Source organism: Cuculus canorus, chromosome 15, assembly GCF_017976375.1.
Source record: "Cuculus canorus isolate bCucCan1 chromosome 15, bCucCan1.pri, whole genome shotgun sequence".
Taxonomy (NCBI): Eukaryota; Metazoa; Chordata; class Aves; order Cuculiformes; family Cuculidae; genus Cuculus; species Cuculus canorus.
In genome coordinates, this window is record NC_071415.1 from 1,197,203 (window position 1) to 1,311,892 (window position 114,690).

General features: G+C 51.7%; 5 protein-coding genes across 7 annotated transcripts; 4 read left to right on the plus strand and 1 right to left on the minus strand.

The window, feature by feature from the left end:
* Window positions 1–823: 823 nt before the first annotated feature.
* On the plus strand, window positions 824–30,263 carry TRAP1 (TNF receptor associated protein 1). The gene is made up of 18 exons (XM_054080800.1): window positions 824–961; window positions 6,412–6,579; window positions 7,935–8,017; window positions 8,585–8,725; window positions 17,950–18,021; window positions 18,749–18,909; window positions 20,079–20,188; window positions 20,371–20,444; window positions 23,098–23,253; window positions 23,625–23,745; window positions 23,872–23,941; window positions 25,389–25,536; window positions 26,076–26,261; window positions 26,843–26,981; window positions 27,400–27,485; window positions 27,983–28,128; window positions 29,110–29,182; window positions 29,456–30,263. Exons 1-18 carry the CDS (start codon window positions 880–882, stop codon window positions 29,555–29,557), a joined length of 2,118 nt encoding a protein of 705 aa, XP_053936775.1. The 5' UTR covers window positions 824–879; the 3' UTR covers window positions 29,558–30,263.
* Window positions 30,264–37,185: 6,922 nt separating this feature from the next.
* SLX4 (SLX4 structure-specific endonuclease subunit) lies at window positions 37,186–70,603 on the plus strand. Of its 3 annotated transcripts, XM_054080732.1 has the most exons (19): window positions 37,186–37,343; window positions 38,462–38,563; window positions 40,446–40,470; window positions 41,557–41,590; window positions 44,454–44,556; window positions 46,297–47,038; window positions 48,186–48,413; window positions 49,219–49,393; window positions 51,475–51,690; window positions 52,654–52,868; window positions 53,942–54,255; window positions 56,059–56,338; window positions 57,714–57,796; window positions 61,530–61,676; window positions 63,504–63,673; window positions 64,462–66,896; window positions 67,698–67,800; window positions 68,034–68,510; window positions 69,074–70,603. In XM_054080732.1, the coding sequence occupies exons 6-19, from the start codon at window positions 46,666–46,668 to the stop codon at window positions 69,405–69,407; spliced, it is 5,550 nt and encodes a 1,849-aa protein (XP_053936707.1). In that variant the 5' UTR covers window positions 37,186–37,343; window positions 38,462–38,563; window positions 40,446–40,470; window positions 41,557–41,590; window positions 44,454–44,556; window positions 46,297–46,665; the 3' UTR covers window positions 69,408–70,603. The 3 variants fall into 3 exon arrangements, with proteins under 3 accessions (XP_053936707.1, XP_053936705.1, XP_053936706.1); XM_054080730.1 differs by lacking the exon at window positions 40,446–40,470; XM_054080731.1 differs by lacking the exons at window positions 40,446–40,470; window positions 41,557–41,590.
* Window positions 70,604–74,035: 3,432 nt separating this feature from the next.
* Window positions 74,036–87,169, plus strand: DNAJA3 (DnaJ heat shock protein family (Hsp40) member A3). Its single transcript, XM_054080887.1, has 12 exons — window positions 74,036–74,337; window positions 75,254–75,419; window positions 76,461–76,544; window positions 77,250–77,456; window positions 78,522–78,674; window positions 79,624–79,771; window positions 80,799–80,863; window positions 81,752–81,880; window positions 82,421–82,536; window positions 83,222–83,319; window positions 85,413–85,529; window positions 86,201–87,169. The coding sequence occupies exons 1-11, from the start codon at window positions 74,051–74,053 to the stop codon at window positions 85,514–85,516; spliced, it is 1,557 nt and encodes a 518-aa protein (XP_053936862.1). The 5' UTR covers window positions 74,036–74,050; the 3' UTR covers window positions 85,517–85,529; window positions 86,201–87,169.
* A 1,002-nt stretch (window positions 87,170–88,171) lies between these two features.
* NMRAL1 (NmrA like redox sensor 1) lies at window positions 88,172–93,479 on the minus strand. Its single transcript, XM_054080889.1, is given in 6 exon segments — window positions 88,172–88,309; window positions 89,331–89,528; window positions 89,642–89,819; window positions 90,519–90,633; window positions 90,636–90,755; window positions 93,461–93,479. Coding segments are annotated over 6 exon segments (768 nt in total).
* Window positions 93,480–93,546: 67 nt separating this feature from the next.
* Window positions 93,547–113,525, plus strand: NLRC3 (NLR family CARD domain containing 3). The gene is made up of 19 exons (XM_054081047.1): window positions 93,547–93,684; window positions 100,444–100,563; window positions 101,054–101,302; window positions 102,641–104,384; window positions 104,632–104,718; window positions 105,194–105,277; window positions 105,565–105,648; window positions 106,464–106,547; window positions 106,650–106,733; window positions 107,593–107,676; window positions 108,561–108,644; window positions 109,263–109,346; window positions 109,453–109,536; window positions 109,821–109,904; window positions 110,174–110,257; window positions 110,379–110,462; window positions 110,844–110,927; window positions 111,225–111,308; window positions 111,803–113,525. Exons 2-19 carry the CDS (start codon window positions 100,557–100,559, stop codon window positions 111,891–111,893), a joined length of 3,270 nt encoding a protein of 1,089 aa, XP_053937022.1. The 5' UTR covers window positions 93,547–93,684; window positions 100,444–100,556; the 3' UTR covers window positions 111,894–113,525.
* Window positions 113,526–114,690: the final 1,165 nt, after the last annotated feature.

Below are 114,690 nucleotides of genomic sequence, written 5' to 3' on the forward strand. Positions count from 1 at the left end.
GAGCTTTGGCTCCAGCTCTGCCTGACCTTGCATTTGAGAGAGGGAGAGGCTGCAAACAGAGGGGATTCCAGCAGCAGACACCTCTGATCAGCACAGATCATAGAATCATAGAATCACCAGGTTGGAAAGGACCCACTGGATCATCGAGTCCAACCATTCCGAACACTCCCTTAAACCATACCCCTCAGCACTTCATCCACCCGTTCCTTAAACACCTCCAGGGAAGGCGACTCGACCCCCTCCCTGGGCAGCTGTTCCAGTGCCTGATGACTCTTTCTGTGAAGAATTTTTTTCTGATATCCACCCTGACCCTGCCCTGGCAGAGCTTGAGGCCATTCCCCCTTGTCCTGTCCTCTGTCACTGGGGAGAAGAGCCCAACACCCACTTCTGTACAACCTCCTTCCAGGCAGCTGTAGAGAGCAATAAGGTCTCCCCTCAGCCTCCTCCTCTCCAGGCTAAACAACCCCAGCTCCCTCAGCCTCTCTTTGTAGGACTTGTTCTCCAGCCCCTCACCAGCTTCGTTACTCTTCTCTGGACACACTCCAGAGCCTCAGCATCCTTGTGGTGAGGGGCCCAGAACTGAACACAGACGTTCTCATCTCCAGAGAAAGAACAGCGTCTGGAAAAACTGCTTGAGACACCTTTCAGAGGGATATTCTATCTGACTTTCAGACTTGGTTGACACTTGACTCCGCTTTAAATTCCACCACAGCTCCTCCCCCTGTGCCACCAGCCCTGCCGCCATCTTGGGGGCGCGGGCGGGAACAGGGTGGCTGGGGCGCGGGCGCAGTGACGTCATCTTCCCGCGCCCGGCAAGGCGGGGGGTGGTGCGCGCGCAGAACGTCATCGCTCCGCGCCGGTTTGGGGGCAGCAGGCGGCATGGCGGCGGCGGCGGCGGTGCGGAGGGGGTGTGCGCGGGCGGCTCTGCTGCGCCTCGGGGCGGGGCTGGGAGCGACCCCAGGTGAGCGGGGAGAGGCCGCGGGGAACGGGAATAACGGGGGAGAGGGGCGAGTAGGGGCGGCTGCGCTCCTGCTGGGGAACGACGCCGGGGAGAGGCTGCTGAGGGTCCTGGGGCTGCTCAGGCTGGAGAAGAGGAGGCTGAGGGGAGACCTCACGTCTCTCTGCAGCTCCTGGAAAGGAGGTTGGAGCGAGGTGGGTGCTGGGCTCTGCTCCCAAGTGACAGGCTAGAATCACAGAATCACCAGGTTGGAAAAGAACTCTTGGATCATCGAGTCCAACCACTCCTATCTGCCACTGAACCATGTTCCTGAGCACCTCGTCTACCCGTCTTTTAAACTCCTCCAGGGGTGGGGACTCTACCCCGTCCCTGCACAGCCTCTGCCAGGGCCCGATGAACCTTTCTGTGAAAAATTTTTTCCTGATGTCCAGTCTGACCCTCCCCTGGCGCAGCTTGAGGCCATTCCCCCTTGTCCTGTCCCCTGTCACTGGGGAGAAGAGCCCAGCTCCCTCCTCTCCACAACCTCCTTTCAGGCAGTGTAGAGAGTAATAAGATCTCTACTTGGCCTCCTCTTCTCCAGGCTAAACAACTCCAGGTCCCTCAGCCACTCCTCGTAAGACTTGTTCTCCAGGCCCTCCAGCAGCTTCATGGCACCAGAGGAGATTTAGATTGGATATTAGGGGAAATTCCTTCATGGAAAGGATTCTCGGGCCGTGGCAGAGGCTGCCCAGGTCGATGGTGGGATCCCCATCCCTGGAGGGGTTTAACAGACAGGCAGATGAGGTGCTCAGGGGTCGGGTTCAGTGATGGACAGGGATGCCTGGGTTCAAAAATCTCAAAGTCTTTTCCAACCAAACCATTCTGTGGTTCTGTAGGGTCTGTATGGCCTGTCCTGGCTCCTATAGGATGTATCTTATATCCGGGCTCATCTCCTGGTCTATACAAGACATAGACCGTCTCCAGGTTTCCTTCCTGGCTCATACAGGAGGTACAGCATGTCCAAATTCTTTCATAGGCTCACGCTGGGTATGCAGCATGTGCCAGTTCATCCATGGGCTCATATAGGATATATGAGTGTCCCAGTTCATTTGTTGGCTCATAGAGGGTAGATAGTGTGTCCAGGTCAGCCGATGCTGGGCAAGGATCAGAAGGTGATGGTGTTTCTTTTCTCCGCCTCTTTTGGTAGCCTGTATCCTGACCGATGAGCCCAGTGGGTTTGTATTTCCCAGAGGTGAGCTCAGGATTCCACCTTGGAGACCTGGCAGGATCGAGGGCTGAGGAAATCCCAGCTCAGGTCATGGTTACGGGATGTCTTGTGCTGTTGAGGCCATAGTGTGCAGGGCTGGAAGCGTCCTTGTGCGTTATCATTAGTGGAGGCACAGCAGAGGCTTCCTGCCCATCTCCTCTCCCAGTGGTGCACAGCCCGTGCTGCGCTGTCTTTCCTTATCCGTCGTCTGGCTCCGAAGTGGCAGATCTGTAAGTGTTCCCTGTGGTCTGTGGTTTCCCTGTGGGTTATGGAGAGATGACGTGATGGAGGAAATCGTGTGACAAATAGGGTCGCCCTCAGGGCTGAGTTGGCAGATTTATTGTGCCATCGAGTGCCACTTTGGTGTTTCCTGGCAATTCAGTCCTTCCGCCGTGGGAATCCCCAGAGGCTGGTAAGTGTCCGTGTCTGCCGGAGAAGCCGTGTGCCCCGCGGTGTGAGCCGTGCTCCAGCAGAGCCACAGTTCTTTAAACATCTGTTGAGGTCCTTCAGGGGAAAATAAAGTGAGCGGGAGCTGTGTGGGGTGGGAAGAAGGAGGGAGAAGCAGGAGGTGGTGTCCTTCCCCTTGGACATGGGTGGAGATTCCTGGCTGTGGAGACAGCCATCCCTTCCCTTGGCAGTGTGAGGCTGGCAGCACTTCTGGCTCCCGTGATGCTGACGCTGGCGCAGAGCTTTCCAGGAGCTGTGTGGCTGTGAGCAGGGACCCCCGCCTGTCCGGATCCGTTCAGGATCCAGTGCCCAGCCAGAGAGCCCGTTCTAATGAGCTGGAAGCGTCTCCCTGCTAGCGCTCTTCTTTACGGGAGCATCCTCAGCTTGCGACCACACAGCACTCATGCTGTTATGGTAATTTCTGCTGACCTAAATTCTCCCTTTTGTTTTGAGCTGCGCACTGCTTTGTGCTTCATTTCCCACCCTAAATTTCTAACTGGCGTTTGGCTCAGCTACTTACTCCCTGCAGCCCTTTTCCCAGTAGAGACAGTTTCCTAGGAAGGTGATTGGATTTGGAATCACTGAGGCTCCCTGATGCCTGGATTGAAGGGAGGCCCTGAGACCAAGGTCCTTCTCTCTTCAGTCCCAGTGTGCACAGCCACTCTGTGGCTGTATGTGCAGGTCACTTCGGATTCACACAAGCTGGAGGGTCCCTGCCCATGGCAGGGGGTTGGAACTGGATGGTCTTTAAGGTCCCTTCCAACCCAAACCATTACGTTATTCCGTGATCAGCTATTATAAATAGCTGTGGTTTCTAGAATCAGCTGATATTTGTGGGCTGGGGAACTTGTTTTCTAAGGCCTTGATGTCTGGAGATCTGATGATAGAAGTTACCTTGGGGTTAACACCAAGCTGCTGCTGATCTGCTTCTTTTTTGGGTCCTGGAGTCAGGGAGGGAGCAACATTCCCAGTTTTATTTCTGCTGGTTGGGATGTGTGTTTGTGTGCGTACATACAAATGCGGATTTCTCAGTGCATCCTCCACCATCTCGCACAAAATAACCATATGATCTGTCAGCCCTGTGTAAATCTGTAAATAACATGTGTAAAGCCTGGGCTGACTCAGGCCCTTCCTCTCCAAAGCTCGACAGGCTGGGCAGCCACACGATGAGTTCTCCACTGCTTTCCTTTTCTATCAGCCAGGCTGCTCTCTTGGATGAGCCCAACACGGCAGTCGAATAAAAGATGAAGAACGTGTCCTGGATAATGCGGCAGAACTGTTTGTGACGCAGAGAGGGAACAGTTCTCTGTGTAGGAGGTGTTCAGATGCATTCACAACTATTTGTGGGCTCTTCTTTAAGGGCAGAGTGACTGAGGAGTAATTCAAGCTTCTGCCTGGAGAAGTGGATCTTGATTCAAAGCTTTGTGGGAGGAGGAAGAATGAGGACGAACAGCCTCCTTGATCAGTTTCTTGGGATGAGCTGCAGGACCCAGAAGCGCTGTTAAGGCTCAGGGGTTCGCATTCACCTGATCTGGAGCGAATGAGAGCCCAGCCTGATGGTCTGGAGCTGCAAGGCTTGTTCTCAATGGCTGTAGTACCAGCGAGGTGGGCAGAAGGTTGGCAGAACCCTTGTGAAGGGAGCCCGAGACATCCCAAGGGGAGCTGGAGGACAACGGAGAATGTAGTGAAGGGGCTGGGATGTCAGGTTCACTCAAGGGCTGTGAGGAGGTGAAGGCAGGCTCAGGAGGGAGCTGGGCTCTCCCAGCGTGCTGGCTGGCCTGGAGGTCTGTGACTGGGGAAGAGGAGCTGTTTCCAGAGAGGTCACAGTGCCCTGCCGGTCTCCCACCATGCCAGTAGTTCTCAGTTCAGTCTTGGGTAGTTTGTACCCATTCGTTTAACGAAAGGACACCTTGAAAATGTGCCTCTTGCAGGCCTGGGGTGTAGGGTTTGCCTCCTTCCCCTCTTTGATGAAACAGCTGTTGAGCATAGAGGGAGCTGTAGAAAAGCCTGGGCTTCTCGCCACTTCCAGCCACTGTTTATCCAGATTCCCCCCGCTCGGCCCAGGTCATCGTGGTCATTCCTCTGCCTCCCAAGACACCCCTATCCATTATTCTCATTGCGGGGTTGGGGAAGGCCAAGTCTGCTGCTACAAAGGCAGCTGCATGTTCGGATCATAGAATCATGGTGTGGTTTAGATTGGAGAAGACCTTTAAGGTCATTGAGTCCAGCAGCATCCACACCCTCTGGGCTCTTGCTCTGGCACAGGCCACTCTGCTTACAACTCGGGAATCTCACCAAGTAACTGACTTTTGGAATTGCTCTGCAGTGCTGTAAATGGTCTTTCTGTGGGCAGGTTTGGCTTTGCTTCATTCCTTGACAGAGGGAAGACTGTTTGGTCACCTGGGTGCAGTGGAGGGAGAACCAGGAATCCTGGCCCTTAATGGGGCTGGTGCTGTTCCCTGGCTTGTCTCTCCTTTTAGAATCATAGAATAGTTTGAGTTGGAAGGGACTTTAAAGATCATCCAGTTCCAACCCCCGCCATGGGCAGGGGCACATCCCACTGGATCAGGCTGCCCAAGGGCCATCCAACCTGGCCTTGAACCCCTCCAGGGATGGGGCAGCCACCACTGCTCTGGGCAGCCTGGGCCAGGGCCTCACCACTCTCATCATGAAGAAATTCCTCCTTCTGTCCAGTCTAAATCTGCCCCTCTCCAGTTTATACCTATTGCCCCTCATCCTATCACTACAAGCCTTTGTGAACAGCCCCTCCACAGCTTTCTTGTAGCCCCTTCAGGTACTGGAAGCTGCTCTAAGGTCTCCCCGCAGCTTTCTCTTCTCCAGGCTGAACAACCCCAACTCTCTCAGCCTGTCTTCAAATGGAAGGTGCTCCAGCCCTCGCATCGTCTTTGTAGCCTCCTCTGGGCCCATTCCAACAGCTCCATCTCGTTCTTACATTGAGAATTCCAGATCTGAACACAATACTCCAGGTGAGGTCTCCCAAGAGAGGAAAAGAGGGGCAGAATCCCCTCCTCCCTGCTGGCCACGCTGCTTTGGATGCAGCCCAGGACACGGTTGGTTTCTGGGCTGCGAGCACACATTGCGGCTCATGTTGAACTTCTCATCAGTCAGCACCCCAAGGATGTGATCCTTGTGCTTGGACAGTCAAGGGACGAAAATTTATTGCCATAAAGAAGCTGCTTAGCTGGCTGGCAGGGGCCAGGCAGGGCTGGCTGGAGTTGGTCTTAGATATGGGGGTGAGCTGGTTCCTGTCAGTGGGGTGAAGGGAAGCAGGAGAAAATAGATGTTGGTGCCCATTGACCTGCCTGTTGCTGTTCATATGGTATCCGGAGAGGCTGCATGTGCAGCAGGAACATCTCTGGGAGGTGCCAGCTGCTGTGCATGCACCGGATTTTGTTTTCACTGGCAGTGATATTGCAGTCGAAGCGTTGCCTTTGATCTTTGTCTTGGGCAGGTAACATCAATGAAAGCTGCAGCCTGCCTGTTCCTCAATGGTTAATTTGTAGTGAAAGCTTCTCGTTGTCCTCTGCTGGCTAGGATTTTAATTCAGAAGAGACAGTCTAAAGTAGCAGGTTGCCTCTCTTGAGCAGTGAGGGCAGTGCCTGCGAGGCTTGGTGGGTGTTTGATCGTAAGGGAACCTCTGTCTTGCTTGGACAACGTAAACCCACAGGACTGCCTAAGTGGGACCCCTAAAGAGTGCTCCTTGTGCTTTACACTCAAATACTTGCATTGTGTCTTCTAGCAAAAGGAGGAGCGTGTCTCCAAAGACAAGTACTCCGTCACTGGAGCCTCCGGTACAGTGTTCCCGCCACCAGCGTTTCTGCTGTGCGGACATACAGCACACAGACGGCGGAGAGCAAGGAAGAAGAGCCCCTGCACACCATCATCAGCGACACAGAGAACGTGAAAGGTGGGCACGGACACAGCTGTCTTGTGGGAGCACTCTTGGGGTGCAAGCTCTGCCCTGACGATGTGGGTGAGCCCTCTGTGGTAGTGTTTCTGCCTCTGGAGGAGCTGCGGGTACTGCTCGCTGCACTTTGAATCTGTATTGCACTGTCGCCTCCCCAAAAGTGGAACTGCTAAATCAGAATGGCCCTTACTGAGAAATGAGGCTATCAAGTTGGATCTGCGGGCTTAGCCAGGCAATTGATGGTCATGCTAATGTGCAGAGGCTCCACGGGCGCTGGAATTCACCTAAGAAGAGACCTTCTGTCCCAAAAGCGAGTGTGCCTGCCCAGGTCATTGCAGTGGAACGTGGCGGTCTAATTGTGGTGTCAGCCTTCTAGTCAGAATGAATTGCTTTGCACATCTCCAGGGAGAAATGCTGTAAAGCAAAGTCACGTGAGTTATTCAAGCACAGAAATAGCATCTTAACTCCGTGCTCCTATGGCTTTTTGGGCAGATCCCTTGGAGCCTACCAGGCTGTGAAGCCCTGGTGGGATGGATGCACTGCTCCTGCTGCTGCTCACGCCCCGCTTCGCCCCTGTCACCGAGGCATGTGTCCTGCCTCCAGCAAGGTGTGGCAGAGCTGCTGTGTTACCCGTGGCTTCCCCCATGTCCCTTTAGGTTTCTCTGGTGCCTCTACCAGCAGAAATGCTATTTTTAAAAGGCCAAGAATGGTCTTTCAGCTGAGATGTTTTATAGCGTTGTTCATTCTAAGGTAAATTCTCTTCCTGGGCACAGCTCCCAGCATAGGTGGCTGTACATGTGCTCTCCCCTGCAGGCTCCACAGAGGCATTTCAGAATGAGCATTTTTCTGCTTCTGGCTCGGAGTATTGTTTGGGCATGAGAAATGCCACCCAGCTGTAGAAGCTCTTGAAGCAGGGCATGTGCAGATGGTTCCCTTGAAAATCAACTCAAGGAAGAGTTTGGAAGGCAGGCTATAAACCACAGGAGGCACTCGAGAGAGCGGTAGGGATTGCCTACACTTTAGGAACAAGGGGAACCACCTTTCCCTTCTCCTTTACCACTGCTCTGCAGCCCAGAGTGGTGACCATGAGCTGGGACTGAAGGCTTTGACTGCCTCCAGGTCTGTATGCCTGGAGTCGAGGTACAGAGGCCATGGGTCTCCTTGGCAACGCGTGCTCTTAGAGGTGTGTGAACAACACCTTTGTTGTCATCTTATGGGAGGCCACAGCTACCTGTGTCCCATCCTGCTTCCGGCTTTGGCTCCTGGGAAGCACGTGATGAGACTGCCATTTTGCCTGCTTTCCAGAGAGGACCCTGGAGAGGTGCCCTGAAGGAATGTCTGTGGTTTTATTCCAGGTGCAGCCTCTAAACATGAGTTTCAGGCTGAAACGAAGAAACTGCTGGATATTGTTGCCCGTTCCTTGTACTCAGAGAAGGAGGTAAGGCACCCATGGCTTGCTCGTAGCTTTTATGTTGGCAAAGCCTTGTCTTGGGTGGGGAGGCCCTGGCCCACGTTGCCCAGAGCGGTGGTGGCAGCCCCATCCCTGGAGGTGTTCAAGGCCAGGTTGGACAGGGCTTGGATCAACCTGATCCAGTGGGAGGTGTCTCTGCCCATGGCAGGGGGTGGAACTGGATCGGCTTTGAGTTTCCTTCCAACCCAAACCATTCCATGATTCTCTGATATAACTGAGCTGGAAGAATACCTTGTCTGCTTCGCAGCAAGTCCTGTGCTGTTCGCATGCCATACTTTCCTGAATGGAGATCTTTTTTTCATTGAAAACATGATTTCTAAACAATTTGTGAGCGTGGTTGGGTGACTCTGTGAGCCTCAAAGCCTCTGTGCTTGAATAGAGGTCAGAGAAACTGTTCGCCTGGCAGATGATAGGGGAATGCAGTCCTTTTTCTAGCGAGCTGGGAATCAGTTTATGAGGAGGCAGTGAGTTCCCAGGTCTCTGGGAGTAGTGTCGAAGGCCAGGCTGCACTGTCAGGTTGTGTCTCGTCCCCAGGTATTTATCCGGGAGCTGATCTCCAACAGCAGCGATGCACTGGAGAAACTGCGTCATCGGCTGATGGCAGAAGGGAAGGCCTTGCCAGAGATGGAGATCCATCTGCAGACAGACAGTGGAAAAGGAACCATCACAATCCAGGTACCTCCATTTGGTGACAGGAGAGTGTTGTTCCTGATGCTCTTATCCCTAGCCTCTGTCCCGTGAAGGATCACTGGAAGCTGAGTGGCAGTGCAGTCCCGTCATTCCCCAGCTTAGGCTCTGGTTCACAAGACTTTAACCTCAGGATTTGATGAGAAACCACAAATTTATCTACTCCCCACTTGTTCCCATAGGAAAATTTGCTACTCTTTCCCTCCCTACTAGGACCTACCCGAAGCTTTTCTCCCAAGTACCTTCTTTGGTGCACTTCCCAGGCTGTGTGTGCCTTTCTCACTACTGGAAAAGCTGGGAGTCTGGTTTCACCCTGACATTTGGAAAGGAATTCTGTCGCCTCCTGAAGTCTGAGGTGTAGCCCCACAGACCTTCCCTCTCACCTCAGTCACAGGGAGATGCTGGAGTGGTGAGAAGAACCTTCCCTTACTGTGTCTCCTCCTGCTCCAGGACAGTCCAAGTCCAGCTAATGCTGCGGCTCTGCCCAAACGTATGGGTGGGACTGTAAATTGTGGCGGTACTGTAGCCCTTCTCTGTCCTTCTTTCTGCAGCCCTGGTTTTGATTATTCCTATAGGTGACAAAATGCTTAGGAGGAGGGGATGGATCCGTGTGAGCCTCCTCACCTGTGGGACTCAGTGTGGTAAGGGAAGGTGGAGCTGGTCCTTCTCTCTGCACTTCGATTGCTCTTGTTCGTGGCTGTTGGTCAGAGTGGAAGTCTGAGGCTCAGTTCTGGTGTTTTCTTAGTAAAGAAAGCAAATTAGTAACTTTCCTCGTAGAAAGTGAAGGTGTAGCTGAGGATTGTCCTCAGGAGAGCGGAGGATGAGGCAGACGGCAGTGTGAGTGCAGGCTGACCTGAGCAGGTCCTGGGAGGTGTGGGACAAAGCACACACTCTGATACTTGTCACCTGGGACAACAGCTGCTGGGGCTGCTCAGTGGTTTTATACTCCTGTTTCTCTGCAGAACGAGCAGCTGTGGTTGCTGTGGGGAAGTTAGTGAGCGTCAATGGGCAGCACCATCGTCAACTCAAAGAGTCTCAAACCGTAATGCGGTGACTCTGCTGCTCCTGTTGCACCCAACTCTTGCATTTTTCTGACTTCTGTGTGACACCAGCTCTTGAGTGAGCTCTCAGTTAGCCCCAAGTAGGGTGTCATTCCTGTCTTGCTCTCCTCTTTCCTATTCAAGGTCGTAGTGGGTGCGTAGCCTCCAGCTCCATCAAGACATTCTTACAGCTCATGCCCTGTAACAGTGGAAGCTGTCCTCTGTTTGGCAGTTTGGTTGAGAGACCTGTTTGCCCCCATCGCAGATAGGGAGTGTTTGACGTCATACCCAATTAGACGTGTTAGGGATTTGCCTTTTTATAACCCCCTGCCTGGCTGCCTGTGCATCTCTAATGCGACTAAATGAGTCTTAACTAGGAGGCTTTTAACTGCAGCAACACTGCGCTCTGAGAAGGGGGAGAGAGCAGCACTGCTTCAATCCCTTCTAATAGGTTTGCCTTCTCAGTAGTACCTAAAGCTCCTTACCTCCAGTGAGGGGTTTATTTATAACCTTGCGAAGAAACGTACTGCGTATAACGATTGCTTTGAATGAGCCTCATTCAGAACATTTCCCAGCCTTTCAGGAATTCAGAGGTGCCAAAAAACCTGCAAGGATTGAGATAGAGGTGGACCTGCTCCTTAGTCGCTGTTTTGTTTTCTGTACTCGCTAGGACACACCAAAACAGCAGCAGCAGCAGATCCCTCCTGTGCGATCTTGTAGCAGTGATCACCCCGGTATTTTCTAGAAGGGTCCTGTTGTCTCACTCCGTGTCCTCAGATCTTCACACTGCTCTTGATCCTGGGATCTGCTTGATCTGTCCCCTTCCAAACCCTGGAGCATCTCTTTGTGTCTCACCAGTTCAGAAAAGGCGAGTCCGTAGTGGGTGATGGCCTCGTTCCAGGCATGTTTCTGGTGGGGATGATCCATCTCTGGCAAAGGACCGTGTTCAGCTCTGATAAGTGACTGCAGTTCTGCTCATTTCTCTGCCAGGACTGAATTCCAGTCAGAAGCACAGCAAGGCTCGGAATTATGATGGGATGTCCTCGTTCAGGGACATCCTACCTAAGCTCTGCCAAGTGCTGTGTCTGCTGAGAGGGGAGCATTCACCATAGTCTGCCAGATTACACCGCCTCAGTTCCTTCACCAAAGTCCTGTTGTTTTAGTGAATTCCTTGCTTTCCTCCACCCCTTTGAAAACCGCCTCGTTCCGTTTCTAGGACAGCTCCACCTGGTAGAAGCCACCGCCTGCAAGGTCAGATCCCTTAAGAAAATCCACTTGAAAATGTGTGGAGTGTGTTTTCAGTGAGGGCAGAGCTGCAAAGCTCTGCAGTTCTGCATGCTAAGGCTTTACAGGCGTGGCTTTGGTCCGTCTTGAGGAGGGAACAGAGAGCCCCTTGCAGACCCCAGAGCCCTGTGACCGCCGAGCTCTCCTTCTACACCTGCCCGAGGGTCCTGGTGGCTGTCGAGGGTGGCCACAGCGGTGCAGTCGGTGTTGCTGCTATGCAGCTCTGCATCTGAGCTCGAGGGCTGGAGCCGTGCTCCTCGCTGCTGCTTCATTTTGGGCTAGAACAGCCCTGGCAGTTGTGAGGAAGCTGTTTGAAATGTTTACAGAGCCAACAGCGGCTGTTGGGGGCGGGAGCGTGGCTGCTGCTTTAATACTGGCGAGCAGCGTGATCATTGCCAGAGCTGGGGCTGCTCGGTTCTCCTTGTTGGGCTTTCTTCTCTCTGTTGCAGTCATCCAAAATCAGTGTCTGCAAAGCCACAAAATAACAAGTTTGCTGTGTTTGGAAGGAGTTAAAATGACTGCAAACACCACTCCCCCCCTCAACAGCTCTGTGTGTCACTGAGCAGATCTCTCCTGGCTTTCGAGTCGTAAACAGTCTGCAACAAGGACTGGGCTTTCGTAAGGAACCGAGATGGTTGGACTTCAGTGCAGGCGCACCTGCGTGTCCAGCAAAGCTGGGTCCTGTCCGGGCAGCCGCGCTGTGCTACCAGGCTGCAGCAGAGAGAGGGGTGACGTCCTCAGCCGTGTGTGGCATTGCAGCATCCGTCTGCCAGCGGGGCTCGCAGGAGCAGGGGAGCAGGAGGTGGGCAAGAATGCAGATAGAGATGGAAGGGTACCTGGGCAAGCCTTGGGTGGAATTAAGCTTACAAAGGCTCTGGAGCATGTCCAGAGGAGAGCAGCAAAGCTGGGGAAGGGGCTGGAGAACAAGTCTTACGAGGAGTGGCTGAAGGACCTGGGGTTGTTTAGCCTGGAGAAGAGGAGGCTGAGGGGAGACCTTATTGCTCTCTACAGCTGCCTGAAAGGAGGTTGTGGAGAGGAGGGAGCTGGGCTCTTCTCCCCAGTGACAGGAGACAGGACAAGGGGGAATGGCCTCAAGCTGCGCCAGGGGAGGGTCAGACTGCATATCAGAAAAAAATTTTTCACAGATAGGGTCACTGGGCCCTGGCAGAGGCTGCCCAGGGAGGGGGTGGAGTCCCCATTCCTGGAGGTGTTTAAAAGACAGGTAGAGGAGATGCTCGGGGACATGGTTTAGTGGCAGATAGGAATGGTTGGACTCGATGATCCAAGAAGTATTTTCCAACCTGGTGATTCTGTGATTCTATGAAATGTGCCACTGACTGCAGGGGTGGGTTAGAGCCTCTGGTTGGTTGTTGCTTCGTCTTCACAAATAAGCTAGGGAACCAGAAATACAAACACATCTCAACCTGCAGCCTACAGAAGGAAGAACAGAATCTTTTCTTCCTCTTTGTGCCAGAATAAGAACATGTCACACCTGAAAATGGGAAATTCGAGGTGGGTAACAGGCAGCAGTTTCTGCCAGGTAAACCTCAGGCTCTGTGCTTTGGACAGCTTCCATGTGCTAGGACTGGATTACCTTGTGTCTGTGCACATCCTTATTTGGTACCTTTTCTCCCCTTGGCGGCTGCTGCAGATGCTGTGTGGTTCTAAACCAGGATGCTGCTCTAGAGCAGCTAGCGAGGTATTTAAATAACAGGGGGAACACTTTGGGATTTCGTTAACTTATCAGGTGGTGAAAGCCCCCCATCCTGCTGTTATAATGTAGTCAATGCTCTTCTGTTGAGATTTTGAGCTAAAGTAGGTGTTGCGAGTGTTGGGTTTGTAACAAAGCCAAATGAACAGCAGGGGAGCAGAGTGATGTTCCTCTAACTGCCAGTGTTCTTCCAGAGGCAGCTGTGGCAAAGGCAGCACTTACTGGTCAGTTAATAGATTGTTTGGTATAAGGAGGCTCTGCAACACCTTAAATTATACTCAAGTAATGAGCAGAGATGTTACACTACCTACAATCTTGTTTACCATCTAAGCTAAGCAATTTACTCTTTTAAACTAGATTTGTTGCTGTAATTCTATGTAGTTTCTTTGTGCTTTAGCAAAAAGTAGGTTATGGATAGAAGAGCTGTGAATTGGCTGATTTGATGGGAGAGACAGTGGGGCCAAAGAGGTTCATTTACCCCTCTGTCAACGAAGACAGAGGTGCGTGGGGGTACGGAGCAAACACAGGGTGTTTTGTGGTACTGTATGCCTAGCGGTCATTACATCCAGCCATCGTTACACAGAACAGTTTCTGTTTGTGAACATCCAGCATGCACACCAGAAAGGTTAGAACGAGCTGCAGAGAAAGCATGAAGCAGTTCCACAGCGGGCTTTGTGTCTGGGAACTCTCCGCATACAAAAAGTGGCTGAAATTGATGTTCTGCTCCTGTCTCTTCAGGAGAAATGTTACTTGGTTTCGAGCTGCCCATAGTGCCCGGGAGACAGTAAGTTCTGCAGGTGGTTGTGGTGCCTTTCAGAGGGACAGGGCTGTAGAGGGGATGGCTCAGAGGAGGCTGCTGCCTCTCTGCACCCTAAGAAGTCCCAGAAGGAAAATCTATCCAGATGAGAGATTGTGGTTCTGCTGGGTAACAGCAGAGCTTCTGTAATTAACCTTCAGTTAATGAAGCATCAGTGCACTGGATTCTGTTTAGAATCATAAAATCATAGAATAGTTTGGGTTGGAAGGGACCTTAAAGATCATCCAGTTCCAACCCCCCTTCCATGGGCAGGGACACCTCCCACTGGATCAGGGGCTCCAAGCCCTATCCAACCTGGCCTTGAACACCTCCAGGGATGGGGCAGCCACAGCTTCCCTGGGCAACCTGTTCCAAGGCCTCACCACTCTCATGGTGAAGAAATTCCTCCTTCTGTCTAGTCTAAATCTGCCCCTCTCCAGTTTAACCCATTCGTCCTCGTCCTGTCACCACAAGCCTTTGTGAACAGCCCCTCCTCAGCTTTCTTGTAGCCCCTTCAGGTACTGGAAGGTCGCTATAAGGTCTCCTTGGAGCCGTCTCTTCTTCAGGCTGAACAACCCCACCTCTCTCAGCCTGTCCTTGTACAGGAGGTCCTCCAGCCCTCAGATCATCCTTGTAGCCTCCTCTGGACCCCTTCCAACAGCTCCATCTCCTTCTTACGTTGAGGATTCCAGAACTGGACACAATACTCCAGATGAGGTCTCACAAGACAGGAATAGAGCCGAAGACCCCTGCTTTGGATGCAGCCCAGGACATGGTTGGCCGCCTGTGCTGCGAGCACGCATTGCTGCTCATGTCAAGCTTCACCCTAAGTCCTTCTCCTCAGGGCTGCTCTCAATCACATCATCCCCCAGCTTGTTCTGAAACCAGGGATCACCCCATCCAAGAGGAGAACCTTGCACTTGGCCTTGTTGAACCTTATGAGGTTCGCCCAGGCCCACTTTTCCAGCCTGTCCAGGTCCCTCTGGACTTTTTATGGTGTGCAGGGGTTGGTTCCTCCAAGCATTCAGTGTTCTGAACGTGTCCCTCATGGCTTATAATTTGTGAAGCCCTGTGTCCTATTTGCATCGTGCATTTACAACTAACTCTGCTGGGGCTGTTTCCAGCCGGAGGAGGCTTTTCTGAAGAGAATGCTTCAAACTGCAGAGGAACAAAAGTTGTGATATTGGTGGTGGAGCACTGGCAGTCTTTGTGTTTGCGCTGGGTGAGCACAGGTAGAAGGAGTTTGCAGAGGGTTGTATGACGCCTCGGTGGTTCCTGGAGAAGATGGGGAGGCCGAGTGGCGCTGTGAGAAGGGCAGTAGAGGTCCTCCTTTTGGATTCCATGAGCTAGTGCTGCCGGGGCGCAGCCTGAGGCGGGCTGTTCCTGGGAAGGTTCATTTCCTTCCCATCGCTGCAGAAGCCGAGCTCCCGTCTTTCCGCCACCACTTTACTCCCTGGAGCAGCACCATCTGGTGAAGGGAGCTGGGAAGACCAGCAGCGCAGACACATACACTGCCGAGAAGCTTTAATCTCCATGGCGTTTCCATCGGAGTTGCCCAGGTGTTCTCCTGCAGCAAGAAATGCTGCTTTGCCAGGATCTTTGCGTAGCCACCTAAAAGGATGCTTCCCGCTTCCCTGTTAGCGGCTCCCGTGCCGGGAGCAGAGCTCTTTGAGCTGTGCTCTTTGTTCCTTGCGATTCGCCCTCATCAAAGTTGTCGCCAGGAATGGTCTCTGAGCATTTTGCAATAAGTTTGGCAGGGAGTTCGGAATTCAATAGCCAAATAAATTCATGGCGTAGGGATATATTTTTTTTAACATGCTGGAATTTAGGAATGACATGCTGTGCTATAAATAGGAAAGGATCAGAGGAGTTAAGTGTTCTGTTCAGGGCCTGGAACGAACAAAACCTGAACCAGATGCTGAAAACTTTTCTTTCTGGCCTTTTCTTCCCTGGCGGAAGGGACCATGTCAGATTCCTGAGATTTTGCCGTACCCTGTTTGTTTTTCCTGGCTTTTTATCTTCCACTGTTGAGAAGCTGCCGGGCATCAGCTCTCTTCTCAGCTAGGACAACTGACAGGCCTTCCCGTATTCGATCAAGGGAAAGGTGTTGCTGTGCTGTGACTTGTAGGTTTGCAGCAAAATGCCTGACCCGCAGGGCGCCTCCCTCAGTAACCTCCCAAGTTGACCACAGTTTGATCCTTCAGTGGAGTTAAACACCAGATTAAAAGATACGTACTGACATTAACTTCCTTTGCTAGTAAGTAAGCCCACTAACCCCCCGGGGTGGGCGGCAGAGGTGTGCTGTGCCAGGATCCGCTCTGGCACCTCACCTCCAAGCCATCTCGCAGCAGCCGGGTCCATTCTGGCTCATTTTGCGGATGCCTGCGCGCCGAATCCCAGTCCTGTGTGAACACAGGGAGTGAGTCAGCCCACTCCTGCGTGCGCAGGCTGCCGTCAGCTGTGGTAACTGTGCTCACAGGTACTCGAGTAGAGCTGAACTCCTCGTGTGAGCCGCAATCGCCTTTCACTTGGCTAATTTTCACACTGCTGCTGCCTTATGGCTCAGAGAACCTGTAGGAGTGGCTTCTCGGAGTGTTTCTGTCTGGTGGAGAAGCTGCTGGGATTTGTGACAGCGGCTGAAGATGAGCCAGTGGTGTTCCAGGTGGGCAAGAAGGCCACCAGCATCCTGGCTGGGATCAGCCATGGGGTGGCCAGCAGGAGCAGGGCAGGGATCATCCCCTGCACTCAGCGCTGGGGAGGCTGCACCTCGAATCCTGGGTCAGTTTTGGGCCCTTCACTCTAAGAAAGACCTGGAGGGGCTGGAGCGCATCCAGAGAAGGGAACGGAGCTGGTGAAGGGGCTGGAGAACAGGGGGTGTGAGAGTGTTTGAGGGCCCTGGGGGTGTTTAGCCTGGAGAAGAGGAGGCTGAGGGGAGACCTCATCGCTCTCTACAGCTCCTGGAAAGGAGGTTGGAGGAAGGAGGGTGCTGGGCTCTGCTCCCAAGTGACAAGCGATAGTGTGAGAGGAAATGGCCTCAAGTTGTGCCAGGGGCAGTTTAGGTTGAATATCGGGAAAAATTTCTTTCCTGACAGAGTGGTGAAGCCCTTGGCAGGGGCTGCCCAGGGCAGTGGGGGAGTCCCCACCCCAGAGGCGTTCAAAAAGTGTGTCGATATGGCATTTTGGGACATGGTTTAGCAGTCACAGTGGGGTTGGGCTGATGATTGGGCTGGGTGAGCTTAGAGGGCTTTTCTAACCCTGATGATCCCATGATTCTACGGAGTGGAAGGGAGAGTGGGGCTTGGTTTCAAAAGTGGCATCCTGAAGGGCATTAGCTTGCCCTTTGCCTCTGTGGAAAATGTGTGTGAAGTGAGTCTGAAAACACATTGGACTACAAAACAGGAAAGATTTTTTTTGGGGTCCTGTGTGAGAGGGTGGCCATTCGCAGCCAGGCTTTGCTGTTATCTGTGTTGCCTTCGGCTCATGCAAATGTGTTGTGGCAACAAAGGAAGATGCATCCTAGGTTTACTGCAGCCTTTTGGGATGGTGCTGCCGCAGGGTCTGCTGTCAGAGAGGCGTGCGCTAGCAGCAGGGAGCTGTTTACTGCATGCAGGAGCACAAGTCTGGATTAAACTCGGGAAGACGACAAGCCGTGTGCCTTCGAAGCCTGAACTGAGCACTGTGAGGGGTGGCTGGTGCGCTGTGCTTCCAGCTGGGGTTATGCTCTTCCTAACACACAACACCCAGCTCTCAGGGACCTGGAAACCGACAGCTTCATACCCGAGCCGTGTGGAGCATCACATGAGGGGGAGAGAAGGAAGGAAAAGACAGAGTAAGTGGAGATGAGAGAATGTGGTGCTTGTAGACAAGGGTCTACTTTATCTGAGAGGTAAGGGATTCACTGCTCTGCCATGGATTCCTAGTGTGAGGGCATTGGTTCCCCATCTGCGGATTGGAAGTAGGCTGCTCCTCGCTGCTCCTCAGCACCCCTTTGGACCTGTTCAGGACCATCTCTGTACTTGCACAGCCCCTGGCACAGGGGCTGAGCTAAGATCTTTCCAGCACTGTCATCCTGATTTCAGAGAGGTGTAGAAATCAGCCTGTCCTGGCATGATTTGGTTTTCTCTCAATAAGAGGCTTGAGTCTCTGAACTTTTGATGGTTTATAGAGACAAGGCAGCTGGCTGGCCCTTGTGCCAGTGTGCCTTTTGAATCCACTGCCCTGACCGTGTGCGGGTGGAGCCCCGGCTGGGCATCTGCTGTCGTATTTACTGCTCGGCTGGCTGCGAGGGAGTGCTGCTCGGAACCAGAAGCTGCTTGGGTGCTGGTTCCTAAAACTATGCTTCTCTCCTGATGTTTCAGTCACACTTGGTGTTTCTTTTCAGGATACCGGTATCGGGATGACTCAGGAGGAGCTGGTTTCTAACCTTGGTACCATTGCTCGATCAGGCTCAAGGGTAAGTGGAGATGAGGCACCCCTTCTCCCTGCTCAGAAAGGTCTTCTCTGATTACAGCCACTTCTCCCAGTGATTTCTTATTCTGTTTCATCCCTTGGCCGCCAGCCCAGCTGTGAAATTATGCCTCTCTTGGAAGGTGAAATCTTCCTGTGGGCTCCTCTGGCTCTTGGTGGTCTCTGTGCTGTGGGAGCCCCACGGTGCCCAAGCAGCGCCCGCAGCCCCGCAGGTGATGCTGCTGCCCCTGGCTGCCCTCACTCCTGAAAGCAGGTGCCTTGCTCCCCAGGGCATCGCTCTGCAGGGGCACGCGCTCACTTGGCATTCGCCCTGTGTCCAGGAGGGCAGCAGCTGTGTCCTCACGCTGGCAAGTTGTTATTTATATGTACCTGATATGTTTTTTCATCTCTGGAGTCACCATTTTAAGATTTTGTGCTCCTGATTGACTGAGCCCTTGCTTGTTTGCTTTTAATACTAGTGGCGGCCAGTGTTGCCCTAAGCAATGCTTCCCTTTTCCAGAGGTGCAGTCCTTGTGGGAAAAGGGTTTTCCTTGGGCACCATCCTTGGAGCGCTGATGCAGAGGTGTGGGATGAGGGTGTTGGGCTGCCAGGCCTGCAGTACCTCGTGTAGGGCTGGATCAGTGCACGGGGAGCCCAGCTGGAGGATGAATTACACCCTCACAGTGGTACCTGAAGTCACCGAATGCTGTTTGATGTCTCCTTTGTTCCTCCAGGCTTTTCTAGATGCTCTGCAGAGCCAAGCTGAAGCAAGCAGTAAAATCATCGGCCAGTTTGGAGTGGGTTTCTACTCAGCCTTCATGGTGGCTGATAAGGTGGAGGTGTTCTCCCAGTCTGCGGAGCCGGAGAGCCCAGGCTACCACTGGTCTTCGGATGGGTAAGGCTGCAGAAGCGATGGAAGTGTGATGGGGCCTTGTGTCCAGACCAGGCATGGGCTGAAAGGTGTGCAAAGCAAGACGGGGCTGGTGTGGTCGTTCATGGCGAGGCTTTACTGGTTTAGATCCTGCTCAGATTATACATAGCAACAAAGTGGGGCCGAGTGTGCCAGGGTATACCACAGGGACAAGATTGATTTGTCAGAGCAGACGTGTTGTGGGCAAGGAGAGTACCTGCCTCTCCTGTTCCTTCCCCACTGGCAGGCAGTTGCCTGAGCCATGCCCCAGGCTGGAGAGATGGATTGAATCCCTTTGGTCCAAACATCGTCTGGGTTTTGCCCGAGGGAGGGTTTGTGCCACGCTGCAGCTCTGCAGGCACAGGTCTTCTGTGGGGCAGCTCTGTGTGCTCATCCTTTGCTTTTTGTTTGAAGTTGCAAACATCTGTGTGAAGTTGCAAACAAAGCTGTCAACTGCTGGACCACGTGAATCAGAGCTTCTGGGGGTGACAAGCTCTGCATCCCCTTAGCATCCCCTAGGAATAAGGAATTTTCTAAGTGATTTAAATTCTTGAACAAACGTCCTGTAACCGAGACGTCAGGCTGTCTCGGTGTGCAGGCAAACTGCTGTCTGTGCTGCCGTACCCTTTGAAGGCCTGCTTGGCTGTCATCGCCACAGCCGTCTCCCTTGGGTCAGTGCTCTCACCAGGGCTGCTCCCCGTACGGTATTCCCGTAGCAGTAGGGTCGAGATGGTCATCCAGAACGAGCACAGCTGCTTTTTGTTGTCATCAGCTCCTGCATACCCTGGTGGAGATACAAATGAGGGGCTGCAAGCAGGTCAGAGCTGTCGAGGGAGAAGGCAGGAGCCTTGGAGAGTCACTGCAGGGAGTGCAGGAGAGGAGTTGAGGGCTAGGCTCACACAGCCTGAGCTTTGCTTGAAGTTTGTCTCCTTCCTGGTAGAGGCTGCTGCTGTCCTGGGTCTGGGGTCTCTGCGAGGAAGACAGCCACATGGTTTGGGGGCCTTTTCAGAGGCACAAGGAGCATTGGGGCATTCAAAGTTATTTGCCTTTTCCTCTTGGTGCTGAAGTGTTGTGGGTGCTCTTAATAAAATAATGTCCCATCCTGGACGTACCTGGGGCACAGGCTGACACGGGTTCTGTTTCTAATCCTATAGCTCAGGAGTGTTTGAGATTGCAGAAGCATCTGGTGTCAGAACTGGGACAAAAATTATTGTACACCTCAAAGAGGACTGCAAGGAGTTTGCAAATGAGGACCGAGTCAAGGGTGAGTGGAGGAGGGAAGTGCTGTTCCCTTCCGAGGAGCTGGGTGAAGTCTCTTGGTCCCCTGTGAGCAGGAGGTGGATTTATAGTGGTTTTCCTCTCCTGCAGCACCTTTTGCCTGATGATACTGTTCTTGTTGTGCTGTTTTCACAAATGTAACTCCTCCACGTCTTATTTCCATTCCAGAGGTTGTGACCAAATACAGCAACTTCATCAGCTTCCCGCTGTATCTCAATGGGAGAAGAATTAACACCTTACAGGTGAGCAGGAGGGTCACGGGCAGGTCACTCGTGGAGGTGAACCACTGTAATCCTCCACTGGAGACAGGGAATGGAGTAAAGCTGCTGCTGGTCCTGGAAACTGGGGGACGATTGTCCAGGGTATCACAGACCCCATAGTGATCAGTTAATTGGAACTAAGAAGACAATCCAGAAGGAGTCACGCCTGGTACTGCTTGATTGCATTTAGTGAGAGAAATCTTGCAAATGGGCAAAGCAGATTTTATTTACAGTTATCTTCTGGATCTTCCCTTAATCAGACTCAACATCTCTGTGCTTTATAATAGTGATTTTAACTGTTTAAGACACATGACATGTAGGTGATGCAAAGATTGTACACATTGCTGGTGTGCTGACACCTCTGGCTGCAATTCCCTCTGTCCTTCAGCAGCTCTGGGAGACAGCAGTTCCGGGGAATGGCTGGTTTTCTTGGTGGCTCAGCTCTCAGCCTCATTCCCCTCATAGCTCTTAGCCAAGCACTGCTTGATGCTGGCATTTTCTGACCACTAAAAATCATATTCCAGTACCTGAAGGGGCTACAGGAAAGCTGGGGAGGGGCTGTTCACAAAGGCTTGTGGTGATAGGATGAGAGGCAGTGGCTTAAACTGGAGAGGGGCAGATTTAGGCTAGACAGAAGGAGGAATTTGTTCACTGTGAGAGTGGTGAGGCCCTGAAACAAGTGGCCCAGGGAAATGGTGGCTGCCCCATCCCTGGAGATGTTCAGGGCCAGGTTGGATGGGCCTTGGGCAGCCTGATCCAGTGGGAGGTGTCCCTGCCCATGGCAGGGGGGGTGGAACTGGATGGGCTTTAAGGTCGCTTTGATGATTCTATGATATAGCGCCCAGATCCATTTGAGTCACAAGTTCTTGACCCAATTGCAGGAATCACCAATGTGACATTAATTATCTTTAAAACATAAATCTGAATCATTTTCCTCCAGCATCTCCTTTTCTGGTTGGTTAAAGCTTCCTCACCTAAGAGGGCAGGTAGAGACTGTGTATGCTTTTCTTGTTTCCTGCAATGTGGCACTGAGTGCACAGTCTTCCAAGACTGTACTTAAATCTTTTATCGTGTTAATGTATCTAACATTCTGTAGTTGGTGTGGTTAGTCACTGATGTTTATTTGGATTCCTACCTATTAGTGCTTCTGTTCCAAAGGTTTTCTGGCTGTTGACGGTCAATGGAACAGACTCCTCAGAAGAGAGGAGTGCTAGAGCGAGGGGTGAGGTGCCGTTAATAGAGTTGTGTACTTTTATCTTCTTATCAGAAGTCTCTTGTCCCTTGGGGCAGCTTTATTCTCATTATGCTCCCATTTCAGGCCTTTATCCAGGATCTTGGTTTGTCCACGCATCCACGTTAACTCACTGTAAATGGAGCCCTCGTGAGTTCTCTGGTGTGGATTTTCCATGATCAACTCTTAAATGCTTGCCATGTAGCAGTGTGGAGGCAGAGGCTTTTCTGGTCAAACTGTGATAACTGTAGCCCCAAGTGAGGCTCTTCACCTGACAAGAGCTGCTGTAAAGCGCCTCCCTACCCAGCTGAATCCCTAATCCTACCTGTGATCCTGTAAACTCTCCATAATGCTTGCATGTGCCAGAGATGTTGTGAAGCCACTTGTGGAACAAAGCTTTGAGGGAGGAGAAGCTTTAAGAAGTGTGGCAGCACGGCAGGATTGCCAGAGCCCCAAATCCCTTGGACTCTGGGAGGCAGAGGATGGGCTGGAGGTTTATCCCCCCCAGTAATCACTCCTGTCGTTCATTAGGGCTTCAGTGGCACTGAGTGTGGTGGGCTTAACCCAGCTGGAAACATGGGCTTCTTAGCTGAGTCCCAGTGCTTGCTAAAAGGGCAGAACCTCCTCGGGTTTTGCTAAATGTGAGCGTTGCGCTGAGATACTGAAAACTTAAATGTGATGTGAGCATGGGCTGAATGCTGCAGAAAGTGTTGAGAGGTTGAGAGCAGCAAGAGGTGGAAAGCATGGCCAGGGGAAAAGACCTGGTCTGGAGCTCATGGCTTTGATTCCGATCCTGATGTGTCAAACGGCACTGCTGGAGCACTCTGTGACCCTACAGCAGGGATGGCCGAAGGACTGACAAAGCATCTCCCAACTGCTCCAAATCAGCCAAACCCAGGCAATTCGGGAGTTGCTTCACAAGCACTCAGCTGACCTGGTGGTGGAAGAATGACCTCTGTCAGGGCGGAGGGCCCGTTGCACCAGACCCACTCCAACTCTCACTTTCCTTTGGCTTGCCGGTCAGTCCTTGAGGTACTTGACCAATACTGCCGGTCACCTTGAGCAATGGTCACTGTCCAGGATGTTCTTGGCCTTTGGCAAGTGGGAGGCGATGGAGGATACCCAAATACCTTTTGTCTGGGGCTAAACAAGCTGCCTTGTATATATTGCACGGCAAGAGCACCTCGATGGGAGGTGACCTGAGAGCAGCCAAGGGGCAATAATTTGTCAGTCTGTGATAATAATACACCCCTTTGCCCGCGGGCTGTGCAGAGGAGTCTGTCTGTTTGAAAGATCGTATTTCCTTGCCCCGGAGGGAAAATATAACACTGAAAGAAAAGCCCTGCGCTGTGAGGCCTTGGGTATTGCGAGCTGATGGGAGCTCATCTCCCTGCTCCTCCACAGGCACTCTGGATGCTGGACCCCAAGGAGATCGGCGAGTGGCAGCACGAGGAGTTCTACCGCTTCATAGCACAGGCTTACGACAAGCCCCGCTACACCCTGCACTACAAGACCGATGCTCCCCTCAACATCCGCAGCATCTTCTACGTGCCTGAGCAAGTACGTGCCCTTCTGTCAGGGAACAGGGGAACATCTGCCCGGTTACTCTGAAGAGAAGGGAGTAGGAGAGCTCTGTCGGCTGAGGCTGCAGCGTGGTAGGGAGGAATATCCAGTGTGACATCTCTGCAGTGGGCTGGGTGCCACAGCGTGATGGGGGGGGGATGGAGTCACGGCAGGAGCGGGAGATAGATGGCTCGGGTAGATCCCTAGGGAAGACAGACAAGATTTCAGCTCTTGTTGGGTTCAGTGTTGGTAGTGAAGACCCTGGTGTGACCTGGTCAGCCAGTGCAGCCACAGAGGTGCTGCAGCGTTGTGTGTGGCTGAGCGCCCTGCACAGCTCTTGTCTTCACCTCTGTCTCTTGTTCCTGCAGAAACCATCCATGTTTGATATCAGCAGGGAACTGGGATCCAGCGTTGCCCTCTACAGCCGCAAAATTCTCATCCAAACCAAAGCTGCCGACATCCTGCCTAAATGGCTGCGTTTCCTTAGAGGTGCGTGCTGGGAGCAGGAATAGTGGGCAGCGGCTGTGGCTTCTGCAGAGGGTCAGGCGAGGAGCTGCCTTCCTGAGCCTGGCACCTGTCTTTGCATCGCTGCTCAGGGCTTGCTCTGCATTCCAGGTGTTGTGGACAGTGAGGATATTCCCCTGAACCTCAGCAGAGAGCTGCTGCAGGAGAGTGCCCTCATCAGGTAAGCAAGAAGTAGATCGTCTGGACCACTGAGGTTCTTCTCTCTTCTCGCTGGCTGAGGAAGGGACATTGTGGGATAGCTAGAAGGGCTTGGAAGGACCTGGCCCATAAGCTGCAGCATTTCTGTTCTTGGGAATGTCTTTCTATAAAGTAGGTTCTTAGCCGCGCTGATCTCATCTTGAGATGTGAGAGCAGCATCCTGTGCCGTACTATCTGCTGCCGCCTGCTTGGGCCATGTGCCCCAGGCTGCCTCTTGGTATCTCTGCTCTGCAGCAGTAATAGTGGGTTTGCTATTAAAGTGTCTGTTCTGCACCACCGAGTGGTTTGGAAAACAAACCCAAACAGTAAGTGGGCTGTCGATGCTAGGAAGCTGGGCTGGTCTTTGGTGTCACCATTATTTACGGGTAGATCTTCACAGAGCACCTTGTGTTTCTTGTCTCTGGGCTTCCTGCAAAGCTCTGCTGTGCTCACACACAGATTTGTCAAAAACCGAGTGCCACCAGCAGGGTTTTCTCATGGTGCTGAGGCCAAGTGAAGCTCAGGGCCAACAGATCAGTCTCTTCTAAGAACCTCTCAGCTCTGGCTTTGGGTTTCCCTTACTTTTTGTCCTTCAAGCCCCCTCTCAAACACCTGACACTGTTGAAACTGGAGGGAAGTTAAAAAAGTAGGCTCCTACTCCTTGGAATTAGTGATGTTTACTTGTTAGGTTTGATGGCTGACTTTGCATCCTGCAGCTGGTAAAATTCTCAGTGGAGTAACCAAACAAACCCTTCACAGTGGATTTTAAAGCCCTCAGAAAGGGTTCCCACAAGTGAAACCCTTTTACAGGCACTTCTCATGCGTAAGGGTAGCTGCAGGAGTGAGGTGGGTGCCCTGAACATGCTTGGTTGCGTCCTGCGGCATCACTGAGTGACGAGTTACTGAGGATTTGAGCTTTAGCATTATTTCTGTACCACAGCCTTAACTGTCATAGGATCATAGAATTATAGAATCCTAGGATCATGGAATGGTTTGGGTTGGAAGGGATCTTAAAGCCCATCCAGTTCCAACCCTCTGCTGTGGGCAGGGACACCTCCCACTGGATCAGGCTGCTGAAAGCCTCATCCAGCCTGGTCTTCCACCACTGCTCTGGGCAACCTGGGCCAGGGCCTCCCCACCCTCACAGGAACACGTTTCTTCCTAAGATCTCATCTAAATCTCCCCTGTTTCAGCTTCAAACCATTCCTTCTCATCCTGTCCCTGCACGATCTCTGTAGCTCAAGAGCTACTCTTGACTGAGATACAAAGAACGGATGCAGAGCCACGACAGAAAGGAGACAGTGGGGTCAGAGTTTCTTCTTTGTCCTCATGTTTACAAATGCATCACCGAAACAGGGAGAGGGATATTCATCTAAAACCTCTTGTCCTGTTCCAGCAGCTGTCTTTAACAAGGGCTGCTTCTGCTGCAGGAAGCTCCGAGATGTTTTGCAGAAGAGGTTGATCAAGTTCTTCATCGACCAGAGCAAGAAGGACCCTGAGAAATATGCCAAATTCTTTGAGGACTACGGGGTGTTCATGAGAGAGGGGATTGTCACGATAGCAGAGCAGGATGTCAAGGTACCAGGAGTTCTGAAACGCTGCAGCTCGTGGGGAGGATTACTGGCTTCTGCCGTGGCCTGGGATGAGGGGGGTTGCTGCTTCTCTGTCAATCTTACAGGCCGTAACTTGTGTCCCTGGCTCTAATGAGACCGCTTCAAGAAGTTCAATGAGATTCTCCAGTGCCCAAACTCCCACTCTTTCTGACTGAGTGCTGTTTCCCACTTACCTGGGGACACTGCAGAGTCTCTGTACCCACACGGTGTTGTGAGCCCTCCCTATGCGGTATGAACTACAGCAGGCAATAAAGTAGGGCTTTCCTTTGCTGCTGTCCTCTGCCTGCATTCACATTTCCAGGGGAGCTTGACCTACATCCTGTCTAGGTCACTTTTCTGCCTTCTTAATATCTGGAGCAGGAAAGGAGAGACTCTGAATCTCCTGAGCCTTTTTGGAAGGCTGCAAACAGGCCTGGATGCTACAGAGGGAATTCCTGGGGCTGGAAGTGGTCGGGTAGAGCTATGGTCGCTTGTTCTCAGCTCACAGGAGCACATTTCTTCCAGGAGGACATAGCAAAGTTGCTACGTTACGAATCGTCCGCCCTTCCTGCGGGCGAGCTGACCAGCCTGACCAACTACGCCTCCCGCATGAAGGCAGGGAGCAGAAACATCTACTACCTGTGTGCACCCAACCGGCACCTGGCCGAGCACTCCCCATACTTTGAGGCCATGAAGAAAAAGGACATGGAGGTGGGTGAGCGGTGTGCCCTGGCCTGGGGAACACCCTGAGCCACCGCATCCCACGGGCAGGGCTGACCTGGATGTGGGAGCTCAGCAGTGCCTGTGACAGACCCCGCTGCTCTGGTGTCTTTGCCCGGGCTCCCCTCTGGCTCCGCTCAGACTGGCTGCTGCGCTGTGAGGCCAGAAGGAGCTGGCACGCTGTGCAGGCGGGTTGACACTCATGCAGACATCTAGTTCTGATGTCTGTTCAGTACCTTCGCTGAACCCTAGAGCCTGAGAGCTGCTCTGCAGGGCTGGTGACGGTGTAACCTGTGTCCTCGAGGGACAGGTGGCTCTCTCGGCACTGGAGCTGGTGCTGGTTCTCCCTGTCCACAGGGCAGCAGGACTTGTTCAGCTGCAGACCTGCTGCCCACTGGAACAAAGCCCTTCAAGCGTTTGCTTTCATTCGGGGCCCCGAGCAATCGTCACCATGGGGTTGAACCTGCTGTTTTCCCTTGCGATGTTTTCGCTGTTTGGTGTGGAGTTGCCTTAGGAAGGAGGAGGTGCTGTTACATCCCAAACAATCTACTGTTGTCCCTTTTTTGGCCCAGGTCCTGTTCTGCTATGAGCAATTCGATGAGCTGACACTCTTGCACCTTCGGGAGTTTGATAAGAAGAAGCTGATCTCGGTGGAGACTGATATTGTTGTCGATCACTATAAGGAAGAGAAGTTTGAAGAGAGCCGCCCAGGTACTGTGAGGTCCCCCTGGCCCTTCCTGCTCGTGTGTCCTGCTGCCCTGTGCCTCCTCCAGCGCTCTTGCAGCTGCTGAGCACACGAGCAAGAGCTCTCCTCTCCATCCCACTATTCTCATGCTTTGAGGCAACTCATGGTTCTTGCAGATCCCCTTCATATCTGGAGTTTCCACGATTTGAGTTTTAACAACAGGCCCTGACAGAGGCAGGCGGGGTGCGCGCCTGCCCTCTCTGGGTATGGCGCGGACTGGGTTGAGGGCAGACACGTAGGTATGTGCGAAGTGGTGCTGCCTTCCCATTTCCACAAGAAAACATATAAATGGAAGCACGAAAGAAACTGAGCTCAGGAGTGCAGCTCCGTGTGCGTTGGCAGGTGATTGACGCATGCTCAGCTGTGCCCTCTCTCCCCTGCCAGCTACAGAACGTCTGACAGAGAAGGAGGCAGAAGATCTGATGGCCTGGATGAGAAATGCCCTGGGATCTCGAGTGACTGGCGTTAAGGTAGGTGTTCTGTGCCTGGGTAACTGAGGACAGGAGATCCACGGATCATAATCTAGGGAAAAAGAGGGTGGTTGATGGGGAATTGCTGCCACAGCTTTTTCTTTGGACCTTGAGAGAAATCTTTGTGCCTCCTTTCTGAAAATGGGGTGAAGGCATTGGTCATTTGGATGCTCTGTGTGGCAGTGGAAGAGCTTCATCTTGACATGTAGTGACTAAAGCCCGTTTTCTGAGTTCACACTCGGGTTAGCAGAAGAGGCGGTGACTGTCTTGCTGTGGACTAGAGAGGCTTACTAGCAAGGAGTGCTTTGGGTCCCGCTCTGAGCTACTGCTTGTGGACTGGTGGGACCGTTTGGGCCCCACCTTTCCTGTGGCGTTGGGACGAATCGTGCAGGGCTTGCTGTGGATCTGTGCTGAGGAGCCCCCGAGTCCCTGAGCATCCCTCACCTCTAACCCAGGTGCATTTTCCATCTCAGCACTGATTGGTGGTTTTGCCACAGGTGACCACGCGGCTGGACACTCACCCTGCCATGATCACTGTGCTCGAGATGGGTGCTGCCCGCCATTTTCTTCGCATGCAGCAGCTGGCCAAGACCCAAGAGGAGCGTGCCCAGCTCCTGCAGCCCACCCTGGAGATCAACACAGGGTGAGGAGGAGCAATACAGCTCTTGCAGCCAACCTTATTCTGGTTTGCATCCACAGCAGTGGGACCAGCAGGGAGAGGGAGGGGATTCTGCCCCTCTGCTCCGCTCTGGTGAAAGCCCACTTGAAGCCCTGTGTCCAGTTCTAGAGTCCTCAGCAAAGAAAGGACATGGAGCTGTTGGAGTGAGTCCAGAGGAGGCCACGGAGATGATCTCAGGGCTGGAGGACCTCCCTTGCAAGGCCATGCTGAGAGATTTGGGGTTGTTCAACTTGGAGAAGAGAAGGCTCTGGGGAGACCTTAGAGCAGCTTCCAGTACCGAAAGGGGCTCCAGGAAAGCTGTGGAGGGGCTCTTCATGAGAGACAGGATGAGGGAAATGGTTTTAAGCTGACAAAGGGGAGACTGAGATGAAATCTCGGGGAAAAGTATTTTGCTGTGAGGGTGGGGAGGCCCTGGCCCAGGTTGCCCAGAGCAGTGGTGGCTGCCCCATCCCTGGAGGTGATCAAGGCCAGGTTGGATGCGGCGTTGATCACCCTGATCCAATGGGAGGTGTCCCTGGTTCTGGATGGGCTTTGAGGTCCCTTCCACCCCAAACCATTCTGTGATTCTGTTATTGTATGATGAATACCAGTGCTAGGCCTGGGGCGCTGCCGCCTTCGTGGGGTGGAGGCAGAGAGAACGCGATGTCAGGCTCTCAGTTAGCAGAACCCTCCCCATTAGGCGCAGTGTACGCTACAGTGTCTCAATCCATGAGGCACAGTCCCATGTGAGCCACCCTCACACACCATGCCCAGCCCTTGGAGGACCCTGGGGCTTATGGGCATGGGATGGGAGAGAAAAGAGAAGAACAGGAGCAAGAAATTGAATCTGTTTGGACCTTTAGGTAGAACCTTTTCTGTCCTACCTTAGCTGCTCATTCTGGAAATAAATTTCTCATTGTGTCCAAAAATACCAAGTCTCAGCGTTGCTCTCTCTCGCTCTTACAGGCATGCTCTGATTAAGAAGCTTAATGAGATGAAGGACAGTCAGCCGGATCTGGCCCAGCTGTTGCTTGATCAGGTGAGAGCCAGGCCTTCTCCAGAAGCAGCGCTGTCCTCCGCAGAGCCTGCTGGCAGTCCGTGTGTGGCAGGGAGAAGGGTGGAGCCTTTGTAGTGGGCAGGAATCCCATCCTTCTGTGGTGTTTCTGGCACTTGTGGTTCATGTTTTTGCTTCTGGGTGGCCTAGAAGACATACTTTGGTCTCAGCACACAAGTCCTGAACAGCAACATTCGCTTCCTCCCCTGCTCTCCTCCAGCTCTCACTGCTTATTTAATGCTTTCTTCTCTGTTTCAGATTTATGAAAATGCCATGATAGCAGCAGGACTGAACGAGGACCCCAGGCCAATGGTGAGCCGGCTGAATGAACTCCTCACCAAAATCCTGGAGAGAAACTGAGCCCGCGGGGACTGAAGGATGAACTCTGTGCCGATATCTCCTCGAGCGCAGTCCCTCTGTGCAGCGAGGTGCTCACGTGGCAGAGGGCCTGCGGAACGCAGGGAACTTCACCCCTCGCTGCACAGGGAGGAGCCAGTTGCAATTATTAGATCATGTCATCAGCTTGTTCAGAGTGCCACATTCTCAGGGGGAACGAAGTCCAAGGGTTGCTGCTAAAACAATGTGCCCAAATTTCTGATGCAAGCCTGAAGAGCCTCATTTTGTACCGTTTCTAGAAATAGCCTTTCCCCTAACAGGTGTTGGCAGCAAGATTCCCAGTTAGGTCTGCGAATACACCCCCCATCCTGGAGTGCCTGGGTGCCGTCGAGCTCTAAACGAGCACTGACACAATTAATTAATTTGGTAAGAAGCCTTCACCCCTACCGAACAGGAGGAGTTTGTGGGTGTGGGGACAGACTGCTGCCATTAGCGCACACAGATACCATTGGTGGGACACATCAGTACAATCCCATGGCAGAAAAGGTCACCAAGCTGTTGGATATTGAGTTCCCCTTGGTCTTGCTGTGGAGAAAGGGAAGTAGCTGGGAAACGGCTTTCCAGAGTGTGGCTTTCTGGAGAGTCTCCAGGGGCTTTCCCTCTTCTGCAGGATAAAGCTGTGTGTTTAGCTGATCTGTATTTATGGTAAATAAACTCCTCTTCTTTTCCAGACCCCTCCACTCTTCTCTTCCCCTTATTTTGTTGGTCTTTGTTTCTTTCGGATGATGTTTTTTTGGTTCTTCTCTCTTCAGATGCTTCTTGGTTCTTCAGAGCATCAAGCACTGGATGGGTGGGAAGAGAGGGCTGTTGAAACCACAGTAGGAAGACAGGAGGGTCTGCAGCTCTGGACCCTGTTAGACTTGTCTGAAAACGGAGTTTAGCCCTTTGAATCCTTTCTAAGAAGCAACGGCTCTTCCAACAGGAGAGGCCTTTGTAACAGAAAATACAATACTAGATTTCCCCCTGTGGTTTATACCATGCAAACTGGTTTACAAGAACAACTCCTGCTCAGTGGGGGCTCTGAGCCAGCTGCGATGGTGGTTTAGCTTATCTTTAAATTGCCAGGTCAAGATTCTAGACCTGGATTTGGTTAACAGTTTAGATGCTCTGCTGGCTCCAGCTCTTTCCCCGAACACTCTGAGCTCTGATGAGCTACAGGAAGCCTGGCGGTGCGAAGGGGAATGAGAAGGGTCTGCTGCTTGGGCTGCCATTTCAGAGGTTTTATTAACATCACCTACATTTCGTTTTTATTCAGATGCAGAAGTGGAGCTAATGTGACAGTCTAGGGGGTGTTGAGAAGAATAAGGAGCCACCTGCATCCCTAGGGTAGGGTCACCTAGTGGGCGCTGAGAGGGGCTGGAAGTTGCCTTTGGGTGTCATTCCTGATCTGAAGCTGGGTGCCCGTCTATAAAATCTGATGCAGTGAGAAGCTGAGCATTCTTGCTCTGAGAGGGCCAGGAACTGTCTGACATGTCTCTAATCTTTCCAGTCCTGGGAATCCTCAGGAATCCCAGCAGCCCTCGAGGTGCTATTTTTTTTTTTGCCAGGAGAGATCTGTAGCTAAAAGACCAAATAAGGTTTCAGTTAGTGGAATACAAATCTGCCCTTTGTCATCAAATGAGAGGTGTGATCTCTTCTCCCAAGTAACAAGGGATAAGATGAGAGGAAATGGCCTCAAATTGCTCCAGGGATGGTTTAGATTAGGAAAAATGTGTTCACTGACAGAGTGGTGAAGCCCTGGCAGAGGCTGCCCAGGGCAGTGGGGGTCTCCATTGCTGGAGGGGTTCAACAAACGGGACATGGTTTAGCCGGCACAGCGGGGTTGGGCCGAGGGTTGGACTGGATGAGCTGAGACGTCTTTTCCAACCTTAATGATTCTGGGATTGTATGAAATGAGCAGTGTAACGGCTGAGTTGTTTCAAGTGTGATGGTAAAAGGGAGGCGTGGAAAGTTGGTTAGAGCCTGATTTTTCACTTCTATACCACCTTAGAACATGCTGTGCAAAGAGGGGAACCTCATATGGATCTTATATAAGATTTCAGTGCTCTTTATAGTGGTGAAGCTGCAGTTGTGGTCTCCAGCTCCCGTACTTTCCAGCTCTCATCCTCTCCATTCAGATACTATATTACTCATCCTCAAAAGCGTTGTATCACCAACCATTTTCGATCCAGCTTGTTCTCTGCCTGCAGCAAGAATAGTGCCCCCTGATTTTTGTAGCATGTTAAGGTGAACCAAGAGTTTCAGGAACATGAAATGTGTGGGACTGGCACTGTGCAGTGCCCAGCATGGGCTACGTGAGTCCTCTGCTTCTGCATTTGCTCTACCAGATTTCCATATTTCCCACTGGGATGGAATTAGGGATCTCCAACCTGGAAGAATCTCGTGGAGCTTATTTGGTTTCCTGGCTGGAAGCAATGCTGAACCCTGCTTTGTGCAGAAAATTGATCTGTTTGGTTTGATTTTTACTGCTGCCTCTCTCTTTGTTGGTGGTGTTTGGGTCAGATTTTTTTTTTTTCAGAAATGACTTTGAGCATGGGTTGGGTTTTTTTCTACAAGATAAACTTCATGTGCTTTATTGTTGATAAAGAGTGTGTCCGTCTCTCTCGCTCTGCCCAGGCTCATCAGCCGTGGAGTCAAACCTGTATCCTCCAGGGCAGGAGATGGAAAATATTTATAGGCAGTGAAATCCATTTCAAAAGGACATTCCTGAGACCTCGTGCTTTTAAACTTGGCCAGAAGCCCTCTCGCATCTGGCTCAGGACCACGAAACTGGACCGGCCCATAAAGTACTTTGCTGGGCCAGATTGAGAACAGAGCTTTTTCTCATCCAGGTTTCCTGCTGAGACTATCGAGGGTGTCTTGGGCAGGCTCCAGAACTATGATTTATGGACAAACCGCAGGCCAGGAATCTGCAATCTAAGCTCCTTGAGCAGCAACTGTTTAAAACATTATGGGAAGAAATGGCCACTGTTTCCAAAAGAAGAAGACTTGGGAGCCATTAATAATGTTTAGCACTTCTGTAGTGCTTCACAACTGTAATGAATCCTCCCTCTCTCCTGTGAAGTAAGTCAGGATTATTCCTACTCTACAAATAAGGTCTGCGTGGAGCTTCAATGAATTTCCCTAGGAAACACGGTGAATCTGGATTCAAGAATCCCAGCACAAGTGAAACAAGCCTCATCCAGGATCCAGAGGCACAGAGACAAATACCTGCTGCGTTTGAATGAGGCAATCAACACAAATGTAACAGCAGCTTCGAAAACCTCTCTGCCCAAAACCCAGTTCACTTGGAATCTCTTCCCAGGACAGTTCGGGGTCTGCCCAAACATTATCTGGTGACATCATGTGCTTTGCTAGGAAGCGCCAGGTTCAAGAATTCCTGGGATTTCAGACCTGGAAGCTTGGCTGCTTACGGGAATGATCCCATACAAAGTCCTTTCCAGCTGGTTGTCTCCTCTTTTGCTTGGGAAGAAGAGGATGGCATGGTAAAATCTGCCTTGCTGTCTTTCTCGGCCCAGAGCGGCTCACTCCTGGTGCTCCTAGAGGGGGGGACTGAACATGAGGTTTCCTTTTCTTGCAGCAGCAGGAAGCTTTCCTTCCAGAAAAAAATAAAAAGAAAAAATCACTTGTTCTTTCTCTGCAATTGGAATCATCTTTTGATTCTCCTTTACACTTAACTCCCATCTTCTCTAGATCATGTAGTGGCTGATGGTTCCAACAAGGTCCAGGCCAGGAGGTCAGCGTGCCTGCCTGGACAGTCATTTCTAACTAGAATTTTATCTCAAATCCCAAGCCCTTTCCCACTGCACTGGGAACAGCCTGGAATGTGAAGAGGTGGGAATGGGTAAAGAAGTCTGCCACTGGTCTTGGTTGAGAGGGAATGGTTGGCGGGAGTGCAAGGAGCAAAGTACATAGGTTTGTAAGGACTCCTGATCACCTTGTTGCTGTTGGATCTATGTACAGCAGCAGGAAGGTTGAAAAATGGGTCATAGAAGAAGTTTCCTTGTCTTTTTAAATCTAGATGGCAAAATGAATTGTTAAACGCAGCTGTCCAACGTTATTCCGATGTCAAGACATGATCTGCAAAGGATTTGGGGTCAGGGAGCAGTAGTTAACAAGGCAGCAGTCTGTGAAACCAAGCAAAGCCTGGTTCTCCTTTGGCAGCCCCAGTAGATCAGGGGCAACTGGGGTTAAAACCTGATCCAGAAGCAAATCAGTAAGTGAACCCTTCATGGGACTGTCCAGATTAAATCCATAGAAACTTGGGAAGTTACAGCAGTGAAAAGAGGCAAAGGGAGATGCAACTTGAATTCTGTTTTGCTATTGTATCTCGGTCACCAGACTTGTTCTCGCCCAAGTAGTTTAGGAGTTATTTTACAAAGCAAGTGTTCTCCGTTAGCTTGCAGTGTGCTGCAAGGAACCAAAGGGTACAGAGTTTTGTTTTTAGTTGGGCACTGCATTTTTTAATGTGTTTAGAGATTCTTAGCTTGTCTTTAATGCCCAGTGCTCTTGCTGAACAATGGTGACTCTTCTTGGAAATCATGTTTGATTTCACCTCCTAGGAGAACAAGACGAACTTTGGTTTGTAACAATTTAATTCGATGTGCACACTCCCTCATTGGAGCTGTGTCACTTGCTGATCAGAAACACGCATCTTTTCCCAGCAGGCTTTGCAAGAGGACATGCATATGATGGCTTGTGCTGTCCCAAAATTCACACTCTAGAGAAAAAAAAAAAAACAACAAACCAAACCAGCTCTTGAGGAAAATGCTGCACTGTTGCTTGTTTTGTCCTTTCAAGAGACTGGAGGTGCTCTGACATCCAGCATGGCTGAAGTCTATGAGAAGGGCAGGTGAACACAATAAACTAGCACAAAACCTACTCGTTGGAATTGGCCCTGCAGCTGCTTCTCTAATCACCGCTGACATGGATTGAATCAACTTGTAGCAAAAGCTTTAAAAAGCTGATCTAGAGCAGCCAAGGAGCCACTGTTACAAGTCGTAACAGAGCTCAGTGATCTGCCCACCAGACTCAGCAGAGATAAAGTGGAACACAGATTGAGAGACATGCTGACTGCAGGACACTGGGGACAAATATGTGTATATAATAGATAAACAGATTTTCTATAAATACCATTGCACAGCAAATTCACGCAGTTATCTAAAAAATATTTTTATACTGGCAGTAGTGGCCACAAGTTCCACAACCATCGTTTTCTGCAGAGACAGCTCAAACCTGAAATCTGACAGAACGGGTCCAGAGGAGGCTACAAGGATGATCTAAGGCTGGAGCACCTCCCGTATGAGGACAGGCTGAGAGAGTTGGGGTGTTCAGCCTGGAGAAGAGAAGGGTCTGAGAAGACCTTACAGCGACCTTCCAGTACCTGAAGGGGCTACAGGAAAGCTGGAGAGGGGCTGTTCACAAAGGCTTGTGGTGATAGGATGAAGGGGAATGGATATAAACTGGAGAGGGGCAGATTTAGACTGAACATAAGGAATAATTTCTTCACAATGTGAGTGGTGAGGCCCTGGAACAGGTTGCCCAGAGCAGTGGTGGCTGCCCCATCCCTGGAGGTGTTCAAGGCCAGGTTGGATGGGGCTTTGAGCCCCTGATCCAGTGGGAGATGTCCCTGCCTGTGGCAGAGGTTGGAACTGGATGGACTTTGAGGTCCTTTCCAACCCAAACTATTCTATGATTCTATGTATTGAAAGCGTTGCTGTTTCAGGAACCTGCCTGCACCTACACAGCTGTAATTCAGGGAGGAGCAGTAGGATGCATTAATTAAGACAGGATTTTCATACTGGGGCCTGAAGCACTGAGGCTGACTGCAGTCCAGAACAAGGGACAAGGGGCACAAACTGGAAAAAACTCTCTCCTGTGAGGGTGCTGGAGTGAGCTGCCCAGGGAAGGTGTGCAGTGTCCTTCTCCAGAGAGATCCAAACCTGCCTGAATGCATTCCTGTGCACTCTGCTGCAGTGACCTTGCTTTGGGAGGGATGGACTGGATGAGCTCCACAGGGCCCTTCCCACCCTGACAGTTTTGAGATTCTGCAATTTTAAATGCTAGTTCTGCTCTCAGGAACTGGTGAGATCTGTTTCTCTCCCTATTTATGTTTCTCTACATAGGAGTATTTCATAGAATAATGGAATGGTTTCGGTTGGAAGGGACCTCAAAGCCCATCCAGTCCCACCCCCTGCCATGGGCAGGGACACCTCCCACTGGATCAGGGGCTCCAAGCCCCATCCAACCTGGCCTTGAACACCTCCAGAAATGGGGCAGCCACCACTGCTCTGGGCAGCCTGGGCCAGGGCCTCCCCACCCTCATAGCAAAACATTTCTTCCCAAGATCTCATCTCCATCTCCATCTCCCCTCTTTTGGCTCAAAGAGCTTTGATAGATTCCAGTCCTTTAAAACACGCTGTGCTGTGTGCATTCCTCCTTTCTTCGTCCAATAATAGAATCATGGAACGGCTTGGAAGGGACCTTGCTGGCTTTTCATCGTTCCTGCAGTCCTTAGCCCGTGCATCTTCTGTCCTTCACTGAAAACACATTGAAGTGAATGATCAAATCATGCAATGATTTGGGTTGGAAGGGACCTTAAAGCCCATACAGTTCCACCCCCTGCCATGAGCAGGGACACCTCCCACTGGATCAGGGCAATCAAAGCCCCATCCAACCTGGCCTTGAACACCTCCAGGGATGGGGCAGCCACCACTGTTCTGGGCAACCTCAGGGCCTCCTCACCCTCACAGCAAAACATTTCTCCCTAGGATTTCATCTCAATATCCCCTCTTTTGGCTTAAAGAGCTTTGGTAGACCTTACAAACACACTATGCTGTGCTGTGAATGTTCCTCCTTTCCTGGTCCAATCATAGAATCATGGAATAGTTTGGAAGAGACTTTGTTGGCTTTTCATCCTTGTTGCAGTCCTTACACTGTGCATAGAATCACAGAATCACCAGGTTGGAAAAGACCTCTTGGATCATCGAGTCCAACCATCCCTATCTGCCACTGAACCATGTCCCTGAGCACCTCATCTACCCCTCTTTTAAACACCTCCAGGGATGGGGACTCCACCACCTCCCTGGGCAGCTGTTCCAGTGCCCGATGACCTTTGCTGTGAAAAATTTTTTCCCGATATCCAGTCTGACCCTCCCCTGGTGCAGCTTGAGGCCATTCCCTCTTGTCCTGTCCCCTGTCACTGGGGAGAAGAGCCCAGCTCCCTCCTCTCCACAACCTCCTTTCAGGCAGTTGTAGAGAGCAATTAGGTCTCCCCTCAGCCTCCTCTTCTCCAGGCTAAACAACCCCAGGGCCCTCAGCCGCCTCTCGTAAGACTTGTTCTCCAGCCCCTTCCCCAGCTTTGTTGCTCTCCTCTGGACATGCTCCAAGAGCGTGGAATCATAGAATGCTTTGGTTGGGAAGGGACCTCACAGCCCATCCATTCCACCCCCTGCCATGGGACACTTCCCGCTGGATCACAGGCTCCAACCCCTCAGCGCTGGATCACCGCCCCCCCCCCCCCCGCTCACTCCAGACGCCCTCGTAGGCGGGGCTGATGGGCGGAGCTCTGTGCGCATGCGCACACGCGGCTGCGCGGGATCCCGGGCTGTGGTGCGCGCGCGCGGCGCCGCTTCAAGGCGGGGGGGGGGAGGGGGCGGCGCGCGCTGAGCCCATTGTGGTTCCCCCCCCGCCTCGCGGCGTTGGTGTGGGGGGCGCGCGCGCGAGGAGCGGCGTGTGCGGCAGCCGAGAGGTCAGCGCGGGGCGAGAGGGAGGGAAGGAGAGAGCGAGGGAGGGAGGGAGAGAGAGAGCGCGCGCGGAGACGGTGACGTCATCACGCTGAGGCGGCCGGCGGGGGCGGAGCGTGCGTGGTGACGTCACGGCGCAGCCTACCTGATGGCAAGGGGGCGTGGAAGCGAGGGTGGTGACGTCATCGCTGCGCCTTCGCGCGCGCGGCGCCACCTGGCGGCGGGGGGGAGAAGGGGTGTGACGTCAGCGGAGTGACGTCACGAGGCCCGGGGTCCGTCATGAGGCCCGAACGGCACCATCGAGGCCGGGAGCGATGACCGGGCCCCGCTGATGCAGCCACGGGGGAGCCGGGGGGGCTCGGTGTGAGCCCATAGCATGTGCTCACAGCCCAGAACCAGCCGTGTCCTGGGCTGGAGCCGCAGCTGAGGGGCCAGCAGGGCCAGGGAGGGGTTCTTCCCCTCCGCTCTGGGGAGACCCCACCTGGAGCCCTGCGTCCAGTTCTGGAGTCCTCAGCACAGGAAGGACATGAAGCTGTTGGAGCGAGTCCAGAGGAGGCCACAGAGATGATGTGAGGGTTGGAGCACCTCCTGTACGAGGACAGGCTGAGAGTTGAGGTTGTTCAGCCTGGAGAAGAGAAGGGGAGACCTTAGAGTGTCTTCCAGTACTGAAAAGGGCTCCAGGAAAGCTAGGGAGGGGCACTTGATCAGGGATAGGGTGAGGGAAATGGTTTTCAGTTGAAAGAGGAAAGATTGAGATGAGATCTTAGGGAGAAATGTTTTGCTGTGAGGGTGGGGAGGCCCTGGCCCAGGTTGCCCAGAGCAGTGGTGGCTGCCCCATCCCTGGAGGGGTTCAAGGCCAGGTTGGATGGGGCTTGGAGCCCCTGATCCAGTGGGAGGTGTCCCTGCCCATGGCAAGTCCCTTCCAACCCAAACCAGTCTGTGATTCTGTGGTGAGGGTGTCAGGGTTAACACATTCACTGACTACTAGGAAGAGTCATTAAAAACTTTGTTTCATGCATCCGGTCTCACAGCACACTTTCTTCAAGCTATGTTATCAAGGAAAGCAGTTCTGAGGGGTCTGCAGCCGCTCAGAAACAATGTGAATTTTGTCTTTCTCTTGCAGGCTTAGGGGCAGAGGAACAGCTCATTGACCTGCCTTGAGGGGAACCCACAGTGTCAGCTGCGTTACTGACAGCACTTTGTCCCTGGTCCTGCAGAGACACAGGTACTTCTTTTAACCATATGGGGTTTAAATAAAGCCAAAATCATGTGTTCCCTGAGCAAAAACTTACATTGTCTGTACTAAATAGTCTGACTTTGGTAAAACCCAGAGGCGGTAGCATTGACTGATGCTCAGCCTGTTGGCTTTTGCATTCAGAAATCCCAGGCTGGGTGCGATCACTGCTGTAACTACAAGAAAAGACTGTTATGGGGCTGGCTTTCTGATCTACTTAAAATCCCATTCTTCATCTCCCTCCTAGTCCCTCCTCTTCCCTTTGATTTTGTTGTTTGGATTAAAACAGTTTTTCTGCCTAGCCAGAATTCATTTTATTGCTTTGCGCTATACAGATGTGTCAGGAGCAGACTGGAAACAGAAACAGAATTTTTGAGCATTTGCTTTACCCACTGGATCAATTTTTGTTACAGGTTTTTTTCCAAAGAAACTGTCAAATGGTAGAAAATAGCAATTTAAACAGGATGTTTGACATGTTATTTTATGGTGGTGAAACTGAAACCGTGCTTCAGGGTCCTCGGTTGAATTCAGGGCCCTTGTCCAGAGTTTCTAGAAAGAATTTTCCTGAATGCTGAGGACAGAGAGGTTTGCGTCACTGGCTGAGACCTGAGCTGTTGCTGTTATTGTCATCGTTGGTGGCAGACAGACATTTATGCATCCCTGAGATCATTGGTATGAGACCAGGGTTTCCCAGAGCACTCAAGCAAGTCTATAAGTAATGATACGTATGGGTATCAAGAAGATGAAGGAATGAAGTTAATGAAATCTGAATAGGCAGAAATTTAAAAATGTGTTTTCAGAACAGTAAGCTAAGCCTGTTTGTGATGGAGTGTGGAGGACAGATTTGATAGCATGGCAACATCATAGAGCAATGTATCCGCAAAACAGCATGTTGTGTTTTTTTACTGTGGGTCTTATGTGTGATCTTAGCTAAGAAGAGAGCAAGTTATTCCTCATTATAAGTTAATGAGATGTTAGCGTAGAAGATATATTATTAGATGACATGTAGAAATCCATGATGAGTTTGGCCACCTTTTCAAAGCAAGTGTCTTTCTAGTTTAGAGAATGTAGGGAAATCAAGATGCTGTGTTGCATCTCACTTTATATTTGTCTTTTGTGAGGATAAGCTTTAACACAATCACGAATCAGGAGCTACACTTTATGGTAAAAATGGCATCAGTAGAACTTAAATTGTTTTAAGTGAACATGCCCTTTAGAATAATGGTGTCTTCTTTTTTATTTCTCTTTATAGTCTCTTTTTCATTACATATTCAGTTCATTTTCTTGAAACAACCATCCATAACATTGATTACTCCATTCTCATTCTACAAAATGATAGAGTTGTCTGACATGGTCAAACTTATCCATACCAGAGTGGAGTCGAACCCCAGCGATACGGTCACAGTGTGGTCGGTGTGGAAGGGCGATGGGCTGGGTTGAATTTGCACTGGGTGCTGGAAAGGCAGGTTGAAAGGTACCGTTCCTGAGCTGGTGGTTTGTGTCGCTCCTAACTCATTTCCTATGCCTAAATAACAGGAAAACAAGATAGGCAGAGAGCTGATTTCTGTGGGATGGCATTGGAAACATATGTTCTCGCTGACTGCTGTGTGCAGTTGCATTTTGAAACGTATCTGGCTGCATTTAATGATTTTAAATATGTTGTATTGACTTTGTATTATTTTAATTAATAATTTTGTCCCCTGATACTTCTTTAATGGTTTACAAAAGCATTACACCTCTGTTAACACCCAGAGCTCTCATTAAAAAGGTATTAACTTAACATAGGAGATTATGGTTTTCATAACACTATGTTGATTGGTGTTTTATTATCCTTCTTTTTTCATCAATTCCCATGTATGCCATTCTTTAACAGCTTGGCGTTGGTCTCGGTCTGAAAGGTGGGTGTTTCCTTCCCTGATTGTCCTTTTTTAAAAATCACAGTGACTGCTGCTTGCACATGATCTGATTCTGTTGGCAGAAATACCTTCAGTTGCTGCTGTTCAGTGTGCTTTGGATTGTTGTTGAAATGGGCTGCTTTCATCAACGTCGTGGGATGGATTTTATAAGAATATTCAGTATTGTCAGTAATAACAGCTCTACAGTTTGTTTTATATTGATCTAGTGGCCTCACTAGGTTTTCTTTTTGGTTTTGATGTACATCAGAAAGATCTTTTTGAAATTCTTCAATTTTTCTGACCAGAAAACGAATCTTGTGTAATTTGACCTCTTGCTCATGCTAATACAATTTATTGTTTTGTACTATCCAATTCCTTCACCATGATGTTATTTTACATATTTACTTTTATTATTACTCTGATTACTTTTCTGAAAGCTAAGTTAGGTTTTGGCAAGCATTGATCTCTTTATTGCTTCCTGGGGCCTTTGCTGAAATGTTTTTATTCACTTCTCAGTTGTATCTTTCTGTTCAAATTAATAGCTTGTTGTTGTTTCCAGTCCAATCAAATAAGCATTTTTTAAACACCAGCGGTACGTCTTTGTGATTTGTGTGCTGCTGTGTTTGCATACAAGCCATGAGCATTTGCACCTGAGTGACCGTTAGGTTATATTTTTATATTCACTTCCCCTTTATCCTTCCAGAGGAGCTATAGACTAAAACCATCCCATTTTGGTGAAGTAAGGTTAGTTTCTACAATGTCTGAAAGGCAGAGGGGCATTTGGTTTTGTAAGTAGTGATTTCCAATTCGTGTCTGGAATGTGACGGATCTTTTGGTGGCCATGAACTGCTCTGCCATGTGTATGAGGTGCTAGCAGGAGAGATGTAGCCGCGGAAAGAAATGGGAGTGTTGTGCTCTGGCAGGATAGCAGGTAAGAGCAGTGGGCAGTGCCAGGTAGGCATTGCTACTGATCATCGCTAAGATTGTTTGTTAGAATCTGGTGATTATTTTCCTAGCTATCATTTCCTTTCTTGTATAGATTCAAGTTGATTTGTAATTTCCTATATTTCCATTTGTTATCCTTTTCAGGCACAGGAAAGCTGGCAGAGACCAGGACAAGAGGGTTGGTACCTGACTTTGAATTCCCCTTCTGCACTTAATTTATTCTTTCCCCACAGAACAAACCCTGCTCTGCTCAGTGTTAATATATTTGCACTTCTGCAAACACGGAGACCCTGCACTGTACAGCTCAGGTGTGTCTCCGTAGCACAGTGTCAGTGAAAAAGGTGTTGGTTAGTGCAGGAACCTGGAGAGAATAGGATGCAGTGAAGGGAGTCCGTAAGTGTATGCAGGATAATATGCTTTTCCAGAAGTTCCACTGTTCACATTTAAGTTCTTCATCAGGAACCTGTCAGAAGACTTCTTGTTACAGGATTTGGTTGGGAAGAATCCCTAGGGAATGGCCTTCTGGTGTGGTTTCCAGAACAAGTGCTACAGAAATTCTTTCCCTGTGCAGTATTTGGACTGGCTTGATTGAACATCTTGCCACCAACCTTCAGATCTTCAAGCTGCGGCTCTCAAAGAATGAGAAGGGGAGGGGGCAATAAAACTTTCAGGATGCATCCCATCACCCTGTCTTCTATCAGTGTGCTGTAATTAGCAGCCTAGGTTCCTGCCCACTGTGGCAATTAACTAATTTCTTAAGACTGAAGCAATATTGGTCACTTTGATCCCATTTTTTAAAGTTCTGGCCAGCCTTATAGGACTGTCAGGACCACTCCCATGCTGATTTGCTGGTGGAGGGAGTCAGAGGAGGTGCTCCTGCCGAGAATGGTGCCACCCTTCCTGTGGAGCGGAGATGCCTGCTGCAGGCTCAGCACCGCATCTTCCTCCAGCTGGTTAGGAATGAAGCTGCCAGTGCTGCTGTTTCATGGGGAATTGGAGGGAGAGGATCAGTCTTGGGACTTTGTGGATTGCTTTCTAGTGTTAAATAGTCCCATTGTCCCTGGTATTTCTTGTGAAACCCAGGAAGTTGCTTCCAAGGGAGCACAGCCCTTTCCTTTCTGAAGGCACAGATTCAGGACTTGTACTGAGGAACCACTAAGGAGATCAGAGGGGAGAAGGTGCCTACTGGGTACAAGTTGTTGAGGTCACATTCTATCCACACTGATGACACATTCCTGGGGGCTGGAAAGGGCAGGAGAATCGTTCCTGGAACAAGTAGTTTAAAGTGATGAGTGAGCAGGATGTTAAATATTTGAGAGCTCAGAGAGAAGGTGTCAGGTGTTTGGGGGGCTGGTAGAAATACGCTTTCAGGTAGAAATACGCTTTCAGTTGTTAGAAGAGAAGCTTTTCTGAAAGGTGAGAGGGTAGCAGATGTTTTGTCTGTTGTTTTTTTTTTAAGAAGGATTCTGTGATTGAACTAAGTGATTAGAAGGCAGTAAGTCTTGTATAAGTACCTATAAAACTGCTTGAAATGATCATCAAGTTCTTTGTAGATGTCTGACATTATATATTTTTATCCTGGTAGTGTCCTACCAACATGGAAGCCTCGTTTCACCAATAGACTCTCTCAGTGGTCTCATGGAGGGGTTTGAATTTGTTGACAAATAAGGAAATAAAGAGTGGATAACTGTGTACCTTGCTCATAAATCCTTTGAAAAGAGGAGAGAGGTAAAGAATTGTTGTGAGTGGTAAATGATCTGAGAGAGGAAGCTGGCTGAAAGGTAGCAAGGATTTTTTTTTAATCCACCTTGGGGTGTACCTGGTCATCCCACTGGGCAGGGATGTGGCTTTTTCAGCTCAGCTGAGAGCAGAGGTGGTTCCAGCAGGCTCCCAGCTGCATTTAACACAGTAGATCATGAACTTCAGTGGGGATGGGTGTGAAGTAGAGTGTGGAAATGGAAAAAGAGATAAATCATATGGAACACCTTCATGGTTCCAGATACTGAAAGAGCCTTGGGCATCTCTGGTCAGGTAAAACCTTTGCTTACCAAGCAGGTGCTTTCAGAACAAAGCAAAAAAGATGCGAGGAGCTGCGAGGCCCTGGTGGGAAGGAGTGGGACCAATATAAAACCGCCAGCAGTCCCAGCAGTCCGCTGTCTGCAGTACTGGCCAGCGTGCCTCAGAAAAGGCTGTGGAAGGTGAAGGAGATCCATGGAATACTCATGGAGATGGTGAGGGGCCAGGAGAGGTTCCCCTAGGAAAAGAGAAAAGACTGGGACTCATTCTAGAGCACAGACACTAGAGGATGTGATAATTGTAATTTAAAAAATACTGGGTGGTCTGAAGAGAGTGGATTTAGAGCTTCTGTCCTCCTTGTCTCAGCAGCAGGTGGTAAAGTACAGAGGAAGCAAACAGAACTGGTGAAAAGGGATACTTTCTCCTGGATTTTTGCAGTTAAACTAAGGAACTTAATTCAGTAGATGCTTGTGAGCCTAAAACCAGCAGGATCTAAAGGTGTGGTGTTATATGGCTGGAGGATTATGACAGTAACATTGATGGATTTCTGTGAGAATTAACTGTTGTTCTGGTTTAAACAAAACAGAAACAAAATTGGTCTAAAATGGAAAAGGCAAGGAGGGATTATTTGTAGGACCATGGGATCACTCAGACTGGACATGGCCTCAAGCGGTCTCTAGTCCAATGTGCTGCTGAAAGCAGGGTGAGCTGTGGGGTCAGACCAGGTTCCTCAGGGCTTTATCCAGTCTGTCAGACCTGTTCTGCCTTCTGAAGGGTGCTGGGTGGTCTCTGCCGTGGTGCTGCTTGGGGCTGGGGACGCTGCTGGGGACGCTGCTGAGTGGAGCGGATCCTCAACAAGGCATCCAGCGCACCTGCGTATTCCACTCAGGCCAGTGCAAGGAGCAGAACTGGGCACCATTACAGCTTGTGCTGTTGTGGTCTCCTCCCCCACAGCTTGGGACTTGAGCAAAAAGAGCAGTCAGTACAAAATACACTAAATCCAACCTGTTCCTTCCATTTTCCAGGTTCTGTCTTTCATTCTTATTAGTCCTGCTTTGTTCCATTTTACTGGTCTACATTCACTTGAAGGACACAGCTGGGCTATAGATTTGGCATCTGAGCGGATCGGTAAGTGCTGCTGTTTGTTTTATTTGACCAGCTTTGTGATTTGTTGAGTCCTAAAATCTCCTAAAATGAATTGAATGCTGTGCTGAAAGAAATTATTTTCAAAGCCATTACTTTTCAAGCTCTCCAAACGGGTGCCAAAGCTGCTGTTAGGTACACCAGCAGCAGCAGCTTCAGGATTACTGAGATGCTGAACAGAGCAGGAACCTGTAAATACAAGTCTGGAAAGGGAGAAGGAAGGCACATATATTCTTTGTTAGTTTTGCATCGTTTGTGTGTCTGACTTGGTCTGCCTGGGGCACTGAACATTGATTGCAAACGCAACAGTGCTGATCTGTTTCGAAGTTTAATATCAGGAACTCGCCATAAATAATACGGCAGTACAAACGTGTCTGTGAGAGGTATTTAAAGCTGTGGAGGATGTAAGATTCTGTTTTTCTCCACATGCTGTCTCCTACTCACAAGAAAATGGTCAATTTACAGTGATAACTACACCAAGATTCTGTCCAGGAAAATTGAATTTATGAACTGGCTACATAAAAGTGCAGTTTCTTTCTAACAGGAAATGGCTCCAAGATTCACAGCAAAATCCTCTGCTGGTTTGGGAGCCTGAGTTTAGAATAAATAAATCCATTAACATCTGTAATTGCTTATAGGAAAGGCTGACCCATGAAAGTGTGTAACCAGCATTCCTGAGCCTCGCATGTCTGCAGCCAAGCCATTTGAGAAAACAGTCTCGCATGTGTTTTTCCTGCTTTTTGAGTCTTTCTGTGCCCAGAGCTTTAATGGAGAAACTGAACCACAGCTGCTGCCATTCCAAGTGAAACACTCCGTTTTAGGCTTGAAAGAAATAGGTTTTCGGGAGCAATATAAAACCTCTGGTAAAGCAGCCAGAACCACAATGAACTTAGGATTGGGAAGAAGAGGACAATCAAAATGTCTAAGAATAGAGATCTAGTTTTAATGTTGCCTGGGGGCTGATGGCATTTGCATCTGGACATTGTACCTCGGACTGTTCCAAGTAGTCCCCAGCCAGCACTGCTGTTCTTGTTGTAGCTGAAAAGATGAAGAAACTCATGTGTAAATACCCTTTGTGTAGCCTGTTTACCTTATGTACTTGGTGAGGGTTTGTGAAACAAGCTCAGTGTGATGGTTTATTGAGTACTGGGAGGAAGAGTTCACTATTAGCAGGAGTTGCTAATCCTGGACGCAAGCGGCCATGGAGGCGGGAGGAGAGAAAGGATGAACATATTTAATAGAGTTCTTCTCAGATCTGTCCCAGAAACCCTGCTGAAATACCAGAAACTGCCTTTATTTACTCCTCAAAATGAGATTGGGCTCTTCTCTTCAAAGCTGCTGTGTCGCAGAGCAGAGTTTTACACTCTAGAATAGCTGCTTGATGTGAAGGACGCTTTTTTTCCTCCCCTGCTGCATTCCCTGGTCTTGTGTTCTATAAATGCAGGTATGAGTGCTTTTAAAAAAAGGACAGTCTCAAATCCTGAGCTGCAGTACAAAATTTCAGTATCAGGTGTCAGTTTTGAATGCTTTCTTCTTCTTTCCTAGCGTGGCTTGTGTGTGTCTGGTACAATTGCAATGATGGTGCTTTCAGTCAGTACATGCTTTTTCTAACCTTACAGTTTTATACAAATTCTCTCCTCCTTCAAAATTCTACCCCAGCCCTGTCCCACGGTGCATTTTCATGTACCTTCTTACATTATCACCTTTTTATTTTTTTATTTAAAGGCTCTATTGAGTGTTGTTCTGGAGCCCTGTACCCTATCATGAAGATCCTATGCATGCTCTGCACAAACGGAGGTGCTTAACCTTGGAGAACTGCATTGTCAATGTGTTATGTGTGGAAGCAAGTGGGGCCCTTGGAGAAAGAAAAGGCTCTACTACATGGCTGTGAATTAAGTGTGGAAGAATGAACTGTATGAACAGGGTGCCCACTGTGTTGACCTCGTTGAAGTCTGGAGGATGGAGGTCTTTGAGGTGGCAGGAGGAACTTGGTGAAATTGCAGGTAGTGGAGGCAAACCTGACCCGACTCTGGTACCTTCCCCTGCCCTCCCATCCTCCCAGTGCCATTAGGCCACAGCATTCCTGGAACGTTTATGCCAATGGATGAACAGGACAATGATTTTAAAGAGTTGTGGGCGAATCTTTTGGGTGGAGCAAAGAAAAAAGCTGGAGACAGTGAGGCAGCGAAGAGGGCTAAGAACAGGTCGAAGAGCACTGCAGCAAGAGGCAGATCTAGAACAGGCAAAGGTGCTGCTAAAGGCAAAACCCATCACTTACCAGCAGTGAAGAAGGCAAACTTGCTGCAAGATTTGGGTCCAAAGGAACAAATATCTTTGCACAAAGAAAATAGTGATGCTGCGGTGTGTAGCAGTAGTGAGACTGCACCAGGGGATGGAAAGAGAAGCCCTTTCCCTGCCAGCCAGCTGAGTGCAGTGTCCAGCGAGTGCAGCCAGAGGACTCTGACAGGTGAGTGAGCTGAAGGCTTTCAAGCAGAAAATAGACTGGGACTGAAAACACACTGTAGTTCAGTGGAGCTCTTCAGAAGTCCACCGGTGGGGACTTAGAGCAGCACTGGTCGAAGCAGACTTGCATCTTGTCTTTTCACCTGCACTTAGGTACTTAGTCTTATCCCAGGGTTTAACCTAGGAGCGATTGCTGGGCTGCAGGCAGGTAAGGCGAAGCCTTGGTACAAAGTGATGTGTTGGGGAGTTATTATTTGCTGGTTGTTTTTTTTTTTTTCCAAAAACAGAACTGAGAAAAACACGCTCAAATCATCTAGAAGCAAGCTTAGAAAATAACGGGGGGCTTTTGCACCCAGTGCATCATTGTATTGTGAAATGTATTGCCATGGGATGTTGTCATGGTCAGGAATATAAACAAGAAACATGATGGATTAATTCGTAAATGATTACTCCTTCCATGGTTATTGAACTTGGTGGCTGAAGGCAGTCACCACTGCAGGAAGTCCTTAAACTGGTAAATAAGATCAGCCAGGAAAAGGATTCTTTTGTGCCTGTTCTGTCCTGATCACACTTTCTTAAGTGGCTGTGCTCAGAGGACGGATCCTGGGCTGTGAAATCTTTGGTGCCATTGTTCGCCCTACCCGTAACTGCAGGGAGCCTCAAGCCGAGCAGTGGCATAGTCGGGCGTTGCCTTCACCTGCAGCTTGTTACCAGCTCTCCTGGGCTCTGGGTTCGTTCAGCTCACAGCCTGGAAGTTCGAGTCACAGATAGGGTTTGGAGCCCAGAGGGAAGAACAACAGGAACCACAGGACATCCTGTGGTGGGAATGCGGCAGAGAGTGGGGTTGGGGGGCTGCCTTGCTTGTTGCTCTTGTGAGGGGTCTTCAGGCAAGGCCTTTCTTAATATCGCATCCTCTAAGAGGGTTACAGAGGCATCTAAACCCTACTGTAGCACAGAAGCCTGACACTGTTACTGCGGTTTTCAAGTGTAAAGTCGTGTAATATCATTGTTCAGTTCTTCCCCTAAAAATGGCTGTTGCAAAATAGAGCTGGGCTTGGGCTGCTGTTGGGGAAAGCTTCCCAGCAGTGATCTGGGCAGCTCAGCTGTGTTTAAACAACTGGTAAAGCTCTGGTGTTTCTCTCCCCCTCTAGTAAATCCTCTGAGTAGTTGTTCCCAAACTACATTATCCTTCCATCCTGCTACGCAGCCAGGGACCTGCTCTTCACCCACCTCAAAGGCACCAAAAGTGCGGGTGGCAGAGCTGGTGGTGGAGAGGATGCAGCAGTTCAAGAGGGTGGCACCCGAGCAGCTAAAGCACAGCATGGATGACAACCTGCCAAAGTCTGATGAAAGCCAGGAGCAAAACCCACCAGAGAATGGTACGTTTCTCTCATTAGCTCTTGTACGTGCAGCAGGAGCGCTGTGGGCTGGCGAGAATGGCTTCAGGAGCAGCAGTCCAGATTTCTGGGCTTTGTTCCCAGCTTGCCTAGTGGCTCCGTGTGCAGCACTGAATAAATCACTCTGGATCGCCGAGGAAACTTGCTTTCTCTATTGTTAAAGGACTGTCCATGCTTTTCTCCCAGCTCTTCTCTAAGGCGGAATTAACCTCATGTTAGGTTCCAGAGGGATAATTGTCTTCTTGGAAACAGGTTGAAATTCCAGGAGGATCAGTGAACTTTGTCATCCTTCCCTCAGGACAGGCTTAGGTAGCTGTTAGGTAAATCTGACTCTTTGGTAGCCCCCAGCTTTGGTAGATCTCCAGGCCCTGCATAAGGTGATATGTTCTGTGCGGATGGATTGAATTCACAGCACTTTTACTCTGGGTTGGTTCTTTATGAATCGGGGACCTGCTGGTTCTGTGTGGGCATGAAAATCTGCTGTATTTTAGTACGTAATGTGTAAGAGCCCATGTTCTTCCCAGAAACTTTAGCCCAAACTTACCCTTTATTTGGCTCTGACATGTTAGTTACTGTGAACAAATTGCCAGCTCCTGCTCCCGGGGTGGGGCAGGCCGGGAGCGTTTGAAGGGCACGGTGTGTACTTTTCCTTGTGGGAGATCAGATGTGAGGATGCAAGTAAAAGATTGCAATTTAATAAACCAATAATGACAAGTATAGCAGTTCTGCACCTTCTATACAGGATTCTGAGTGGTCTATCTTAGCTTATCTATCCCTTCTTCAACAGATGCCCACCATCTTCTGTCCATGGAACACGATGGGGCTCTGGCCTTGGCTCTTCAGCAGGAAAGCAAAGAGGACGGCCTGGCAAGCCTGGAGGATGCAGGCTTGTTTTTTTGTCAGATCTGCCAGAAAGATCTCTCAGCCATGAACACAACGCGACGAGAGCAGCACGTTAACAGGTGGAAGACCAGCACGATGTGTCCTTTCCACATCCTCTCCATTAACCTCAGAGACTGCTCAGTCAGCTTAGTGTTACAGGACATGGTAGCGGCATTGACATTTATGGCTTAAATTAACTAGTCATTTTTATCTCAAAGCAGGGGCTGATTGTCTTGCCCTGCAGGGCTTCTGCATGTGTGTGGCGAGGCTCATGCTGCTTTCATCAGCAGCCTGGCAGAGGAGCTGAGGCTGTAAAGGGCTGTCAGAATTAACGAGGACCCACTACTGCGCATTTTAAGATCTTCCGATTTCAGCCAACAGTATGAAGTTTGCTCTATTTTGCTAAGAATTGTTTGTCTAGGATGTCACTGCATATGCGAGCTGCTTTCTGAGGGGAAGTTGATACTGTGTAGAAAGATGTCTAAATTGAAATGAATGCCCTTAATTTAGCAGTTTCCTTAGTGGTAGATATGAAATGCTCTTATATATCTTAATATATTAGGTGCTTTTTGTAGATTAAAAGCCTGTGCTTCTCTATTCAGAAAGTATCAGAAACAGCATATTTGAGTGACTAATTTCTTAGTTGAAGCACTTTCAGAAGGCAAGAGTGATCTAATTCGTCCAGTGCTCCATCACGTTATTGAGCAGCTCACATTCATCGGGGTTGTCCACACCTGCAGCTTGAGAGGTGTTGCTGCTGTTTCTGTCTTCAGATATTTACTGCTGCTGGAGAGGGCAGGGGCTGTAAAACAGTGACAGAGAGTCAGAAAGGCTTTTTGGAGATTGACTCTGCTTTCTGAGCTATTAAGCATGTAATTGTATGATGAAATTACAGGGTTATATTAGCAATGGATTTTTTTGATAGCAGTCATGTGAGGTTAAGCTGTAGACGGATAGGCGTGCTGCGAAGCCAGTAATGACCAGTCCTAGCACATCAGAGGAGAGGTCCCTTACACAGCCCTGTGTGTTGAGGTTTTATGTGTCTTTACCTTATCTGGGATTAGGTAATGGAAGTGAGGAGCAAAAGTCTATTTTAGGAGTGGCTGAGGGCCCTGGGGCTGTTTAGGCTGAAGAAGAGGAGGCTGAGGGGAGACCTCATGGTTCTCTGCAGCTCCTGGAAAGGAGGTTGGAGCGAGGTCGGTGCTGGGCTCTGCTCCCAAGTGACAAGCGATAGGCCAAGAGGAAATAGCCTCAAATTGCGCTGAGGGAGGTTTAGATTGGATATTGGGAAAAATTTCTTTCCTGACAGAGTGATGAAGCCCTGGCAGAGGCTGCCCAGGGCAGTGGGGGAGTCTCCATACACAAAAACTGTGTAGCTGTGGCACTTTGGGACATGGTTTATCAGGCACAGTGGGGTTGGGCTGATGGTTGGACTGGATGAGCTTAGAGGTCCTTTCCAATGTTAATGATCCTGTGATTCTAGGATTCTATAATCAGGGAGTGATTTTTTTCTAACAAGTACTGCAGATCCAGGATTTCCCACCCTGAATCTCTCTGGAGAGGACAGAAAAAGAACAACTAAATTTTTTACATAGTTTTGGCCTACCAGAAATTATTACAAGTTCATCATCCCTCACTCTTGACTGTGGTGTTAATGTCAGCTGCTCCCTTTTCTGTAACATAAAACCCCGTCCTTGTCGGGGGAGGTAGCTGACTTGAAATCACTTGCGTTCTTGACACTGCATGGGGTTGTTCCTACAAAAGGAGTAAGGAGGAGAAGAAGTAGTTGTGTTTTGGTTGAGGAAGGCTTCTCTGGTGGGATGATTCTTTTTTTAACAATGGTTTGTAAGTGAGCTGGAATGTCAGAATGAAAGCAGAAAGAGAGCTTAGGCGATGGGCACGTGACAAAGTTAAAGGAGGCTGTTATCTGCAGTTGCTTTTGAGCGACAGGTTTTTAATATGCCTCTGAGGCCGTGATCTCCATCTAATGGTTACATCTCATGTTCAGCACAGTGCTGGGCACATAGTTCTTGTTTCTTTAAGGGATATTTCTGGCTGCTACAAGTAGAGGTGATTGTGCTTCCTTTTATTTATTATGGTTTCAATCTTAGCATGGACAGTTTTTAAGTCTTCAGAGATAAGATTTGCCGTTGTCTCACAGGTGCCTGGATGAGATGGAAGAAGCACAGATGTCATCCTCCAGCAAGCCACCGGTCCCAGAATGTCCCATCTGCGGGAAGCAGTTCCAAACCGCCCAGAGCCGAGTCAGTCACTTGAAACGGTGTGCTGTCGAGATGGATATTCCTCCTAACCTGCTTCTTCAGGCAGTGCACTTGCAGGCGTCCTCGCTTGGGGAGGCACCTCTTCAGTGTCCCAAGTAAGCTGGTGAAAATAAAAGATGCTGGTTACTTTCTTTGGCCTGAGAGATGTTGAGTCTGCTCCTGGGAGCGAAGGGTAGTAGCAAGGCAGACGCGTAGGCTGGATGCCCTCGTCCAAAGAAGGTCACATAGAGCTGTGACCCAGTACTGGATGAGTAGAACATGGTAGTTAGTTGGAGAAATCATCTTGCTTTCCTTCAGGAGGAGTCAGGTGGTGGATGGCTTTAAAAGTCAGCAGGCAGGAGCAAAATGGGGCATAAATAACCTTATACCGGTTTGTCAGAAACATTTGTGCTCCGTGAGGCAATTACGCAGTAAAGCTGAATGGTGTATTAGCTTATTGAGCAAACCACACAGTATGAGCACACAGGCTCTACAGAGCATCTGTTGGGCCAGTGCCTTGGCTGTTCGGCTTGCGGCTGCCCTGGGTGGGTGTGCTCTACACCCCGAGCCAAGATGGAAGCAGATGTGATGGCTTGAAAGGTGGTTGGTACAGAACTGTGTCTGCTGTCTTGGGTTTGAGTAGAACCTTCAGAGCTCAGTAAGTGGTGCCTGACTGGATTTGTAGAAGAGCTCCTAACTTCTGTGCTGAGGGAAGACCTTTGCCTGTTCCCTGTGGAAGCAGAAAAGTGGGAACGCATTTTCTGGTCATCTTGGTTTTGCCCTACTTCAACTTGTTTTTTCCCTTTTGGTACAAAATCACTCAAGATGGATGCTTACATCAATGCTGTGGGCTTACACTTACGTTTTCCAAACACTATTTTCTCTAAATAGCTCTAAATTCCATGGATTATAAGAAATCCTTTGCTGTCTGCTAGGTAATAAAGTAGTGAATAGTTTCTCATTATCCTGGATATGAAAATCTCTAAACAAGTAGAGCAGCTGGTCAGGAGTGCTCTGTGTTTCTTGTCTGTGATCCCATCGCATTAACTGGGGCTTCCTGCTGCATTCCTGTTTTTCAGCCATCAACCAAGCAGGGCAAAGCGAAAAGGCTCCTCCAAAGAGGACTCAAAGAAAATGCAGAAGAGGGCCAAATTGGAGACTAAGGATGAAGATTTGCTGGTTGCTATGGCAATGTCACGCTCTCTGTTGGAGCAAGAAAAGCAGGAGCAAGCAAAATCCTTTACAAATGTGAAACCAGTGGCTGCTTTGCCAATCAAATGGAAGCCAGGATCAGGTATGTGTTAAAGCGAGCTAGTGTCAAAGGCTGGGTTATTGGGGGAGCAATGTAGAACAGCCTGCTCTTCGCTGAAACTTTCCTGTTGGGTATAGGAGGGAGGACAGCCCTGTTTCTGTGTTATTTAAGCTGTCGGAGCCTCAGCAATACGCGGTGTCCACACACAGCCAGAAAAGTCTGCAGGATGCCCGTAGGTTTTAGTGAAAGCCCTTAGGAGTCTCATGCTTTTTTCACCAATTGAATCTTTTGAATCTGTACAATAGTGTTAAGATAAGCTGTTGTTTTTTGTAAACTGTGGAAGTGAAAAGAGATAACACAACAAGATTATTGTTATTTCTCCTGCGGTGGATTTTTTCCTGTTCATCCTTCTGCAGCTTGGATTAATGCAGCTTTTTGAGCCTTATCTCTCTGTTTCTTTCTGTCACAGACATATGTGTATGCTATTGAGCGTGTACTTCGCTATTTCAGTGTTAAAAAAGGTTTAGGAAGGAAGACAGCAGCCAGGAAAGCGTATTGTCTGCTCTGTAGAGAGGAGATGACTTGTCGTGGCCCTGCTCAGGTCTCCTCCTGGCCTGCAGGTGTTGCCAGCTGGATTTGGGGTCAGGCATCAGTCAGGCAAAAGTAGTCAGACACAGGATTTCCAAACAAAAGCTGCTCAGTGCTTGTGTGTGCTGTGGTTTGAGATCGTCAGTGACCTATACACAAGGAAAGGAGTCCCTCAGGGGGTTGTTCATGGTTTTCTCTCCCTTTTTTGTGAAGCACTGAGATCTAGACAAGTGCTGTACAGACACCATTCCGTGCGTCTGTGTGGATATCGGTTACTTCCATAATGATCAGCCTTTGCAGAGAGGCAACCGCTCCCAGAAGGCAGCAGAGCAGTGTGAGCAGGAGTCCGTCCTTTCTCCTGTGTGGGTGATGTGAGGCTTCAGGCTACCTGTGGAAGTCTTAAGAGTTGCCTTCAGTTCGCAGCTACCTTTTGGTCACCACTGACTACAAGACCTGAAGGAGCTGGGCTCTGTCCAATGAGCTCAACTGTTTGTTTACTTGGGATCCTTTTCCTTTTCTTTTTAAAGAGAAAAAACGGCGTAAAAGAGGCCCAACTGCACCTCCACCATTACTGCTTCAGGACCCGGAGAAGGCCCGCAAAAGGATCCAAGAGCGAGTAGCTATGCTGCTTGCAGAAGAGGTGGAATTCCCTCCTACCCCTCAGCTTCCTGCTAGTAGGATTTTGGAGGATGAATCTGGAAAAGCAACCTGGCTGTTGCCATTGTCCAAAAACAGAGAGTGCTATTTATGGAATATCAGTGCTCTGACAGGACCCTATGACCCTGAGTCGTTCTACACTGCTGCATTAACCCCTCCAATTGTACCCTGGAAGCCTGTGCAGGTGCGATGCTCTTTTGTCTTCATGCTGATTGTTCCGTGGTTCACTTGCTGTGTAACCCTTCTGTTTCCTCCTGTGGTAAACAAGTGATCCCCTGCCTTTGCCTACCCATACTCACTGCTCATGTCCTGTTGTCCCCTGATCTTACACAGTCTACTTTTAGGATCTTGAACTTTCATTTCTCCTGTTTGGAGAGGAGACCAAGGCTCACGTTACCTTTTTGTTCCTTCAGCTTTCAGAAAATAGAACTGATGGGAACAGAGAGTGCAGGGAACCCATTGTGGTCATTTTACCACTAGTTCATCCGTGTTTACAGCAGCCTGGCTCTTGTTTTCCTCCTTGGTGCTTTTCTCTGGCTGATTATAGCAGGAGCCTTGCCCATGTGTTGCGCTCAGCAAGGGTGTGGGTGAAAAGTTTAAGCTGAAGATTGATATTTGTCTTGCACAGAGGAGAAGGTGGGAGCGCCTGGAGTTATAAAGTGAAACATTTGAACTCAGGCCTGCCCTGTGCGTCCCACTGCCTCTTGGTGCACAATAGCCTTGATCCAGTTTAGAGCTCCACCATTTGGTTCTGGTTTTCACCTGGATCTCCTGCCTCTTTCAGTGTTTTTATAAAAAGTGCCTACAGACACAAAGCTTTTGTAGTCTCTCATCCGCTCTCTGAGAAGAAGGATGTCGCTTCTCTTCCTTCTCTCCTTCTTTCCTTGAAGAATTACTTGGTGCTTCTGTTAAAAAAATTACTGTGCCCATATGGGCACTTTATACAGAATCATAGAAATGTTGAGATTGGAAAAGACCTCTAAGCTCATCCAGTCCAACTGTCAGCCCAGTCTCACTGACTCCTAAACCATGTCCCAAAGTGCCATGTTTACACACTTCTTGAACCCCTACAGGGATGGAGACGCCTCCGCTGTCCTGGGCAGCTTCTGCCAGGGCTTCACCATTCTGTCAGGAAAGACATTTTCCCCGATATCCAATCTAAACCTCCCCTGGCACAACTTGAGGCCATCTCCTCTCATCCTGTCACTTGTAACTTGAGAGCAGAGCTCAGCATCCACCTCGCTCCAACCTCCTTTCCGGGAGCTGCAGATGGTAGAGATTTAATACTTCTTCCCTAGTCAGAGCCCAGAGTTTTTCACCGCTTTATTGCAGGCTGAGGCTGTAGTGGAGGGGCTCCATTCTATGAAGATTTTTCTTCTCCAAGCCAGTAACTGCCAGATAAGCTTAAAAATATAAAGTAGGAATGCCTTTAAAATCATGGCACTAGTGTGTTTCCCTCTGATTCTTTCCATTCATGGAAATGACAAAATCATTTTTACTTAGAAATAAACAAAACTGGTTTGATTGGGAAACAGAGACCGAACCTGGAAACCATCAGCTCCAAGGTGAACGTTTGATTTGGTTACATGTAACTGCAAAAGCATTTCAGAACTCAGAACAGAAGCACCTGGAGAGCTTTAGCTGTGACCGTTGCCAGGCGCTGCAGCTATAGTGAAATATTTAGATGTTGGAGTGGGAGCATTTCCTCCATTCTTTCTGTTTGGCAGTTGCCTGCACAGACACGCTGCTGGAGAAACCTCCTCTTCTGCATCTTCTGCTGTAGTTGCCTTTCTTCTGTTCAGAGCTGTCTTATCTCTGAAGGGTCCTTCGTAAAACTAGAGAGCTTTTACTGAAGCCCTGGACCTGGGGAACACTCTGGAATTCTTTACTAGATGTTTCAAAAGTGTGAAGTAGAGACTGTAGTATGAGCTCTGCAAATACATAAAACAAGACCTAATTTATCCTTTTTTGCCCTTCTTTCAATCAGAATCATCAGCCAGAGAACCTTCTGCCATCAGTGGGATCTGATCAGCCAGAAGCGTCCCAGCAAATTGAGCCTGACCTCAGTTCTCATAAGCCCGCTTGCTCAGAGGCTGGAGGCCAGACTTCCGATGAATCCAAACCAGGCCATGAAGATGGACAGTTTTTATCTCGCAGCCAGATGGATGTTCAGACCCTCCAGGACCTGGTTGAGTTGGCCAAGGAAGGACTTACCCTCACTCAGTGGAACCTTGATGTGGACCGCATTCAGGCAGCGGAGCAGCCAGGTGAGTTCAGGCAGTTCATAAGCCCAATCCCTCATCCCTTCAGCTACGCAGAGCCAAACTTTGCACTGCTAGGTTAGGAGAGCCATGATGGCACCCACAGGACATCAATGTTGATTCAAGAGGTGATATTGCAGGGGGACGTGTTTCTGCAGTAAGCTGACGTTCCTGAAATTATTCCTGAGTCCTGACATTTAAGAGACCTCCTGCGCAGCAGATACTGCATTTTATTTTAAAATTCCCTTAAAGATATCAAAGTATTTTCTGCCAGGCCTATTCAACAGCTGCTGAAACACTCATCCCAGCTCTTTGGTAAGTCTTTCTGTTATGTGCACTGTCTTTTGAGGTCTTGAGACAAGAAGGTGAGAGAAAGGTGCAAGAGGGATGATTTTATGTCGGTGCATTGATCTCACAAACCTGAAGCTTATCTGTGCCTGTACAGGGTTGAAAAAACACAACACCTAGAATTCCTCTGTGGGCAGCTCCCTAATGTCCTCAGTCACAGCTGCACGTGGGGCAAACCCACACGTTTCAGAGTCAATGATCTCCCCAGAATGGCCTGGCTGTCCAGCAGCGCGTGTTGTGTCTGCCGTTCACCTGTGAAAGAGAACACGGCTGCTAAGTTCTCCTGTCTGCATTTTCACTTGGGTATAACATTCCTCACTTCCCCTACTAAACTGCAGCAAATGATTGCTGAGCCTGTAAAACCACTCCCGGGGTGTCAGTGGAGATGTCGCTTCCTTGGGGAGGGAAATTGTTTGTGCACAAAAATGTATATTGTGTGTGTAAATGAGACCAGGTGGAGAAAAAACACTGTGCAGACACTGGTGTGGCTGACGCCGTTCCTGAAGCCATTAATTCTTTCTGTTGCTCTGCATCCTGAGCTGTGCGCTCCGTGGGCTACGGCAGGGCTCAGCCTGGCTGGGACCCTGATTTCACTGCCTGCCTCAGCGCACTAGGGCCCACGAGCATTTTGTCTAGGTTGAGATGTGGATCTAGGATGCATTCTGCTAGAATGAGACCTTGGCATGTCCCATCCCGCTCCGTGTCCTAGTTTTTTTCCCACTGGAGGAAAACTGGGATGTGGACGCGGAGGAGCATGCTGCACTCTGCAGTTCCTCCATCTGGATGATGATGGCACACACAGATCTGCAGAAGAACGGTGCTGCTCGTGGCTGAACAGTACTCAGTACCCACAGCCCATCACGGCCCAGGGCCAAACCCTCTGATAAAGGGATGAGTGAGAGGGCGAGCCTTTGACTCAGTCAGGCTGGATACAGCTGCTGGCATGGCAGGGATCCTCTTAGGAGTTCTTACAGCGCTCTGTCTCACAAGTTTTATGTGATTTGTGATGTGCGTTTTCTTCTTTTCCTCAAAGAACCAACTTCCAGTGATATTCCACAGAGTGGCTTTGTCCCCCCATCCAAAGAGAAGAGCCTCCTGACAAGCAGCTGTAAAAGAGTAAGGACAACCGTTTTTTCCCCACTTTTTTTCATATTTATTTAGCACTGTACAAAAGAAGCTATTGCATTTGTGCAATTCATGGAAGTATGGAAAGGGATAGCAAATATTCCATGGAAACAAGGAGCTTTTTAAGGCTGACAGTCCCTTGGGAACCATCATAGGCACAGGAGAGATCAGCACACATTGATGCTGATTGATGTATTCCATTGATGCCCACGAGCAGGCCTGTGGGTTTTCCGTATTTGTCCCACCTGATGAGAGAGGTGCTTTAAACAGCAGGAAGGCCAGTCTGTGCGTCGTTTGTATAAAGAGAACTAGATGAACAGTTGTGCTACAGCATGAAGAGTATTTGGGGATAGAAGTTAGGGATGGAGCTGAACCATGTCAGGCAGTTCTCTGCTTTAATGCCCAGGCTACCCAGAATGCTGTAAGGTCCATGGAAGATGAGCATGTATTTGCTGCTAGGGGGGTGGCTAGGGGAAGAACGCTGGGTAGTAAGTCACAGAGGTGATCATAGAATCATTCATTTGGAAAAGACGGTAGAGATCATCAACCATATGTGTCCACTACTAAATCATGTCCCCAAGCACCTCATCTATCTGTCTTTTAAACACTTCCAGGGATGGGGACTCCACCACCTCCCTGGGGAGCCTCTGCCAGTGCTTGAGAACCCTTTCTGTGAAGAAATTTTTCTTAATGTCCATTCTAAACTTTCCCTGGTGCACTTGAAGCCATTCCCTCTTGTCCTATCACCTGTGACTTGGGAGAAGGGCCCAGCACCCACCTCTCTGCAACATCCTTTCAGGTAGCAGTAGAGAGCAATAAGGTCTCCCTTCAGCCTCCTCTTCTCCAGGCTAAACAATCCCAGCTCTCTCAGCCGCTCCTTGTAAGGCGACCAGCTTCATTGCTCTTCTCTGGACACGCTCAAGGACCTCAATGTCTTTCTTAGAGTGAGGGGCCCAAAACTGAACCCAAGATTTGAGGTGAGAACACAGTATTCGATGTTTTACCCAGCCAGCCATGTTCTGTAGATCACATCTCACCCCAGGTGCAGCGGTGGATGTGTAATCCCCCAAGGATGTATAATCAGTTTTCTTCAATTGAAGTGCATGTAAAAAAAATTCTAATTAATTTTCTTACTGAGGTCACCCACTTTATCTGATGAAACTTATTATCTTTGGTTTGGTAATAAATAATTGTGCCATGAAAGCCAGTAGTTTTTGGTGCTAGGTAAAGTTTGATATCCTGAGAGTGCACGTTCACGTTTGTGCTTATAGGGTTAAGATACTTCTGAAAGGAGACAAATCTTTGAGATGAGAATCAGTATTAAACTTGAGGATCCCAGTCTCTTGTTACCAAGACTCTAGGTGTTCATCAGGAGTGTCAAAACCCCTTAGCAGGTAAAAATGTCTTGTTTGATAAGCTTCTCAGTCTGTCAAACCTAAGGCCTTTAGCAAGACAGAAACTGTTCTGCTGCTGTTGTTGAAACTCAGTTGCTACTGGGATGATCAATTTTTCAGGTTTAGTTTGATTCCATGATAGTTTTCCTGAGCAAATGAAGTGTTGCTGAAGAGTGGGAGAGGCTCGTGCTTTGTATGAGTGCAGACAGCGTAACTGTGGAGAGCAAACACATCCGTTGCGTTGGAAACACATCTGCCACCCATGCTTTAAGACCCCGTCACATCCATGCAGTGCAGTCCAGCTGGCCTGCTCCATAGGAGGGTGTTCTGGTGGGTTCTCCGAGAAGAGCACGTGCCTGCTCAGAGCTGTCTTTGGACTGGTACATTTGCTTTGCATGGAGAATGGTGCAGCCAGGAGGTTTCTGGCCTTATGTAATTTCCCTGTTCTTGATTCATAATTTTAGCATCAGCAGGAAAGCTGTTCTGGGCTTGCTGCCTGGAACGTAGCATCAGGAGTCTGTGTTTGCTGGCTTCCCAAGGTGCTGTCTTGCAGGTGGCCTACCTGCCAAGAATAAGAAAGCAAGAAAGATCAGATTAGTTTCCAGACTAAGCTTCCTGTCTTCCCCTTGGAGATCAGTCCACAGCACTGCCACGACACGCCGTCTTTGCTAGCCCACCTATGAAGGCCTGGACAGAGTTTTCCGGTGTGCGCTGCTGTGTCGGTGCTAATTAGTGTTGGCTGCCTGCAAGCACATGCTGGAGCAAGTAGAGAGGTTGGGTTTCCACAGTCCACTGAGCTGATGTCGAAACCTGCTAATAAAATAAAGATCTGTGTTGTTCCAGGTGGAACAGCATCTCGTGCAGATGTTCACTGGAATGAAACTTGCAGTTCCTCGACTCTGCAGTAGGTTTGAGAAGCATAACGTGGGTGATTGGTGTGGTTATATATAAACTGGTTTCCACTTGCAGTCAGGCAGCTTCTCGGCTGTGAGCTGAGCTGAGGGTATTTCACACTTCTCTGAAGCGCTGGCTACCTCCAGAGGCGCAGTGCTTGCCTAGAGGGATCTGAGCTTTAGAAGATTGACCGGGTTGGGTTCATACTGGGAGCAGCTCCAGAGCAGAAGCAATGTTAATCACTGCCTGACCTGACCGTCACCAGTACCGGGTGCAGTCACCCAGCCCTCCCCAAAATTCTAGAACAGTAGTAGAAAATGTGTTTCTTTTTTATAATTGAGTGGAATCCTCAAAAGGGATTTCAGTAACATGAACAGAAATTCCTTTGAACTCAACACCTACATCAGTTTCATTCCATGTGGCCCCAAGTGGCAGAGCTGATCTTCTCAGCAGTCCTTGCCAGACAGTGGACGAGGGAAGAAAGGCTCATTACGCCATCCCTGAGTCATCCTCTTTCCTCTGACTTTAATTATGGTGAATTGAGTTCAAATCCACCAAAGTGGAAATTACAGTTTCCTAAGAATGTAGTGGAAGGCAGCAGATCAAGAGGCAGCTGCAGGCTGGACCACACCAGGAAACGGTGCGGTGAAGGGCTGAGGGTGATAATGTGCTGTAACACGAGGCAGAACAAGTATGGCAGAACACAACACGACTGCTCTTTCTTCACGCTTGTGAAAAAGCAGAGGAAAACAAAGCTGGGAACATCTGTTAAACTTGCCTGCATATTCGTCACATAGAAGGCCGTAAGGTAATAATGCTGATAAGTGCTTTCAGAAGGCAAAGGCAGTGCATCCTGACTGGTGCCCACAGTGCAGCAGTGCTGACAGGCTGGGTTAGCACAGGAAGGACATGGAGCTGTTGGAGCAAGTCCAGAGGAGGCCACGGAGATGATGTGAGGGCTGGAGCACCTCCTGAGGCTGAGAGAGTTGGACTTGTTAAGCCTGGAGAAGAGAAGGCTCTGAGGACACCTTAGAGCAGCTTCCACTACTGAAAGGGGCTCCAGGAAAGCTGGAGAGGGGCTCTTAATCAGGGAGTGCAGAGATAGGACAAGGGGGAATGATTTGAAGCTGACAGAGGGGAGATTGAGATGAGATCTTAGGGAGAACTGTTTTGCTGTGAGGGTGAGGAGGCCCTGGCCCAGGTTGCCCAGAGCAGTGGTGGCTGCCCCATCCCTGGAGGTGTTCAATCCCAGGTTGGATGGGGCTCTGAACCCCCTGATCCAGTGGGAGGTGTCCCTGCCCATGTCAAGGGTTGGAACTGTATGGGCTTTGAGGTCCCTTCAACCCATTCCATGATTCTATGATTCCCTCCTTATTTTTCAGGGAAATGTCTGACAGCTGTAACTGAATCCTCTCTCTATTTTTCCTATGTTCCAGTCCTCTCTCAGGTCGCTGGCTGAAGATTTCAGTGCGATGGTCAACAACCCCCACTTAAGTGATGTCCAATTCCAGGTGGACTCTGGGGAAGTCCTCTACGCCCACATGTTTGTGTTGTACGCCCGGTGCCCGCAGATCGTTGAGGTTGTAAGTACTGCTGACAGACTTTCCTCCTCTGCTTCAGAAGGGCCCAGGCTGCCCATGCCAACAGCCAGTTCATGCCACAGAATCGGCACAGAGCACTGCGGGAGTTTCAACTTAGGAAACCAGAATCCTGACAAAGTAGTGAAAAATGTAGTACTTTATCTGGGGGGACTATGGGAAGGCAAGGATCCTTCCTTGCATCCTGCCCATGAGCAATGGAGGAAGCTTCCTGCGTGCTTTTTGCCCTTGAATTTTTGTACCTGCGCAAATGCAGGCTGCCTTGTCCATCATGCTTTGTCCTGCCTGTCACCCAGGCTGGGAAGCTTGAGTATGGAGTAGAGAGATTACAGGAAGGACCTGAAAATATCTTACACAGAGGTTTTGACGCTCTGAGAGTTCCTTTGGAAGTCTCTCTGTGTAGAAAAGGTTTTTATGGGAATTCTCTTCTCAAACCTTGTGTGCTCCTTTTTCCTGCTCCTGGCTCTTCACCTGCATCTCCAAAGCACACAGAAAGTTTGCCAGAGAACAGAGCACAAAAGCACTGAACTGTGCTTTTTGCAAGGCTGGTGAAGGAGCTCTTGTGTTCCCAGAAGCATTTTGGGTTGAATAGTTCCCAGCCCACTCCTGTGCAGCCTCCTGTCGGGACAGTGAAAGGCAACGAGCCCAAGATTTGCACTCTACTCTTTCACAGAGCTGCTACCAGTCCATACAGCCAGCTCCTTAACAAAGGAAGCTTTCTTTAAAGCTGTCCTCTTGGAAACAGTGGAATTAGTTTTATCCTCATGCATGTTGGCAGTAGTTTCCACGCAAGGTGACTCAGGCCATTCCTAAGAGGTCCATGAAAGTTTGGGGAATGGAAGCAAGTTCATCTGTACCATACGGCAGCCTTAATGTGGTTTTTTTTAATAGGATCTTCCCAGCCATTGACAAATGTGCCTATGCCTACAGATCAAATGATTTAAAAAATGACTGGGTTAGCCACATTTTCTTATTACTTCCTGGCAACTCTGTCTGGCTTCAGCGTTCCCATCGGCTGTTTTCATGGGCAGGAATCATTTGTGTGGGTAGAGTTGTGGGATTGGCCCCATGCTGCATTTTTGATTCCCGCAGAGGGTTTTTTTTCCTCTAAGTCCCCACCTGCAGAGCAGCCTTTCACGTTTATTTTCTATACAGATGAGGCAGTGCTCTTCTGCGTCGAAGATTTTGAGTGACAAGGGAGACAGTAATTCGAGATTTCTTTGGAGCTCGTATTTTCTCTTGCATGGCATCCCCTGACTCTGGTGAGGGTTTCAGATAACACAGTATGTGGTTTGCCTGCAAGGGAAGTGCGACCTTACTGAACTGGAGATGCCTTTTCGCCAAACCCGAGATCAAGTTGGACCCACGCAGATACTGGTCCAGTTCAGTTTTGTATGATGTCTTTTTTCCTGTGGGACACCAGGTGGACTAAAGTTTTTGCAGTTCATCAGAGGTGCATAAATTCAGAGCAGATCAGAGGAACCTTGCTTGTGGAGAGGTGTAGGTAACTCTAGAAGTTGTCCTCTAGGAAGTAATTTGATTTCAAAACTACCCGGAGGACTCAAAGACCATCTTTTCTATGTGCAACTAAAACGATGAGTAGTTCAGTTTTCTCCAGACTCACAGCTGTAGGGTCAGGAAGGAAACAGCCTGAACTTTGCATAACTGGTCGTTCAGATTCCACCCTGAGGCATCAGGTCCTGGTCCCCAGATAAGACTTGGACGAATGAAAGCGATAAGCTGATATGAACAAGAACATCGGTGTTGCCATTCCTGTACCAGAAGATGGACTTTGTTTTCCTCCTACCACAGGTTCACAGCCAAGGGTTCTTGGTGGAGGAGGATGGGAACCCACAGACGCGCCGTGTGCTGCTGAGTGATGTGACAGGAGAGGCAGTGTCTGCGTTCCTGCGATACCTGTACGCTGCTGATGCCGACATCCCTGCTGGGCTGCGGCCCCAGGTCGGGGATCTGGCTGCCAGGTTTGTATCGTCTGCGTACTTTGGATCCCCTCATGCTTTCAGCCACACAGACCTCAGTCTGATCCCTTCCGTTGCAGTTTTAGTGGCTTACAAATCCCATAGTCCTTACATCTTAAATGAAACTTGCACATAAAAATGTATTGTCCTCATATTTCCCACACGTTTCTGTTCAGGTTGTATCTGTGTGAGATTTCTGTGTTTGGTCTATGCTGAGCAGAATTCTGCCAAGAGTTTTGTTTCGGGTTGTTTATTAAGAGCTGATGTTGACGATGATGATGAGCATAACATCTATGCGTGATTATCAAAGCATTGCACTAGCGTAGTATGGGATGCTCAGAGCTCTAATGTGCTGCGTCAGTTGTGATCTCGGTCGTGATGCTAAGTGTGCGCTAAGTAAAGAGCTTGAAATAGGTGCAGTTGCTGAGATATAGGGGGGACATGGTTGGGTTTTCATAGAATGTGTGGACAGAGGTGTCCTGTCACTTCAAAAAGCCACGATGCCTGCATGTGACGGATGTTACGCAGCCCCAGCCATTCTGGGGGAGCTCCCAGCAGCGCTCAGGGGCTTTTAGTGTAGTCATAAACATAACAGAGGAAAAGTGAGCCTGATGCTTTCATGTGAGTGACACCTGGAAAAGGGAATTCTGAATTTTAGGACTATACTGGATCTTGTACGTTGTAGGAAACCAGCATCCTCATGCACATTCTTTACAAGAGTGATCAGGCAGCCAAATGGTGAAGAAACATGGAAGGAAGAAGATGCTAACATTACTTTTATATCCTTGCAGGTTTGGTGTGAGGGAATTGAAGTGTGAAAGCTGCACTGGAGAGAGTCAGGTGTCTTCTGGAGTGGATTCAGATGATGATCTTCTCTCTGTGAGGGATGATAAGGATTGTGAGGACAGAGCTGAGAACTTCCAAGACCTCTTGAAGTCAGTGTGGGTGGGTGAAGATGAGGAAGAAGTATCTATGCTGAGCCCTGAATACCAGAAGGAAGATGACAATGGGATGGGTGAACAGGAGCTGGAGGAGATCTATGAGTTTGCTGCAACTCAGAGAAAGATGGTTCAAGGTGAAAGAGAGGAGAGTGAGGGAACAGACTGCAGCATGTGCAGCGATACGGAGGCAGCCCAAGGTACAAACCAGCAAACGGAGGAGGAGGAAGTAAAGAGGTCTGAATCTGCTTCAATAAGCGACAGCTTCAAAGATTTGAAGGATAACAATGATGTGGAAAGGTCTAAATGTGACTTTTCTGCCCAAGAGAAAATGCAGAATATAAATAGGTGTGAAAACATGCATGCTCCACAGACCGCTTTTGTGCCTCACCACAACAAACCTCAAAAATGGGACACAGCACCCCATGGTGCCACCACTAATGAAGGAGAGACCATTAGGAGATGTGAAGGCGTGAAGGATTCCAAGTCATCTCAGGTCCTACCTGAGGGGGCAGAGCCCTGCGAAGAACAGTTTCCTGGCCTCCATAGTGATCCTGATACAAATGACAGTTACAAATACTTGTTTTCTGCCACACAGCGAGGTTACTGTGAGCCTTCCCCAATGAATGACGTTACCAGAGAATCAGGAAAGGCTCCTAGTGAAAAACACGTTGATGTTAATGATCCTCTTCTGTACAGCATGTCACAAAGAGAGCTCTCTCCATGTAGGAATGGGTTTTGTGGAAGTCCCTTTCCCAAACCTCATGTGCCCCATTTTCCAGCTCTTGGCTCTTCACCTGCATCTCCAAAAGCAGACAGAAAGTTTGCCAGAGAACACATATCAACACCAAAGCAAAACAAAAAGTCATCCCCACCTGATGAAAAACCCTTTCAGAGACCCAGTGAGCTGGATACTGCGTCAAGGAATGAGAACACAGTTTCTCCAGCAGAGCTTCCCAACACTGACGTAAAGAAGTGTGCGTATGTCTCAGTGTTGTCATCGCCTGTCATCAGAACTCGCGGTGCTGCAGCTCAGGGGAACAAGGACGGTGACATTATTGTTTTATCTTCTGATGATGAAATGGAATTACATCAAGAGACAAAGTCACCAGAGTCAAGCTCTGCTCTGAAAGAAATGGAAATACCTGGGCCAGCGGAATGTATGAACGCAGAACAAGGTCCTGAGATACCAACGCCTGAACCCAACTCATCAGTCACTGAAGCAGAGCAGGGATCAGCCCAGGCCTCGGGTGGTGTTACAGATACAGTGCATGTAGTTAATGATGTAGAGATGTCCACCGAATTGCCTCTCAGCAGTGCCCATATGGGGAGCAAACGGAGTCCAAACCTGAGCCCTGAAAAAAGGCTTGGTCACGAAGTGTCGTCAGGTACAGACAACTCCTGGCTGGTGCCAGACACACCGGTTCTGAGCAAAAGCAGAAGCTTCTCAACACAGACTCGGGTCACAAGTATTAATTCTTTAAAGAGTTCAGGATCTAAACTCAGCCCAAAGAACTTAACAGCAGGTAACATTGACCATGAGATGTCTGAGAATCTAATAAAAGTTTGTGAAACAACATTGGTAGGCAAACATTTGCCTGTGGAGAACTCAGACACTGGAAGGAGCCTGCCCAGCAGCCCAGCAGCAGGATCAGCTCCCAAGAACTCCCCACCGGTTTCTCCAGCAAATCCAGTTCTCCTCTCCCCTGACTATACCAACATAAAAAGCCGATGTGCCACAAACTCATCTTTATCCAAACCTGCCTCGCCGTGCCCCGAGCAGTCCCTAGCAGATAAAACAAATACCAGTGTGATTGAGGTAGAGGACAGTGAAAAGGAAATCAGCCTGCCTTCTGTGAGCAGTAGCGTTGTGCTCTGTGACGAGCCCCCAATCGCTGTTGATGACTACTGGCATGTTGAGTGCCTGTCACCGGTCAGAGGAGGCAACCAGGACTCCTGCCAGGGCAGCCGCGCAAAGAGCAGCACCACCAGCAGCCCCAGTATGGGCTCCTGGCACGACCAGAGCCCGAGGCACACGCAGGAGATGAAGGGCAGTACCCCTCTTCGAGGAAGTCCCGTTGGCAGGAGAACAGCTTTGCTCTGTCTTGACAAGAGTCCTATTGAGGCATGTTCCTCAGTGGGCAGTAGGCCGAGTTACCTCAACTCCAAAATCTGGGATGACTGGAATGGAGACGAGGAGGAAGATGAATTTCCAGAGATGCTTCCTCTGTCTCAGAGGGTGCCGGCTGCAGCAGGTGCCAGTCAGACAGATCCTGCGAAGACTCCTGGTGAGAGCTGGTAGCGATGCTGGGTTTGGACTCAGTTGAGGTTTTCATTCTAAGTGGTCATCTTGCTTCATCCATTGGAAGGGTCCCTGCCTCTGGGCAGTCTTCACACGGGCTTTCCAGCCGGGCTGTGTGGATGCTCTGCTCTCTGGTGCTGCCTTCTGGGTGCTGGGCCCTTGTAACAGACCTGTGAGTGTCCAGCACGTGTCCTTGCGTGGTTCCTTCCATCTAACATCAGTAATTGATCTCATAGTAGCTAACACATTACTAATTATGCCATATTCAGTGATTAGGTTAATGGGCATTAAGAACACAAAGTGCGAGATTGACTGTGCTTCACAGCACTGGTAAATTGGTACCATTAAACCACAGTCTCCAACAGAGGACCCTGGGAGCTGGACTGGCTCAGTTTCTTCTGCAAACCCCCGCTATGAAATTTCCTTCCTGGGAGAAGAACCGCTTCTCCGAATTCAGTAAACATGTTTTCTTAACTGCCTTGTAAACGTTGCCTGTTCTAACAAAGCCCTGGCTGCACTTCTCATTCAGACATGCCATATGCCTTAAATTAAGCTGTTTTCTGATTTGAAGTCAATAAAACCCAAGTATCCCAGCTTAGGAAAAAGAAAAAGGCATTGACTGTTGTGTCCAATATGAAGCTGAGTAAAAATTAAAGGAGCTTGTAGAAAACCAGGGCTGTTTCAACAATTATTATCTTAGAGTATCTGCCACTAAGAGGGGGAGATACCAGCTCCGTTAAGTTCTTTCTGTACTAATTCTGATTGTGGTCATTTCACTCTGCTGCAGAACCTTCCTGCCAGGAGAACAACGAGCCTCCCAGCACGCCGGGGACACCGATGCCAGCTTACTCCATCATGGAGACCCCCGAGCTGAAGAAGGAGTTGAGAAGGTGAGTATTGCATTTGTGAGCACATCTTGCCATGAGCAGAAACTGTGGCAGTTAGTGTGAAAGAGCTCCTGGGCTGAGAGCAAAACCACGGTGAAGCTCCAGCTGGTGGTTTTTGAGGTCATGTCACGCTTTTCCAGCTGATCACTGGACTTTCTGGCCTGATCCCCATCCTGAGCTGGGACAGTGGAAGGTGCAGCTTTATCTTAACTGAAGCTCTCACCTCTCTCTTTCAGATTCGGAGTTCGTGCTCTCCCCAAACGCCAGATGGTGTTGATGCTAAAGGAGATATTCCAGTATACACACCGGGACGTGGACTCTGACTTTGAGGATGAATTCCCAGCCTCCCAGCGTCCCCTGCAGAAGTCCCTGGCCGAATGCTCTAGGCAGCCAAAGGCAGACCAGGGTGCCAGAGGAAAGCGTTCCTCAAGGGCTGGTGGCAAGAGGAAGAAGGTAGCTGCAGCTTCTTCAGGGCTCCCTGCGGAGAGGGCAGACGATGCCCTTGTTGGATCCCAGGAATCAGGCTGTGCAGCACCCAAGGAGGGAACGAGAATAACAGAAGACCCAGAAAGAGCCAAAGAGCAGAAAAGGCCATCTGTATCTCCAGAGAGATGGTCTCTGGTAGACGATGGGGAGGAGCAAGAGCTCTCAGCGTCTCAAGAGTCTGCAGTTTCTTCACTGGATGGAAGTGACATCTCTTTTGGTTCGCAGAGGTAAGGGAACAAAGTGATAAACGAGACAGTCAACGTGCAGGATGGAGATGAGCTAGGAACGTGGCAAACAGAGAGGTGAGTGTCCATGTGGCCTACAGTGGCCCTGCCACCTCCTGGGGCTTGTTGTTTGAAGGTCAGCATGCTCCTACAAAAGAAATAGGCTTTGGGTTTTTCTCGTCTAATTCCCGATGAGCCAGTGTCAGAGCAGGGAAGCGCATGTGGCTGCCTGCGGGCAAGGCCTCTGCGACTCAGAGTGATGAGGAGCACTCGCAGCCTGCAGCTGGAGTAGGGAGAAGGCAGTGCAGTGCCACGGCAGAGGGGCTGTGGGTCAGGAACAAGGAATTCCAGACAGCTCCGGGCTGGATAAGGAGGACCGGTGCTGTGGCAGCTGGGGTGGAGAAGTTTGCAGGATATATGCTGTGTCCTGCTTAACTCGCTTTATGGATTGTAGAGCCTGGGGAGAGCAGGCACAGGGTTGGCCACCAGGGACTCGGGAAGCTCTGGTCCTGTCCTTGATGGCCTGTTCTTCCCTTGATCTCTGGCCTGCTTCATCTTGCTTTCAGTTTTATGAATGGATTTGAAGCCTGTGATTTTGCATCCGAGGAGGAGGAAGAGGAGATTCCAGCATCTCAGGCAGCAGCTCGGGAAGAAGATAAGCAGGAGGCAATCAGGTGCTACATCCGATCAAACACAGCCCTGTACAACAGAATTCTCTTTTATGAGCCACTCGAGCTGGCTGAGCTGCATGCAGAGCTGAAACAGAACGGCATTAAAATTTCCCAGGCAAAGCTGCTGGACTTTTTAGATGCACACTGTATTACATTTACCACGGCCAGGGCCCGGAAGGAGAGGGAACAGAAAAGAAAGGGGAACAAAAAGAGGAGGAAAAGATACTGAATAGAGCCCACTCCTCCATCCTGAATATTTTGTCGGTGGAGGCCTTCCCGATGAGCTGGGAATGCAGCTCCAGGCGGTGCCAGCCCTGGGCTGTGACCAGTGGGCATGCTGCTCCTCCTTGTGGCCCGCGGCTGGGGAGTGCTGGAGAATGGCTCTGGTCAAGGGCCGCTCCTCACGTGCTGTCCTGCAGCACACAGGTCATCTGGAGCCTCTTCTTTTCCATCTGTTTTCTTCCTGTGCCTTTTCTTCCCATTTTTCTAATCGGTTTTAGGTCCCCAACTTTTCTTCCTGGAGGTGCTTCCCCCAGTGACCCTTGAACAAGACCTTTTCCCTGGCTCGGGCTGAGAAATTCTTCACCCTTCACATTCCAGTATTCAGTAGAATAACCCACCTGCAAGAAACCAGTCCCTTTCCTCTCCTTAAAGCACTGAAGATTTACACCCCAGTGACTTCTGTCTTCGTTCCTTCAGGGTATGATTTGCCCTGCTGATTTTCAAGGCAGGGAGCTTTGTGGAAATACGATGCCTTTCTTCTGGCCCCACTTCAATTTCCCAACTCTGGTAGACCCCCCCCAGTCTGTTTCTTACATGGCTGCAGAACAGAGGAGAGTGTTTTCTGCTCTTGGTGATGCCTCCAAAAAGCCCTGACACCAGATGTCATGTGAAAGCCCTTTGGATTTGAACATCCATGTGTGTGTGTTCGCTTCTGTGTGTGTTCGCTTCTGTGCTGGATCTGTGTTAGAGATTCCATCCGCTCCATTCTCCAAGCGCTGTTCTACCCTCAGTGCAGCTTCAGTGTGTCCTCGACAGAGATGTTTTTACAAAGACAGCATCACAGTGACCACTGAATCTCTTCGGCACATGGTATAATGCGACCTAAGCCTACATCGCTGACCACTCTCCTTTGAGATTGGACAGGACTGATTGTAGGCTATAAACCGTCTGGGACTCTGGGGGAGTCTTGGACTCTAAATGCTTTATGTATTTACTTTCACAACATCTCTGACTTCTGTCTGTTCTGGCAGTTCTGAGTCTGCAAAGAGTCCCAGTCAGCAAAATGGACACAACACTTCAGCAAAAGAAGACGGATCGCTAAACGTATTTATGTATTTGGAACATATCATTTTTTTCCTATTTTTGATACAGTGCCTCCTTCGGTTTATTTGATATTATCTGCAATAAACAATGTGTAAGGTGCTACTGATAAACTGTAAGTCATGTCTCATGGCAGAGGTGTGGGGTTCTAAGTGACAATACTGGTGGGCCTGGTTGAGAGCAGTGGAGTCCGTGCTCTGTGCTTTCGCTGGCAGAAACCCCTTGCTGAAAGCTGGAGGACAGGAGTTGTCACCCCAGGAGCCGGGAGAGGTGGAATGGGAGACATCACCCCATGAACGGGTGACCTGAAGGGAGATAAGCAGCCGGGTTTGTGGGGAAAGGTGTTGGGCTCTGCCAGCAGGAGCAGCTGTGGGGAAGGGTCCCACCAGCCTTGGAGGGGAGGGCTGCTGTGAAGTGGACTTGGGTGGCCACCTGCCAATCTCCTCTCCTCTTTCCGGTGCCCGTGCCATGTGTAATGGTGGGGGAAACTCCTAGCAAGGCCTTCTGCCATGTCTGGTGAGTTTTCAGGAATTGGGGATAGTTTTCTTCCTCGGCAGTCACAGCACTTTTCCCCCCTCACCTAATCATGGTGGAGCTGTTAGAACATGATGTTACGTGAAAAGAACGCAGCTTGCCTTCAGTGCATTCAAGGAAATCTTGCTCTGAGCACACTGTGTGTTCCTTTCTCAAGTACACACTTCCAGTCCTTATGGGAAAATAAGTAAGATCCCTTCCCAGCTTTTTTTCCTCTGTTTCTAAGTAGGACTTTATAATCAAAGATTTTGTAATCAATTCTTTATTACATGTTAACCTGCAATGAATGCAGTGTCACAGCTCAGGGGACATAAGTTGCACTCGTTCAAGTAGCATTGTGTCATCAAAAACTGCATGATACGAAAAAAATCTGGATTTTGGACACTGGAAGTGTCTCCACCCTCCTGTTTTTGTCATCCTTGTCATCCTTTTGTCAACCTTGCAGCTGGGTAGTCTTTGCCCGATGCGGAGAGATGAATTTAACTATCGCCTCTTTGCTGTCAGTTCAGAGGTGAGCACTTGGCAGAGCCTTGCCTCGAGGCCTCCGTGTTGCTAAAGCTGACAAAACGTCTCTTACAACTCTCCAAACTTCTCTCAAGATGAGCAGAAAAGGATTTAAAATCTCTCCCAGTCTTCAGGACCACAAGGACGTGTCTGACATACGCTGCAAACTAGCTGAAAGCAATTATTCCTTCGCCCGCTTCATTAATCCGTAAGCAAAGCGTGCCTCCCTGCGCTAGCGCTGGTGCCATCTGCCAGCAATAATGTGTTGCCAAGCGGTTCCCGTCGTATTCATTTCTGTGTTTCCTTCCCAATGTAGCCTCATTTGTCTTGGAAAAATACACTGTCGTTAGTTTTTTATTTCCAACTGTGTAGCAACAGCGAGCAAAAACGTTTTGATACTTCTGTTTAACACTTCCAAGGCTGCAGAAGTGAAATGCCTTTTCAACGGAGGCATTCCAGGACCTGAAGGGGCTACAGGAAAGCTGGGGAGGGGCTGTTCACAAAGGCCTGTGGTGATAGGACGAGGGGGAACAGGGATAAACTGGAGAGGGGCTGATTTAGACTGGACATAAGGAGGAATTTCTTCACTATGAGAGTGGGGAGGCCCTGGAACAGAGCAGTGGTGGCTGCCCCATCCCTGGAGGTGTTCCAGGCCAGGTTGGATGGGGCTTGGAGCCCCTGATCCAGTCGAGGTGTCCCTGCCCGTGGCAGGGGGTGGAACTGTATGGGCTTTAAGGTCCCTTCCAACCCAAACTATTCTATGATTCTGTTTGTTGTTTTCTTTGTTAAGGAAAGGAGCAGATACAGTACTGACACTGCAGGAAGGTTCTCTTGTACCGAGATGCACCATGTGAGCTCTGAGTGAGCTTTGGAAACAGCTTATAGGTTGGCTGTGACAGTGACGTGATCTGTGGGGCTGATGATGGGGGCTCCTCTGCAGCCACCACCGTGCTGGTCTGCGTGTTGTCACATCACCCACCTGAAAAAAATCACCTCAATAATGGGTTTATTTGGAAAAGCCGTGCGGCAGATGTTTACATAGTGATCTTGTGTGTGAGAGCCAAGATGGTTTCCCCCACGGGCACCGCGCTGCCACAGAGCGAGAGAGGGGTGCTCAGGGATCCATTTCAGTGGTGGACAGGGACGGCTGAGCTCCAGGCTCTCAAAGGTCTTTTCCAGCCAAACCATTCTGTCATTCTATGATTCCAGAACATTTTTCCCCATGAGCACAGTGAAACACTGGAATAACTTCCACGGGGAAGGAGTGGATTCTTCTGCACTAGAGGCTTTTAAAGGCTCAGCTTGACAGGGTACTGGGCCACCTCATTTTAACTATAGATCATAGAATCATAGAATAGTTTGGGTTGGAAGGAACCTCAAAGCCCACCCAGTCCCACCCCCTGCCATGGGCAGGGACACCTCCCACTGGATCAGGGGGCTCCAAGCCCCATCCAACCTGGCCTTGAACCCCTCCAAGGATGGGGCAGCCACCACTGCTCTGGGCAACCTGGGACAGGGCCTCCCCACTCTCATTGTAAGGAAATTCCTCCTTATGTATAGTCTAAATCTGCCCCTCTCCAATTTAAAGCCATTCCCCTCATCCTATCACCACAAGCCTTTATGAACAGCCCCTCCCCAGCTTTCCTGTAGCCCCTTCAGGTACTGGAAGCTGCTCTAAGGTCTCCTTGGAGCCTTCTCTTATCCAGGTTGAACAACCCGTTCCAAAAGCTCCAAATTCCTTCTTATGTTGAAGATTCCAGAACTGGACACAATACTCCAGGTGAGGTCTCCCAAGAGAGGAACAGAGGGGCAGAATCCCCTCCCTCCCTGCTGGCCACGCTGCTTTGGGTGCAGCCCAGGACACAGTTGGTTTCTGGGCTGTGAGCGCACGTTGCGGCTCATGTTGAGCTTCTCATCAGTCACCCCCAGGTCCTTCTCTGCAGGGCCGCTCTCAATCACAGCATCTCCCATCGTGTACTGAAACCGGGGATCGCCCCGATCCAGGGGTAGGACCGTGTCCTTGCCCTTGTGGAACCTCACGAGGTCCCGAAGCGCCCGTTCCCCACCTCCCTCTGGATGACATCCCGCCCTTGCCCTGTGCGCGCACCACCCCCCAGCGGCTCTGTCCCGGGAGGCCCTGCGCATGCGTACCAGCGCCCTGGGGCTGCGCGGGGCTCCCTGCGCATGAGCCACTCCCCCGCGGGCGCGAGCTCCGAACGCGCGGGGCATCTCTCAGCGCATGCGCGCGTCTAGCCTGCCGCCGGCACGAGGCGTTCACTTTGAGAGCACGGGCTCTCTTTGCGCATGCGTACGGCTCTCCCTGCGCGGGGTCCTCTCTGCGGGTGCGCTGTACCCCCATTCAGCACTACGCTCTGACTGCGCGAGGCTCTCTCTGCGCATGCGTGGGTCTCTCCGCCTCGGGCGCGCGTTTCTCTCTGCGCATGCGATGTCCCCGCGATCGCGAGGCTCGCGCGGGCGGGAGGCTCAGGCTGCGCGAGGCACTCCAAGCGCATGCGCACTGTTCTCCCTGCGCGGAGCTCTCTCTGCGCATGCGCGCTGCTCCCCCTCCCGGCGCAGTCGCAGCGCGGCGCGCGGGCCAAGATGGCGGCCGCGTGCTCCTCGCGCTGGTTCGGGGCCGCCGCCGCCGCCGCCGCCAGGAGCCGCGGGGCCGGGAGGCAGGGGGGGCGGCTGCCGCTCGTCTGGCTCGTCCGAGGGCTCAACCTCCCGCCACCACACGCCGCCGCACGCCGCCTCCTCGTCCTGCCGCTCTGCGCTGCCGGTGAGCGGGGCTGGGCAGGGCGCTGAGGGGGCGGGGGGGAGATGAGGGGCTGGGGGGGGGTGGGGCGGGGGTAGAGGAGGGTAATGCAAGGGCCGGGGGTGTGGTGTGGGGCCGGGAGGGGCTGGGAAGCAGGTTGGGGTCTGAGTCTGAGGGGCTGGGGAGGGCGGGGAGGGCGCAGGGTCTGGGGCAGGGGCGCAGGGTCTGGGGCAGGGGGCTGAGGGTGGTGGGGAGGGCCGGGGAGGAGTTGGCGGGGCCAGGGTAGGGTAGTACTGAGACCGGGGGCGGGGCGGTTCGGGGCTGGGGCTGGGGGGTTGGTGAGCGGTCGGGGGGGATTGGGGACAGAGGAGGGCAGTGTAGGCGCTGGGGCCGGGGGAGGCGAGCAGGGGTTGGTGAGGAGGCGATTGAGGCTGGGGCAGGGGGGCTGGGAAGGCGATGGGTGTTCTGGGGCTGAGGGGGTGCGGTGAGAGGCTGGGGTTTGGAGCAGGGTCGAATTGGGGTGTGATGAGGGGTCACAGATGGTGGGGGCAGGGGAGGGCAATGCAGGGGCTGGGGTTGGAGGGGGTGGTTGGGGGCTATGGGGACCGGGGCAGGGGGTGTCCTGAGTTTTCTGGGGCTGGGGGGGGGATGGTGAGAGGCTGGGGTTTGGAGCAGTGGCCTGGGGGTGTGATGAGGTGTTGCGGGGGGCCAGTGAGGGGTCTGGGGCAGCGGGGGCAGCGCAAGAGCTGTTGTAGGGGTTGGGGGCCAGGGGTGTGAGGCAGGGGTCTGAGGTTGGTGGTGAGGGGCTGGGGGGGGGGTGGTTCCGGGATTGGGAGGAGTCGGAGGTCATGGGTGGTGCTTGAGGACCAGGAGAGACGGCGATGCGGGAGCTGTGGGGACAGGGTAGGGGATAGGGGTCTGTGTGGGGCCAGGCTTTTGCCCCTGCCTCTCACCCTCAGCCTGACCCTCACCGTGGCCCCTGTGCCCTCCCATTCCGCAGGACCGAGGCGAGCTGCTGCTGCCTTCCACAGTAGCGCCAGGGCTGACGCCAAGGAGGACTATTACCAGGTGCTGGGGGTCCCCCGCTCTGCCACCCAGAAGGAGATCAAGAAGGCCTACTACCAGGCATGTCTATCAGGGAGCGGGGTCTGGGGGCACCTGCAGCCTTCTCTGGGGTCCCTGTGCTCAGACCCGCTGCAGTCAAGGGGAGGGAGAGGTGGGAAGGCTGAGTACAGCAAGCCATGGATCTCAAAAGCAAATTCCACCTGTGCCGTAATCTTGGGGCTCTTGCAAGAAAGTCCTGGGGTTGCTGAGAGACTTGGGAGCAGCTTCTGTATTTCATTATAGAATCACAAAATGGTTTGGAAGGGACGTTAAAGACCAGCCCACCCAGTTCCACCCCCTGCCATGGGCAGGGACACCTCCCAATGGATCGGGGGCTCACAGCCCCATCCAACCTGGCCTTGAACCCCTCCAGGGATGGGGCAGCTACCACTGCTCTGGGCAGCCTGGGCCAGGGCCTCTCCACCCTCACAGGAAAACATTTTTACTAAGATCTAGTCTAAATATCTCTTCTGTTAATTAAGGACATCATAAGCCCTACTAAAGAGCTTTTCCCCATCTTTCTTATCAGCCCCCTTTAAGTATTGAAAGGCCCCAATACGGTCTTCTAGGAGCCTTCTCCTCTCCAGGCTCAACAACCCTAAGTCTCTTACCCTCTCTTCATAGAGGAGATGTTTCAGGTCTTTGATCATTTTTGTGGCCTCCTCTGGATTCGCTCCAACAGCTCCGTGTCCTCCCTGTGCTGAGGATTCCAGAACTGGACACAGGGCTCCAGGTGGGGTATCACCAGAGCAGAGCAGAGGGGCAGAATCCCCTCCCTCTCCCTGCTGGTCCCACGGCTGTGGATGCAGCCCAGGACACGGTTGGCTTTCTGGGCTGTGAGCGTACATTTACGGCTCACGTTGAGCTTCTCATTCCGCAGCACCCCAGGTTCTTCTCCACAGGGCTGAATACTGGGGTGATAATGGAAAGCAAAGGCTTTCAGTTCCCTAAAATGAATAGAGTGAATACCAGGCTTTGCCTGATGTGTTTTTCCTGCCATGTGAGCCATGATGAAGTGAATTATTCTTGTCCTTCTCTAATAGTTTGATTTTTGTTGTTTAGCTGGCAAAAAAATACCACCCTGATACAAACAAGGATGACCCTAAGGCCAAAGAGAAGTTTGCTCAGCTGGCAGAAGCCTATGAGGTAATGTGCGGGATTTAATTGCCGTGAAAAGGAGGAAAGGTTGGAGGGTAGATGGGACAAATTCTTGGGTATGTTCCCTGTAAAGCTATGGCTGATTTTTTGATGTCTTGTGCTTCAGCCTTGAGCACCTTTGTCCCTGTGGCGTCTCCAGGAAAGGGCTTGGCCCAAAGGCCTGATTTAGCTGGACACATCTGGGGCTCTTACAGTTTGTGCTCTTTCTCAGTGGTGGTCATTGCGGTGGAATTATTGGCCAGCTTAAAGAAACCATTAAAAACCCCTCTCCGCAGCCAGGAGCTGTTTGGGGCAGAGGGGCTGCAGCCAGCCCCGCTTCTCCTTCCTGCTCTTCAGCTCGTTCAGAAATCCACTTGGGCTGGTGTTTGCTCTGGTGGGTTTCCAGATTTAACCCAGCACTCTTGATGCCCAGCTTTTTTGCGATGTATTAATGACTGACTATGACATGACTTATTCTTGTTTATAATAAATTAGTAAGATGTTGTCATTTTCCTGACAATGAGCTGAGAGACACGAGGGAGGAAACGGCTTTTCAGTAATCCCTACGCTGCTGAGAGCTGGGATGATGACAAGAACTTTGGAGAACCTGTGGGCTTGTGGTGGTAGTGCTGGTAGCCTGGAATTCTGCTCTGCAGAATCTGTTGCTCGGGATCTGTACAGTGTCCTGATGTCAATCATTCTTTTGCCTCCAAGGTATTAAGTGACGAAGTGAAGCGGAAACAGTACGATGCATATGGCACAGCTAGTTTTGAGCCTGGCGCAACCGGTGGTGGCGCAGGGCGGCAGTACTGGAGCAGCGGTCCCTCCATCGACCCCGAGGAGCTCTTCAGAAAAATCTTTGGAGAGTTTTCGGGATCCCCTTTCGGGGACTTTCAGAGTGTCTTTGACCAGCCGCAGGAGGTATGAAGCACGTTTATCTTCTGAATAATGAAAGGAAAACAAGAAAGGGAAACCACAAGAGCCGGAGAGAGACACTGGTCTGGTACAGAGCACTCTGGGAGTGAGCTTAAGGAAAGAAATTGCTTCTGGGAATGTCAGCACTCTAGTGTCCCATGGCATGGGTAGGAGAGTTGTGTAGATACCTCCTCCACAGCTCCCGACAGGGTATCTTTTCTGGTTTCGGCTCCTTCACCTGGTGTTCAGTGACGCCTCGTGCTGCTGCCAAACATTCCATCACTGGAGGCATCTTTTCTGCTGTACATTTATTTACATATATCTACTTTGATCTGTAATGCTAAAAACCACAAAGTACCTTTAGACTATAAAACAAGCCTTTCAGCGTTAGGTTTGACTGCTTAATTGGCTTAATTTTGCAACTTAATTGGCTTGACTTTGCAGAGGAGGCCATAAAACACAGCTGGTCTTGTTCTTTGCAGTGCAGCTAAATGCTCTCTCGGGTACTGACGGTGTTGGTTCCTGTGCTGCCTTTGGAAATGCTTGCTGTTTGGTGCTTCTGGGTTTACTAAAAGTGACCTTTTTATTGTAAACAGTATTTCCTATTCTGTTGGATCATTTCCTTTGGTTAAGTAAGGAGTTTACTGAGGAAGAGCAGATAGTGTCATTGGGATTGAAAGCCTTCACTCTTGCCTGCTGCTGCATTCCCATGAAACGAAACCTTAAGAAATATTCAGGGTTTTCCTGGAGCAGGAAAATGCTTGATTTCTAGTTTTACTTCCTTCTTTTCTATTTTTAAATCTCATTTCTGTTACACAGCTGCTCATGAGACTGGTGTACATCATTCCAGCAATATTCCCTATCCTTTTGTACCCCTTTTTAATGACAAGACAGGTTATTGCTTTCCCAGGCGAGGCAGAACCCTTCTGTACGAGTTGTGCATCCCTTCATTTCCACCCCCCTCGTTACCTGGATGTATTTAAGCATTGTTTGCTATTTGGCCTAAGCCAGTTTCCATCTGCTGGAGACCCCGTTGCATGGCTCTAGACTAACGCCTGTGTTTCCTGACAGTATATCATGGAGCTGACATTCACCCAAGCTGCCAAAGGTGTTAACAAGGAGATTGTGGTGAACATCAACGATTCCTGCGAGCGATGTGACGGTAAAGGACACGAACCCGGCACCAAGGCACAGCGCTGTCACTACTGCAATGGCACCGGCATGGTAAGGGCTTTCAGAGACACGGATTCTGCTGTGATTTTCCTTGTTGGGGCAAGCCAGTCTCTTCCACTGGGAAGAATTCCCAGTACAGTTGTTGGGTTGTGTTGGGTAAATGTGGGCTTGATGTTAGTAGGCAGTATGAGGATTTTATTTGTGTTAATGACTCGCTCTGCCCTTCAGGGAGAGATGACCTGGTATCGTCCAGCAAACCATATTTATGTAATGTAACTACTCTGCAGTTACTTGGGCATTGAATGGGATACCTTGAATTGAGGGGCGGAAGGAGGAAGCAGGTGATACTTGCCTAAGGGGGAATGATGGAATAAGGAGATGCACGTTACTTCCAGTAATGATTAAGCTTCAGGCTTTTGATTTCCATGTATGTAAATGGGTACCAGCCATCGGTCTGTGACCAGAGTATCTTCCAGTGCAGAATAGGTGTGGTTGGTCAGAGGAGACCACGAGCTCTTCCCACTCGTGTGTTTCAGTCTGGTGGCTGGTTTTTACAGTTCAGTCCATTGCTCAGTCTCCATAACCTTTTTCTGGACACGGGCAATAATTCATTCCTTGGGGATTGTCCTTGGGTTTCTCAAAATACAGACGTTTGTAGTTCTGTGTGAAACAGCACTGTAACAAGCTTTGTTCCTGCTTGCACATTAGATCCTGGAGATGAAGGTCTGTGTTTCCCTTCCCCTCACCCAGAGATGTTTGCTCATAGTGGTAGTGGTTTTCAGTGGAAATCAAAATACAATGGCAATTGAACCTGATCCAGCTTTTCAGGAGCAGCATCCACTCTGGATTTCTGAGCTCCACCACTTGCTAAAAGATATGGCTGTCCTGTTGGGGTGCACGTGCCAGCAGGAGGACTGAAATGTGCCGTGACAGTCACTGGCAGTGATTTGTGGAAGTGAACAGTACTAAATATTTGTACGATCTGTGTTCTCTTCCCTAGGAGACGATAAATACTGGCCCTTTTGTCATGCGATCTACATGCCGACGGTGCGGCGGGCGTGGCTCCATCATAACAACGCCGTGCGTTGTGTGCCGAGGAACGGGGCAAACCAAACAGAAGAAGACAGTGATGGTCCCTGTGCCAGCTGGTTAGTGGCGTGTTGCTCTCTTAAAGAACTACAGTTGGTTGCTTCCGCTCGGCCAGCAGCCAGGGCCTTGTCTCCAAAGCATAGCTGGTCCCTGCCAGGTACCAGTGTGGGAGCAGCGTAAGGAGTTTTGCTGCAGAGAAGTTGTAAGAACAAAGCAGGTTGATAGCTTGGCAGTTGAAAGGGCTCGTAATGAGATGAGCTTTCTGCCCACGGATATAAATGATAGAATGAATCATAGTGTGATAGATTGTCGTGAGTTGGAAGGGACCCCCCAGGGATCATCGATCAGCTCCTGTCCCCACACAGGACACCCCAACATTGACCCCATGGGGCTGAGGGCCTTGGCCAAACACTTCTGGAATATTGTCAGCCTTGGTGCCGTGACTGCTTCTCTGGGAGCTGTTCCAGGGCTCCACCACCATCTGGGGGAAGAACCTTCTCCTAATGTCCAACCTAACCTTAAATGCTTTGCCCTTCCTGAGCTGAGGCTTTGCATGGATTGTTCTAGGCAGCTTTAGAAGAGTGAAACTCTTGAAAGGTTTTTTTGCCTTGTGTGTTTCGTTTGTCCTTGATGAAGCCTGGGGAGAGGGTGAGAATCTTGAAAGCCTTAGCTTGGCTCAGAAGAGTGGGCTAATGGCCTTCCTGACCAGAGGGGACAAAATGAGTGGTGGGGCTGAAGTCTGGTATCTCTGAAACTGCTCTGGGTGTGTAGCCTGTAGTTTTCCTGCAGTTTGTGGGTCTGCCCGGTGTTCCTTAGTCTGGTGCATTTCCCACAGGAATTGTGTAGGGATTGAAACGAGGAGCCTGCGTGGGGCACAGTGGTCACTTCTGAGGTATAAATGTGTGCTGACACTTCCTTCCTCTGGCCACAGCTCCCGGGCTCCTGTGGAGAGTGTTGCTGTGCTGCCTGCTGGTGCCTCATGGCCCTGGCTGTGCGGGCACGGCGGTGGGGATGGCAAGAGTTGTAGGCATTCCAGTAACACATGGATTATAACAGTAACATTCCCTGTTTCTTTTCCGATTGCAGGTGTTGAGGATGGGCAGACGGTTCGGATGCCCGTAGGGAAGAAAGAAATTTTCATTACGTTCAGGGTATGTATTGTTATATCGTTTTCTAGTTTCAGTATTTCAGTTGATTGCTCATTCCCTTCATGACTGCCTGGGAAACCTGGCTGAGTTGGGGCCGGAGGAGGAAAAACGAGTGATCCTTTGGAACAGCTGGGGTAACTCGATTCATGGGAATTGTCTGAGCGAGCAGATCTGCATTGTAGCAAGGGCTGTAACGCTGTCTGCTCACAAAGAGTGGTGGTGCTGTTGGTTCCAAGATGAGGCCCTTATGATAATGGGCATCAAAACGCAGAGTAGATTCTTGATGCCTTGAGTCTTTGACTGGGAAATGTGAAGGAGCCACCTGCCTGCGCGGCTGGAGCCGCAGTCTGAGAGAGACTGGCTGGCCGAGTCACCTTCTGCAGATACATGTTAGATGCTGCTTTGCACACGTTCTGTGCCTGAGGCTCTCTTCCCCAGTTGGTATTCCTGTCGTACGCATCTCTGTTGAGGAGAAAAACCTTTTTCAGTGCCTGTTTTGTGGTGCAGGAGGATGTAATTCTCTTCCAGTTTGTAAGGCCACTGCGAAGGTGCTGGTCTTCATCTTCTGTTGTGGCTTTCCCCTGTTCAGAGCAGAAGGCAGTGTCTGCTTTGTCTCTGCAGGTTCATGCTGACTGGTAACTAACCAGGATCAGGGGAGGGAGTCGCTGAGCTAGGAGGCGAGCATCTGCTGAAGCCTCTGGCTAATTACGGTTGTGTCAAGGGTTGTGTTTGTCTAGAACACAGAACATTAACTCGGGCTTCTCAGTCGATTCCGTTGTGGGTGGTAAAGGGTTTGGCTGCAGCAATCTCTTCTGGGAACTTTCAAAACAGTGTAAAATGAGAGTTTCCCGGCGTTGTGCTCACTTCTCTTTGGAACTGCCTGCCTTTTAGGTGCAAAAAAGTTCGGTGTTCAGAAGAAATGGAGCAGACATCCATTCAGACCTCCTTATTTCAGTAGCACAGGCTGTTCTGGGAGGCACAGCCAGGTGTCAAGGCTTGTACGAGACAATCAATATCGCGGTGAGTACCACTATGTAGGAGAGCTTGGGCATAAAGCAATGTGAGATGGCAGAGGCTTCTCCTCTGCTGCATAAAGTGACCCAGGATGACAGAGGCTTTTCCTTCACTGCATAAAGCCACATGGGACGGCAGAGGCTTCTCCTCCGCCATGTAAAGCAGTGTGGGACGGCAGAGGCTTCTCCTCTGCTGCAGAGATGGCACAAATCTCCATCTGCCCGTATCGTGTTGCAGATCCCTTCAGGATGGAGTGTTGGGCGGTGTGGCCTGGTGGGTCACTCCTCTTCACCATGGCTGGGTAGGGACAGGGAAGGGCCGGGTGCATTGCTGGGCAGTCTACAGACTGTGAGGTTCCGTTCTTCCTTCAAAAGCTTTTCCATCGTTACTGGAGTAGCTTCCGTGTCTGTCCAGGTGCGTGAACGTACCAGACCTCTCCCATCCTACTTTGAAGCTTGCTGGAGAAGTAGTTAATTTTTGCATTCGTGTAATTACTTTATAAATGGTGAAACTAGAATAATAAACCTGACTGTTCTGTGTTCGTAGATACCCCCTGGTATTCAGCCCGACCAGCGCATTCGAATGAGCGGGAAAGGCATTCCCAGGGTTAACAGTTACGGCTACGGAGACCACTACATTCACATAAAGATAAAAGTTCCTCAGTAAGTAGAGCTCATGTGAGTTCCTGGGAAACCTTCAGCAAAAGTGTTGTTCAGAAGGATTTTGTGAACATTCCATACTGCTTTATTGATTTCTCACTCTGCTTTTTATTCTAACATGACACATTTTATTTAAATACCTTTTGTCAATCCAGCTCTGAAAAATCCTAAACCCTGGAAATACAGAAGTAGTTCTTGCCTTGTGCAGACCTCGCTGTCTGCAGCTCTGTCTGGATCCTGGTTACCTAAATTCAATGTCCTGGCTCTCAGATCTCCAGCTTAAAGGAATCAAAGTGCTTGGCAGTTGCTTCTCAAACTGCTTGGTCACGCTCTGCTCCTGTGATGGCAAAAACTCGTCAGCTTGTATTGCTGCCCTTGGCACAGGAGCTGCTTTCCTAAGGTCTCATCTCTACCAGATGTGAGTTTGGTTGCAGCTCCATACGGTTCTTCTCAGCACCTCAAAGCACTTTAGTTTTCCGCTGCAGTTGGGTGAAGTGCAGTGGGTCGTCTCTCTTCTTTATAGAGTGCCCATTTTGAGAGCACCGTAGGGATTCTCGGGGTGTGCTGGGTGTATTCATCTCGAACTTCCAGTTTCTGCCTCTTGTGTGCGCTGCTGAAGGCTAAGGAGGTCTGGATACCCCTGTCCCGAAGGAGAGCTGTAACCAACACCTCTGTCTTGGACCTGCAGGAGGCTGACGGATCGCCAGAGAGCCTTAATGATGAGCTATGCCGAGGACGAGACAGATGTGGAAGGCACAGTGAACGGTGTCACAAGTACAGCATCAGGTGAGTGGCGGGAAGCAGTGCTTCCTCATGGAGTCAGTGTGGGGTTCCTGGGGTGGAAGGGGAACCAGGGTCACCTTGAGACAGCGCATCAACACAACCTGTTGGAAATGGTTTTGGTGTGGGGTTAATAGGCTGTAGCACAAAGCAAGGAGCCTCTTTCTGGAAAGCCTTACTGGAATACTGGCTGGGCAAATCCGTGTGTGAGTAGAGAGAAGCACTGGGATGCTCCAGGGTCCTGACAAGCTGTGATTAGTCTTGCTGTGGTGATGACAGCCCTGCTGTTGCCAGAAGTCACTTGTCTTAGCAGAGGCAGAAGAGGAGAACAGTGCTTCAGGCCTGTTTTCTGCGTGAACTGCTTTGTTCTGAGTGCAGTGGGGACGTTTCTCCTTGGAAGCCAAAGGGGAGCGCTGCTGTCAAGGCTGCTCTGGGCACGTGGGGGGGCCTTGGACAGAAATACTCACTGGTGCTGGGGGGGTGGCTCTGGTCAGCAGACAGCATCCAGCCTGATGGGGGAGTGAAGCCGGCTGGGAGCTCCGCAAAGGTGCTCTTTCAGCTCTGGATTTACAGTTCTGATCCAGCAATTATGTGCTTCCAGTTTTGGTGTTGAGGTACCTGGCAGCAAGAGCAGCTAAAGCAAAAACAGGACAGTAAGAGCTTTATTGTGCTATTGGGAAATAATTTGTCCTTTGTATTGGAACAATGAACGTAAAGGTTGTGGTTTCTTTCTGCGTTTGAAACCAGAAAGGGCATCCCTGGCTGCGTACAGTGAGGGAAAGGTGAGAGGGTTTTAAAGCAACTCAGGTCCTCCCTCCTGCATATGCCAGAGCCTGAGGAACAGAGGATGGAGTTCAGGATATTGGAAGATGGTACCTGCCAAATACTTACCAATGTTCTGTTTCATAGCTTTAGTATTACAGAAGTTGGGTCTTTTCCACTGAGGGAGCACATTAAAGGTCAGCCTTGGGGGCAAAGGGAGAGATCTTGCAGCATTTCTTTTCATTCCAGCTTTTTAAAGACATTTATGTGCTGGAAAGAAAAAAAAAAAGTGCTCTCCAAACTTGATTTTTAAAAAGCAAACCTGCCGGTTTTTACCACAACTAAGCAGCAAGGAGGATTGAACCCACCGCCAGCAGCTTGTGGCATAGAGACAGGCTGCTGCTGAAAGCGTGTCCTTGCTCTGGGAAGCAGAAGTACCCGGTGTGGAAGGGGGCGTGTTGTGCTGCAGGACTTCGCATTTCATGCCATTGCATCAGTCTGAGCTCTGCAGGCAGCATGGGAGACGGGGAGGACCGACTCCGTGTGCTCTGTGCAAAGAAAGCTGGAGGAGGATTCGGGGGTCTGGTTATTGACAATTTTCCTACAGAAAAAGCAAATTAGCAAAGAGGTCATCTTTGTTCTCGCTGTGGCTGCTCCTCAGAGGGACAAACAACTTCTTGGGACTTGTTTATATAGGAAAATCATGGTTGTTGCTGCCAGGAGAATTCCTTATCTGGACACTCATTCTGAAACACTTGCAGCCCTTTTCATTCTAGCCTGAGTTCATGTTCTCGTTGGTGCTGTTTGAGCATTCCCTGAGGATTGCGTCAGGCAGGTCCTGGCCTGGGTTCGCCCTGCTCTGCTCTCCAGGGTCACGCTGCCACCATGAACAGGACAATTGTTCCAGGACCACCAGCATCACCTTTGTTTTGTTCTGTAAAGTCATGGCTGGCGGAGGTCAAGCCGATAACTTGGTTTTAGGGGTAGACTCCCATTTCCAGGTTCTTGTTTCCAAAGCCTGTGGGGTCTATGACTTGGTTGTGCAGCACAAGAATTCCCTCGCCAGCTGGAGGGCTGGGGAGAGGGGAAGGGAATGGCATTACATGGGCTCACGCTTCTCGTTTCCATGTCTGGGGTCCAGGCTCTCCTGTGCTTTCACTGCAGGTGGCCCTGTGCTGTGGCTCACTGCCAGGTGTGGCCCAGTACGTGAGGATTCAGGCAAAACCAGTTGCCTTGACTTGACGGTTCCCTGTCTAAAACAACCCTCTCGCCTCGCCAGGGTGCTGCTTACTGGTGGGAGACATATCTGACTGCAGCCCTTTGCTGTTTGTATCCAGGTGGCAGGGCTACGGCTAGCGCTGACGCAGGCGGGGATAGGCCTGAGGCTGAGGAAAACAAGGAGGGATTCTTTTCCAAACTTAAGAAAATGTTTAGCTCCTGACACCCCATCCGAGGTAGGAGGCCTCTTGTCTTTTACTGTTGTCTTTCCCCCATGCCGAGCAGAATTTGCACTTATTGGGAGGTAGAAGCAGCCAGAGCACAGCATTGCTTCTCTCTTAGCCTCAGGCCTGCCAGCCACTGGTGCGCAAAGCCCTAGCTGTCCCCTGGGGCCTGGAGCAAAAAGGCAGGGACTAAACTGCATCCTTGCTGCAGCAAAAATGCGTTCATCTTCAGGGAGGTTCTTCCCTCCTCCTTGTCCACACAGTGGCTGTACCCGGTTCAAAGCACTGAGGGCGCTTTGTTAGCGGGTGAAGCTGGGTCCGCGCAGCTCTGGTGGCACCGCAAAGCCAGGCTTGCCGGGAGCCACAGGGCTTGTGGTGCCCGTGTGCCACGGGGGTTGCAGCACCAGGAGGGACTCTGTCTCTGTTGTGAAGCCCAACAAAGCTCCTGTTATGCAGCCGAGCAGTGTCACAACCCAGGGTGCCGTTTAGGTGGTGTTTGGCTGCAGTGAGGGAGGCCGTGGATGGCAGACTGGGGGCCGGGGCTCAGCTTCTCGTCAGCGCGGGCTTCAAACTCATCTGTTCTGCGCAGCTGACAAAGCGTGACGGCAGGGTGGGCAGGTGCCTCCATGCCTTGGGCCGATTCAGTCTGGAAAAATTAAACTTCTCTTTTGCTTCAACTGCAGGGAAGCGTTCTACTGGAAGCTAGGAGCCAGCAGCAGAGATCTTTGCAGTCGGGGATGGATCCTTCTGGCAGAGGGCTCTGGAGAGTGAAGGATGGCAGTGAGAATCCCAGCTGGAGAGGCTACAAACCCCTGAGGCACCAACAGTCATCGTGATACAAATCCCATTCGCCATCCTAGGAACCAGGAATGAAGGAAAGAGCCAGCTTTGTAGAAATGCAGCTCGCTCTCTCGAGGTCATTCACAGTCCCTGCTGCTGCTGGAATCTTTTCTGGTAAAAAATAGAGTTGAAATATTTATTTAGAATCCTAAACAGTGGAAATGAGAAATAAAAATTGCCCTTGCAGCACAGGGTGGAGCAGTTTGCTGTCCTGGGTGGCTGCTGCTCGCTCCAGTGCTGGATGTGCTTGGTGAACTTACAAAGATGGTGAAGATACCTTTTCCCAGGAGACTCGGTGGGTCAGGGTTAACCCTGGCTGTCCTGCACGTCTCCGAGGGGGAAGTCCCTGCGGCTGGGACTCTGCAGAGCCCGGCTCCCTCTGCAGCCACGGGAAATCCATTAATTAAAGTTGAAACACAACTGCTGTCACTTCCAAGGGGTACAAGTTCATCACCGAGCCCTTTGCCAGTTTGGGACAAAGTCTTTTATTACCTTAGTGCAACACCCGTAGCATAATTGATCGGTCAGAGTCATTGTTCGTACACGTGAGAATACGAGTGCAGCGGATCGCTCCTGCCGCGCGGAGTCAAGCTCTTCCAGTGAGTATTTCCACGGCTCCTGCAGCCGCTGGTGTTAGTTGTGCCGTGCGGGCAGCGCCAGCCCTGCTACTAATCGACCAGTTACACAGGGACGTGGCTTAGTCTTGCCCTTCTTAATTTGCTGAAATAAAGCACGCGTTGCCTCCTGATTAAACTGTCTGTAAAGTGATTCTGTATCCATGTAAATAAGATTGACTTCATAAAGATATTTAACACGTGCTGTGCCTTGCTGCCTCATCTCCTCCTCCAGCCTCGGCCGTCACCCCCTTCCCTCCCTAGGGACAGGAGCCAAAGAGGCAGGGGACCCCAGGGACCCCCCACCCATGGGACCCTGGCCCTTCCCCCCAGGACCCTCCCAGGGACCCCAAACACCACCCCAGGACCTCAAGCCACCCCCCTACACCTCTAGGGAACCCCCTCACCCATGGGAACCCCTAGGACGGACCCCCTTGGGGACCTTCTTGACTTGCCCCCCAGGAGCCCCCCGGTCCCCCTTAGGGCATCCCTGACCCTCTACTGTGCCCCCCACAACTCCCCTGGGACACCACCCCCACGTCCCCCGTGGGGACCACCCTGTGTCCCCCAGGAACCCCATAGGGAGCTCCCTAACTCTCCACTATGCCTCCCAAGACCCCCCTAGGGACCTCCCTGACCTTCCCCTTCCCCGAACACCCCCAGGAGCCCCATGTGTCCCATGGGGACCTCCTTGACTCCCTCAGGACCACCCTGTGCCCTGCAGGACTCCAATAGGGAGCTCCCTGGCCCCCGCCCCCCCCAGATCCCCTGGGACTCACCCCTCCAAGAACCCCCATGGGGACCTCCCTGACCCCTTGTGTCCCTCAGGAGCCCTCCAGGTACCCCATGGGGAGCTCCAGGACCCCCTTGGGGACCACCTTGTGCCCCCTAGGACCCCCATGGGGAGCTCCCTGATCCCCCACTATGACCCCAGCACCACCCAGGAGCCCCTGGGACCCCCCCCAGGACCTCCATGAGGACCTCCCTGACCCCCCCCAGTACCCCAGAGGAGCCCCCCAGGTCCCCCTTGGGGACCTCCCTCACCCCCACATGCCCCCCAAGGAGGTGAGGGTGGGACCGGGTGTCTCGAGCAGCTCATGGGGGGCTGTGATTGGCTTCAAGCACAGGCAGAGACGGCCAAACCCAGAGCTCTTACCGGAGCAGGACCTGACACCTGCGGCTGGCGGGTACAAGGTGGCCTCATCTGTAGGCGATGGAAGGTGTGGGCCTTGGCGCTACTGTCATGGTCAGGTCCACGCTGCGGTCTGGCTCCAGGGTGTAGAAACCGGACATAGGGGCCCCCGGGGGGCCGTGATTCTCCTCCTCCCCTAGCGAGAGCTGCAAAAGAATGGGGGGGGGAAACCATTGCTGGAAGGCAGAGGCTGCTGGAGAGGACAGGGAAGCTGAAGAGGGCTGTGACAGCAGAGTATCCACAGGGGAGGAGGACTTTGCTGCTCTGCAAGTCATGGAATCATCGAATCATGGAATACCCTGAGGTAGAAGGAGCCCACAAAGATCATGGAGTGCAGCTCCTGTCCCTGCACAGGACACCCCAACGCTCACCCCATGGGGCTGAGGGCCTTGGCCAAACGCTTCTGGAATATTGTCAGGTTTGGCACCCTGACTGCTTCCCTGGGAGCTGCTCCTGTGTCCCTGGGAGTTCTTCCACCACCCTCTGGGAGAAGAACCTTCTCCTAAGGTCCGACCTAAGTCATTTCATTGGGGTTGGGAAAAGGAAGCAGCAGCACTGCAGGGGGAGGGAAGCCTTCACTGAGGGTGCCGAAGCAGCACCCCACGGCCAGCGCTGACCCAGGAGCTGCCCCCATTGCCCTTCCTCCAGGCACCCTGCGAGAAGGGCTGGAGGTGGCGGTGGGGAGATGATGCCGTGCAGGAGCTGGCCGGGATCTGTGCCCAAAGGCAGAGCCGGCGAGCTGCCAAGCACGAAAGCCCAGCCTGCCAAGGGCCAGCAGCGGCCCGGGTGGGCTCAGACACACCCGGCTCTGCCCAGCAGAGCACATCTGGAAACCTTTCCCGGCACCAGGGCAGGAGCTGTGGCCAAGGGGTCTGGAAACACAGGCTTGGGGGATCTGGGGGAGCTTGAGCAACCTGGGCTGCCCTGGTACCCCAGCAACCAGCCTCCCCCCACCCAAACCAAAGCACCGAGCACCGTCCTTCTGCACCGCGCTGGGAAGTAGAGAGACAGTTATTTGTCCTGGGAGAAAAATCTCCAGGGAGCATCAGAGGTGCTTTGTAATGTGCTTTGTTCTCAAAGTGCAGCCACTGCACCCCTCAGCCCTTCCCCTAAGGGAGCAGCACAGCAAAGCACACACAAAAAACCACAGAGAAGTCACAGGAGCACCGTGAGGGTGACAGAAGGCCCCTGGGGACGGGCAGAGACCCACTCTGTAGCTGCCACTGCCTTCTGCCCCAGCAGCTCCTGACCCTGCTCAGCCCCCACGCTATTCCAGACCAGGGCTAAGGCTGTGCTCAGCTGCCGCTGCTGCCAGGCCGGGGTGCCCCGCGGTGCCGCTGGGGCAGGGACATCCACAGGGCTCACCTGTTGGGAAAGCACAAGGACCGTTCCCCCTCACCTCCAGGCAGGCCGCAGGGCCCTGAGCCGGCTTCCCCCACCACTCAAGAACATAACGTACACCAAGGGATGCTTCCTACCTTGCTGGCTTCCATGGTCTTGCTGGTCTGCTTGGAGAGGACAGCGGTGTACTCTGCCTCGGAGAGCCCCACCACTCGGCCTCTGTCCTGCAGGGACTTCAGCAGGTGAAGCACAACTGGCCCGACATCCTCCACCGCCATCTCATCCGTGCGGATGCTCCCCATGGGCAGTGGGAGAGATTGAGCGCAGTCAGAGCGCAGCCCAGCTTGAGCGTTCAGCACAGCCCCTGAACACGAGGGGGGGAAGAGCCGAGAGCACCCACCATCCCCGACAGTCAGGAGAGCACCTGCAGGGCTGAGCTAAGAGAGCCAGAGTGGCCAGAAAGGCACCGAGACTCACCTGCAGCCCCACCTCCGCCCTCCAACATCCTAACGGCACTGGGGTGTCCAGAGACACTCTGGGATCTGCAGAGCAGCCCTCAGCACCAGAATCATCACTAGGATCTCACTTACTTAGAATCACAGAATCATAGAATCACCAGCTTGGAAGGGACCCACTGGATCATTGAGTCCAACCATTCCCAACACTCCCTAAACCATGGCCCTCAGCACCTCGTCCACCCATCCCTTAAACACCTCCAGGGAAGGCGACTCCCTCACCTCCCTGCGCAGCCTCTGCCAGTGTCTAATGACCCTTTCCATGAAAATTTTTTTCCTGATGTCCTCCATTTCTTGCAGGCCACCAAACAGGACTATGAGGCAGCTGCCATGTGCTGTGGCGATTCTGGCACAGGCCTCTTTTCCCCACCAGACTGCAGCCCTGGTGGTTCCTCCACCCTTCAGAGAGCCTCTGCGCAGTGGGAGCAGATGAGAACTACAGGAGAGTGACTTGGAAGGCAACGGGACTTAGCCATGTCTTACCTATGTCTTACCCAGGACAGAGGCATCTCCCTGCAGGACCTTCTGTGGCTTGAAGATGGAGAGGAAGTTCTCGAAGGGCAGTTGGATGGTTGTGGTGGGAACACCGGCTTTCTGGAAGCACTCCTTCACACCTCTGCCCCCGTCAGCTGCTTCACGTTCTCCAGGCCACCATACACAACGTGGCGCAGACTGAGGTGCTTCAACAGCTCAGCCAGGTGCTCTCCCCGGGAACAATAGCTGTGAAAAATGGCTTCTTTGGGGAACACAGAGGCTCTCTTCACCCCATTCTCCTCTCATTCCCCTTTGGTGCACTGGGAAGGGGGTGGGATCCAATAGACACCAGCTGAGCTGGTTTCTCAGCATCTCACACCTGAGCCCTCAGCTGGAAGCAGGGCTGAGCAGACCCAGAAGCCCGGAGCTGCCCAGGTGGAGCCAAGTTCTCTGCTCACACCCTCATTAGAAAGACCGCACACCCTGGAGCTGTGGTGCTGGCTCCACCACCAAGCCCAAAAACACCAGCCCTGAAGCCCCGCCAGGGTCAGCACGCCTGCCCTAACACACCTTCTCTTTTGGTCCTGGAGTGAATAACACCCCTGGGGAAGCTCCTGGGGTTTCCGATAGCCCAGCACACTTTGGCCCCAAAGCTGCAAGCGCAGAGAATCGCAGGCTGTGGGCAGGCAGCAACAGTCCTGGCTCAGCCTCAGGAAGGCTCCGCGGAGCCAACTGCCCACTGCTGCGACTCTGGCTCCCGGGCAGCGGTCTCTGCCACACCGGGTCTTGTAGCATTTACCCACTCCCAGAAGGCTCTGGATCCTGGAGCTGCCTGACTGACCCCAGCAGAAGGACATGGAATTGTTGGACTGGGTCCAGAGGAGGCCACAGAGATGATCCGAGGGCTGTAGCACCTCTCCAGTGATGACAGGCTGAGAGCTGGGGTTGTTCAGCCTGGAGAAGAGAAGGCTGTGGGGAGACCTCAGAGCAGCTTCCAGTGCTGAAAGGGGCTCCAGGAAAGCTGGGGAGGGGCTCTGGATCAGGGAGTGCAGGGGTAGGACAAGGGGGAATGGTTTTCAGCTGAAAGAGGGGACATGGAGACGAGATTTTAGGAAGAAATGTCTTCCTGTGAGAGTGCGGAGGCCCTGGCTCGGGTTGCCAGGGAAGTGGTGGCTGCTGCATCCCTTCATCGAGACCTCCAGCTCCACCTGCACATGACTGTCTCTGTGGGTCTCTGGCAGGCTCTCAGCCCTGGACCCGATGAGGGGTGTCTGTTCATCATTTCCAACCCTGCAGGAGATGGTTTCAGGCGGAGATGGCATTTGGGAAGTCCCATCAGCCGTCCCCTTCCTGGTAAGCTGTAGCTAAAGATCCCTCGCACCAAAAATGACTGTGCAGAAGCCCCTGTTGGGGCTGTACTTCCTGCTTTCACAATTATTCATTTACGTTAATTAAGTCATCTGAATTATTTCTTTGCAACTATATACAACACATCCCTCCTGTATTTTCTGGGCTACTTACTTGTTTCAAACCCAAATTTCCTGAAACGCTTACTGGGTATCACTTGGTGAGATGTGATCCACCTCTGTGGAGATAAACCCATAAGGTGAGCAATCGTTCAGCACTGGCAGAACAACAGCTTTGAGGGGAGTGGGGTTATTGCTGCCCCTTTATTCTGTTCTTTCAAGACACCACTTGAAATCACTCATGGAAATCGTAGGATCATGGAATGGTTTGGGTTGGAAGGGTCCTCAAAGCCCATCCAGCCCACCCCCTGCCGTGGGCAGGGACACCTCCCACTGGGTCAGGGGCTCCAAGCCCCATCCAACCTGGCCTTGAATACCTCCAGGGATGGGGCAGCCACCACTGCTCTGGGCAACCTGGGCCAGGGCCTCCCCACCCTCACAGCAAAACATTTCTCCCCAATATCTCCTCTCGGTCTCCCCTCTGTCAGCTTCAAACTACTCCCCCTCATCCCATCTCTGCACTCCCTGATCCAGAGCCCCTCCCCAGCTTTCCTGGAGCCCCTTTCAGTACTGGAAGCTGCTCTGAAGTCTCCCCACAGCCTTCTCTTCTCCAGGCTGAACAACCCCAACTCTCTCAGCCTGTCCTCACACAGGAGCTGCTCCAGCCCTTGGATCATCTCTCTGGCCTCCTCTGGACTCACTCCAACAGATTCATGTCCTTCTTATGTTGGTGATTCCAGAACTGGACACAGGACTCCAGGCAGGGTCTTACGAGAGCAGAGCAGAGGGGGAGACCCCTCCCTCCACCCGCTGGCCATGCTTCTTTTTTGTGACACAGCCCAGGAAATGATTGTCACGCGTGGAAGAGCAGAGCTGCTGCCACACACGCCTCTTCCATGGGATCTCCCCAGCATTTCTGGCTACCGAGGGGGTTATGAAGAAAAAACCCTTGGCTCTCCCAGGCCAGAGGGAGCTCTTGGTTTTGTTTCAAGGGAGTTTGGTGTGATTTGGATGTTGATCGAGCTGGTTTTGTGGCTCTCCCAGGAGAAGGCAGCCACGGCTGGGGAATCGGCCATGCCCCACACATCCCTCCAGGACAGACCCTGTGCCAGTGCTGTTGGAGGTCACAGAAACACAGACTCATTGGGTTGGAAAAGACCTTTGAGATCATCGAGCCCAATTATCCCTGTCCATCACCGAACCAGATCCCCGAGCATCTCATCTGCCCGTCTGTTAAACCCCTCCAGGGACGGGGACTCCCGCACAGGGCAGCCAGTGCCCCACAGGCTATGGGCGGTTACCACGCGCTGCTGTTTTTCGGTGGATAACTCGTGCCGATTTGCATAGGTGCTGACAGGAAGGAAGATCGAGCGAGACTTGTGGTGCAGGAAGGGGTGAGGAGAGAACTGAAAGACTGAAAAAGCCACTGGGCTGGAAACGGTGGTGGCGAGTGGCTGGGGAACACGGACTCACCTTCTCCAGGTGCTGCGCCAAACATTACCTTGGCCACCGGCTCCCATCACTGCCACTGGTTTCCAGGGGCTGCCAACTGGAGGGACTTCCATTATTTCCCTTGAACTTGAGCATCCAGGCGAGGAGGAAGCAAAGCTCTGGGGATAAAGGGCTGAGCACAGCACGGAGGGGCTGCATCCTCCCACCACGACGAGGATACCTCTCTGCTCTCCCGCTCCCACGCAGACCTGGGGAAGGCAGCACGAGGCCACGGTAAGGTTTTGGTGGGGCTGGGTTTGATTTGGAAGGGTACAGGGAGAAGGGGAGGCATCGTTTGGTGCTCCCATGCAGGGATGAGCAGCTGCAATGGCCACTTGGAATGGAGTCATTGGGCCAACCCGTGGCAGGGCCAGGAGCTGTTGGTCCCTGGGATGGGAAGATGTGACCAACGGCAGCCGGCAGAGCAGGCTGGCATGGCACAGCCGCCGGTGCTGCAGGAACGGGTGCGGTGGTGCACAACTCTGAGCGACAGGACCTCCTGGGGGACCCTGCACTTGTCACAAATCCTGTCCCCTTGTCTGCTGCCACCTGCCCAGGCTTGAATGCAGCCGCAGCCAAGCTGCCCTGCCCACGCAAAGCCTCTCTGCCTTGTGCAGCATCAGTTTTGCCTCTGTGTTAATGTCGCTTACTGAATTCATTCCACTTCAAAACCACCCCAAAAAAATCCCCAACAGGTACCACAAATAGAAAAGGATGAGATTAGGGACAGACTTGCCTGTGGGACGGTGTAAAACCGCACCAAAGAGCGAGGCAGGGTCCTCGGGAGGTCGGCAGTCTATGACTGAGGGACCTTGAAACCCAGAGCTGCATCCCTGTGTCCCCCGTTGAGAAATGGGCTCAGCACGTCTTGCTGGAGCTCACCCAGAGGGAACAGCCACATCGAGGTCTCTAAAGCAGCTGATGGTACCTTCTTCAGCCCTTTGCACTGCCCCCAACACTGTGTAGGACCCAGAGGCAGACGGTGAAGGGTCGAGGTGGTGGAGCTCAGCAGGGGCCATGTGGCCATGCCCAGTGGCTTTGCGGCTGTGTGGGGAGGCAGCCCGGGGCACGCAGGGCTGTATCGATGTGTTACATTTAATTCTGCTGTTATTTAAGCACTATAAGGTCATTAGGGGCATTATATATGCTGCAGGTATGATATACCTGTAGGTATACGAGGAGAGGACCAGTGGAGCACAGGCTGGGCGCTGTCACCCACTGAGATGTCACCAGTGCCCGGGGTTTGGCTGCTGCGTGGAAGGGTCACCTGAGGCCAAATTTTTGGGGCAGAGCTCGGCACAAATAATGTCCAGGTTGCATGGAAGTTTCTTTCTGGAAAACTCACGGCTGCCTTTGCATTCCAAATCTGCGATTCAGAGGGATGCTCTGCAACACCTGAAAGCCAGGGCTGACTCTGAGTGCCAAACCCCACCAGGGTGCCGGGGAGGGTACTGCTCAGCACCCCCGAGCTCTGCACTCTCGCTGGGGCCAGGGGCTGGGGCTGGTGTCGGTGGTGGAGGCAGCTGGCAGCAGCTCCTTCCCAATCTTCATGCTGATGTCCTGAGACCTTGTAGTGGAGAAGAGCAGGAGCTGTTTGCAGGGAGAGGATGTGCTTTTCAATCAGTCGGCTGTATGTATGTCCGTGGTAGTGTCCTGCGGACACAATCAGCTCAATAAACACATAATCGGTTAGACCTGATGATCCAGGAGGTCTTTTCCAACCTGGTGATTCTATAATTTCTCATTTTGCAGCTTGCGAGGTGTAGCAGTACCTTGCCAGGGACCTTCTCTCTGAACTTTGTTTTGGCTTTATCCATTTAGAATTACTCGTAAGTGATCTTTGCTTTTTCCTGGTGAGATCTGGAATTGGAACTGTTGGCATTCAGCCCAGGGGTCCCTCACAGCTCCCCTCCACAACCTGCTGTTCACCTCCCACTGTGTCTGGGCCCTGTTATTCTGGTTGAGGCTTTGTATGCACAGTATTGAGCCACAGTCCTGGGTGAGATTTGGGTCCCTCACCCCAAGAAACATCTTGAGGGGCTGGAGCACATCCAGAGAAGGGAACGGAGCTGGAGAGGGGTCTGGAGAACAGGGGTTGTGGGAGCGGCTGAGGGCCCTGGGGCTGTTTAGCCTGGAGAAGAGGAGGCTGAGGGGAGACCTCATCACTCTCTGCAGCTCCTGGAAAGGAGGTTGGAGCGAGGTGGGTGCTGGGCTCTGCTCCCAAGTGACAGGGGATGGGATGAGAGGAAATGGCCTCAAGGGGAGGTTTAGATTGGCTACTAGGAAACATTTATTCACTGACAGAGTGGTTTACATTGGATATTGGGAAGCTTTTCTCTACCAAAAGAGTGGTGAAGCCCTGGCAGAGGCTGCCCAGGACAGTGGGGGAGTCTCCATCCCTGGAGGGGTTCAACAAACACGTAGATGTGACACCAGGGACACGGTTTACCAGGCATGGTGGGGTTGGGCTGATGATTGGACCGGATGAGCCTAAGAGGTCTTTTCCAAACTTAATGATTCTATGATTTGGGAAAAGCCATCCCAAACTGCTTGGTTTTGGCACAGGAGGTCGCTTGTGTTTGCAGTGAAGTTTGCTAGCTTTAAATTCAGACCAAAATAAGTACGTCTGCCTCTGAAAGTCACACAGACACACATAAGTGGGATACCTGCAAATCAGCAAGTTCCATAATTGGGTGTTCATCGCTTCACTTAATTAACATAAATGAATAATGTGGAATCTTTCCAGTTCTGCCAAAAGGTGGCAGCCTGTATCCTGGCTTCGGGATCTGCTCAGTTCATCAGTCCATGAGGAATGGCTGGAGATGTTGGCTTGGCAAATGCTTCTGTGTTCAGCTTGCTGTCCTCCAAAATGGGATCAGTTCAGTGTGGATCAGGAGGAATGACTAAAAGCCCTGGGGGTGTGGTGGTAAAGGAACAGGAGATTCGCTGGAGGAAACCCAGTGCGCCAGGAAGTGGTGGGAAGGTCTCACAGGGCTGGTTTCTCTCTGTTCCCATGTCTGGGGGAGGGAGAGCAGCGGTGAGATGGGTGCTGTGCTGCTGAGGCTCGAGCTGCACCGAGACACAGCACCCCAAACTGGAGACCTCTGAGGAACTGGCTGCACGGGCAAAGCCCACGGTGACAGGGAGAAGGCAGCGGCTCTGCTGGGGGTTTCTCCATGTCTGCAGACACAGACCATGCTGGAGTGGACATTTCCCTGTTCCTTCAGGTGCCTGGTTAATGATGCAATTATTAGTTCTTACAAGCTTGAAACATACCTAAACACTGTAGAGCAGCCCATTTTCTGATGCTTTCATATGTGGGTCCCTGCAGCCATCCAGGAGCTCTTGTCCATCTAGACTCAGCACCCTTCACCCCTCTCCAGCCCTCTGCAGCAGGTCACGTCCCCGAAGGTGATGTTGCCCATAGATCTGCCCACGAGCCCCCACGTAGTGACGACCACAAATTTCCAGCTGCTGAGTGTTGCAGCCTGATGTGGCCGTGATGCTGGTGGCAGCTCCTGGCATGAGACGGTCCCCAATCCTCCACAGATTCCCAAAGCACAGGGCAATGGATCTGTTAAGAGGAGAATGGCTGCTCTATGGAAACCAAAATCACCTCCTGACAGGTGGAAGATCTGAGAGGCAGTAAATATCTGTTACCTCCAGGCACCTTTGTGCTTTGGCCATCCCAGGACCATCCCTTCATCTCAGATGCCCTGGCGCGTTGGACTTCCAGGAGCAAAAGTTCATGTACGTAATTAGAATCAGAGATGAGCAGAAACAGGTCTGTCTGGGTCCATGTTTTCCAGTGTTGATGCCGGGCAGTTTGGATCTTAGAGCAGGACACGCAGTGATGGAAACCTCAGCAGTTGTTTGGTAGAGGGCTGTCTGTGCGCATGGTCAGGGACCTTCCAGCACGGTGGTTGTGCCTCCCCAGCATTGATGGGTTTTGGGCATGGGCCCTCTGCTAAACAGGCGTGGTGGAATGTGGAGGTGGTGGGACACTGGATTGAAGCTGCTAGAAGGACACATCCGTGTTGGCTGGACATCCTCAGATAGGAGGATGTTCCCCTGCACTGGGCTTTTGGATCACACCAGGCAAAAAAAATGCTAATGGCAAGTTCTTGCCAACAACATCTCCCTGGGGCTCGCAGACACCGTTCATCAGTTCTCTTGCCCTCCAGCTCCTTACCCTGGTGCCCCTAGGGATGCAGGCAGCAAGGGAGGGCAGACACAAACCATCCCTGGATCACTGCTTCTCCAGCTGCCAGTGAGGCAGGGACAAGCACTTCTCCCTGTTTGATCCTGCCCAAGGGACAGCTGCAAACCCAGCGCTGAGTTCTGTGCACACAGGATGGATGTGGACACCGCTTTCCAGTCTCAGGCACGGGCAAGTGCAGCACTTCCAGAAGACAACCCATCCTGGCAGCCTTGGGATGGGCTGGACCACATCCTGGAAACACCTTGGATCTCTGTAGGTGTTAGAGAGATTGGCCTCCACCCCCTGGACAGCTCATGTAAGAGTAGATGGCACCCTTCGCTCCCCTAGGATGAAGCCTCCAGCATCACTGGGTGGATCTATAGCTGCGCCTGGAACTTCTCTACTGGAAGCAGAAAAGAACTCCAGCCACTGCCGTATTTCTTTTGCTCCTTTACATCTTCTGCTGCTTTATTCCCCCAGTCAGATGCCTTTGCACAAGCTGACCTATGGCTGCTGGGTTCCAGCAGCAGGATCACACTTTGAGGTAGACACGGCCAAAATAATCTCAGGTGTTAGAACAGCCTTCACCCCGTCAAAGAGCTTTTTCCTGCCTGCTCGTTGCAGAGAAAGGGCTGCAGGAAACATCGCTGCAAGAGCAAAACCCTTGCGTTTTGGCTGTGTTCTTGGTTGCACAGCAAAGATGGGAGACCCGGGGACTGCTGTTTGCAAAGACTTGATTGAACTTCCCAGGGCGGTCAGAGACAAGAAGACACCAAAGGGCGAAAATTTCACTGTGAATGTTCACTGAGCTCCTTTATACAAGGAATCTTAATTAACCAAGCCACAGCCTCGAGGGTGAAGAGCAAGGGAAGCTGCTGCCACAGCCCTGCTGCTCCCTGTATGGAGAAGAGGGCTTTGCTGCGGGGTCACTATCACAGCCAGGGGAGTGTGGACCTCTGTGATCTCTGAAACTAGAGCTGGGCAGCTGAGGAGAAGTAGGAGTATCCACATTTCCCTTCTGGAGTGTAAGATTGTGGGTTCAGACTCAGCCACAACATCTCCCCCCAGCCCTATGAAGGCTTGTCCAACCCCTGTGTGAAGCCACTTGGGCAGGTAGGGATGGGCTGGCTCCTCGTCAACCAGAACCTCTGAAACGCTTACCCCACTCTGCAGGATGTGCTGTGAAGGGTGAGAGATCCAGCCAGAGGGGTCTGTGAGGGACTCAGCACTGAGAGATGCTCTGCCTGGTTGTGTCTCCTGCAGCCTGGCCATCACCCAAAAGCGGGGCTGCTTCTGGTAGGAGAAATAAATCTCAGCATCGATCTCCTGGCAGGAGGATGAAGAGAAGAGTCTGCAAAGGGTTCGTCCTAAGCACCTTAACCTTAACATCATGGACCTAACCATGGACAAAGCTTTCACAGAATCACAGGATGGTGTGGGTTGGAAGGGACCTTAAAGCCAGTTTCAACCCCCACTGGATCAGGGGCTCACAGCCCCATCCCACCTGGCCTGGAACCCCTCCAGGGATGGGGCAGCCACCACTGCTCTGGGCAACCCGGGCCAGGGCCTCCCCACCCTCACAGCAAAACATTTCTCCCTAAGATCTCATCTCCATCTCCCCTCTGTCAGCTGAAAACCATTTCCCCTCATCCTATCCCTGCCCTCCCTGATCCAGGGCCCCTTCCCAGCTTTCCTGCAGGCCCCATTTGTGCGCCCTCCCTGGAAGAGATTGGGTTTGACCAAAGAAAGTGAGCGTTACCTGTACTTATTGGTGAGGCTGCCCTGAAGCCCCCACGGTGCTCACGTCCCACTCAGGAGTGGGTTTGGGCAAAGGCAACGCTGCCAGCGGGCAGGGACCTCCTTACAGTGCCTCCTGCATGGGGGAGAGCGTATGTACCCCCAGCATCCTGTAGGCCAGGTAGAGGTGAGGAAAGGGTGCTGTGCCAGGACACAGGCCAGGACACTGTGTTTGCATCACTGCTATGGTCAGATGGCTCCTGGGGCTGAGGTGTTCCTGCCTGGACGCTGCCAGCTCCTGGAGATGGCTTTGGAGCTGGTGGAGAGGCCACAGCATGGTGCCATCTGCCACCAGAGGTGAAGCTGTGGGCACTCTTAGGTACAGAGACATTTTCCTCTCCACCTCTGCTCTACAAGCAATAGGACTCGGTGAGCAGATGCACCTAAAAGATGAACAGCAAACCCTCAGCGTGGTTTGGCAGCAGCCGAGGGGGAGGGAGCAGGTAGATGCTCTTCTCCGGGTGATGATTCACCAGTGCTGCCAAAAGTGTAGAACCTACTGAGCTCTGCAACAGGATGTGGTGTTGGCCGTGCTCAGCAAGCCCTGACAGACGCTCTTGATGGTGGTGAGGTGGGTTCGAAACCGAAACAAGCCCTTCATCGTTCTGCGTGCTACCCAACGACTTCCTTCACAACACAGAGAAGGAGAATGTGCAAGCAGTGACAGTGGTGGCACTTGGGTGCTCACCTGGTGGCCTGTGGATGGCATGGGGGCACCCTCAGGGCAACTGAGGCAATCACTCTGCCCAAGAAAGGCTCTGACACAAGTGGTGGTGGTAGGGAAGGCACCAAGTTTGTAGCACATGAGGTTTGGGCAAAGATGTTGCATTGTGACGGTCCTGGCTCTGTCCCTGCCAGGTCCGCAGCACTGGGGACTCTGGTCTTAACCAAAAGCTGACAAATGGACCCTTGGCTCAACCACAGTCAGCACCATGTTAGCTCAAGGTGGGTTCCCTCCCATGCTGCTCCTGATGTTTTTCCTCTTCTTCCACCAGGAACATGGATAAAGGCTGAGGAGCCTCAACTGATGCTGTGAGCTGGCCAGGAGGACACGGGGCGAACACAGCGCTCCTCGCCCAGGGATCACCCATGTCATGGGAGGCCTCTGATGGAAGGTGAGCAGTGGCTGGGCAGCTGGAGGTCCACCATCATGGTGGAGCTTCGAATTAAAAAACGGAACAAAGTGGAGCACCAAGGCATTAGGGTTGACAGTGGTTCCTAGTCCAAGGGCTTGGGGGCTGCTGTGCTGGCACAGGGGGGACAACTGTCTCTGAAGATAAACAATCTTGCTCAGACTTTTATGTCTGTGTGGGCTTGGTTTCCAGGAGGAAACATCATTTCATGATTGTGTTCTTTGCTTTCTTTGACTCCAATTTCAATAGCTGCTTGCTTGACCAAGCAGCTCCTAACAAAACAGCCTACCACAGCTTTGGGATGGCATAATCTCAAGGAGGACTTCAACAGGTTGCTCTGGAGGAGTCCAGTTTACTCCCTGCTGTCTTCAGAGGCAGATGGGGGTGTTCATTGCTGCCTTTCCCCACCACCCCTGTGCAATGTGCCCAGCGCTTGTCCTAGACCCAACTCTCCTGCTCTCCTCTCCTGCAGAGGCTTGGATCAACCGCTACCGCAAGCAGCTGGTGAGGTCCATCTCACCACAGTTCCTGGAGGAGATCATCTGCTACCTGTGGAGGCTGGACCTCCTCACAGCGGAGGTGCAGGAGGCGAGCTCCCTGCCCGAGCAGGTGAGGGCAGTGGTGGATGCGCTGGCTGGCAAGGGCAGCTACGCCTCCCAGTCCCTGCAGACCTTCATTGAGACCACCAACTCCCAGCTCTACCTTCACATCACTGTCTATGGTAGGCAGTCCACTGTGGACCACAATGAAGGGTGTCTTGGCTTTGGGCGCTTCCTGGAGCACCCCAAGATGTGCTGGGCAGGGTTGGGCACTCCAATGGGAGTGTCCATGCAAGTGACGGTGCCACCTCAGGGTCTCTGTTGAGGAAGGACACAGCCAGGGAGTGATAGGGGCCCTCTGCCGGGTCTGAGGGACCTTTCTCAGGGGTCCCTCAGATGACGGGGAAAGGGGTATAAACTGGAAAGGGGCAGATTTGGCCTGGACATAAGGAAGAATTTCTTCACCATGAGAGGGGTGAGGCCCTGGAACAGGTTGCCCAGGGAAGTTGAGGCTGCCCCATCCCTGGAGGGGTTCCAGGCCAGGTTGGATGGGGCTTTGGGCAGCCTGATCCAGTGGGAGGAGTCCCTGCCCATGGCAAGGGAGTTGGAACTGGATGATCTTTAATGTCCCTTCCAAGCCAAACCATTCCATGACTCTATGATTCCTCCAGGCTGCCCTCAGCACTCCTCTCTGAGCAGCCCAAAGAATCTTTAATGTCCTCAATGTCCAGGCCAGACCAGTCACTCCCAGCTACTGTGCTGGGAACATGGGGAGAGCAGGAGGAAGACAGCTGGGCATTCCTGAACCCATTGGTGGCTGCCCCAACTGCAGGCTCTCCTTGCAGCTCTCTTACCAGAAAAGGTTTCCTTAGATTCCCTCCTGGTTGGAAGGCTCCAGCCTTGGCTGGTGTCTGCCGTGAATCTCAGCACCATCCCCTGCTTGTCCAGCCTTTGCTGGAGAGTTTCAATACTCTGTACCAGGGGCTGTGGTACCTGCACCAGCCGAGCAGGAAAGGTCCAGTGATGGTCCCCAGGCTCATCCAAGGGTTCAGCTCATCAGGCAAGTTCATGGTGATGAGGCAGGGTTGACGTCAAGTCAAGAAGTCAATCCAGAGGTCAGGATCAGGTTCACTGAGGGCAAGCACGTTCAGACATGATCCAGTGGTCACTAGGCAAATGCGGAGCAATAAAGTCCAAGATCAAGGTCCAGATCAACAAGGTCCACAGCAGGCACTGGCACAATGGTGTTGTAGACAAGTGTTCCTACAACACAGCTTAGGCAGGGGCTGAAGGCCCAGGGCTGAACTTAAATGGGCTGCTGGAGAAGGTGGGTGAGGCTCAAGGCCATTTAAGCTTATAGGTGTCCTGTGGGCCCTGGCACAACCGTTCCTGCTGGATGTAAGGGCTCCATGAGGTTGCCTCTCTGTGTGAGCATGGCAGAAGTGAAGCAGCATCTCTCATTTACAGTTGTGCCAACCATCCTCCTCCTCATTTCACCCGTTTCATTTTTCTCTGTGCAGAACCCATAGTGCAGAAGCACCTGGAGAGCCTCCAAAGCTACTACGGGAATGGCTTGGAGACAGGACCCCTGCAGCGACTCATGAACCTGCTGCTGGTGGAAGGTTTGACCGATATCCAGCAGAAGGAGCACGACATCCTGCAGATTGAAGCCACCAAAGGCCTACAAAACGTATCCAAGAGCATCCCTCTGGAGAAGCTCTTCCTGCCTCTTTCCAAGGTCAGCATCCCACCTCGGATCTCTGTCACCATTGGAGTGGCTGGGATTGGCAAAAGCACACTGGTGAAGCTGTTTGTCTACACTTGGGCAAAGGGGGAGATCAACAGGGACATCATCTTTGTGCTGCCCCTCACTTTCCGGGAACTCAACACCTATGAGAAGCTCTCTGCTGAGCGGCTCATCTGCTTGGCGTTCCCTCACATCACCGAACCAAACTGCATCTCGGTGGGAGCTGCCAGGACCCTGCTGATCCTCGACGGCTTGGATGAGTTCAAGACGCCTTTGGATTTTTCCAACACAGTAATATGTACCGATCCCAAAAAGGAGATCCAAGTGGACAACCTGATCACCAATATCATACGCGGCAACCTGCTGCAGGAGGCCTCTGTCTGGGTGACGTCGCGGCCAACAGCAGCCAGCCAAATTCCCGGTGGGCTTATTGACCGGATGACGGAAATACGAGGGTTTGGAGCTACAGAGATGAAGGACTTCTTGGATCAGATGTTCCTTGACAATAGAGAACTATCTGGCCAAGTCCTGCACCACATCAGGGCTAACAAGTCGTTACACGTCCTGTGCACCGTTCCTGGCTTTTGCTGGATTTCTGGCTCCTCAATTGGTCATTACCTAAAAAATAGCACCGATCAACCCGAAGAAACAACTTCCATCCCCAAAACCCTATCAGAAATCTACTCCTACTATTTTAAAATGGCTCTGAGCAGCGACTGGCTGGAAAAGCCAAGAGAAACCCTCAGGATTGAGCAGGTTGTGAACAACAGCAAGAAGATCGTGGGCAGCCTGGGCAGATTGGCCTTCTACGGCCTGCTCAAAAAGAAATACGTGTTCTACGATCAGGACATGAAGGTGTATGGCATTGACCTTTCCTTGCTGCAGAGCAGCTTGTGCAGTCGCCTCCTGCTCAAAGAAGAGAAGCAGTCCTTCACAGCCTACTTCTTCTCCCACTTGACCATCCAGGAGTTTCTAGCTGCTATTTATTATTACACGGCTGCCAAGCGGGCAATATTCGACCTCTTCACAGAGAGTGGGATGTCCTGGCCCAAGTTGGGTTTCCTCAGCCACTTCAAGAATGCGGTTCAGAGGTCGCTGCAGGCAGAGGACAGGCAGATGGACATCTTTGTGCGTTTTCTCTCCGGGTTCCTCTCCCCACAGGTGAACAAGCTGCTCTCCGGGTGGCTGCTGGTGAAGGATGAGCACAACAGTTTCAGGAGCCAAGTGATCAGCTTCCTCCAGGGCTGCTTGAACACTGACTATGTCATCTCTTCGCGGACAGTCAACACCATGCACTGCCTGTATGAAATTCAGCACGTGGAGATTGCTAAGACTGTGGAAGATGCGATGAAGACTGAGAGCTTGGCCGGGATGCTCACCCCCGTGAACTGCTCTGCCCTGGCTTATCTCCTGCAGGTCTCTGATGCCTGCATGGAGGAGACGAACCTCTCCAGTTGCCTCACCTACAACACCTGTAAAAGCCTCCTCTCCCAGCTCCTCTTCTGCCACAACCTCAGGTGAGTCCTGGTCGGAGAAGCAAGCAGGGGTGCTGGGCTGTAACTCAAAATCCTGGGTGTCGATGGGGACATGGGCCCACCAACACAGCCCACCAGCAGAGAGGCGCCCTGGGGATGGCACTGGGTCAGCTCTGCTTCTGTGCTTGAGCTTTTCCACCTGTGATGGGCAGACGTCACAGGAGGGTAGTTCTTTCTCCACTTTATTCTCCAAACACTTGCTTGTGCTCTTTCCTGGTGTTTTCTCCAGACTGGACAATAACCAGTTTAAGGACAATGTGATGGAGCTGCTGGCCAGTGTGCTGAGCGCGAAGGACTGCCAGATCCAGAAGCTCAGGTAAGGACCTGCCCCAGAGCAGACAGGCTCTTCCTGGGGATGCAGAGTGGAGCTAGAGGCACCTCAAAACCAGGGTAAGGATCCTCCAGGAACATCTCTCCTGCTGGCTCCTAAGATGCCTAGTGACAAAGACAGCCCCACATGATCTCCTGCACCCAGGCTCAGGGACCTTTCCCGCTGTGTCCTGCTGGTGGCTGGGCAGGCTGTCTCGCCCAGTCTTCCTGGGACTGCTGCCTCCTCACTGTTCCTAAAAACTAGAAACTTCCCTTCCACTCCGTACTTACAATCCCCTGCCTGGTGTCCACCCCAGAAGAGCAGACCTCGAAGCAATCACCGCTTTGCACGGTGGTACCATGAACCAAATGCTTCCCATGGCTTTACTCTGCTCTCCTGTCCCAGCTGTGTCCTGGGATATGCCAGATGAAAAACCTTCTTTCTTCCCCAGAAAAACACCTGATTTTTCTTTTCTGGGCAGCCTGGCAGAAAACCAGATCAGCAACAAAGGAGCCAAAGCACTGGCCAAGTCACTACTGGTGAACAGGAGCTTGACGACACTGGAGTAAGTGCTTCCCCTTTACCAGCTCCTGCCACGTAGGTTTGCTCCACTGGGAACCGCTCCCATGGCCACAGTGGGGCAGGATCCACCTGGCCTGATGGAGCCAGGCAGGGTCTCCAGCCCCTGAAGCCACCACAGCTCAAAAGGTGAATGTAACTCTTGTGAGCTGCCGGGCTGATGTCCCACCCCAGCAGTAACTGAGATTGAGCCACACGGATTCATTCAGCTCAAACCGGGCACAGGCCACTCAGGCTTTTCTAACCTTGGCTTTTCTGCCCATTTCACCCCAGCCTGAGGAGCAACTCCATCGGCCCCACCGGAGTGAAAGCACTGGCTGATGGACTGAAAAAAAATCAAGTCCTGCTCTCCCTGAAGTAAGTCTCAACTTCTGCAGCAGCTCCAGGAGCAGATCCATAGGACAAGCCCCCTCCAGCTCCACTGAGGTTTTCCCCACCTCAAAGCCCAGCAGGTGGGGAGACCCTGGGCACACCCTGGTTTGGTCATGCCAGGCAGCAGGCAGCTGCAGAGACCCAGAAACCGGAGCAGCCTTGGGCCAGAGATCGTGGGACTCTCCTGCCTCTCAGCATCAGTGGGCCAGGCTGAGGTAGAAGGCTGAAGGTTGAGGTAGAAGGCTGAAGGTTGAGGTTGAAGGCTGAAGGTTGAGGTGGAAGGCTGAAGGCTGAGGTGGAAGGCTGAAGGCTGAGGTGGAAGGCTGAAGGTTGAGGTTGAAGGCTGAAGGTTGAGGTAGAAGGCTGAAGGCTGAGGTAGAAGGCTGAAGGTTGAGGTGGAAGGCTGAAGGCTGAGGTGGAAGGCTGAAGGCTGAGGTGGAAGGCTGAAGGCTGAGGTGGAAGGCTGAAGGTTGAGGTTGAAGGCTGAAGGTTGAGGTAGAAGGCTGAAGGCTGAGGTGGAAGGCTGAAGGCTGCGGTAGAAGTTGAAAGTTGAGGTTGAAGTTGAGGTCCAGGTCCATCCTTCATGCAGGAGCTCAAAGGGTGCTGGTGCACAGAAAGAGGCATCTTCTCTGGGAAAAGAGGGAAGGGGGAACCCTGCGCAGGGATGCTCAGGGGCCAAATGTCCTTCTCACACCAGACGCAGGGCAAGCAAACACTAGGGCAAGTGAGCACCACCCTGCATGGCCCCTCGCCCCACTGTGGTGGCTGCCATGCACAGCTTTGCTCCTCTCTCCCTGCAGCCTGCAGCACAACGTCATCAAGGAGGATGGTGCCACCTTCCTGGCTGAGGCCCTGTTGACCAACCACAGGCTGACCACCCTGCAGTGAGTGACCAGGACCTGCTGTCCCCCCTCCCAGCCACCCAGAGGTGCCACTGAGGGGGACGTGGCTCCAGATATTCATGGGTGCCTTCCTCACCTTTGCAGCCTGCAGAAAAACGCCATCGGAGCCCACGGTGCCAGGGAAATAGCAGAGGCGCTGAAGCAGAACTGCAGCCTGAAGGAGCTGATGTAAGAGCACCATGAGGTGGAGGGATGGTGATGCCACGAGGGCTGGCAGGAGCTCTGGGCCACGTAACACAGGCAGGACAGGTTCTGCCAGCTCTGCCCAAGGGGCTGGTGTGGGTGGAGGGGGCAAGGACCCCAGTGCTGCTTTTGGAGAAGCTCTCCATATCAATGGGGATGCAGGGAGCCACATAAAGAACCGAGAACTCAAGTCTTCCCTCCAGCAAAGGTGAGGGGCAGGTCTCCAGGCCCTGTGGATGCATTAAAAGTTATTTCAGCTCAAACCCGAGGACAGAGGTGTGTGCAGGCACGCCTGCACCAAGTTCATGCTTATTGCTGGAGCATGGAATCACTAGGTTGGGAAAGACCTTTGAGATCAAGCCCAACTGTACGTGACCACTAGTAAATCATATCCCTAAGCCCTTCATCTGCCAGTCTTTCAAACACCTCCAGGGATGGAGACTCCACCACCTCCCTGGGCAGCCTCTGCCAGTGCTTGAGAACCCTTTTGGTGAAGAAATTTTTCTAACATCCAATCTGAACCTGCCTTGGTGCAGCTTGAGGCCACTCCCTCTCGTCCCATCACCTACCACTTGGAAGAAGAGACCAGCACCCACCTCTCTACAACCTCTGTTCAGGTAGTTGTAGACAGTGATGAGGTCTCCCCTCAGCCTTCTCTTCTTCAGGCTAAATAACCCCAGGGCCCTCAGCCACTCCTCATAAGACTTGTTCTCCAGCCCTTTCACCAGCTTCGTTGCAAAAGAGCGAGCAGAAAGACCTTAGGGAAGATGAACCCTTTGCTGATGGATCTAAGCGGGGTGCAGTGCAGCTGCTGGTAAAACCTGCTCTTCTTCTTGTGTCTTAGACTCTCCAGCAACTCTGTAGGAGACAATGGCTCGGTTGCCTTGGCTGAAGCTCTGAAGGTGAACCACAGCCTGCAAAGCCTTGAGTAAGTCCCCCTCTCTGTGCCTGGTCACCTGCTCGCTCAGCAGAGCCCAGGGCAGCTTCCTCACTCCACCAGCATCTTCCATCCTCTCCAGGGTCCCTCCCCTGCTCCCAGAGCCTTTCATACCACCCCAGATCCTCCTGACATCTCTCCCGCTCCATGTGTCCTGGAGCAGCATGGGGCCATGTGTTCTTCATGCAGGCCAGAGCACCATACAGCACCTCCAGGCAACGCCGGCAGCAGCTGGGCTGGCCCTGCCTTCACCAGGGGAGCACTGGAGGAGTTAATCCTCAACCCAGATGATGATTTTTTTCCCCTGGTTTTGGAGGATACTGGCAGCTTTGGGCCATTCTCTCTCCCAAATGTGATGGAAGCTGGCTAATGAGGAAGGAGACAGCCGGGGACCTGGCAGAGTCAGGGTGGGATGGTGCACCCTTCATCCCCCTTGGGGGTGGCAGCCAGAGGGGACCGTTCCTCCTGGTTGCCTTGAACAGAGGGCTGATGGCTCCTGCGGACAGGCTGCTGTGCTCTGGGTCCCCCACTGGCTTCCCACTCTGTGACAAGGACCCAAAGACTGCAAGAACCACACCCCGAGCTGAGCCAGCAGCCCCGGTGACAGCTGGCCTGGGACGTGGCCACTCACAAGTGCTGGCAAACCCATCACCTGTGCCTGGTGTGGCTGGTGCTGCCGTGGTGAGCAGGAGATGCTGACCTGGTGCTCCCAAAGTTGGTCCTTTAGCCTCAGGTTCTCCCTGTCTCTCATAGCTGGGAGATGCTTGTTTCTCAGTGAAATGGGAAATGGGCACTTTTCACCCCAAACACAACCCTGCAGCCCACCTGTGAGGCCAAGACTGGCCCGGCCTCACGCCTTCCCCTGTTCGTCTCAGTCTCCAGAGCAATTCCATCAGCAGCGCCGGGGTCACCGCACTGACAGCAGCTCTCTGCTCCAACAAAGGACTCCTCAATCTCAAGTAAGTGACGGTCCCTCTGGCCACCCTGGCAAAAGCTGCTGCCATGACACGGGATGTGGGAACTTCTCCTTGTGCCTCGTTGTTTCCACAAGTGTTCTGGGATACTGAAAGCAGCCTCAGTCCCTCCTCTGGCTGTGAGCATTTTCTCTCCATCATTAGCTTTCTCCTCTTGGGACAGCGTTGGTCCAGCTGTGTCTGACAAAGAACAACAGCAGCAGGAATGGGAAAAAAATTCCAATGGCATCAGTGCTCACAGCTGGAGGGATGCACACAGAATGGAGATGCAGGGAATTGAGAAGCAGATGCTGATGGAGATGCAGGGAATGAAGCAGTAGATGCTGATGGAGATGCAGGAAATGGAAATGCAGATGCTGATGGGGACGCAGATGCTGATGGAGATGCAGGGAATGGAGATGCAGATACTGATGGAGATGCAGGGAATGGAGATGCAGATGCAGGGAATGAAGATGGTGGTGCTGGTGGAGGTGCAGGGAATGGAGATGCAGATGCTGATGGAGATGAAGTCAGACAGATTAACCCTTGCAACAGATGGTCTCAGCCCCAGAGCGAGGAGGGCTGTGTGGGAACCACTCCTCCCCAGCCCCATGTCTTTCCCAGCCTGCGGGAGAACTCCATCAGCAAAGAGGGGGGCCCTGCAATCGCCCACGCCCTGCGGACCAACAGCACCCTCAGAAAGCTCGAGTAAGTCCCATGGGCCACAGGAGGGCACCCACACTGCTGTGCAGTGTCACTGGAGTGGTCCCAAACTCTGCGTGTGTGACCTGTGTCCTCTGTTCCCTGCTTCTAGCTTAGCAGCAAACCTGCTGTACGACGAAGGCGGCAAGGCCATCGCTTTAGCCATGAAAGAGAACCGGGTGCTCACGTCCCTCCAGTGAGTTTCCCCTTGGACCTGGATGGTTGTGAAGGTCCTTGCATGGACGCGGGGCAGGGACACCGCTCCTGGGCCTCAGCCCCTCCGGGCTGTGAGAGGAGGTCACCCTTCCAAGGGAGGTGGGCTCCGCCATCCCAGAAGGACCCACTGGGTCTTGGACATGGGTCACCTCACAGCCTCCACCACACTGGATGGGAGTGCATTGATGCTGAGCCTGCAGGATGCGAAGCATCCTCGCATCCTCGCAGCCCTGGAATTCACCTCCCACTCCCTCCTGTCTGCAGCTTGCAGTGGAACTTCATCCAGGCAAAAGCTGCCACGGCCCTGGCACAAGCCCTCCAGTCCAACAGCAGCCTGGCCAGCCTCGAGTAAGTGGGGACCCGGGGGGACAGTGTCTTCCTACAGAGACCTGCCCAAGGTCTCTGCCCTCGCGCCACTCCAGCAGTGGCAGCTCCGCCTGCTGCCTCCTCCATGCGCTCCAGCCCATCCTGTGACCCCACTGCGTGTCCCCGGCTGGGGGGCTGTGAGTGCATGGTGGCCTGGGGCCGCACTCAAGCTGTTTGGGAAAGCCTGGCACACGGTTCCCCGTGCTCGCTGCTCGTTCCCTGGGGGCAGACACAGTACTCGCATGGCTTAGCTTGCAGGAGAATGCCATCGGAGACGAGGGAATGGCTGCCCTCTCTGCCACGCTGAAGGTCAACACAACCCTGGCAGATCTCCAGTGAGTATCCTATCCAGGCAGCAGGGAGAGGCCTAGATCACAGCCTGTCTAATTAGCTTCTCCAATTAGCACACTATGGCCACCTCATGACGCGTGCTGAAGGGTCCTTGCTCTCTTGCAGCCTGCAGGCAGCTTCAATTGGTGCGGCTGGTGCCCAAGCCCTGGCAGAAGCTTTGATGGTCAACAGGAGCCTGCAGATCCTGGAGTAAGTGTTTGGTGGGGCCACCAAGGGCCCATGGCTGCAGCACTGCTCCCACGGGGTGTCCAAGACCCAGGTCCTTAGCTCAGCACTGCTTCCTTCCTTGCACGGTCTCCCACCAGACCTGGCTTGCCTGTCCCTTAACTCACTGGTGTGGAGCCACCTCTCCCACCTCCTCCTCTCGCCCACTGTTTTGCGTTCAGTGCCCACTTATCAGTAAACTTCTGCTCGCTGGCTCCTTCATTATCAACGTCCAAGGTTTTCAAGGCGAACAACGCCAGGCTCTAACGAACGCTCCCAGCCCCCCTTGTCTGCTTTCGCACATCACCACAGACAGCAAGGGGCCACCCCAGGCTGTTCTTCCTCACCGCCCGCCTTCCTCCTCAGCTTGCGGGGAAATTCCATTGGCGTGGCAGGGGCCAAGGCCATGGCCAACGCGCTAAAGGTGAACTGCAGCCTCCGCTGGCTCAAGTAAGTACCACACTCCCTGGGGTGGGAATCAAGAAGAGCCTTTCCAGATCTTCCTGGAGGGAGCAGTGAGGGGATGGCCAGGCCAGGAGCTCTCAGTAGGACAAACCCGAGCTCGTGGCTTTTCCCAACGCCCACATACATGGCATGCATTCCCTGCTGGCGGCCACAGCCCTCTGGCTGGTACTTTCTGACCTTCACTCCTGGTGGCCACATCCACCTGGCTGGTGCTTTCTGACCTTCACTCCTGATGGCCACATCCACCTGGCTGGTGCTCTCTGACCTTCCCAACTCCCGCAGCCTTCAGGAAAACTCCCTGGGCATGGATGGAGCCATCTGCATCGCCACTGCTCTGAAGGGCAACCACTGCCTCACATATGTAAAGTAAGTGGCTGCTACGCTGGAGGGTAAGGCAGGGATGGGGAGACCACAGATCCATCAAGGGACCTTTCCCACCAGTGGCACTGCCCAATCCTGCTGCCCTACAGGGACCTCCCCAGTGGGGCAGGGGGCAAGGGTGCCCTGCGCTCCTCCCAGCATGACAGCCACCATCCCTGCACAGCTCCAGACCCCACAGCTCCGCCGTGGGGATGCCTCTGGGCTAAAAAAAAACCTCAAAAGCCAACTGTTTTCCAAAATATCACAGGGACTTACTCAGCCCCTCCAGCTCCCCAGGGCCTTCTCCAGCTTCTCACCTGGCTGCCTCTGGACACTCAGACCCAGAGTACTTGTCACTGGAGTCCCAGCAAGAGCTCCTGGATGGCGTGGGGAGGGTGCAGATGGTGCTGGATGTTGGTGCAAAGCTGGGGAGCATCTTGGTACCCACCAAGAATGCTGTTCTGCCTTGTGTCCAAGCCTGAACTCCTCTTTGCTGCCAGCCTGCAGGGGAACTGCATCGGCCAGTCAGGAGCCAAGATGATCTCTGACGCTATCCGGACAAACTCACCCAACTGCATTGTGGATGTGTGAGGGTCCCTGGCTGCAGCGAGGTGGCTCAGTGGGGCCCTTCGGCCAGTGTGACTCCACAGCTGCTCAGCCCTTCGCTCACCTGCCTCGGGGAGGAGAGCTGGGGCAAGGAGGGCTCCTGAGCTCCCTGGCACTGCCCAGGAGGACCAGGGGCCTCTGGATCAACAGTGCCAGAGGGTCAAGACTCACTAATGCCTGAAAGCCTGGTGGTGCATGAGCACATCCCTGTTCATCCAGGCACTGGGGGAGCTTCAAGGAATTGGTGAAAAGCAAAGGGAGGAGGGGGTAGATCTCACACACCAGACATTGTTTTTGTGGGTGACTTACCTGCCACCGCTGGCAGCAGTGACCTCCTCCTGTGATCTCCATGGTGCTGCTCGAGACCAAGCGTATCCTGACTGCCCAGAGCTGTGCTCTCCTTCCAGCCTGAGTCGCTGTGGGCAAACATGGCAGCACCTCAGCCGGAGCTCCAGGGCTCTGCTCCCAGCGCCAATTCTCCTTCCAGCTCTGGCAGGGATCCCAGGAGAACTGGGTGAAACATGGGCACAGTAGCCCCTTCCCTCCTGGCTACAGACAGCGCAGTCCTGCAGGCTCCCTTGATATCCCAGAGGGAGATGAGAGGTTTGCCATTTCCTTGCTTTGATGAAAGCAGATCTTTGGACCGGGGCACTTCAGAGCGGGGGCCGAGGCTGGGAGTGCAGCCTGTGTGTTTGCCATGCCCTTAAGAACAGGTTGGCCGGGTGCAACTGAGGTGTTTGTCAGTGCTGTTCTCTATTAAAGCCTCTCAAAAAGTCAGGCATCCCAAGGCATGGGAATGGAACCATCTAGAGACACCTTGGGAAATCAGGAGCCCTCAGGAGAACAGGAAGAGCGGGAGGATTTTGCAAGAGGAACACACTGCATGAGGACAGACCACCTCCATCACACACAGCTAGGTGCTACACCAGGACTGCCTTATCACTAAGTCCTGCCTCTCGAGTAAACGCTGGGTTTGTTGGGTCGCTTGCTGCAGTCATCCGTGACAAGCTGTGCCACCTTGGGATGCATGGTCCTGATGTCCCAGCTGCAGGCAGGGCCCTCCCCGAGCAGGTCACTTTTCAGGCAGGCAGCTGCTCAAAGCAGAGGGGCTGGGTGATGCCCTCACATGCATGGTGAGACCCAGTGACTCTCCAGAAGGTGCCAGGTTTGCAGGTGGACCATGAGCCAGACTACACAACCCCCAGAGCCCCCTCCAGCCACTGCCCCCTCTGCCCCAGTCAGAGCCCACCCTGAGCCACATCGCAGCTGCAGTCGGGGCAGCAAGAGACTGCTTCAGGGACCTCTGGAGAAATGCCGGGTTGAGCTGTGTGATAGGTACCTACTTGGAAATAAATCAGTTCCTTGCCGAGAAGATGCCTTGTGCTGCCTTCCTCTCTCGGTTGTGGACCATAACATGCGGCGTTCAGGGTGCATTGTGCTCCGCTACCCCGGCTGGAGAATCCACACCCTGTCGTGGTGTGACAGGAGGGCTCTTGGCTTTTCCGTGAGGTGTCAGGGCCTGGCGCACGCTCTCCACAGTGACGCTGCGTGATTCAAATCCTATCTCTTTCTCCACTATGTCCGGGCAGAGTGAGCATCCGGTCCAGCTCTGCCCACAGCCTGTGCCTAACACTGAGCTGAAATGTCACCTGGAACACCAACAGAGAGCAAAATCAACAACTCTGGGCCCCTTCTGTGCCCTGCAGCTCCAGGAAACAGGATGTTAACAACAGTTTGAACTATATTTACTTGATCTGTCTGCATATGCACATACCTTGCTATACACAAACACTTGTGAGCTGAAAAGAGTTTTCACTGGCACTGGGGGTGGCTGCTAACAGCGCCGCTGTTCAAGCCTGGTACAAGAAGCTGCGATTCAAAGCGTGGTTCTCCTAAAGCCCGGCCGCTGCGCTGCGAGACCTGGTGGCACTGCTGCCTGATGTGGCTCCGGCTCTCCACACTCAAGGTATTAAGTCAGCTTTACATCTCAGACTACTGTATAGGAAATAACATAGAAAACTGTAACTCTAACTGCAGCTCAGACCTGGAGATGGGCCCAGTCTCGTGGGAATTCTCTCTCAGGGGTCAGATATCTCAGCACACCGGGAGGAACAGAACGGAATCCCTGCATACCATGGAAAAAAAGTTTTAAGAACAGGTCCTAAACCCAAGACATTCTCATCCCCTCAGATGAGAGCACACGCGCTTTCCCACTTGCAGGACCACCCTAACAGCTTTGCAGCTTTAACAGCTTTTTTTCTACTAAGAACACCATCTCTGTGCCTGATGGCTTAGAAGCAAGATACAAAATGCCAATTAGCCTTATAGCGTGCAAAGAAGTGTCCTGTCAGCCAGCTCAGCACCAGTGTGCATTTCAGCACCCACATATGTCCCATCACCACACAAAAACTGCACTGTATTTACCTGCAAACTCCTGTCCCACCTTGATGTGCCAGTTCACACTCTAAGCTCCGCTGATTGGGAACTGCCTTGGGCGTGAAGGTTTCAGTCTTGGGCCAGAGACACAGAGAGATGAAAAAAGCTCTTGGTATATCAAGTCACTCACGTGTATTCCTTCCTTCAGCACAATAATGGAAGGGTTGGACCCCACTCAAGGCCTCAGACAGGGTGGAAAGCAAAGCACTTTGCCAATGTAAAGAAAAAGGGAGGGTGGGAAAACAGCCTGGGCTCTTGACTGCCCCATGAACACACACAAAATGATCCCTTCCAATCAACCATTGATTTCTGCTTCCTTGAAGACAAATTGTGATGCTAAAAGCAG

What these genes read in the sequence shown, in the direction of transcription:
- TRAP1 (XM_054080800.1), top strand. Translation starts at nt 880, where the DNA reads ATGGCGGCGGCGGCGGCGGTGCGGAGGGGGTGTGCGCGGGCGGCTCTG. An exon ending in CCTTGTACTCAGAGAAGGAG is followed by an intron (nt 8,018 to 8,584) that starts GTAAGGCACCCA and finishes TCTCGTCCCCAG; the next exon opens with GTATTTATCCGGGAGCTGAT. An exon ending in CAGGAGAGTGCCCTCATCAG is followed by an intron (nt 23,942 to 25,388) that starts GTAAGCAAGAAG and finishes CTTCTGCTGCAG; the next exon opens with GAAGCTCCGAGATGTTTTGC.
- DNAJA3 (XM_054080887.1), top strand. Translation starts at nt 74,051, where the DNA reads ATGCGCACTGTTCTCCCTGCGCGGAGCTCTCTCTGCGCATGCGCGCTG. An exon ending in AGCTGGCAGAAGCCTATGAG is followed by an intron (nt 76,545 to 77,249) that starts GTAATGTGCGGG and finishes TTTGCCTCCAAG; the next exon opens with GTATTAAGTGACGAAGTGAA. An exon ending in ACGAGACAATCAATATCGCG is followed by an intron (nt 81,881 to 82,420) that starts GTGAGTACCACT and finishes CTGTGTTCGTAG; the next exon opens with ATACCCCCTGGTATTCAGCC.
- SLX4 (XM_054080732.1), top strand. Translation starts at nt 46,666, where the DNA reads ATGCCAATGGATGAACAGGACAATGATTTTAAAGAGTTGTGGGCGAAT. An exon ending in GCCCGCAGATCGTTGAGGTT is followed by an intron (nt 61,677 to 63,503) that starts GTAAGTACTGCT and finishes CTCCTACCACAG; the next exon opens with GTTCACAGCCAAGGGTTCTT. An exon ending in AGATCCTGCGAAGACTCCTG is followed by an intron (nt 66,897 to 67,697) that starts GTGAGAGCTGGT and finishes ACTCTGCTGCAG; the next exon opens with AACCTTCCTGCCAGGAGAAC.
- NLRC3 (XM_054081047.1), top strand. An exon ending in CTCTTCTGCCACAACCTCAG is followed by an intron (nt 104,385 to 104,631) that starts GTGAGTCCTGGT and finishes TGTTTTCTCCAG; the next exon opens with ACTGGACAATAACCAGTTTA. An exon ending in CAAGTCCTGCTCTCCCTGAA is followed by an intron (nt 105,649 to 106,463) that starts GTAAGTCTCAAC and finishes CTCTCCCTGCAG; the next exon opens with CCTGCAGCACAACGTCATCA.